The sequence below is a fragment of the Nelumbo lutea genome, chromosome 2 (genome assembly GCF_056320005.1).
Source record: "Nelumbo lutea isolate HS-2025 chromosome 2, American lotus-T2T, whole genome shotgun sequence".
Classification (NCBI taxonomy): domain Eukaryota; kingdom Viridiplantae; phylum Streptophyta; class Magnoliopsida; order Proteales; family Nelumbonaceae; genus Nelumbo; species Nelumbo lutea.
Genome location: NC_142685.1, coordinates 20,523,209 through 20,667,387, shown reverse-complemented (window position 1 = coordinate 20,667,387; position 144,179 = coordinate 20,523,209). Strand labels below are relative to the sequence as shown.

Here is a 144,179-nt window from a genome sequence, read left to right as displayed (position 1 = left end):
AAAAATATTATAGGTAGTGGGTTCTAGGTATCTAAGGTGGGCCCGCCCTATACAGACATCCTTTAAGCTATATTTGCTCAAATATGATGTGAATCAGTACATTTTTTAACTGTTTGCTTCATCCTTTTTAGATAGTTTTCTATATCACCTCAAAACAATTGAACCAGCCTAGTTGAATGTTCATCTCAGCCCTCTTAAAGGGGAATTTAAAGAATCTTATATATTTATATATTAATACGAAATGGGTGTTCTCTGCATCCAGGAAATGGAATTTACTTGTGCGAATAGATTTCACGTGAAAGCAAATCAGATCCATGACAGTATTTACCTTTAATTATTGTCATTACCGATTATAAATAATTATTGTTGTTGTAGCACAATCCGGTCAGTCCTAGTTGGCGCTCGCGTGGCTCCTGAGATGTACCTGAAACGAGAGGAAGGAGGAAGAACTCCCGGGGGGTTTCCTGGCGGGTACGCTCCGATGCTTAAGTTAGTATTGCGTACAGGAAGCGAAGGGAGAACAAAGGCTAAGAGTGTAGGTTGCACTAGTGATTTTCATATACCTTGTTCCTCGAGGGTAAGTTCCTTATAGATGAATTCCATTACTCGCGGCCCTCTGACTTCTAACATGGCAGGTATAACCGCCACTGTCAGTCTGCTACAGCCACTACAGGCAGAGCTGAGGTGGCACGCGCGGGGCCGTCGTGCAGGGTACGTGTCTATCAGGTGTGGGACGCTTTCCTAAAGGTGGTAGGCGCGACGAGAGGACATGCCTGCAATTCGTAGGTTTGTCAGGTATGGCGGTTGGGCAGGGAGCCCTCCTATGGAATACCGAGCTGTTCTCCTGCGAATTGCCTTGAGCTGGGCCATCCCCTAAGTGACAGGCTGCCTGCAGCCGGTTATGCCGAGCTAGCCGACCCGAGGTCTTTGTGCCTCGGGGCGACCAAAGAAGAATTGGTGCGTTCTTGCTTGGGAGTGGCCCGAGGTCCATTGGGAGGAGCTCGGGTCTCAAAAGGGGTCAGGGTGCCCCGAACACGGGACCCCCCGAAGTCCCCTGACCCCGGGGAGGAGGTGCGAGCAAAGCGGCTTTCGGCGAGTAATTTACCTGCCGAGTTGCCGTGCTGAACTCGGTGGGATTTCCCCACCGAGTTGTGCTCTTGTCCGTTGTGCTATCATGCTGAGTCACTGTTTGAGCTAGGTCACGCCTACGTGTACCTAAGCTACGAGGTCGGGCCAAATCACTCTCCATCAATTGCCCCCCACTCCCTGCGCTAGCGGCGGTGACCCCGCGCAGGGAGGTCATGACGCACCGGGTGGATTTGGCGTTGGTGTTTGTGCTGCGTCATCGCGCGTTCCATCCAGCTGTACCGGCCTAGCGCCTGGTTCGATCGAAAAGAGATTTGGGTCGCGTCCGGGTTACGCGACTTGGACTTCGAGGACATCAAAAATGCGCTAAATCGTTTTCGCCTCGAAAAACCCGTGGTTGCGGCTATAAATAGGGGGTCCCTTGGCCATTTTCTCCACCACAAAGCCTTCATTGTTAGCGTTTGAGCTCGCGCCCGGGGTTTCATAGCTCGGGTCCTCCAGTTCGTTCTGTTCTTTCAGTCTGGTTGCGTTTCTTTGGTGAGTCTTCCCGAGCTTCCTTTTCCCTTCTAGCTGGCTTCTTTCTGTTAGTTCGGTATGTCGTCTAGCATAGACGATCTCATCGACGAGCCCGAGGTAGGTACCTCGACTCGGGATGTCCCCTCTGCTACCCAACCATCCGAAGTACGGGTGGCTTTGGGTCATCTGACGTCTTCCTCCCACTGAGGTCGGGAACCAGATCAGTTCGGGCCTTCCATAATGACCTCGGAGAGGCTTCAGGACCACATACAGAGGTTCCGCCTCCCTAGTGAGTACTCATATAGTCTTCCCACCAGCAACTTCCCATGGGAGCACGGTCCCAACGAGATCGTGATCTTCAGGGAGCAACTGATAGCCGGGCTCAGACTTCCACTTCACCCTTTAATCATTGAGGTGTTGGTACACTTCAACATTATCCTGGACCAACTCCACCCGAACTCCATACGGAATGTGGTAGGGTCCATTTCTCTTTGTTTTGACCATTCCCTTTCCGTAGATTTAGATGTTCTTAGTACGATTTTGGCTATAAAGAAGAGCGCTTCGGGCGCTCTCCCCGAACATAGGCGGTCTTACTACCTGTCCCCCCGCCCGGGTTTTAAACTCATGCACAAGCTCCCGAACAAAGTCCCAGCTTGGAAGCGGGACTACTTCGTAGTCCAGAGCAGCACGGGGTGTCCCTTCCCCACCAATTGGAGGATAGCCGTCCAAGACCCTAGTGTCATCTTGGACGGCAAGACCAAGAAGGAGCTCCAGTCACTGGCTAAGCTCGGGTTGCATTATAAAGACTTCACCTTTGAGGAGAAGCTCATCCAAGCGGGCTTGAGTCTGGGTAGGTTTTTCCCACTTTGGCTTTTCTGCTCATATATTTCCTTCAAGTTACTGATGTCGTATTTTACCGCAGGTCCTATGGAGGCAGAAAAGATAGACAACCAGAGACTCTTCCACCAGATGAAGAGGAAGAAATGTGTGGTAAAGAAGTTACGCATTGGGTCCCCGCCAGCTCTAGCCGAGCCTAGACTTCCGCAGACCTCTGCCTCGGGGCCCGAGGTGGCAGTCATGCCCATCATAGACTTGGAAGAGGGGGATGTGCCCAAGGGGCCCGAGGTGATGGCGGAGCCCGTTGCTAAGCCTACCCGACTTCCCAAGGAAAGCGTCACCGAGGCTAATGCTGCTACTACCGGGGCTCATCCTGCTAAAGATGCCGCCGAGACCTCCGAGAGCTCCACTCACGATGTGGAGATGATGGCTTCCAGCTCGGAGGGTCAGGGGAGCCAATCCGTCCTAAACCCCAAGTGCAGCTTGAAGAAGAGTACGCTTGTTGCATACCCGGGGGAGGTCAGCGAGTGGGCCGAACTCACTCCTGGTCAGCTCGGCGCCTAAGCTGCCACTCATACTATGGTGGTGAGTTTCTCTTATTTTTCTCTTTTTCTCCTTTTTCTTTTGACTGGTTTCCCTTTCGCAGGTGAACACCGCCATTCGCGCATTGACCCTCCAATCAGATCGGCACATGAGGCGGGCTCTAGAGGCTGAGGAGTCGTCTCGCGCAACCCATGCAGAGTTGAGGGCAACTCGTTGTCAGGTTCACCGCATAGAGAGTGATGCCTTGGCTCAAAAGAGCTTCATCGAGATGTTAATGGCAGAGAATGGGTAGTTGGCCCGAGACAAGGACAAGTTGAGGGCCGAGGTGAACGGCCTTAAGGTCGATCAGGAGGCCTTAGGGCTCGAGGTGAGCAGCCTCAAGGCTGAGCGGGATGCCTTGAAGCTCGAGGTGCAAGGCCTCAAGGAGGCAAAGGGGAAGCTGGAGCATGAAGTGGGGTACCTCTAGGAGGAAATAAGGGAGAAGACCGCAATCTTCGAAGGTGCTCTTGAGGAGGCCAAGACCCAAGCCGTCATTGACTACGTCAAGTCTTCGAGATTCGACGATGTGATGACGGAGGCCTACCGTAAGGGCTTCAAGCTCAGCCGATGGTTGATTAGGCACCTCTACCCCGGGCTAGACACAAGTACCATCACTACTTCGTGGATCACAGACGACATCGCACGTCAGTCAAAAGACGACCCCAATTCCGAGGATGAAGGTCTCGAAGATGGAGTAGAGGATGCCGATCCAGACACTATCCCCGAGGGGGTCCCTGATAGAGGCGGTGAGTCCTCGAAATAGTTTGCTCCTTAGATTTGTAACTTAATCTTTTCCCTTTCTGAACTGTGAATGTACCATCCTGAGCCTTCGAGCTCAGGTAAAAACTCTTGTACATGAACTCTCTTTTTAATGAAATATAGTTCCTTTCGAGTATCTCTGAGTGCAAAAATACTTCTAAGTGTGAGCGGACTCCAAGCTGGTCAATTTGATGTATGGGTTACCCGAGCTATCAAGCCACCGAGTTGGCGGTAAGGGTGACTGAGTGAAGTTGTGTTACTTCAGATTGCGCGGGTCACCCCGGGCTATCGGGTTACCGAGCTGAGTAAGAGCAGCAAGGGTATAGACACCATAGGGTTCATACCCGAGCTACCTTTATCTTGAGGGTTAGAGATAACCAGGTTTTTGTCAGTTTGCTATGCCAAAGTGGCATTTGGGCTTTCTTTGTGGCCCTTAGGCTTAAGAAGGGACCCGTAGTCTGTTATTAGGTTTCACCCAGGCCAAAGTGGCGACTGGGGTCTTCTTGTGGCCCTTAGGATTTAGGAGGGACCCTCCACTTCTAGATTTCACCCAGGCCGAAGTGGCGGCTGGGTCTTATGTGCCGAGGTCATGTTAGCTCGGTATTCTGGCCCTCAAGCTTGGGGAGTGGCTCATGGCCTACTCGATTCTTACAAATAATATTGTCTTAGGTTGACAATATTCCATGCTCGAGGTATTTGTTTCCCTTCGAGGGTCTCGAGTTCAAATGTTCATTCCCCGAGCACTCGTTTCACTCGGTAAGGACCTTACCAGTTGGACCCGAGCTTGCCAGCGCCAGGCTCAGGAACCATAACTTTATAAAGGACCAGTTCGCCAACGCGGAGGTTCCACTTCTTGACTCTGGCGTTATAGTACCGAGCTACTCTCTGTTGGTAGGCTGCGGTCCTAATGTACGCGAGGTCCCTTACTTCGTCGAGTAGATCGAGGTTGGTACGTAGCTCATCTTCGTTTGTCTGATCATTGTATTCTTCTAGTCGTAGCATAGGTACTTTGATCTCTACGGGAATCACTGCTTCAGTGCCCTAGGTGAGATTGAAGGGTGTTTCTCCCATGGCGGTCTTCTCCATGGTTCGGTAGGCCCACAGGACACTGGGTAGTTCATCTGCCCACAATCCTTCAGCTCGGTCCAGCCGTGCCTTTAGTCCACGGAGGATGGCTCTGTTCGTTACTTCTGCCTAACCGTTTGCTTGAAGGTGCCGACTGAAGTAAAGTTCTGTTGGATCCCCATGTCTCGGCACCAATCTTGAAATTTGATGTCCTCGAACTGTTTGCCATTATCGAAAATCAATACCCGAGGTAGTCCGAAGCGGCATACGATGTTCTTCCAAAAGAAGTTTTGGACATTTCGGGCTGTGATCGTCACGAGGGCCTCGACTTCTACCCACTTGTTAAAATAGTCCACCGCCACTACTAAGAACCTTCTTCCACCCGTTGCTGGCGGGAATGGCCCGAGTAGATCGATGCCCCACTGCGCAAAGGGCCACGGGCTGGTGAGATACTTGAGGTCGACAGCGGGATGGTGGTGAATATTGGCATGTCTCTCGCATTTGTCACATTTTCTGACAAGCTCAATAGCGTCTGCCTTCATTGTTGGCCAATAGTACCCTTGTCAAAGTGCCTTTTGGGCGAGAGCCCTGCCCCTCAAGTGCCCACCACACAGACCCTCATGTATGTCGTGGAGTATGAACTTGGCATCGGTAGGTCGCAAGCAGCGAAAGTAGGGGAGCGTGTAAGATCTCTGATATAGTTGTTTGTCTATCATGACATATTTGGCTGCCTGGCGCTGCACCCTTCTAGCTGCATTGCGGTCTGCAGGGAGGGTCCCGTGTAGTAAGAAGCTCACGAACGGATCAATCCAGCTCGGCTTTGCTTGAACGACGGGAGCGACCTCCTCTGCCCCCCTGAGAATGCTAGGCCGAGACAGGTCCTCTATGTATACGATTCTCATGGTGATGTCGCTGGTGCTAGCTAACTTGGACGGGGCGTCGGCCTCAACGTTCTCTGACCTGGGGATTTGTCTGATAAAGTGTGACTGGAAGTTGAGCAGGGCCTTTCTGACTTTGGCTAAGTAGGCGATCATGGTTGGCTCGCAAGCTTCGTACTTGCTAGTGACCTGGTTGACCACAAGCTGGGAGTCGTTGCAGATAACGACGTGCTTGGCTTTTACTTCTCTGGCTAGAGCTAGTCCAGCCATCAACGCCTCATATTCTGCTTCATTGTTGGATGCCTCGAACTCGAAGCGTAGCGCGTACTCCAGTTTTATGCCGCTTGGGCCATGGAGAACTATTCCAGCACCACTGCCCTGTTGGTTCGAGGAGCCATCTACATGAAGGATTCATGGCTCCTCATCCCAGCTCGCGGTTGGCCGAGCTAGGAGAGGTGCCACACTAGCTACTACTTCACGGGGTTCGGACTCGACCGATCCGGGAGCTTCGGGCTCACCTGAGGTGGGAGCCTCGCGCTCAACCGGACTGGGAACTTCGGAGCTGAATGTGCATTCGACTATGAAATCTGCTAAGGCTTGGGCCTTAATGGCAATTCGCGGCTTGTACTGAAGGTTGTACTCGCTAAGCTCAATGGCCCACTTCGTCAACCAACCAGAGACCTCGGGCTTAAGCAAGACTTGCCTCAGAGGCTTGTCGGTAAGGACGATAACAGTATGAGCTTGGAAGTACGGGCAGAGCTTTCGAGCTGCAATTATCAATGCGTATGATAGCTTCTCCATCTCCGGGTATCTCGTTTCTGCTCCCTACAATACTTTACTAACATAATAGATGGGTCGTTGGACCCGATCTAATTCCTTTATTAGTACCAAACTGACCACTTCGTCGCTCGCCGAGAGGTACAGTTCCAAAACGTCGCCCTCCTCGGGCCGGGTTAAGATCGGCACACTAGCGAGGTAATTCTTGAGCTCGTCAAACGCGAGCTGACAGTCTCGGGTCCACTCGAACCCTTTGCTCTTGATTGCCTTAAAGAGTGGCAGACAGCGGTCCGCCGATTTGGACATGAAGCGGCTCAGGGCGGCTATGTGGCCATTCAAACTCTGAACCTCCTTCAACTTACGGGGTGATCTCATGTCTAAGATGGCCTTAACCTTATCCGGTTGGCTTCAATGCCGCGCCGGTTAACAATGTATCCCAGGAATTTACCTGAGGTCACACCGAACACACGCTTGTTTGGATTTAATCTCATGTTAAACTTACGCAAAATTTCAAAAACAAAATGCAAATCTTTTATTAATTCATGTGAGAATTGAGTTTTGACGACCATGTCGTCTACATAGCATTCTACTTTTCTGCCGATTAACGATGCAAACAATTTATTTACAAGCCTTTGAAAGGTTGCCCCTACATTTTTTAATCCAAAGGGCATAACCTTGTAACAGTATAGGCTGAACTCCGTGATGAAGGCAGTCTTTTCTTCGTCCGTCGGGTCTATCTTGATCTGGTTATAGCCCGAATAGGCGTCCAAGAAACTTAGCAACTCATGCCCTGAGGTCGAGTCCACCAAACTGTCGATTCTAGGGAGCGGGAAGCAGTCTTTCGGGCAAGTCCGGTTCAGGTCAGTGTAGTCGACGCACATGTGCCACTTGCCGTTGGCCATCTTTACCAGAACGGGGTTGGCTACCCAGCTCGGGTAGTGGACTTCTCTTATGAAGTTCGCTGTGATGAGCTTCTCGACTTCCTCGTCGACCGCTTTCCATCGTTCCAGGGCTAGGTTGCGTTTCTTCTGTCTAACGAGCCTAACTACAGGATCAGTGTTTAGCTTGTGAGTTTTGATTTCGGGGTCTATACCGAGCATTTCTACTGCGGACCATACAAAAATATCTAAATTTTGAAGTAAAAAACTTACCAGTTCGGATCGTAGCGGCTCCTGGACGGAAGCGCCAATCTGAAGCGTCCGAGATGGGTCTGCTATTGAGGTCGGGACCGCGACTGTTTCTTCTATGGGCGCGGCTCGCTCTTTGCCTTGCTCCGTGGGTCATTCCAGTTCGAGGTCATCGACCACCTTGGTTTTCCCCTTTAGAGCGGCAACGTAGCACTTGCGAGACTCAAGCTAGTCGCCCCGCGCTACTCCCACACCAAAATATGTTGGGAACTTCATAGCCAACTGGTAAGTGGAGACCATCGCCCGTAGGACATGGGTGATCGGTCGACCTATTATGGCATTGTAGGGAGAGGGGGTCGCTACCACCAGGAAGTTGTGTTCGAATCTGACCACACAAGGCCATGTCCCGATCTCTACAAGTACTATTATTTTCCCAAGGGGGCGGACTTCCTCTCCGCTGAAGCCCACTAAAAGGGTGTTCGTAGGCCTCAGATCGCTTCTCTGCAACTGAAGCTGATCAAACACAGCTTTGAAGAGGATGTCGGCTGAGCTGCCTGAGTCCACGAGTACGTGCCTGACCTCGAAGTCATTGATTCTTAGCTTTATTACGAGTGCGTCATCATGGGGATAGTGGACCCCTCGCGCATTGTCTTCTGTGAAGAAAATTGGATCTCGCATCTTTGGCCGCTTTGGGGGTTCTACTCTTCCCGCGTGGCCTCACGAACTGACGTCCAAGCTGCTACTGAGGTGCAACCCACAACGATCGAACCTCCCACTATCATGTGGATGGTCCCCCGAACTGGCCTCTCCTCCGGAGGCTGCCTCTACGGTTGTTCGACTGGCCTGCTACTGGACTCGAGAGCATCTTTACCGTGCTCTCCTTGCCAACTTGTTCTATTGTTGTTGTTATTATTATTATTTTGTACAAAGTTTCTCAAATATCCGTGACGGATGAGCTCCTCTATCTCGTCGCGGAGGTTTTTACAACTCTCGGTACTGTGACCGTGGTCTTTGTGAAAACTGCAATACAAACTCTTATTTCTTTCATTGCGATTCCCCCTCAGACGGGGTGGCCACTTCACATAAGGGGCATCCTTGATCACCATCAGGATTTCAGCCCGCTTTGCATTCAATGGGGTGTAATCAGCTCGGTCCGGTGCAGGAGCTCGGAACAATTGACCCAACTTTGCTCCCCAAACTGTTTTCTTTTTTCTTCGGGTGTCCCCTTGACTCGAAGGCTCTCCTTCTCTCTTTCTTTTTTCGGGTGCGCCTTGGCCCTTCTGGTTGATCTCCTCTTCAGTGGCTATGAACTTATCTACAAGCTTTAGAAACTCAGTTATGATCGTGGGTTGGTTGACGACCATGTGCCACTTGAACTCTTTGTGCATCACGCCCTTCTTGGCTGCAGCAAGGCATACGGCAGGGTCCAGGCGCGGTATCTGCATACAAGCGTCATTGAACCGCTTGATATAGCTCCGGATGGACTCACCCTCTCTTTGTGCTACGTTGAAGATGCTTTCTTCAGTTCGCGTGCAGCGTTTGCTGGTGACGAAGTGGGACGTAAAAACTTGTGCGAACTGCGCCCAACTTCTTATTGACCCAGGCGCCAAGTTTCGGTACCACGTGCGAGCTGCTCCCCTAAAAGTAGTGGAGAAGGCCACGCACATGCACAACTCGCTGGCTCGCGCTAGGTGCATATGTGACTGAAAGGCGTCTACATGATCATTCAGGTCAAAAGACTCATCATACTTATCAAGAGGGGGGAGCTTGAAATCCTTGGGCATCAGGATTGTCGGGAGTTTGGAAGACAAGGGGGACGAAACCGAGGAGGGGAGCTTTGGCTTCGGCCGAGCCTACGTCTTCTTTGCCCATGAGCTCGGGCAAATCACGGGTGACAGATCGGAGAGCTCGGCAGTGGCGTCTCTGATTCTTGATGGGCTCGGAGTTCGTGCTGCTCACCTCCGCGCTATCTAGAATGGTATGCTCTGGGAGTAGCCCAGTTCGTTGTTGATGGCTACGGACAGAAGGATCCTGCTTGGAATCTTTTGCCAGGATCTCGAATAGGTTTTCAAGGATCGGGGCTCCAAACTTCGACTATCGAGGCAATGTAGACCTGGCGAGTTGGGATCCTCCCGACCTGTCCGCCCGCGGTGAGATCCGGATAGCCGTTCTCTCCCGTTTGCCGTGGGGAGAGGCCTGGTTTTTTGGGAGATTTTGGGGGGCCTCTCCTCGGCCAGAGTGCTCGCTCTGGCGGAGAGATTTGGCTTACTGGGAAGCTAGGCGCTGAGGTGAGAGCTGAGGCTGAGGTTGGGGCAGCTGGGGGAACTGCTACTGATACTGATACTGGGAGACCTGGTGCATTACGTGTTGTTGGTAAAGTTGAAGCTGTTGGAACTGTTGGATTTGAGTTTGCATGGCCCTCATGCACTGCACCAGGTCCTCCAGTTGGTTCAGGCTGGCCGCTTGGGGCACGACCGACGGGAACGCTCTGATGCTTAAGTTAGTATTGCGTACTAAAGCGAAGGGAGAACGAAGGCTAAGAGTGTAGGTTGCGCTAGTGATTTTCAGATACCTTGTTCCTTGAGGGTAAGTTCCTTATAGCTAAATTTCGTTGCTCGCGGCCCTCTGACTTCTGACAGGGCAGGTATAACCGCCATTGTTAGTCTGTCGCAGCCACTACAGGCAGGGCTGAGGTGGCACGCATGGGGCCGTCGTGCAGGGTACGTGTCTGTCAGGTGTGGGACGCTTTCCTAAAGGTGACAGGTGCGACACGGGACATGCCTGCAATTCGCAAGTTTGTCAGGTACGGCGTCGGGCAGGGAGCCCTCCTATGGTATACCGAGCTGTTCTCCTGCGAACTGCCCTGAGCTAGGTCGTCCCTTAAGTGACGGGCTGCCTGCAGCCGGTTATGCCAAGCTAGCCGACCCGAGGTCTTTGTGCCTCGGGGCATCCAAAGAAGAATCAGTGCATTCTTGCTTGGGAGTGGCCCGAGGTTCATTGGGAGGAGCTCGGGTCTCAAAAGGGGTCAGGGTGCCCCGAACTCAGGACCCCCAAAGTCCCTTGACCCCAGGGAGGAGGTGCGGGCGAGGCGACTTTCGGCGAGTAGTTTACCTGTAGAGTTGCCGTGCTGAACTCGGTGGGACTTCCCCACCGAGTTGTGCTCTTGTCCGTTGTGCTGTCATGCTAAGTCGCTGTTGAGCTAGGTCACGCCTACGTGTACCTAAGCTATGAGGTCGAGCCAAATCACCCTCCATCAATTGTTATTATAAATAACAGTAATTACAGATTATTACAGTAATTTAATAAATATATAATTAGTGATTATAATTAATAATTAGTGTTATTATAAATATTGTTAATAACTAGATATTTACTTTAATTTTACTTTAAATTAAAATTATAAATATTGTTATTAAAAAATACTGTTAATAAATTTAGTAACCCAGTTTTAATAATTACTGATTATTATAGTAATTTAAAAATATATAATTAGTGATTATAATTAATAATTACTTTTTTATAAATATTGTTAATAAATAGATATTTACTTTAATTTTACTTTAAACAAATTATAAATACTGTTAATAAGTTTAGTAATTATTGTTATGTTAAAATAATTAAAAATGTTATTAAAAGTATTGTCATTGATTATTTAATAAAATATTATAATTACCGACTATTACTGAAAAATAATGTTAATTTAATTTAATTTTCGTAATTATTAATTTAATGAATATTGTTAATAAATCCTATTCATAAATTTAATAATTACTGATATATTAAAAATAACTATATAATATTATTAAATTTATTATTAATGATTATTTAATTAAATAGCATAATTACTTACTATTATTGATAAATGTTGTTAATAGCGTTCTGACAACAGACGGTTCGACCGTCTGGTTCGAACAGATGGCCTGTTCTGACAACAAAAATTACGGAACCATTCTGGCCACTAGTTTTCGGGTTGACTGTTCAATCATCCAATTTGAACGGACAGTCCGTTCTGACAACGAAAATTATAGGCAAAAAAATTGAGTTTGTGAGGTCCATTAAGTAGTATCATACCTGTTATGTCATTCGAGCATGTGACTCATACAACCCGAAAACGAAACCGTTCTGGCCACCAGTTTTTGGGTCGACAGTTCGGCCATTCGATTCGAGCAAATGACCCGTTTTGACAACAAAAAACTATAAGCAAAAATTTATGAAACTGTTCAAGCCACCGGTTTTCGGGTCAATGGTTCGACCGTCTGGTTCAAACAGACGACCCATTCTGACAACAAAAATTACAAGCAAAAATTGTGTGTGAGGTCCATTGAGCAGTATCATACATGTTATGTCATTCGAACGTGTGACTCATACGACCCATAAAGGGAACTGTTCTGGCCACTGGTTTTCGGGTCGACGGTTCGACCATCCATTTCGAACGGATGGCCCATTTCGACAACAAAAGTTATAAAAATAAAAAATGACTAAAAACCATTGAACGGATCAATGGGTTGATGGTTCAACCGCTTGGATCAATGGGTCATCGACCGAATCAACAGTTTTTGGCTAGGGACCGGGATTGGGGAAAAGCGAAACTAGTTGCAAGGACGGTTCCCGATAAAAAACTAAAAAAATTGGATGACCCATTTTGACAACAAAAATCACAAGCAAAAAATTGAGTGTGTGAGTTCCATTAAGCAAAACCATACGTGTTATGTCATTCGAGTGTGTTACTAATATGACCTGAAAATGGAACCGTTCTGGCCATCGATTTTCGGGTCGACAGCTCAATTGTTCGGTTTGAACGGATGGACCATTCTAACAATAAAAATAAAAATAAAATAAAAAAATGACCAAAAAACATTGAACGGGTCAATGGTTCGACCGCTCGGGTCAATGGGTTGTTGACCGATTCAACGATTTTTTGCCAGGGACCAAGATGAGGATAAAATGGAACCGGTTGCCTGGATGCTTCCCAATTAAAAAAATAAAAAACGGTAAAAAACCATTGAACGAGTCAATGGGTAGATGGTTCGACCACTCGGGTCAATGGGTCATTGACTGATTCAACGGTTTTGGCCAGGGACCGAGTCAACGGGTCGACGATTCCATTCCAGCCTCTGCAAAGCATGGGCCCCTCCACTAGTACAATTGTAAATGGATAGATTTTAGGTCACCTAAGCCATACTTGGATTAGATTCATTTTGAATTCAGACCAAATGGATACCACTTGTAGCCATACCCAGATGGATTTTTATGTTGGCGCTTCGGTGAAGGGGGATTTAAGAAAGACAAAAGCGATAAAAGGCAGAGGAAGGGGTGGGAGAGGTCGGGCTTCGAGTTAGCTTATCAGTGGATTAGGGCTTTAAATCTTCAATTTTAATTATTCTAAGGTTTTGTGTGGATCACATGTGGGTTTGATTCACGAGTTGGGTGATCCTTGTCTAAAGAGGTCGTGCAGTTGTTCTTCTAGATTTATGTGAGCCTGGATCTCCTACCCACAAGAACTCTATCATCTATCGACATTTACCCACATTTCATCGCAGCCAAACATGGGGAACATCTCATCGTCCTACATAGTATTATGCATGGGGAGATGTTCCCAATTCACGGAGGCAGTGTGTTATGGGTAGACGTGGGTAGAGTTCTTGTGGGCAGGAGATCCAAAGTCATTTTCTGTGTGGTGGTTTGGGGAGCGCTTGTTGCGAAACTCTCTTTCATGTCTTGGATGATTTTCAATTTCCATTGGTTTAGGCTCTAAACTGGCTTTGCTTCCAATTTACATATGTATCTTCCTTCTCTTTTTTCTCTTTCAATAAATTTTTCTATTTAATTATCAAAAGACATCAATCTTTCTCTCATCATCATCTGAGCCTAGTCCCAACTATATGGGATAGGATACATGAATCCTATCCCAAGTCCAGATCACCTACCAACAAAACACGTTCCAACCCTCTACCAACCTGTTCTCACACCGTACATCTCATACATGACAGGTCCTACTTTTAGATCTCACATTATACATCTAATACTGGAACCCACTTTTGTTGGAAAGGCTTAGAATCCATCATATGAATGGCTGAACCATACTATATGGCTAGGCGAAATTTCAAAAAAAAAAAATTAACTCTTATGGGAACCAATTTCCTGGTGAATTTGAAAATTGAATTTTCCAAATCGGTCTTGCACTAAACCAAACAGATTTGAAACCAAATCAAGAGGAGAAATTATACTTGATACGGATACCACAAACACAGATCCCAATGTAGAAGTTCACGCCCAAATCAGTCATAAAACCAGCCTCCACTAAAAATGACGCAATGTGTAGGTGAAGTCGGTTCAGCAACACTGTTTTTAGTAAAAATGTGATCCAACTTGCTTGAATCGAATGAGGTAAGTGAGGCTGATTTTCTTTTGAATTTTTCTTGCAAAAACAAAGAAGAAAACTAATTTAAATTAGTTCTTGAAAGCCTAGGTCGTGATCGGGTTTCTTGGAAGACAAAATAGAAGAATAGAGAACAAGAGAGAGTGGTGTTTTAGTCTTGTTTGCCCTCTTCTTCTTTTTATCTCCTTATGGAACACTCTCCTAATCAAATTAGGAGATTATCCAAATCTAATTTGGATCTGTACTTTATTAAGAGATATGTCTTATCCTCTTAAGAGGATGGGTGCTCCATACCCGAGCCCGAGGTCAAGCCCAATTTTCCCAAGCCGAGCCCAGCCCACCCTATTATTTGATGCACTCGGGTTGGGCTCGGGCCCGAGGCAAGCTCGAGCCCGGGGCAAGCTCGGGTTGGTCAATGATCCCACTCTAAAAATTATACATATATAAATGTATTTATGCAAATATATACATATATTTTATGTATGTATGTAAATATGTATACAAAATATTTATACAAATATGTATGTATGTATGTATGTATATATATATATATATATATATATATATATATATATATATATATATGGATGTATGTATGTATGCAACATTTACATATATACACATATATATGTATAAATGTATATAATTGGGCTGGGCTCGGGCCAGGTTCTGACTACCTAAGGGCTAAGCCTAAGCCCAACCCGAAAAATAAAAAAAATCTGACTTATTGAGTCCAAGACCAGCCTAAGGACCGAAAATCCAAGCCCAATGCCTAGAAAATTCCAGGTTGGGCCCGCCCAAATTGCACCCGTAATACATATTAAACCAGCCGGTCAACCAGTTTTATGCTTTCAGGGGGTTAATATTAATTTAACCACCACAATTGTATCTAGCACATTCTAGTTCTACACTTGGTCTGAGTCCGACTAGAAACATTAATACTCCAGACCAGTCTGAATCAGGTATAGACACAAATTATGAGCACGCTAAGTTAGTAATTAGAACTTTTTTACACTTATCCAGTTTACACTTCAAAAAGATTAAAATCAACTTTTGATACATGTCAAGAATATTTATTGTGTTCATTCGCTGTGCTTACAATGTTGTGCCTGATATCGGAGACTACACACAGACTTCACCCCATGTCTAGTGGACCGGAAAACCCATCAAATTGATTAATTATTTAATAAAATGTAACCAAGTGAAACTGAGAAAGCACTATACCGTAAATACACTCCAAAACAAATTAATAAGATTATGTATAATTAAAGGAAAATCTTTCGCAAGAGTTGGGAATCATTTACTTGATCCAATTTGTGTCGTACTATAACTTGGTGAATTACAAACTTATAGCAAAACAATCTATTAAGTGATAGTGAAATACAATCAAATTAAGAGTTCAACTATGGTGTCTTTATTAATACAGGTTGTATGTTAAATTCGGATCTCAATCAATTATATTAAAGTATGTTTGGAGGTGTTGGACAACATGGTTGGTTTTGTTTTTGAAAACAAAATCAATTACCACAGCAGCAAAAATTATATTATTTGGATGATGTAGCAGTTGTTTTTGTTTTCAAAAACAAAACCTATCATGTTATACATCCCATTAGTTTTCATTGGCTCGCATTTCATAAAGTGTACTCATAAAGTATATCATTTTTACCCATAAAAGATGTACTTACTATCACAATCAATCACATCTTTTGTTGCACCATGTGGCAGATGCATCCTATATTTTACCTCAAATAGTCAAATTAATTCAATCCTTAAATCATATATATATACTGAGTGTATATATATACTACCGTGGACCCATGCGATGCACAAGTACTTGAAGCGAAAGTTAAACAATAGAAATACATAAGAGTATATAATTGTTTTATATTTTAACTTTTTAATAATCAACCCGATTGAACTCGACCCGAGTTGGTGGGTTTTCTAGTATTTTCAATCGGCTTTGGTTTAGCAATTTTTCAACTCAACCAAGTTAGGTCACTTTTAGTTTGACCATTTGTAAATTGATCAAAACTAAATCGACCCGACCATAAAAATATATATTAATATTTTATATTTTAAATATAACTTTTTAATACGGGAAAGTGGGAAAATTCTCATATTTCTTAGTCTAAAATATTTTATATCATATATTTATTTTTTAATAATACCACTGTAATTTATTAAATGTAAATTTAATTTTTTTGAACAAACAAACCAAATAAAAAATAGACCCAAACCAATACAACCTGAGTTGGCGGGTTTTCACTAATGGTCAATTGGTTTCGAGTGACAAACTCCTGACTTAACCAGGTTGATTTGGTGGCGAGACAACCTACAACCGAACTGAACCAATCCTTGAACACTCCTAATTTCAGCTAAATTAATACTCTAATCTATAATAAATAGCAATAGTTTAATCTCCAATATTTATTAAAAATTTATAGTAAAAATACACAGTTATTGTAAATAAATTTATAATGAAAATACAATAGATATCTAATAAAAATATAATAAATACTAAAAATATATTAAATTAGTCAATAAAATAGTGTAATTTCAAATAATAGTTTAATTTCTAATAAATATTAATCAATAAATTATAAAAAATACATAATTACTAAAAATAAAATTTATAACAAAAACATAATAAATATGATAAATTAAATTTTAAAAGTTAAATAATAGTTGTTTAGTCTCTAAAAATTATTGGCACTTTTTTGCTAAACAACAAAACAAAAATAGATTTATAAATAATTATTGAATACATATTTATCAAAAAATACAATAAATAATTACTGAATATAAAATAAATATTAATTTTAGTATATATAAATATATAAGGAATATACACTATTATTGTAAAACTATTACTAATAAATATTATTCTTTTGAAAATTATTTTCTATAATTATTAATTGATATAAGTGAAATTAATTATTTATAATATTATTTAGTTATTTAAATATATATATACTCGTCTAATGATGTAATTAATGAGAATTAAGGAGTGGAGGCCACGAAAGATGGTTAGGTACAAGCAGCATGCATGAGATGTCTGTCCGCTTGCTATTACGAAAAGTTTGGTTAGTACCAATTGCACCTGCTGTTGTGACTTGTCTCAAAAAATACTGTTCCTGTCTTGTCTTTTTATTCATTTCCTTCCGTCTGAAGGTCGGACTCTCTCCACAAAACATCAAACAGTTTGCCAAGAAAAACAATAACTGAGAGCCTGATTATTAACTTGTATATTCAAATCATGGATCCCACCAAAGTATGAGTGTTGAAACTTTGATGAACTACCGTATCCACAATAAATGATTTGGTAGAAGACAGTAGTGTGGATCCCTCAACACATGACCTTAGCAGCGTATATTAATGCTCACTCAATATCATCGTCTATAAGTTTATTAATTGGTCGCACAAGATCAATGTCGACCATTTATAAATTAAGCTGGGTGGTCGTACAAGATCAATCTCTCTCACTGTGTGTGGGGGGGGGGGGGGGGGGGTTTATAGTATTAAGTGATGAGGAAAAGAATTAAGGTTTGATAGAATGAACAGAGATGGCAAGTAAAAAAGGTATTGACATAGACTAAAACAGATAGACTAACTATATATTAATATATAATTCATGGAGAGGTAGAAACTAGCACATACAAGAGTAAGAGTAACAACAGATAGATGATGGGATGGATCATTAATTAATTAAATTTCCAAACATAGACTCTCTCTCTCTCTCTCTCTCTCTTTCTCTCTAATTAGCAACCTTTCACCATGGCTTTACAGGACATCCAGTCAACACAAGTATTCACAACTCTCTCCAGCTCCCACTGTTCCTCCAATATTCTCTCGAGTTCACTCGATCTGCAAGGTATGGTGAGTGCACCCTCCTGATCAAAACCAAACTCCTCCTCTGCCTGCTCTAAAAGCCTGAGGAATGAAGGATTTGTCAGATGATCCAGTGCAACAATAAACCTCTTGGGCTCACCATCATCAGCTGCAATCACTGCAAAGTGGCCTTCCTTGACGTCTTTTGGCACTGATGTCGTAGATTCATCCATCTCTTCAGATTCATCCGACTCACAATCACCTCTCCTCGACAGGGAAAAGCTCTTCTGTAGTTTCTCTACCACAACTTTGAGCTTTACAATGCTCTTTCTCTTCTTCCCACTGCTGCTTCCATTCTTAGCCATGGCGACACAGCTGATGATATCTTCTCTCTTGCAGAGCACTTGGAGCTCTCAGGTCTCAATTGATTTATAGTGGCTAGACTCTCTACAGTGATATTAGACTAACGACCCAGCTGAAATGAAGTAAAAACAACAACAAAGAAAATCTGAAAATGGAGATAAAAAGTGAGCAACCACTGAAACGACGTATTCTGTTGGACCCAGATGAATACACAGAGAGACCAGAGCATGTGCTGGAATAACCCCCCCACCTTCGATACGTCCTTTTCTCCAAGCAGCGCCGGTCTCCACGTTATCAACATTGATTTAAGAGATCATTCTGAAAGCGGAATAAAGGTCGCTAGGTTTCGTATATATGACTTTTCACTTTCTTTTTTGTCATTGAGCTGAGAGGCCACAGAGACGTGAGAAACACAACCAAAGGATCGATAGTCGTCATATTCGAGAGCTTCTCCAGAAGGGTCGTCCAGTTGCAAGCTACCCTCCCCACTGGCCTTTTGCCATCTAAATCTTTGACACTAGTGCCCTAGCTGGTCACGAACGGCTCTACATTGTCTCCTCTGCTACACTACACACATAGATTCCCTATCAAATTTGTTTATTCATTCTTATAATTAAGCCCCGATGATCTTAAATATACTTTTTTTACTATTTTTTCAGTCCACATACACACGTAAATTATATATATGAAACTTATATGGTCGTGGTTTGTAGACAAGCGTGCACGGATGCACGTACGTACATGATGATGTGTACTGTATGTATATACATCGATCATGTCGCGAAGAGATGTAGATATGTCCACCGAAGTGGTCGGTGCATGGTGTCTTGAATCATAGCACGGAGAAGGAAAACTATGATTGCTAAGCTAAATTAAGGCCCTGTTTGGATGGGCTTTATAAAGTATGAAAAGTATGATATAGCGCTTGTATTGTATATTTTATGTTTTTGTTTTCATATTTTTTTCAAAGTATGAAAACTGTTATAGTTGTGCCAATTTTTTTTTTTTTTTGTTAGGACCTGTTTTATGAATCCATTCCGAATTAAATTAAGAAAAACCCGATGGCAATATTTTCAAAATGGTTTGCAGTGGATTCCGGGCTTGGGCTTCTAGTGGATGCAGAGGTGGAGTTCCTGCCGCAGTATGGACCCGATTCTATCCATATATATTTTCAAAATACAAAGGGTTATGTATTTTAAATGTTTTCCCTCTTTGACATTTAGGCTTATGAGAAAAGAAGGAAACTTTGGGTGTTTTTTTTTTTTTTTAACTTTTCTTAGTGAGGTTTTGAGTGCACATCTCTATATTCCTCTCTATTACAAATTACATAGCGGTAAGTGGGTTTCTATTCCTTCACCCATGGATGTAGGCTATAAGCCGAATCACGTAAATTTGTGTCTTATTTGCTTGCTTCTCGTTATCTCTGTTTCTTCTTTTATTTTTGGGTGTTATTTGGATATGTATTTTTAGGTCTTGTGCAACAAAAACCCCTAAAGCATGAAGTTGGCTTTCCATATTTCGTGCTTTTAGCGAAATAGTGCGTCTGCTTTTGTGTGAATGAGTGGTCACGTGTGATCACCCTCGGTTAAAACTCTCGACCCTACCTCTGCTCATCGTTGCCGGATTTGAATCGTTGTCATCAGTCTCAGACTGCCAAACCACTAAAAACCATCACAAATGGATGTGTTTTTGCCAAACAAAAAATAGTACTTCTATTTTTGGAAAGCATAATTTTCAAAATTTTTTACATAAATGGCTTTCAAAGCAAAAATGCCAAAGTAAAAATATTTTATGTACTTTATAGTTTGATATTTTTAAAAGTATAAAAATAAAAGTCTATCCAAACAATGCCTAAGTTTAATTACATAGCATATTAGTTTGTAAAATGCATGGTCTAATTGAGACTTAGGTGGCGTTTGATAAATCTGAAAATTCAGACCTGAAAAGTTAAAACGATATTAAAAGTGTCTGAAATAAAAAAAAAAAAAAAACATAATTGCTTTTCTACTTTTTAAAGGATCTGAATCCATAAGTTTGTTTGTGTTGGATCAACCTTTTACCATCTGAAATTTATTGATTTTACTATTTTACCCCTAAAACATACTATTTGAAAATGTTGAATTCAATTTGCATTATCTCATAAAAAATAATTTTCAGCCTTAAAATAATATTGAAACAATACAAATAAAAAATAATAATAATTACTAATTAATAAATGAAATGATTAAAAATAAAAAATAATTAATGACTATAAAAGTATTAAAATAATTAATAATTTACAGAAATAAAAAATAAAATAATTTTTAAAAATTAATGAAATAATTAAAATTTACTAGTTACTAAAAATAGTTAATAAATAATAAATAACACAAGTAAATTTAATAAAAATAATTAGTGTTTAATAAAAATATTAAAATAATTTATAATTAATAATTAATAAAAATATTATTATTACTCACCAAACCACTGCTACTACGTGTTGCAGCGATGGTGCCGGTGGTGGAAGGACAGGGGAGAGAGAAAGAGAGAGAGAGAGAGAGAGAGAGAGGTAGAATATTTAGGTTTTTTGGATTTGGGGTTATCGGAGGTAACTTGTGTCATTTCCAAAATATTGTAAAGATATTTTGGACTATACATCAACTCTGAAACGTGTTAAGAACCGATTTAAGTCTATTATTTTCATATCTGAAAATAAGATTTAAACCAATTTTAAGAGATTAAACCAAATAAGGGGTGAGATCTAGAACATAGCATTTTCAAATTCAGACCTTTAAAAAATGCAATCAAACGACCCCTTAGAGTCTATTTCCAATAAGGCAATAATCCAGACAGGCCGGTAGTACTGTTAACAAACTCACTTGCCAAAAGGTAAGGGGTGTGAGAGGAACGACTGCCACTGAGATATGCTGTGGAGAGGTGGACATGTTTGTTGTAAAAATTAATCAAGAGATTGTGCATTTAGGTGTGGTACGCTTTGATAAGATGGTTCAGCCATGCTCAACTCCTGTCCTATCAACTTCATTGTACTCTACTAGATGCCTCTAAGAAGACCTACAACAATCTTCACGACCTCTCAGTTTGTGAATTGTGATGTCCCTCTGCACCAACAGTGCAATTTATGTACTCAGCTGGGTTCATCATTCATCATACAGCAGAAAACTACGCTTGATTTTTGAAGTGGGTCCAATGTACATCGGATTCCCTTACTGCTAGTACTACCTAGTAATACTACAAGATTCGCATTTCATTGAGCCGGAGGTAATCAATTACTAATTGGTTCTAGCTTCAGCTGAACCACCGACCCAAGTTCTTGGTTAATTGGCATTAACTGCACAATCCGTGCTTGAATTTGATGAGTTTAATTTGGACCGGAGCCCGGAGGTGATTAATTCTTCTTTTAACTTTTCACCTGTCTATATATTCCCAACTTCTGATTAGGATCCTGGACCTCCTGACTGTAGTGCTCCTCAGCTAGGATCTCCATCAATCTAAACATGAAATATCATTTTCATCCCATTCCGTTTTTCTGTTTCATTCATTCTGTTTAATCTTTTATCCACCGTTAAAATCATGAAGCTCAAATCTTCGACCCATGTTATGCCATAAATAATTTGGAAAAATACGGACAGGCTTAATGTATATTTTTTATTTATACTTCCACTGTAAAACTATAAATATTCAAAACGTCAATAATTCACACTTTATGCATCAATGCCCACCCATGAATTAGCATCAATTCCGAGCTGGCACCTACCTCAACACTACTTTGGGTCTACAAATTCTGAACCGTCATTCTCCCTGAATAATTTCCATTAAAATGAGAATCTTCTGTTTCACCTTGTGTAAGGGCCACAATTTTTGGAATGTAGGGTCAATTTGGAAGAATACAAATACAAATTTATAAAATACAAATCCTGTACAAATATGTACAGCACTGTGCATATTTGTATTTGTACTCTTTCCAAACTGAGCCGTATGTTCAAAAGGCCCAATCAAAAAACATTTTGTTTGAGTGAATCAGCCTTTAGCCCACACCTTGGGAACGTGTCACTAGAATCCTACTAATTAATGGGGTTAAGCTGGCCAATACAGGGTCACTTATATTCCAGTACTTAGCATTATCACGAGAATCCCCATCTCCTATCCATAACAATACTATCCACACCTATCCAGAGGACACTACAGTTGTACATTGGGAAAGAATATTTCCCCCTGAATGGTAACATGTAAACAGGAAGATCGAGTTTGAAGCAAGCCTTGAGCTCTTGGTTGACAAGAGTCTAGGAATGGTAATAGGGTGGGTCTAAGGGGGGGGGGGGGGGAAGGCACAGAATAGCCTAGGGGATGATTTCCTTTTGGGCGAGAGGGAGTTAATAGGGTGGAGTTAAACGGCCGTCCCATTAGCTCCGCACGAGTTTCTTTAATCCGCGTGTAAGCGGACATGTGGCATGGCTACAATGCATGGGATGTATTTGGGGGACAACTCTGTGGCCCCCATGGTCCCCCTATGCCTTCAAAATCCCTACAATACCCTTTCTAACTTTACCTATATTTTGGTCCCCCTACCTATATTTACCAACTTTTGCCCCCCTATCCATGCTTATTACATTTTGGCTCCCCTCAAAAAAAAATCTCTATCTATATTTATTAATTTTTGCCCTCCCTATCCATGTTTATTACATTTTGGCCCCCCTCAAAAGAAAATCCTATCTCCGCCCTTGTCTGTGGGGGGCGGATGCGAACCCCATACTAAGCCCCAAGTTTGAAGCAAATCCCCATTCCTAACCTGATGATCCCCACTGGAGATAAAAGTCACCCTCCATCTCATCCAAGCATCCCTCACCCTGATCCTTAATTTTCTCGTTGGGGTAAAAGTCACCCTCCATTCCCAATCTCCAATGGAGACGGATTCCCCGCAAGGACATGAACCCCCAATTAAAACATAAAATGCTTTCTATTGATAATCAATAACCTCTCATTACCACTACTCTTTTCTAACTTATCTGCTTTGAAAGCTATCCTTTGGGGTGAATAAGAAAAACTAAAAAACCAACCAAAACCAAACAAAAAATCTGATTAATCAAATCAGTGGATTTGATTTCAATTCGGTATTTTTAAACCTAAGGTACTGATTCGATTTCAATTAACCAATATAAAAAATCAATAATTAATCAAACCGACTAATATACATATATTTCTATATATTTTATGTATATTATACATTTTTTATATATTATAAATTAATAAATATGTATTATATAAATATATATTTATGATATATAATATATTATTTATTATTTAAAATATAATATTATATATTATAAATATAAAACAAAAAAAACAAAAGCACGAAAAAAAAAACAGAACTCAATGCCCCATAACCCAAACCAATTTTGAGTTTTCACACGCCACAATTTTTTTTTCTTTAATTGACATAATTAATAGCAGTTTTTTCCCCACTGCCGTCCAAATGTTCATGCCTCTTAACTGTACGAGTAACATAGACATAAAAAGAAACTTCGGTCACAAATTGTTTATCCAATTTTGGTTTGGAATCCAGTACTGCAATTAAAATGATCTCAATATAACACCTTTTTTACCCAAGAAAAAAAAAATTGTATATACTTGTATATATCAAAGTTGTAAGACTCGACCAGACTATACAGTATATAGAAATGCTCAACCGAGTCATGGTTAGTTGGGTCGGGTGATTAGTCCATTGAATTCGTGAATCCTGTCACTATTTACTCATCTCATGTTAATACACGTATTAGTCGGGTCATGGTCATCCTCATCTCATATATGGGGCCCATCCCATGTTAATACACGTACGTGGAATCCTGTCACTATTTACTCACTTTGGTAATTATCCCTGACCGTTGATGTACTCACAGTGACATTTCTTAATAATTTTTTTGTTTGAAATAGTGATATTTATATAGCTGTGTATGATGTAGACATTTCAAGTTTGCTGCATGAGTGAAATTAATGAAACCAAATATTCATTTGGAAGCTTGCTCAGTCCTGAATCGTACACCCTTTTCTCAGGATTCTTTTCATCCAGTGGATACTTTTATGAAGTTATAAGTTAATTCTGAGTTCATGTGGCTGAATTTTCATTACCAGCATTCATCAACGCCTTCTTCTTCTTCTTCTTCTTCTTCTTCTTCTTCCTCTAAAGCCTCTGACGATTTCTTCTATCGATCGTTTGCCTTCTTCTTCAGTAGCCTCTCATGATTTCTTCTGTATTTATAGTTAATGGGTTTGATCAAATCCAACCCCTTATTCCGCCTTTTTGAGTAGCTTCACGAGTGCTTAGCTTGTCGTAATAAGCACAACAAAATGTCTGCAACTTCTTCACTATGCGCTTAAGCATCCCAATGGTTTTGGTTCTATGCAGTATGTACATCTCCCTCATTCCGAGGTGATTAATTTGCAGAGAAAGAAGAAAAAAAAAACTTCTTCTTCTTCCTCCTCCTCCTCCTTTAATTTCTTCAGTAGGGCATACTGTCTCTTAGGTCTCTCACCATCTCTCCGGTCTACAAAGAGAGGCAAAGGAGAAAGTAAATAGTGAACAGAAAGAAGACTTGCACAGCCAAAGATGGTGCAAGTGGTGGTGCTCCATCAATCCTTTCTTCCGCAGTACTTGACGTCGTTCGATCTATATGCATATCAACAGTCCGTCAGGTTTGATACGTCCCCCAGTTTGGTCCTTGAAGTTCATTATTTTGTAATGTTAAATCGTCATTTTTTGCTCAATGATCTCCAATTTTCAGAGCCAGCAGATCTTAACAATGGTACCAATATTAACTGTTTGTTGTTCAGTGCAAAGCACAGTTCGATCGATTTATCTGACACCCTTTTTTTCATGAAAATAGTTAAATTCTATGAAAATATTATTGGGAATAAAAGGAATCAGACCTCCGTGGGAATGAACTTGAATGAACAAGTTCAGCTTCGGATTTGTCTTTGCTAAATCTCCCACTGACCATGACCAACCACTTCCCAGCTCCAGTTTTTCACTTAGACATATATGCATGCCTTTATATAAGTCCTAAACAATTTAAAGTTTGTAATTCATCCTAGAATATTTAATATACAGGGGGGGACCTGCCCATTCAGGAACCTGGACTAAATGCTCTGTTCGATAATGGTTGAAATAGTGGCTGAACTAAATGTCTTGTTCCTTTGTCTTTTAATGGATAAAATAATTAAATAATAAAATATCCAATCCTAATTCAATGTCAGCCATTAATCCTTATTTACTTATTCACTAAAAAGACAAAACATAAGCCATTCGGTTCAGAAAATTCAGCTGATCAAAGACCCTTAGGTCAAGAGTCAAATGATGGGACTGTTGAATCAATATGCTTATTGAGTTGGATTGAGTCAAGTGGTTTAATTTCACTATGTTACGTTCTTCTTTTCATTTAGCATTATAGTACTTCACAAACAAGTGAACTCATAGGAAAACCTACAATAAGAGCATTGAGACTATTGCGGGGTCCGTTGAAGCAATATTGAAGTTCAATGTTGGAGTACTGTTGAAAAGAAGCAATATATATAGCTCAATGTTGGAGTACTATTGATAAGAAGCCAAAGCTTAATGTGATAATCAAGGAAGTACTTAGAGACTTAGGTTAGGTTTGGTTTGAAGGAAAAAAGTACGCAAGGAAAGGAAGGGAAAGTAGGGAAACCTTTACAACGTTTGTGTGTATTTTGCAAACCACATGTGGGATGCTTGCTTTAGTAGCCCGATACGGAAGCTATTCAGGCTTGGTTTCTTTCAGAAAAAAAAAAAAAAAAAAAACAGAAATGGTTACAAGACTTTCTCAAATCTGGAGGAACATGCTTTCAAGTCCTCCTAAGACCAATTTTGAGGTAATGTTATCGGGTCTTAGGTATTGATTCCCCTAAGACCCTCACCTCTCTGCCTCTACTCTCAGTCAAGAAGAAATTGAAAACGATGGTTTTCCAATATTTCAGAACATCAAGCAACCTACAAAAAACTAAAGAAGACTTACCTTTCGTATGTTCTTTGACGGGATTTTTTCAGCAGCTAGGGATGCAACAAAACGAAGTTTAGATGGGTTCTTGAGCTAGGGAGTGTTTCTGGTTGTAGCAACTTCCGCTTGAAAGTGGAGGAGACGAGTTTATAATCTAATATTCAGAGCACCTCCAAATTTTGGGTAAACAAGAGGCAACATATGGTCTGGGAGAAAGCTCTCTTCTCTCTCTTTCCCTCTAGAAGTCTCTCTTGGGTTTCCTTCCTCTCTATTTCTCTTTTTTCCCCCTCATCTCCCCCCCCCCCCCTTGAACTCATATTAGATCAATATTTATAGAGAAAGGAAGGGGGTCAGATCTAAATTCGTTCAGCTACAGTGCCTGGGTTTTAATAGAGGTTTTACACAAAATAGGCAAAGATTATTCAAAGAAAATGATGCCCAAATAAGCTTTCCTGTTTGGTGAAACTCTTTCTTTGATTTGGGGGTGTTTTCATGGGTTTTGTGCATCCAATGGGAGCTTGGGGCGTGTCAGATGTTGTAATCTCGTATTTGGGACTAACAATGGCATAAAATGTAAATTTGATGAACTTTTAAAAGCTATTTTGTTTTTTCTTGGTCTTAAGTAGGGGTCTGTTTGGTGTTTTAAGCTTTTTGGGTCTATTAGGCTCTACTTGATTAGTCCATGTGTTCTAATGGGTCTAGCATCAGCCATCACCCTTTAAGGCTTCAGATTGAGCCAAATGATGTGGCAATTTAATTTGGTGCATCGAAATGGCATTTTTCTACTTTAACGGTCAAACGAATGAATTTAGTCATGAAATTTGGAGTGATGGGTCTTTTGGGTCTCTGAATTCAGTAGTGAGGTTTGATTGGACAAATGAGGTTGGGATGATTGAGATCTATGGATGACAAGTTCGGATCAACGAGATTTGTTGAAATAGAATCTTTATTTGATGAAGTGTTAAACGAGGGAATTTTGAGATGATATTTGGTGGTTTAGAACTTTTGATCATCCCGAATCTAATGGAAGTGATGAATCTTTGATCAGAGGTGTGGATTGATTGTTTAAGTTTAGACCATGGTCTTAGCTTATGGTTTTTCAATCAACGAAAGGGTTTGAAATGGAATCTTACATTTTCAACGATCAAACGGAGGTGTTTGGACATGAGATTTGACATGATAGGGTTTTTTGGGTCTCCAAACACAGTGGTAAGGTCTGATTTGTCATGTGAAGTTGGGATGGTAAATGGTAAACTCTTATTAATGAGATTTGTTAGGCTTGATGGAGGGTTAAATAAGGGAATTTTGAGCTACAATTTGGTAAGTAGGCATGGATTAGGGTGAGGAGTCAATTGGATGGTTCTTATCTAAGAAACCATTCAGGGCCAGCTGAATGGGACATTGATGTTTTTGCGGTTGGTTATAAATTCATGGTGGAATTCGCTAGTTGATTACTTCCTAGTGATCTTGGGGTGATGGATATGTTATATTTGATTTTGGGGAGTTGGAGTTTGAATATCGCATGGATCGGGGCCGTTAAAAAGGAAGTTGGCATCATGAACAGCGAATCTTTACAATTTAATCATGAAAAGTGATGTATAACTAAGTTGTAGTTTTCCAAATCTAGGGATGATGTCTGATCAAGGATCTTATTTGTCCTGTGGATTGCATAAAAAAGGGGTACTTTGGGTTTTAGAGAGTGTTAAGTCAATCTGGTTTTGTTTCTAAGTTTTCAGGGTCTAAGAGGGGATACAAAGAGGTAGGGTGAAGGGACCGAGCAAAAATTGGGTGCTAACAACACATGCCAAGGAACTGAGTCATCAGCTAAGGAGACTATGTTGGAAAAGGCCTGGGGGGCAACTATCAAAGAAGCAGGTTGAAGCCGAAGATGGTAGAGTCCTCTGTGGAGCTCACCTATGCCAATTACTATCTTGGAGTGAGGATCTTGGAGGACACAGAATGTGGAAAAAAAATATAACAACACAATTAAGTTGGCGAGTAATTTGACTAACTGAAAGCAAATTGCATTCGGATGATGGAATGTAAAGAGCATGGTCAAGTATATGGTTGCAATAGTTACAGTCCCGCAATGAATTTCTTGGGATATACCACCATTAGGTAAATGAATGGGTTTTGTTGTAGCCAATTGTTGTTGTTTAGAAAAGAGGGAAGTGGAAGAAATCATATGATCAGTGCCACCACTCTCAATGATTCATTCAATGGGAGTGGTATGCTTACCAAAGGATGTGGCGGCAATGGATTATGTAGTGTCCTTGTTCAGCAATAACAAAAGGTGAGAATATGCATATTGAGACCAATAATTGGTGATGGTGCATCGACTGTGGAATGAGTCTGATTAGAGGCAACATAGGAAGCGGGCCACTCAACGCGTAGCATCGATCACGAGTGTGACCAGATTTCTTGTAGTAGTCATACTTATATCGTGGGTGAGATCTAGAATTATTTGGTGCTCATGCAAGTTTTAGAAGATTTGTCGAATCTTGCATTGAAAGCTGCTGCTTCAGGCTATAGTAGTTGAACAGAGACAATCCGTTGATGACACTCTTCTTGCATAAGCAACAAATATGGTTTATTGATTGTCGACAAAGGATCTGAACTGAGGATATTTGATCGTATGATGTTATACGAGTCATTTAATCCCATTAGAAATTGATGGAGCTTCTCATTCTCTCTTTCAGCCATAAAAGCCTTTGCTGCTCCACAGGTACATTTGGGATGGGTGACCAGCGCCCCAACCTCGTCCCACAATGTCTTGAGTTTGGTGAAGTATGCAGCGATGCTTAGATTGCCTTGTTGCAAGAGGGCCAAATCTCGCTTCAACCGATGAATATGGGGTGTATTACCCTGTGAGAATCTTTTTTCCATTTCTTTCCATATTTCATCAGTTGCACAGTCAATGAATGCCAACATTGTCGTATAATTCCTTTGACAGGACATTGAAAGGGCATTGAATATCCAAGCAACCACCATTGAGTTGCACTTTATCCAGGCACTTTCCTCTAGTACCGATTCAGGTGGCTTTGATAACGATCCATCCACAAATACAAATTTGTTTTGGGCATAGAGAGAATTTTTCATTGCCCAATGCCACATAGGGAAGTTGTTTCCAATGAGAGGTGTAGAAACGAGCATGGCTTCTAGGCTATCAAATGAAGGAAGAAAGAATGGCGAGTTGCTTCTGGAATCCAATGACATGGTGGTGATTCTTCTTCGCAGCGGCGGATCACCGCTCTAGTACCATGAAAGCCAAAACAGAGCTCTTGGAATGAAATGGAAAGTTGTATATTGTTAGGATTACAATTAGTAATTGAATTAGGAGTCTCTGTTGTAATTGAATTAGGAGTCTCCGATACATCTTATCCTTGTACATCTTCTCATCCTTGTAAATGTAGGATCTCGACTGCATATATTTCGACATTCTGAGTAAATAAAATAAAGAAAGGAGAAACCAGAAAAGCTTTGGTTTTACATGGTCTCAGAGCCAAACCCAGAAGAAGTAGAAGTTGAACTCGGGTTCAACGATGCGAGCGCAGGAGTGGCAGCGAAGAACATCAAGGAGCGATGGGGGAGAATCCGAGCCGGGAAGCGGAGGGAGAGAAGGATTGAGGGAACATGAGCGAACAGTTGTTGCAGTACACTGTTGGCTTTTTACCAGGCCACTGCCACACAGGAACGAAGAACATCTTGAGGACCTTCTCATATTCTACTAAATCCACTACCGAACCGCAGTTGATACAGAGCCCCGCTCCGGCCTTGAGCACCTTGCTCACTTGTTGCTCTATGCCTCCGATGAAGAAGAAAAACATCTCCCCTATTTTTTGTTCTCCTTCTAAAAATTGATTGATCGCTTCTCTCTTATGCTACTAGTTTACCTCTTCTTTGGTCTTTGATTTATTTCTTCTCGATTAGAAAATTGGAATGAATCAATTACTTGGAGTTTCTCGAGTTTTCTGATTCTCTACACTGCATCTCAGACATCGGGGCATTTCTTACACACTCGCACACCAAGAAACGAGCTCAATAAAGATATCGTTTAGGGCAATTCCAGCCTTGGCATCAAAGATGCTTGACCTGCTGTCACCCGCAAAGTCAGTGGAAACAGGTAAGTTTGGATTTTCGCCTCACCAAGTAAGAGTAGAGAACTCAGGGGTTCATTCTCTTTAACAGGTTCCAGCGAGTCGAAATTCTACAGTAGGCTTTAAGGAGATCTAGAGATCAATTCTCTGTCTTTTGTGGTGATTCTGCTGCCGATTGTGGGTTTTTAGACACAATAGTCGGCATGACTGAAAACAAAGAAAAAGGAGCATGGGCAAAAGGTCGTGACGGTCAAGTCAAGGCCAACACAGCCAAAGTCTCTACGCAAGGTAATGTGTCTCAAGGAGAATCAATTGATCCAACCAATACTGGATTAAATGGACTGAGTAGTAGCAGTGGAACATGTTGCTCAACCTTTTGAACGCATAGAAAGAAGGGAGTCAACGACTAAGTGGTAAGTAAAAACGATCAGAATGGATAATAGACACAGGGGCCTCTCATCATATGACAGGAAGCCTCCAATCGATGAGAGACATAAAGAATGTCACTCCGTGCTCTGTCGGTCTACCAGATGGGAAAACGACAATAGCAGAGAAAGAAGGCACAGTTGCACTGGACGATCATCTGAAATTGACTAGTGTTTTATATGTGCCTAGTTTGAATTGCAACTTACTTTCTGTATCGTAATTGATTGAGGAATCAAATAGTATTGTCCAGTTAACTAATAATAAATTTTGTGTGATATAGGACCACACTACGAAGATGTTGATTGGAGCAGGTGAGCAGCAAGAGGGACTATTATTTCCAAAGCATTGCATCAACAAAAGCAATGAAGACTACAGAGAGCAGGACATGTGATATTTGGCATCAAAGGTTAGGGCATCCTTCTTATAGAATTGTTAAGTTGCTGCCTTTTATTAGTACTAAGAATAATAATGATGACAGTATTAAGGGTTGTGATGCTTGCTTCCGAGCTAAACAATGTCAAGAAAAGTTTGTTTCTAGTAATAATAAAGCATCCGATATTTTTAAGTTAATTCATTGTGATTTGTGGGGTCCTTATAGAACTGCAGCTTCTTGTGGTGCTCATTATTTCTTAACCATAGTAGACGATTTTTCTAGAGGCATTTGGATTTATCTTCTGGTTGATAAGATGGAAGTGGGACGAGTTCTTCAAAATTTTTTTGCTATGGTTCAAAGGCAATTTAACAAACCTGTAAAGGTGATCTGTACTGATAATGGGACTGAGTTTGTATGCTTGGCTAGTTATTTTGCTGAAAGTGGTATTATTCATCAAACCACTTGTGTCGGGACCTCTCAACAAAACGGGAGGGTTGAATGCAAGCACCGCCACATACTCAATGTTGCCCGAGCTTTGCGCTTTCAAGCCAGCTTGCCTATTGATTTTTGGGGGGAATGCATCATGACCGCATGTTATTTGATCAATCGGACACCGTCCATTCTGTTAAAGGGAAGGACTCCCTATGAAATGTTATTTGGGCGACCTCCTTCTTATGATAATGTTCGAGTCTTTGGTTGCTTAGCATATGCGCACAATCATGGTCATGGAGGGGATAAATTTGTCAGTCGAAGCAGACGGTGTGTTTTTGTCGGGTATCCTTTTGGGAAGAAAAGATGGAGCTTGTATGATTTAGAGTCCGACATGTTCTTTGCTTCCAGAGATGTTACTTTCTTTGAGCATGAATTCTTGTATGCACACAAAGAGGATGCACAGCCGAACAAAGCACAAGACTGTGGAATAAGTGGGACAGATGAGGTGTTGGTACCATCCACTTATACACCTAGACTAGCAAATGGCGAGATGGAGACTATCCAGCGAGGTGAACTCACAGAAGAAGGAATCGGTGTAGAAGAAGAAACCCACGTAGACCCAAATGCCAATACTAGTAAACCCATGCATTCTTCTGACGTCACCACAGAAAATGCAAGCGAAGACAGTCCTGACGTCATGGGGATGACAATATTGAGCAACAGCAGCACTCTGATTCTCATTTGGGGCATGGGCATCAACAGAAACAACATTCCACAAGGTTAAGAGACTATGTGCTTCACACCACATAGTGCTTGAGTCCTCTCCGTGTCCCTTTGCAAACTCACTCGGTCAATCACGTCCTGCAGGTAGTCCTTATCCCATAGATAACTATGTGAATTGTAACAATTTTTCTTGTCGACATCGTGCTTTCTTAGCAGCTATTACTGCAGGAGTTGAACCTACTGCTTTTGCTGAGGCTGTAAAGGATGAAAAATGGAGGGATGCAATGTAGAAAGAAATACAAGCGCTTGAGAATAATCAGACATGGACCGTAGAGCCTTTGCCATCTAAAAAATGAGCCATAGGATGCAAATGGGTATATCGAATCAAGTACAACGTTGATGGGACAGTGGAAAGATACAAAGCTCGTCTCGTGATCTTTGGGAACAAGCAGGTTGAGGGAATTGATTATAATGAAACTTTTGCCCCAGTTGCAAAAATGGTTACTGTCCGTACCTTTCTTGCAGTCGCAGCAACTAGAAATTGGGAGCTTCATCAAATGGACGTACATAATGCATTCTTGCACGGTGACCTTCATGAGGAAGTCTACATGTGAATGCCTCCTGGTTTTCAGTCAGATAAACCAGGTATGGTGTGTCGGTTGCGAAAATCTCTGTATGGCTTGAAACAAGCGCCGAGATGTTGGTTTGCTAAATTAACCGCAACCTTGAAGACATATGGGTTTCAGCAATCAGGTTCAAATTACTCCCTATTCACCTTTCGTTGAGACAAGGTACATATGTTTGTGCTCGTGTATGTGGACAACATTATTGTGTTAGGTAATGATCATATGGCAATTCAAGTCTTCAAAAAATATTTGAGTGATTGTTTCCATATGAAAGACTTGGGACAATTGAAATATTTTTTGGGCATTGAAGTTGCCCGAAACTCAACAGGAATTTTTCTATCTCAATGAAAGTATGCTCTGGATATTATCACTGAAGTTGGATTACTTGGTACAAAACCTGCTCCTTTTCCTCTGGAGCAGAATCACAATCTCGCCTTGACAGATGGGCCCCTCTTATCTAATCCTGAGCGATACAGACGCTTGGTGGGGAGGCTTATTTATCTCTCAGCAACGCGTCCAGAGTTGTCTTATTGTGTGCATGTTCTGTCCCAATTCATGCAGCAGCTGCAAGAAAGACATTGGGAGGCTGCATTGCGAGTGGTGCGCTACTTGAAAGGAAATCCTGGTCAAGGAATTCTCTTGCGTTAAGATTGTGACTTGCAGTTATATGCATGGTGTGATTCTGACTGGGCGAATTGTCCTTTGTCCCAACGTTCTCTGTCTGGGTGGTTTGTTATGCTTGGGAAATCGCCGATTTCCTGGAAAACTAAGAAACAACACACTGTGGCTCGTTCTTCAGCGAAAGCAGAGTATCGGTCTATGGCCATTGCCACATGTGAATTAAAATGGCTGAAGGGATTGTTATTGGATTTTGGAGTTACGCATTCAAACCCAATGCGTTTATATTGTGATAGTCAGGCAACCTTGCATATTGCAGCAAACCCAGTGTTTCATGAGCGTACAAAACATATTGAAGTTGATTGCCATTTTGTACGGGATGAGATTCAAAATTGTTGCATACGTCCTACTTATGTGTTGACTACCGTTCAGCTGGCTGACATTTTTACAAAGGCATTGGGTCGCAAAGAATTTGAGTACTTTCTCCGCAAGTTGGACATTCACAATCTGCATGCTCCAACTTGAGGGGGTGTTAGGATTACAATTAGTAATTGAATTAGGGGTCTCTGTTGTAATTGAATCAAGAGTCTCCGATACATCTTATCATTGTAGATCTTCTTATCCTTGTAAACGTAGGATCTCGACTGTATATATTTCCGCATTCTGAGAAACCAGTAAAGCTCCGGTTTTACATATATCATTACCTTTAGATGATCGAAAATTCACAGGGTAACCGATTTTCCACACGTGGCCTAATGGCTAGTTGTGGCCAACTGTTGCTTGTTGAATCTTGTTCTTCAAGCAGCCGTCATATACATTTACACTCTTCCAAATTTGTTTTTGTATAATGGGTTTCTAAGAAACATAAGAAAAAATTGTTCTTGGTGTGATTTGTCTCGAGCATCGAACCCTGCAACAACCCCTGCCATAATCCCGGAACCTTGAAACCCCTCCTTCCCTACCCATTATCAAAGCGGATGACTCCCATCCAGCACGTCAAACAATAACCTGTAATGTTGAAAAGCATAATAGGAGAAAGCCCAGCTTCCTGTGATGATTCTGACTTGCATGGTGCTTTTGAAGTCACCGCCACTGGTTCAGTGGTGACAGGGGACGAAAACTATAGAATGAGAGAGAGAGACCAGTAGGTAGGCCCTGCCATTGGCTTTTGCATATGAGAGATTGGTGTAGTTGGTAGATGGAGACGACAGACATGGAGTTGGAAACGTAAACAGGGACAAAGATGGAAATGGAGACGGAGCAAGATATGTTTATTATCTTTGTGAAATTTAGATTTTATTTTGTAAATTTGAATAAAAAAGAAGGGTAAATTTGATAATTTATTTTTTTCTATTACAATTGTCAGAAACGATAAGAATGGTGCAAGATAATTGTTAAATAATGAAGATATAATCCATCAATTAATTAAACAGTAAGGATAATTCAAAAAATTTGCCCCCATGATGAAATAATTCAATAAGGATAATTTAAAAAATTTGCCCCATGATGAAACAACTCTTCTAGCAGCTAGCTTTATAGGTCGACATGCTTGTTAAAAATATATATGCAAAGGGTGTACCTTTAGGGGAATTCGTAAATTGACCAAGAAATCTTCAATCTGACAAATTAGTTTAGAACTCAAAAAGGGTCTCAGCTGGATTTAAAAAAAAGAAAATAAAAATAAAAAAAATCAGTCCAGATGCCATGCTGTGCAAAATAAAAGCAACTTTTCTAGGAGTTTGAAACTCATTCAACCCTCAGTCATTGGTCTATCCTGTAACTACGTACTTGAACTTGGAGCTTGATGTTAGGCTTGCATAATTGACAATACACGTCTATTGTTATTATACTATTTTATATATCCTATTGTAATCAAACTGAACCATGCATTTACTCCCTGTATTTAATTTATAGGTAACTCTTACACAAGACCAATCCACACGCATGGCAGAAGTATAGAAGATAAATCAATTCAAAATTACATATAATAATAAATTTTCAAAAAAAGTGTTAATTCAACTATGGCCTTCTAAGTATAGACAATCGTACATTTGCAAGTGGGTTGCATTTGTAAATAGTAAGTAACAGAAAAAACCGGCCAGTTTTTTAAAAATTGAAACTGAAATACTATTAGAATCACTCTTTTCTTTTTTGCTGTTAAAAAATATATTTTTTGATCTCAAATTTTAATTTTTAATATAAAAAAGTGAAACTAAAATAAAAATATTATATATATATATATATATGTATATATATATATATATATATATATATATATATATATATATATATATATATTGTGTGTGTGTGTTTGTGTGTGTGTGAAAGAGAGAGAGAGAGAGTCTTGGTGCAACAGTTATATTGCTCTATTGCCACCTGGGTGAACAGGCTTCAAATCGGATGTAGTAGGGACATTAGGTTAACATAATGAGTGAGCACGTATTAGTTATGTGATACATGTCCCAGTTAATGTGATTTTCATCCAAACATTTGTGTTCCATTAGACAGAAATTATTCATTATTTTATTATTTTTGTCAAAATAATTAAAAATAAAAACAATGAAAAAAAAAACCTAATTAAATATGTTCGAAGTTTTCCTTTTTCCTTTTTTTTTTTTAATTATTTTAACAAAGATAATAAAATGATGGATAATTTCTAACAAAACAAAAACATTTGGATTAAAGCCACATTAATCCCACAGCTATGCTCACTCATTGTACTTGCCTAACTGTGCCTACTACATCTAGGCCCGACCTCCTGAGGCATTATATATATTGGACAAAACATCTCCTTGAGAAGTCCATTTCATGGCAGATAGAGATAGGACCAATCATCGTTGATTGCAGACATTTTTTTGGCGAACAAATAATATTTTTCAGATTGTTTGCCTTAATTAGACCGCTGTATAAGGTGGTTCATGCATTAATGGCCCCAATTGGGTTTTCTTTACTTCCGCCTTCCGGAGTTCATTCGAAATCTGACTGAAGAGGAAATCTGTAATATTTGATGAGTTATCCCATTAAACAGGGATCGATTATATTTTTTGTTTCATTTTGGTTTGATATACAAAATAAGAAAGAAATAGAAAGTTGAGTTATCCCAACTTTCTATTTCTTGTTTCACAAAAATGCATGTTAGGATGTGTTTGGTAATTTGAAAGAAAATGAGATTAATATTATGATGATAATCAGACTTGGGTTGCCCATGATTCTTCTTCTGCTGCTGCTGTTTTTAGATGGTTCAATTCCTATAACCAATACACCCAGTCCTATATAATATATATATTGAACATGGGACATTGATGCCGGCGCCATAGCAATTAATATGCCATGCATCTATATTTTCACAATTACCCAATTGAAAACAGTCTCCATTAATTAGCTACCGAGCTTGGTCTGCTCTTAGCTTATTGGTATTTGATAAGATATAGCCTCCGGATTATGATAGCAGTGGAGAATTGGAAATATTACCCAGTGCAATATTTAGCCACTTGTTTGGACGTTGCTACAGCAATGGCAAATTGGAAAACAATCTGCATTAATTTTAGGAAAATTAGTAAATTAGTAATGCATTAATTAGTCGATAAGTTCTTTTTTTTTTTTTTTTGGTTATTAGGAAAGAAAAGAGAAGAAACAAGTACAGGATTTAGTGAAGTTCATGCAGCCACAGCTAGCCCAGATGTTCAAATTCAATGGGATTATATTAGCACTTAGCAGTAATAGAAATCCTTCCAGCAAATAAACTTTCTGGGTTCATAAAAGAAAGAAAGAAAGAAATGTTCTCCTTTAATTCTTAATTACATCTGATATATATCAAAATAAACCAAGTAAATTAATTAAGTAAAGGTTATATATCCCTATAGATATATTTGCTAAAGGCTATGATCGATGCAATGGTTACTCATCGGTGATTTCTTATTACATCGATCTTAGCAAGAAAAACAGAATTATATATCAATAATTAAGTTGGTCTAATTAAAATCATGCATCACGAAAACGTCTCATCGACAAGATCCTGAGGAGCTCACTTGGTTGACAAGGTACAGTGAGAACACCCTGCTGATCAAACCCAAAATCCCGTTCGGCTTCTTCAAGCAGCTTCACAAACTCAGGATTAGCAAGAAAACTCAATGCAACAAAGAACTTCCTTGGCTCCCCTTCGCCCGTTGTGAGCACTGCAAAATGACCCTCCTTCACATCTCCAATCCTGCTGTCTCCTCTTGATAGCAGGGATGAGAGGACACCTCTCTGCAGCTTCCTTACTGCGTGCTTCAGCCTAAGAATGCTGGTTTTGATCTCTCTAGCCCTCATTCTATTCCTTAGTACTGCGTGCTTCAGCCTAAGCAGATAAGAATTAATAATATGCTAGTTAGCTCAATATTCAATATTGGGCCTGTGTACCATGCATGAAGAAAACAATTATGAAGGACTACTACTTAAATAGATGCACGGAGAGGAAGAAGAGTTGATCAGCTAGCTAATGCAAGTGGTGACTGGTGATAGTCCTTCTCCTGTGAGGCTGTGACTGACCCCTCCCCCCCCCCTTCTACTTACGTACTATGCGTTGCCAGTTTGTCATAACGTGATATGTCCCTTTTCACTTTTCAGAGAGCCAACTCCCATTCTAGCTACATCCCAGCTCCCTCTATATTAACAAGCATGCATGAACAGAAATATATAAGAATTCAAATGGATGAAATTTTGATACTTGCAGTAAATTAATTTCCTATATCTGCGCCTTATTTAATTGTTTTGAATAACTGCATCTATGTCTGATCACTCACAAAACAAGAAATAAATAATGAAATTGGAAATTTTAATTTTCTGAATAATCAAGGCTAGCAGAGATAAGCAGTACTGCAAGAGATCAATGTATATAGTTTGAATTAAACCGGTGGGATTGAAAATTATTAGAATTAATTGAGTAAAAATAAAAACATAAAATGGTTGTTAATTTTGATCTGGTTTAGTACTGATTTGTCAAGCAATATGGACCAGAAATGCTGTTGTTTCTTTTTCTCAGGAAAAAAAATAATAGTAATAATAATAAAGAATAATCTCTGAGTGTAACTCAAAAAAGCCTTATCCCAACTATCTGGGGTATAGAGGGTTCACGTACGAATCCTCAAATGATCTCTAGCTTGGTACTACGACGACCCATTTTCTTTTTCTGAAACCAACTTGTTCTTAAATTAATAAATTGTCTGTTAATTAATTGTTGCAGTAGACAATTAATAACTGAGGTAATACATTAATCAGAAAGATAGGTCAAAATTGAAAACACCGTCCCTGGTTTTTGTAATGAGCTCACAGAAAACCAAGGATGGTAATGTTTTCCTTAGGAGTTGGAAAAGGACCACTGATGGCGGGGGGGTCTCAGTGTTGGGTAAAGGAAATTTCATATATATACCCTCTGGTCAATGGGATAAGAAGCTGAAGATATCTATCTATAATTCTATATAAATGAACCCTTGGACTTGGAGAGGTGCATGCATTCGACGTCAAATCCTTTTTAGGTATAGCTGTGGTCATACGGATACCAGCAATATTCAAACAAGGATACGGATTTGATCCATAGTTTCACATCTTCGCCTTCTCTTTAATTTGGTAGACATTGATTTCTTTGCTGTATAATTAAGCAATATGGTGAGCCCAATTCCATGCTTTTGCTGGAAGATTTTGGGAAGATTTTGGTATTAATAATTTATATATATATATATATCTTAAAAGATGGGAAGATTTTGGTATTAATAATTTATGGAGACATACATCTGTAGTTTGAAAGACTTTTGTGATGCTCTATGAATGAAGGACAGACATCCCTACGGTTGGAGATTGGGAGATATGTTGGTTGGTTCTAATTTCTAACACAAATCCACGTAAGATGCGTTAGTTCTTAATTCATCTCAAAATTGGCTTTTTGTCCATGAGATGTCATTTAGAAAACAATATATATAATACCCTTTTGGGGTTCATTGACCGATTAGATGGTTTGATGCAACTAAGACATATATAGAGTGTTGGTGAGTAGTATTGGTCTGTATCAGCCTCTATCTATGGGCTAGCTTGTGGCTATACTCAAACCAGATTTCCCCCACTGTCTTGCTTTATTGATGCATCATGCATCATTTAACGAGTTTATTTTATTTGTTTGTACCAAAAAAAAAAACACTGGATTTTGTGTAAATTATCCTTATCCTTATAAATAAAGCATGCAGCTGCAACTTGTTACAATTTGACAGGGAAGGAGCAGGAGGCTAGGGGTCCATTCCACCACCCCCACCTAATAATACGTTTGGTTTGCGAGAAAGTGATGAGAAGGGAAGCATCTTGACCGAATATTGTTTGTTTTGAAAGAAACGTTAAGATTGGAAACAAAAGAAGTGGGATAAGCTAGGATCCCAAAAGTGAATATACGGGGTCACACCAAAATAGTGAGACCCCGCCGAGAAAAGAAAACCGAGTGTAAGAGCATAGTGTCTGTAAGACAGGATATACTTTGGATTAGCCACTTCAATTGTTCAGTTTTCCCAATAGCCCACTAGACAGTAGACACTTCACCTTGCAATGCCAATCCTTGGATCTTCAATGAATTAATTTGGACCCGGGAGGAAGAGAAATGGGAGAAAGAGAGAAAATACAGTACCTGCAACTTCTTCTTCTTCTTCATCCTTCTCTGAGCTACCTTCTTGTTGCCACCGATTAAGAGTGTCAATGTGCAAGGATATCGACAAATGGGTTGCTTAAAGATTTGCCTACTGACCCTCCACTCTGAGCAAAATTATAAAGAGACTGTCCCAAGTGACTCGCAGTTATTGTATCGTATTATGTTTTACCTGTTTCTCTATGAATTAACTCCCAAGCTCATTACTCAAATTCACCATTAATTCACAGATATTTGTCGCAAGTTATCACACAAAACTGCAACTTATTGCGTATATATAACAAGTTAAGAGAGCAATCCTCATACAGCATGAGGAGAGTCATAATCATAGTCTCATACAAAGCAAGTAAAACTTAGCTTTTGTATGCTCTGATTAAGAAATGGTTGCATTTATGCAAAGTGATCATCCAAGGAATTTGCTTTCATTGGTTACAACCCTGACCCTACCTGTTTTATCTTTCCCTGAATTAAAACAAAGAGCGTAGGAGTCTTTTTGTCTAGAAGTTGGGAGCAAATGACTGACAAAAAATTAAAAAGTAGAGGACCCATGAGATTAATGGCACAGGTGCCATTTTTCAGTTTGATGATGTAACATGTCTGTACAATCGTACAGTACTATTTAGTATTTACAGTTTTACTTCACGTAACCTCAGTCGTATCGGTTCGGTGGTGCAACTCATTATTCATTACAGTGCCAACCTGTCAACTCACTCACTAGTCACTAATATAAATCAGAATTCTCGAACCGCGGTTGACCCAGATGATGGGACCATTTGGCTTGCAACTGATTCTATTTCACTCTTAACCCAGTCATTCAACCCAGTGAATGAGTTTTGATCATTTTTTATTTTTTTTATTTTTATTTTTTAAATTAAAATGGGCCATTCATTCAAACCGGACGGTTGAAACATCATTTCCAGTTGGTTTTTAAAACCTTGATATAAATTAAAAATATTTTTTATGAAAAACAGAGGTGGAAACGGAACCTTTTTTTGGGGGGGTCATCCATTGATGAAAAACAGAGGTGATGCGGCTTTGGCCCCATAGGGGCGCGGGATTAGTGGATGTGGATCGGTAGTGGCAGGGATGTATGCATGTACCCCCCACCGGCATTCACAAATCAGTGAAATCATAATGCAGAGAGCCCCGTCCTTTGGCGCACCTTTCAAACGGAGGGATAAGAAATAAGTGACCAACTGAACTACTGGGCCATCGCCAATATTCACTGAACCATATTGGGAGACTTACATTGCCCCAAAATCATTGCCCAATGACAAGAAAATTGGGGAACTTAGCAAGGACCGGTTTCTTTTTCTCTGTATTCTGCATTAGGCATCACAAATATAAAACAAAATCATTGCCCAATGCTTACATACAGTCCCTTGGTTAGTATAATGCACATCTAACATCTTTATCTAATGGTCAAATCCAACAGAAAACCCCCAGCATAATATAGAACAAAGATCACAGGGTGAAAAACACTATAAACAAATTCTATATTACAATTAAGTTGTAGGACATATAAGTTCTGTACTCTGTACTTCTGTAGTACAATTGATATTCCATCTGCAATCATGAAGAGGAAACTTGGGGCAAACGTTTAGCAATTTCCTGCCAAGGAAGAAAACATCAAATTCCACATTGCACGTGAAATGAAAATTTTCATATCAAAGGCAACTAGCAAGGAGAATTCACAATAAAGATATTAATCATGCCAAATTTGTAGCCACTGCTGTATCCACACAAAGAAAGGGCTTTAGAAAATGACAAATTACAACAAAAGGAGGTCATTTCTGTTAAGAGAAAATTGAAAATTGAAGCTAAACATTTACTGGAGCATGGTAGATGTAAATCCTATTTATGGTATAATCATTGAATTTTTCTACACCAACTGCCACATCCAAAAGAAACAGAACCGGCATGGCTCTGAGAGTTGGCAACTCTGGATATGTTGCTTAAAGTATTTACAAATGTTTAGAAAATTGAATCATTAAAACCAGAGGTCAGCAGTGTCACCAGTCAATGGTTTTGGGATGGATTAATGTTCAGACTGATTCAACCATGAAATGCCATTTGGCTGGCCTTCGTCCAGTTTTCAAAGCATTAGTATTTACATATGAAGAGGCAGTTGAGTTTAGATTTCCATATGAAAGTTGTCATTTTCACTTGTGTCAAATTTAAGAATTCAAAGAATTCAAGCCTTAATTGCTGTTACAATAAGAAAAGAAAGACCAAGCACATACCTCAAACAGCTCATTAATATTATCTGCTGTCTTTGCAGATGTCTCAATAAAGAACATCCCATTCTTCTCTGCATAGTCCACACCATCCTTCACAAACAAAATATAAACAATTGAATTATACCACTCTCTTTAATAGAAGCTCATGAAATATAGCAAATTAAATTTGATTTAATAATTCACATTTCATGAAAAATATAGAAAAAAGCTGGTGCATAAATCTGACACAAACAAACATACTTGAACGGGTACTTTACGGTTCTCATGAAGATCAGCTTTGTTGCCTACCAAAGCCATGACAATATCAGGGTTCCCATGCTTTTGTAATTCCTATAAGATTTTGGAATTAATAAGTCGCTTGAAAAAAGAAAAGTTGAAAAGAGAGTATCATTGAAAGCAACTACTTCTCCAACTCAACATTTCTGACTTGTCAAATGCACAAGCAACTAAAAGTAATAATTTTTTTTTTTTAGAAAAGTAAGGTAAAATTTTATTCATGGAGCACCAGATTACAACCAAAGCCCCCAAGACGAGCCAAACACACTAAACCACCTACAATACATCATAACTACAATTAAAAGTAATACTTGCCATATGCATATATAATATATATGTGTCTTTAAATGCATAGATATGAATTCTTCATTTGCTTAAAAGTAAATTTACGAGGGCATTGGTAAAAGCAACTATTTGTCAAATACACATGCAGCGCCTCAAAAGGCATGCCATAGCTTATAATGAGACTAATTCTGTGAAGTGTGCATCACTTGAATCCAGGTGCACCTTGTTGCTATGCTTTGATGAGCTAACATTAAATTGTAGTACAAACTAAGTTTTCACTACAAAAAGGGCAGAAATAATAGTTGACATAATTCAGACTAGAAAATTTTATATCCACTTACACAGAAACAAATGCAGCCTAAAGGAAAAATTACAATACAAACTTATCAGGAGAATCAAGCATTATACTAAATGAGCTATTTTCTTATAAGGCGACAATATGGAGAATCAACAATCTCACAACAAAATTAGATTGTCCTTGAGGAATCAGGATACGATTAATTGCCACTTTGATAGGCCCCAGGCCCAGACTCAGACTCACATCAAGAACCCAGTTCCAAGTCAACAGCAGCCTAAGACTCAAGACAACGGAGCAGCTCATGTTAGCAAAGGCCCAAGCCCACCAATCAAATATATTTACATTAGGAAACACGGTTAATTGCCACTTTATGAATGTAAATAAGTATAAATAGTGGAAGCCACCGAGAGGTAAGGCAGTTAGTCCCTTACCCATTTTTCTCCCTTCCCTCTCCCTCTCTCTGCTCTTTGTTTTAGGAGGTCGGGTTGCCTTGAATAGCCCATACGATAGGCAGTATCCTACCAAATTGGTATCTTAGCTGCAATTGGAGAATGACAGTGACCAGATTGGCTACCATGGAGGAAAAAGTAGACAAAATAGAGGTGGAGATGCACAAGTTGGTTGGTGATCTCAAAGATATTAAGGAGACCTTATCAGCATTACTGTCACAATGTGAGAAGTTCTCTACATCAGGAAATTGCTGCAGTAAGAATGAAGGATCTTCTTCCAGCAGCTTCTGATCACAGGGACTTGCAGTTTCCAATCAGCTAAGTTTGATTTCCCAACATTTTCAGGTGATGACCCAATCTTGTGGATTTTCAAAGCAGAAAGATATTTTGAATACAGCATACCTGGCCATCAATCTGGAAGGCAAGGCAATATTCTGGTACCAATGGTACCACAGATCTCATCCACACCTTACTTGGCCAGATTTCACCGAAGCCTTGTGCTTCACATTCTTGTGCCATTCCTACCCTCTCTGCTACCATGAAAGGGCCAAAGAAGCGAGGTGAAATTTTTCTACCAGGCTCATCTTGCAACTGTAGACTGACAATAGGGCTGAAGCTTTACATAAACATAACCCCTGACTTGATACTCAACGTCACGATGACTCTTATCATATTGAGCCTTCAAAATCTGCTGTGCTCTCAGCAGCTGATTCTTGAGTGATTGTATGATGTCATGTCATCCCTCTCAGTGAGCTATTCCTCCGCTTCAGCCACTATATTTGAGTCTTTCTCATATGGGGAATCACACCCATAGAGCTGAGTGCCTTGAAGGATGTCACACCCCATGGAAGCATCTTAGGTACATCTCCAAACACCTATTTATTACCTCAATCTAGCTGTCAGTCCAAGGATGGTAGCTGGTGGAATGAAGGAGTTAACATTTTTGTATAAAGTAACAAAACAAAAATGATTACCTCAAGTGTGAAAGCATGGTTCAAGTCTGAGACTGACCACTTTTTTTTATAGTAAATAAAAAATAAAACTTATCAATACTGAAAACATGGTTCTTTTGCATCTCTGGTCCTTCTTCTTCCTTATCCGATTCATTCTTTTCCAAATCTTCTTTCCCATGATCTGACAAAATGTCCACTGCTTCAGAAGAATCAACCACCCCCATCACCAAAAGACCTTGAGTCTCCTTGGTAAAACTCATCCATAAGCCTTTGTCACATGTACCTGCTGTCCAGTGTATGAAACTTTTCATTTTTTGTGTACAAAGAAAGTTTATTTTTAGCTTTATCTTGTTCAGTAGTCCACCTCTGCTCACTTCAGGTCTTTGTCCACCCAAAATCTTTGCCCAACTTCCCTTCAACTATTTCAATAAACTCTCCTGAAGCAACAGAAACCCCACCCTCAACTATATGCTTATTTTTCTCAAAATTCTTTTCCCTAGTTGCATTTTCACTCTCAACGAAAACTCTTTCACTTCAATGGTTGAGTTTACTGCTCCATTTGCAGTTTTGCACTTACAAACCTTGTCTCATGCTTGGAAATGCCTTCGTGCACCTCTGAATTCAAATCTGCTTCCTCTTCAACCAATCTCATGCGCTGATCTCAAGTTTCCATTACAATTTCCGAATCCAATGCCAAGGCCCTAACCTACTCAAAGTCTGAGGCTGACCACTTTGTGCTAAACAATGCTGATGGTTAGGCTCATATCCAGTCTACCTGTCCCAAGACCCTAGATACCAGCAGGGACCAGCATTAGGTAATGACCTTTTTATACACAGCAGTGCTCAATTTCTCATAGATGCTCTGAATTTAAAACAGAGATCATAGACTCGGAAACCGGTAAATTTAGTAGCTATCAGATTTGATACTCCTACTACACTTCTGTCCCAATTTGCCACCCTCTCCTGATCCATAGTTTAGTTAGTCCCATGATACTAGCAAACTGTATAACCCTCAACTAGGTTAATTGCACTTAGCTTCTTTTTATGAAAGCATACTTACTAAAACCACCAAAAGTATGTAACAACACTATTAAGAATTTGAATCAAGATATTTTAACCCTAAAAACATAAAGGATGTTGCTATAAGCAAACCGAAGAAGTTATTTGCTTACTAGTCTACATCCAACATTCCCCACCAATTAGGAAATGGAAGGAAGAAAGAATCACCTTTCCTAAGGCCTTTTGTGGCTTGAAAGAATCTTTCACCAGACAATTTATGATGACACAGATGGGTGACAAAGTACATAAACTAAGGCACCATTGCTACCATTATGCAGGAAAAAAAAAAATCTCTTTATAGTGTAACCCAAGAATCCTTTTTTTTTTTTTGAGAAAAGGTCATGTAAAAGCTTATTAAAAGAACTACAAATTACAACAGCAGCCCCAAAGTCAAGGAGCTGAATACACTAGGGAACACTGCAATACATCATAACTCAAACAGATCCCTAGATCTCAATTGAGAGCTAAAAACTGAGTTCTGAAGACCCTTGGCTGCTGCAACCCAGGAGATGACTCGGCCAAAAGCAAAGGAGATCAGGCAATCCAAATCATTAGCTTTGTTTTGGAAGATCCTCCTATTCCTTTCAGACAAGATTGTGCAGAAAATGGTTCAAGGAATGACTTTCCAGGTACACCTAGCCAGCTTGGATAAACCCTGAACTTCCCAGCTTCACAACTGCTCCAATACCAGTGTTTCCAAAGCGCAAGGGCCAATTTGCACCTGAGGCACAAGGCGCAAGGCGAGGCGCGCACCTTTTTAAGAAAGGCGCAAAATTACAAAAAAAAAAAAAAAAAGCTAAAAAATCAAAAAGAAAAAGTCAGAAAATTCCAAAAAAATATTAAAAATATTAAACATAATGTTAATAAAAATATAAACTTAGATTTTAAAATAAATGATTTAAAAAACCTATTATCCAAAATTAAAATACATAAACATAACATGTAAAGTGTATTCAAATGAAAATTTAAAAATAAAAGCAAAAATATAAAGCATTTTCAAGCATGTAAAACCCACAATCTCTTTTTTTCCTTAATTGCATTGCTTCAAGTAGTTAATGTGATGTATAACATATTGCATTCTTGATTCTATGAGTCGCCTTTGTAGCACGCCCCCGAGGCAAGCCCGAACAAGTCTATGTTAGGGTCTGAAATTCTTATTTCTCACATAAAAAATAATAATTTTACAACTTTCATTGCCTTTTAAGAAGATGTTTTATTGCAATGAATGAATGAATGAACCTAGCCGTTAGACTCAAAAAACAGCAAAAAGCACAATTTTAAAAAGGCACACACCTAGGCTGAGGCGCAAGGTGCATCAGGCGCATGCCTAGGCGCACCAGGCGCTCGCCTTTTGAAAGAGGTGCGCCTAGGACTAGGGCAAGGCACATACCCCAAAATGCGCCTCGCCTGTGCGCCTAGGCGCGCCTTTCAAATCACTGTCTAATACAGAGATTGGCATACACAAATGGAGCTCCAGGCCTGACAGGAAATGTCTCCAGATAGCAGAACCCACTGAGCAGTGAATGAACAAATGATTGCGATCTTCATCCATAATTTATAGCGCCATATACCTTTTCTAAGTCAAGCTTGCAAAGACTCCTTATCTTCCTATTTCTCCCAGATGATCGACATATCCATAACTAATTAGCTACCAAAAAATTTTGTCAATTCTTGCAAAGCCTCCCCAGGAAGGGTTAAAAAACACTCAAATTTCTACAAGTATATTTGGGTGTGCCCCAGCAATAATTTAGTATGGACTCCTAAGCCTAAAATCCCTATAGTTTTGATATTTTATGAATAAGAGAGAAAGAGTAGCAATTATGTCTTTTTATTAGAGACATTTTTACCCTTACAACTTTCTCTCTCAAAAGAAACCTTAAGAAAGAAACAACTGTTATGTGTGTCGGAGGGGAAGAAAGGGCAGGGATGGGCATCTTTTGCTAATAGGTTGCATTCCTTTCAAAGTAATGGTGAGAGGAAGGTAAGAGAGGAACAAGGAGCAACTCTTATACAAAAACAAGAACTCGTATGGCTGGCTTCAGGAACCTAGTATCACGTATGGCTGGCTTCAGGAGATGAAGTGTCACTTTGCGGAAGTCTTCCTGAGGTTGAAGACAATGATGACATGGCAGGTTGGAGCACACGTGGTGTCGGGGTAATGAAAGAGAGGGGAGGCATGCAGATTAGTATTACGAAGGAATTGGGACAGTCGTAGGCCAAAAACCAAAAAACAAGTAATCCCATTAAGGGAATTAAATCAATTTTTTGAATTAAGCTACTGCATGGCCGAGCCTCTTATGCTGAGGCGGCAAGCAAAAGAGGGAGCCTGATTAAGACCTGCCAAGCCACTTGGTCCAAACCAGCAGAGAATAGCGTTGGAGGCTCAGGTTGACTAGAAAAGAATCAAACCAACCCATGTGACAACTTAATTGGTCACATGGATCGGGGCAACAAAAAGAAGATTGTAGACAAGATTTCCCGTCTATCATCATCCAAAAAGGTTCAAGTCGAAGCTTCTGGGGTGCAGCAGCAAACCTCAGCCAGAGAAAGCCAAGGAAGCTCGCTACAATGGACTGCTCGAAAAGATTCCAGGGAGAACAGTGAGAAGCGATAGTCTCTAGATCATCCAAATCCACGGTATGTGAGGGGTCGATTGGAGGACAGGGAGGAAGAAGATGATGGTTGGATTGATTGCAGAGTGGAGGATGCGAGGGATGAGGAAAGTTTAGACAAAGCTTCGAGCTTAGGAAGTGAGGAAGGTGCAGGTACCAATATGGGGGAAAACAAAGGGACTCTAGATTTGGAGGTCCTTTTTCCGAGATGAAGAAAAGGAAAAACAGGTGTACAGGCCGACACAAGAAGGCAGAGCACACAAGTTTGAAGGAGTAGCACATCATCAGATTGTCAGGTAGAAAATCCAACCCCCAAGAACAGGAAAGGCTCGACCAAATATCCTTGTTGTGCAAAACACTGATAGGTAAGTAAACCAATCTCCTCAAAAGAAAATCGGGGACGCACCACAGAGGGCTAAACAACTGGGTAAGGGAAGAGATCATTTTGTTGCCAATGTGACACAATTGATTTCCCACCAACCCAAGGAGAGAGATTGCATACATATACCAAAACAGGGAAAGACAACTGAAGTCCATCCTTCCACCCTTTCTCCTACTCCTCGACAGCCCCCAGGTAACTCTGTTTTTTTTTTCGGTTTTACTACTAATGCGTGCTCTGCGTCTATTGTCCCAGATTCCCTTCCCATCCAGGAGTCGAAGGCCCATGACAATGCAGCCACTGTAAATGAATGCACATGGAATTTGCAGGGGGAGGTAGGAGGGAGGAGTTAGAGGGGAAGAGGGATAGAGGACGATGGGGAAACAAGAGAGAGTGATGAGGATATAGAGGGAAAAAAATGAAGGTGAGAACAGGAGGGGAGAGCAAGATCATTCTAGCTTAGATGACTCGGTAACAAAATTCGTGGGGAAGCTGGGATGCAAATTGAAGAATCCAAATGATTTAAAAGTTTTTCTACGAAAACAGGAGGAGGAAAGTAAGACAAAGAAAAAGAAGTGAAGTTGAAAGGCTGGAGAGAGATGTAGAGAGGGAGACATGAGTTTTCTTACGAAAGGGGAAAGAAGAAAAGGGGTCAAGTAGAATCTAGGTGAAGGAAGGGATCAAATAAAGAGGTTAAAATGAAATTGTTAAGTTGGAATTTCAGGGGTCTGGGCAGTGCAAGGAAAGGAGCAACACTTAAACAAGTGATAAGAAAGGCTGATCCAGATGTGGTACTAATTTAGGAGTCCAAACAGATGGATTTTAACAGAAAATGGGCAAGAAGTGTTTGGAGAGCTAGGGGGATAAAGTGGGCAGATGCTCCTCCTTAGGGAGCTTTCAAAGAAATAGTAACATTGTGGAAAAAAGATGTGTTGGAGGGGATTCAGGAACTAATAGGTAACTTTTCAGTCCCTTTGAAATTCAGGTAGGTGGACGGTGGTTTTGAATGGGTGTTAACTAATGTATATGGCCCCAATGGTTAAGTAGAAGATCAAGACAATAATCAGTCTTGAATCCTAAAAGGGTTTAGGTTTGCAAAACAGAAGAGAAAGTGAGAGAAAGGAGAGAGAATAGAAGAGAAACAAGAGAACACAAGTTGTTGAAAGAAGGGACAGATTCTTACTCATCTGTCGCCACCACTCTCTTAATATTTATAGGTTATGTTTAGTACATAATGGAAAGGACACATCTGCCATTGGTACTTAATAAATAAAGTAAATAAAAACTGAAATAAATAACAACTGAATTAACAAACTGACTCAAACTGACACTACTATAACTTAAACAAATAACTACACTGCTGTCCTACGAACACAGTGGGGACCACTGCAGTGGGGCCCACATCAGTGTTCTCTACACTCCCCCTCAAGTTGGGAGTAGATATCTATCATGCCCAACTTAGATATGTCTGTCTCTAACTTCTTCCTTGGTACAGCCTTGGTGAGGATATCCGCGAGCTGCATATTAGATGTGATGTACGGAAGACACACTTCTTGTGATGTGACCCTTTCTCGCACAAAATGTCGATCAACTTCGATATGTTTAGTTCTGTCATGCTGCACTGGGTTGTGGGCTATATTAATAGCTGCCTGATTATCACAATACAACATTAAGGGCTTTTCATATACAATACCCAATTCTTCAAGTAGTGACCTCAGCCATAAGATTTCAGCCACTCCATTAGCCATTGACCTATATTCCGCTTCAGCACTGGAGCTGGAAACAACACTCTGCTTCTTACTCCTCCAAGAGACAAGGTTACCTCCAACCAGGGCACAATATCCAGAGGTAGACCTTCTGTCATCAACACTTCCAGCCCAATCGGCATCTGTATAGACTTCCACACTCGTGTGATTATTGTTCTTGAGCAATATACCTCTACCCAGGCATCTCTTCAAGTATGCTAATATTCTCTCTGCCGCAAGAAGATGAGAAGTTCTAGGGGAGTGCATGTACTAGCTAACAACACTAACTGCATAGCTGATATCCAGCCGAGTGAGGCAGAGATATAGAAGCTTTCCAACCAACCGTTGGAACATAACTTTGTCTTCAAGAGGCTCCCCACCCTCTGCACTAATCTTGTGATTTTGTTTTATGGGTGTATCGGCCGGCTTAACACCAAACTTTCCAGTTTCCGCCAACAGATCTAGAACATATTTTCTCTGAGAGATAAAAATCCCCTGCTTAGATCTAGCAACCTCAATACCCAAAAAGTACCGTAGTGCACCAAGATATTTCACCTCAAACTCTTGATGAAGGAGTCGTTTGAGGGACTCAATCTCATGACTGTCATTTCCTGTCACCACAATATCATCAACATATACTGCTAGTAGTGTCAGAGAGGACTCCACCCTCTTGATGAATAGTGTATGATCTGACTGGGCATGTACATAACCAAACCTTCCAAGGGCTAATCTGAACCTATCAAACCAGGCTCTAGGTGACTGCTTCAAACCATACAATGCCTTGTTCAGTCGGCAAACCTTCTTTCTTGTCTCTGTATCATAGAATCCAGGAGGCAACTGCATGTAAACCTCTTCTTGTAAGTCTCCATTCAAAAAGGCATTTTTAACATCCATCTGAAACAGGGGCCAAGAATGATTTGCTGCAAGGGATAACAAAACTCGAATGGTGGTCATCTTGGCTACTGGGGCAAAGGTCTCCAAGTAGTCTATACCATAAGTATGAGTGAACCCCTTTGCAACCAGCCGGGCTTTATACCTTTCAAAAGAGCCATCAGCATTATGCTTCACAGTGAACACCCATCTGCATCCCACCGGTTTCTTTCCTTTTGGTGGGTCAACCAGTGCCCAAGTATTATTCTTCAATAGGGCATCCATTTCGACTTGCATTGCATCTTTCCATTCTGGAACTGATAAAGCTTCTTGCACTGTTCTTGGAATAGGGACATCAGCAATGGAAGTGAGATAGGACCGGTAAGATGGTGATAGACGATCATAGGATAAGAACTGTGAGATGATGTGAGCTGTAGAAGTGGTGCAATGTCGTTTCCCTTTGCGAATGGCAATAGGGAGATCAAGGTCATCCACAGGAGGGAAAGTGGCAACAGTGAGAGGTATCTCAGTAGGCTCTGGATCTGGAGGCGTAGAAGGAACTGGAGCTGGCCGGGGCTGCTGAAGACTAGGATCAACCTGCATGCATCGCCTGTGATAGACTCTCAACTCCGGCTCCCTCTGACCACCCTCACCGCTACAACCTTCATTACCCAGTGGAATAGGTAAAGGAACAGCCCCACTTCTACCAGTCCCACTCCCACTCTCACTGCTCTCCCCCTGAGGAAAGAAACTCAAACCAGCCCCACTCTCACTGCTCTCCCCCTGAGGAAAGAAACTCAAAACAACCCCACTCTCACTGCTCTCCCCCTGAGGAGAAACCCTAGGATAATAGGGTGTCTCCTCAAAGAAGGTGACATCCATGGAGACAAACCGTTTCCCTGAAACCGGATCATAGCAGCAATAACCCTTTTGAGTTTGAGCATAACCAAGGAAAATGCATTTGGAGGCCTTAGGTTCAAACTTGGAATGATGAGGCCCGAGAAGCTGAATGAAACAAGTACAACCAAAGGTTTTAAGGGGAACAATGAACAACTCCTCGTCTGGGTATAGAAGGGAAAAGGGGGTTATCATATCAAGGACCCGGAAAGGAACTCGATTAATGAGATAAATTGTCGTGAGGATAGCATCACCCCAGAAGCGAATAGGTACATTGGAGGTAAACATAATGCTTCTAGCCACCTCCAAGATATGCCTATTCTTCCTTTCGGCAACGCCGTTCTGCTGTGGTGTATAAGGGCAAGTGCTCTGGTGAATAACTCTATGGCTAAGAAGGTAGGAGGTCAATGGCTGAGCAAAGTATTCCTTTGCATTATCAGATCTAAGGACTTTGATTTTGGTCCCAAACTGAGTGAGAACCATCTGATGGAAGTTTTAGGTCAGAGCAGGAACCTCATCTCGAGAACACATAAGATAGACCCAAGAAAACCGGGTATTGTCATCCACAAACAGTAGAAAATATCTGTACCCACCCATAGAAGAGATATGATATGGCCCCCAAACATCAGTATGCACAATATCAAAAGAGGAATTACTCCTTTTATTACTTAAAGAATAAGAGGTTCTACAATGTTTGGCAAACTCACACCTCAACTTTGATAACTCAACAAACTCAAATAAAGCAGGGAACAGACTCTTCAAAGACTTAAAAGACAAATGACCCAATCGGTTATGCCAAAGCATAACCGAACTCACAGACTGGGAAACAAAAGACTTCTTATCCAATTACTCCTCCCAACAAAAACTCTCTCCAAGCAGATAAATCCCGTTCGCCTCACGGCCAATCCCAATCACCTTCCCCGTCTCCAAATCCTGAAAAACACATTGGTCAGGGAAAAAGGTTACTGAACAGTTCATGTGTTTGGTAATACTACTAACTGAAAGCAGGTTAGTATCAAGCTTAGGAACATGCAAGACAGAAGATAAAGAGATAGTATCCGATAGCTTGATGTCCCCCTTGCCCGAAATGGCAAGCTAACCATATGGTCAGATGCACCTGAATCTATTACCCAGCAGTGATCAATATTACTTGGAGCTGAAGCATGGTAAGCTGAGGCTCGAGTACCTGAATGTGCAAATGCAGATGTGGCAGGAGCTGATGGTGACTGAGATGGTTGAGCTGAACTCCCAACTTCCTTTTCCAACTGTATGAGGGCAGCCCGAACAGCAGCTAAAGTCTCTAGGGATGTGCCTGATGAGGATGTTGAATCAGTGTTCACTGCCATATGAGCATTACCCTTCTTATTTCTTAGTTTTGCTGGGACCAAATGAGGATGTAGCTTCCAACAAGTATCTTTTGTATGCTTGGGTTTCTTGCAATGTTCACATACCAGATCCCATTTATCTTCCTTCTTCCGGTCCCTTTCTGAGTCACCCCCTGGCTTGGGTTTAATAGCTGTCAAGGCTGGGAAAGAGGGCTGAGGCTGCATCATGACTTTCCTCTTGGTCTCTTCACTATGCACCAGGGAGTATCCTTGAGAAAGGGTCACACTATCTCTTGTCAATATCTGTTGTCGCACAATGTCATATTCTAAATTCAAACCAGCCAGAAACTCAAATACCCTATTCGTCTCGACTTGCTTTCTGTGAGTCTATGCATCTTTGGTACTCTCCCACTCAAGGGTCTCTAGATGGTCAATCTCATGCCACAAGGATTTCAAGGTAGAGAAGTAGACAGAAACTGGCTTCTCTCCTTGTTTAAGGTTGTTCACCTCACACTTCAGTTCATAGGCTCTGGCAACATTAAGGGGTTGGGAATAGGTTTCTTTCACAACATCCCATATCTCTTTGGCTGTCTTTGCCCACAAGTAATTTCGGTTGATATGTGGCTGCATAGAATTACATAGTCATGCCATAACTAAATAGTTCTCTTGAACCCACTTGGTGTATGTTGGGTCCTCCTTGGAAGGTTCTTTCACATCTCCCAAGAGGTAACCCAGTTTTTCCCTTCCTCCAATAGCCATCATGGCTGATTGCGCCCACTCCAAATAATTTGACCCATCAAACCTCATAGTTGTAATCTGAAACTCGGTTTCAGATACACTACCATAATTGTGGTTTCCAAAACTACTTTTTCCCTGACCCTTAAACTCCATCTTTGATCAAGATTCAGTGGCTACAAACTGTTAGAGCAATTATACCAGAAAACAGAGTCAAACAAGTAAATCTGAAATATGATCCGAAACCAACACAAATCTGATCTGATCTGATCTGAAACCAACCCAAATCTGATCTGAAATCAACCGCCTATCACAGTATATGCAAGAAATCAACTCAAATCTGATCTGAAATCAATCGGCATGCACAGTACCAGGCAGCCTATCAATCTGAGATGCTATTTTCTGAAATCACTACTGTGGGACCCACTGTTGCAAGAGCAAAAATAGGGTTTCAACTGTAGGTCTGAAGTAAGTGCTCAGTTGCACTCTCCAAGCAGTCCGCACAAGTGGGACTTATCGTAGGGCAATATGAAACCCTAAAAACTAATCACATTTGAAAAGGGGGGTTCGGCCCAACAGTCACCCTAGAAACAAACTTAAACACAGTTCGGCAAGCCAAACCCCAGAACAAACTTGAACACAGTCCGGCCCCTCTTTCTAGATAGGTCCAACCTATCTCAACTGATTGCAGTCTCTGAAACTCAATAAGAAAAAACTTACTTATGTACTTCGGTTTACTGTCTTCTAGGGTTACCTGAACCCTAACCTTCGCTGCCTCTTCCTGATTACCAACTCTCTGCAAGCCGCGGCAAGTCTTCAACTGCTGCGAACCTCTCCTGGTAATCTCCAAGATTCAGCCACCGAAAAACTTCTTCAAAGCTTCCAGCCCTAGCTAGTCATCATGTGGTCGGCTGGACTAGACACACATGAGAAGCCCTAGACTGGCTCTGATACCAAGTAAAAGATCAAGATTGTAATCAGTCTTGAATCCTAAAAGGTTTTAGGTTTGCAAAACATAAGAGAAAGTGAGAGAAAGGAGAGAGAATAGAAGAGAAACAAGAGAACACAAGTTGTTAAAAGGAGGGACAGATTCTTACTCATCTGCCGCCGCCACTCTCTTAATATTTATAGGTTATGTTTAGTACATAATGGAAAGGACACATCTGCCCTTGGTACTTAATAAATAAAGTAAATAAAAACTGAAATAAATAACAACTGAATTAACAAACTGACTCAAACTGACAATACTATAACTGAAACAAATAACTTGACTGCTGTCCTACGAACAGAGTGGGGACCACTGCAGTGGGGCCCACATCAGTGTTCTCTACAGGTTATAGGGAAACAAAGAAAATGTGGAAAGAGCTAGGAGACATCAGAGGCTTATGGGAAGAACCATGGTGTGTCAGAGGGGATTTTAACACTAAGATTTTCAAAAGAGACCAATAACCCTAGGCAAAGGGTGACCACAAGTATGAGGAAATTTAACCAATTTGTGGAAACCTTTGAGCTTAAGGAGATCCCTTTCTTGCACAACACTTTTACAAGGTCCAATCTTCAGTGGAACTCAATATGCTCCAAGTTGGATAGGTTCCTCTTTTCAACTGATTGGGAAGAACGTTGGAGGAATATCAACTCTAGAACACTCCCTAGACTTACCTCCCATCATTCACACATGGTGATTTGTAAGGAAAATTTAAGGAGTGATGGGCCTACCCCCTTTAGATTTGAGAACATGTGACTAATCCATTCGGGCTTTATCAAGAAGGTCAAAGATTAGTGGGAGCAATGTAACCCCTCGGTGGAATGGGTAGGAATGAAATTTCATAAGAAACTCCAATACCTGAAACTTAAGATCAAAGAATGGAATTTACTGGAGTTTGGCAAATTGGAAGAAAGAAAACAAGTTTTAGTTGAAAAGATTGAGGAGCTGGATCGTAAGAAAGAAGGGGGTCTTTTTGGGGAGGGGGACAAGGACCAAAGGTGGATCTTGAAGAAACAATTGGAGGATCACTTGCTAAAAGGAAGAAATTAGCTGTAGACAAAAAATCTCGATGTAAATGGTTAAAGGAGGGAGATGGCAAAACTAAATTCTTCCACACTGTAACAAATGGCAGAAAAAGAAAGAATTTTATATCCAAATTGGAAATTGAGGGGGCAACCATTTCACATTCGATAGAGATAGCAGGGGCCTTTGTAGACCATTTCAAATCTATTTTCAGAAGGCCTTTAAATGAGAGGGTTTGGCTGGAGGGTCTGGAGTGGCCAAATTTAGGGCCAGATCACAGTGAATGGCCAAATTTAGGGCCAGATCACAGTGAATGGCCAAATTTAGGGCCAGATCACAGTGAATCTATTTTCATAAGGCCTTTAAATGAGAGGGTTTGGTTAGAGGGTCTGAAGTGGCCAAATTTAGGGCCAGATCACAGTGAATGGTTAGAAAGGAAATTTGAAATTAAAGAAATAAAGGAGGCAGTGTTTTCAATGGATAGAACAAAGGCATCGAGTCTAGATGGGTTCACAATGGATTTCTATCAAGATTGTTGGGAAATATTGGAGAAAGTCCTAGTGCTAGTGTTTGATGAGTTCCATAGTAGGGGGTAATTAGCCTGGGTCTGAATTCCACTTTTATTGCTTTGGTTCCTAAAAAAAGAGATGCCACACAACCGAAAGACTTTAGACTAATTAGCTTGTTAAAAATCTATATAAAATAATTGCAAAGTGTTGTCTCTCGGGATCAAGCAAGTTCTCCCTACTATTGTTGAACCTAACCAAGGAAACTTTGTGAACGGAAGACAAATATCTTACCAAATTTTAATAGCAAATGAGAGTGTGGAGGCCTTCAAGAAAGCAAAGAAGAAAGGAGTGGTGTCCAAGCTGGATCTGGAAGAAAAACTATCTTTCTCTGGGGAGGAGGATTACACTGATCAGGTCAACCCTAACCAATGTACTTGTTTATTTCCTGTCAGTTTTCAAGATCCCCTCACAGGTTTCTAATAAGTTGGAAAAGTTGATGATGGACTTTCTATGGGAGCCAAGTAAGGAAAAGAGGGACCATAGGGTGGGATGGAAAGTGGTATCTAGAAGCAGGAGGCAAGGAGGGCTAGGGATTAGGAATATTAAGAAAAGGAACACGGCACTGTTGGGGAAGTGGTTATGGAGATTCCCTTAGAAAGGGACGAACTGTGGGCAAAGATGGTGGCTATCTTTTATGGGCTGGAGGACAATGGATGGGATCTTAGAATCTTGGCAAGGACTACAACTACTCCTTAGAAAGCCATCCATAACCTTCTTCCAGTCTTCTCCCATTGAACCAAGTATGAATTGAATTCAAGTAACTTAATCAAATTCTGGGAACAAACTTGGGTGGGGAATTCACCTTAGATGAGCCAATTCCCCTCTTTGTATGCCTTCTCTGACCGAAAGAATGAGCCCATTTCTTCCATTCTTGTCCCTTCAGATGCAACCTCTAGGTTTGGGTGGAATTTGAGTTTGAGAAGGGCTGTTAGGGATACTGACCTAGGAAATACTTTGTCCCTCATAGCACACTCCTTGAAAATGTGTTTCTAACCCTCTAAAGGAAGATTGTAGAATCTAGACCCCTTCCCCTCGGGTTCTTTCTCCTACGCCTCTTTCTTCCAATCCCTAACTCAGCAACCTACTCCCCATGGGATGCCTTTCCCTGTTAAAGAGATATGGTGCAAGCCTATTCCTCCTCAGGTTGGGAGTTTTTGTTGGGAAGCTTTTCTGGAAAGAATCAACACTTGCAATCTACTTCAAATAAAAAGACCCAAATCTTGTCTATCCCCGCATAGGTGTGTCCTTTCTTCCTTGCCAAGCTGATGGAGAGACTGGGTACCACCTATTAGTGTCTTGCCACTATGCCAGAGCTGTTTGGGTTTGGGCTTTATCCCTTTTTGGGTGTAGCTGGACCCCCCCCCCGGTGTACAGAGTCTGTTTTCTCCATCCTTTTTCAACTGGCCAGTGAAAAGGGGTAGGATCATGTGGAGTGTCAGGGCTGCTGTTTGTTGGTCTTTGTGGGAAGAAAGAAACTCCAGGATTTTTTTGGAAAGGGAGAGGGATGTTGAGAACTTGATAGAGTTAATCCACTTAAGGGTAGTACACTAGTTGAAATCCATGGATCTGTTTACAGACTTTTTTGTGGATGTTTTGTTGAAAAATTGGAAAGAAACAGCAAATTCAGCCCAGGTTAAGAGGATCACAAGTCCTTCTTGGACCCTCCCCCCCCCCCTTCTATCGGTTATATAAAGTTGAACTTTGGTGGCAGTAGCATTGGGAATCCAGGGCAATCAAGTATTTGGGGACTTTCAGAAATGAGGAAGGGAATGCTATAGCCCTTTTCTCCGACCCAATTGGAGAGGGTGACTCTCTTAGGGCCGAAATTTCAGCAGCACAGGATGGGCTCCAAAGAGCAAGAGACCTAGACATTAAGAGGCTGATTTTTTAAGGAGATTCGGAGGTGGCAGTAAACTGGTTAAAGGAAGATAAGCCTGCATTGTAGAAATACAGCAATGAAAGGAAAAAATTAATTGGTTGGCAAAGGATATTGAAGTAAAATACAGTTGGGTTAAAAGAACTGCAAATTCCTTTGCTGGCGGGCTAGCTAAGCAAGGGGTGAATAGGGATACTATGTTTTGGGCACATGTCTTTTTTTTTTTTTTTTTTGAGAAGTATCAATTCATTAAGAGGAAAAGTACAAACAGAGAGGTACAAAGACAGCACTCAAACTACAAATCCAATGGGAGATACAAACAGACTTTCAAAGTCAAAGAGAACTGTAAAAAGAACTGTCAACTTTAAGCTGAGTCAAAGACCAGGAAAACAGCTTCCCCACAATCTTCTGCCACACTTCCTCTTCTTGACAGCTTTTGTTTTGAAATATCCTTGAGTTCTTTCTTGCCATATCGACCATAACACAGCACCTGGAATCAGATGCCATAGAACTTTTCCTTTCTTTCTTAGACCTTGTACCCTCCAGTTGTTGACGAAATCAACCATTGGTTCTGGGCAGCAACTTCTGATTGCAAAAATTCTGAGAATCCTCACCCATATTTTGAGTGAAGCTACAATGCAGTAACAAGTGGTCAACAGTCTCATCATCACTGTTGCACAAGACACATCTTTTAGAGTCGATAACCAACCCCCTCCTCAGTGATTTAAAAGGCGTGCCTAGGTGCACAGGCAAGGCGCATTTCAGGGTAATGTTGTTCGTTCATTCATCCTAATAAAATATCTTCTTAAAAAGCAATTAAAGCTATAAAATCATTGTTTATTGTGTGAAAACTAAGAATTTAAGACCTAATGTGGACTTGTTTGGGCTTGCCTTGAGGGGTGTGGCACAAAGGCGGCTCGTAGAATCAGGAATGTAATATGTTTTACATTACATTAGGTATGTGAAGTACTGCAATTGAGTGAAAAAAGATATTAGAGGTTTTACATGCTTGAAAATGTTTTATATGTTTGATTTTATTTTTAAATTCTCATTTGAATATGCTTTACATCTTATGTTTATGTATTTTAATTTTAGACAATAGGTTTTTTAAAACATTATTTTAAATTTTAACTTTATATTTTTTTAGTAATATTACGTTAAATATTTTTATTTTTTTATTTTTTTGGCATTTTTTTGAATTTTCTGACATTTTTTTATTTTTTAGCATTTTTTGTATTTTTGTGCCTTGCTTCAGAAAGGCGTGCGCCTCGCCTTGCGCCTCAGTCGCAAATTGACCCCTGTGCCTTTTTTGTGCCTTGCACTTTTAAAACACTGCCCCTCCTAACCAAGTTGTCTCTTGTAGGAATCTTATTCAGGTAAGCAACCCAAATAAAAAAAGAGACCTTTGATGGAATGTGCCTGCACCATATTACATGCACAGGAAATTCCAGATCTTCTTCCCCTTGGGCCAGTTTATCATAGAAAGATTTCACCGAGAACTGGCCTCAGCTATCTGCAAACCCAAAACCTTTTGTCTGCCGCATTGGTGTCAGTTTGAGTGTTGTACAACCTTTGAAGAAGCCTACTAAATGGTTCGATCTCCCAATCATTCAAAGCCCTTCTGAAAAGAGGATTCCAGACAAGCATCCCATCTGAAAAGAGGATTCCAGATAAGTATCCCATTTTGAGACTGGACATATTCAGCTACTTTTGCCTCCTTGTTTGTTGCAATTGCAAATAATTCTGGGAAGTCATCCTTTAGCGTATTGTTACCATACCAATGGTCTAACCAGAAATCAACTCTAGTACCCTTTCCCACTACAAATTTGATTTCCTTGATGAATTCCTTTCCAAACCGAACAACCATACGACTGATTTGCATCTCCAGGGACCCAACGTACACTTCTTGTACCATATTTTGCTTCAATTACTCACCTAGTCTCCTCCACAAACAATTCCTTTGGTTACCAAACCTCCAAAACCACTTGCCAAGTAAGGCTAAATTCATTTCCTGAATTCTTCTTAAATTCCATCCCTCCATTCTTTTTTTGTTTACACACCTTTCCCCAGTTAACTAAATGAATTTTCTTGCTCTCCTTCCACCCCATCCACAAAAAACTCTCCTCTCAATCTGGTTTGCAACTCCAGCTGGAATTGGATATAAGGAAAGCAAGAAACCCCCCTCTGTTTGTAATCCTTTCTTAATTGGACTCGATGAATTTTTGTTATTGATCAAAAAAAAATGAAACCTTAAGAGAAATAACCTCCCAAAGTTTTTGGTAGAAACCAAGGGGTGGGGAGTATCTGGGCCTAGGGACTTATCTGCTAATATATCTGTAGAGAACACTGACGTGGGCCCCACGGCTGTGGTCCCCATGGTGTTCGTATGACAGCACATGTAATCTTTGTTAGTTATGTCAGTGTTGGTTGGTAGTTATTTTAGACAGCTTGTTATTTCAGTTTATTATTGTTTTATTTGCCATGTAAGCATTAAGGGCAATTCTGCCCTTTCCTACAATTAGTGAACATAACATATAAATATTGAGAGAGTGGCGGCGGCAGAATCATTCGATCTGTCCCACCTTTTCAAAACCCTTGTGTACTTCTTCTTTCTTCTTCTTCTTCTCCCTCTTTCCTTCTACTTTTCTCAATCTGAAATCCTTTGGAATCCAAGACTGACTGTAGTCTTGATCAACTAATTGGTATCAGAACCTATCTAGAGTTTCTCATGTGTGTCTAGTCCATCCGACCACATGAGAACTGTCTAGGGCTGAAAGCTTACAAAGGACTGTTCGTTGGCTGATTCTTGGAGGTTACCAGAAAGGTTTAGCAGCTGTCCGAAGGTTTGTAGAGGCTTGGAGAGTGTTTTGGTAATCAGGAAGAATCAGAGAAGGTTAGGGTTCAAGCCACGATTGAAGGTAGCGATCAGAGTTTTCTGGGTAAGTTTTTATTTTTCCCTTGAGATTGCTATCAGTCAAGATAGTTGGACCTATCTGGGAGGAGCGGCCAAACTCTCCTTTATTTTCTCAGAGGCGGTAATCCTTTGGAAGGTGCGGCTGAGCACTGTTTATGTTCTCACAAAGGTTTTCCTAACCCTACGATTAAAACCCTAATTCTGCTTCAGCATTACAGGTTGTTTTCTAAGTGGTTTCTAGACCTGTTTCGACTTCCGAGCCTGTTTTGGGGGTGAAAACTGTTATCGGACTGATTATATTCTGACTGCCGATTGGTTTCAGATCAGATCTGAACTGATTTCATACAGATTTCTGACTGTGATCAGTTATTTAAGTGTTGTTTTCTATTGCAATAGCGCCAATAGTTCTTAATTACTGATTCTTAACCAAGAATGGAGTTCAAAAATCAGGGGGAAGCTGTCTTTGGGAACAGCAGTTCTGGTAATATGTCTGAGACTGCGTTTCAGATTACAACTGTGACATTTGACGGATCCAATTACTTGGAATGGGCCCAATCGGCCATGATGGCTATTGGGGAAAGGGGAAAACTTAGCTACCTATTGAGATATGTGAAAGAACCTTCCAAGGAAGACCCAATGTATACCAAGTGGGTTCAGAAGAACTACTTGGTTATGACATGGTTGTGCAACTCTATGCAGCCACATATCAGCCGAAATTACTTGTGGGCAAAGACAGCCAAGGAGATATGGGATGTCATGAAAGAGACCTACTCCGAACCCCTTAATGTTGTTAGAGCCTATGAACTGAAGTGTGAGGTAAATAACCTCAAACGAGGAGAGAAACCGGTCTTTGTTTATTTCTCTACCTTGAAATCTCTGTGGTATGAAATTGACCATCTGGAGACTCTTGAGTGGGAAAGTCCAAAAGATGCACAGACCCATAGAAAGCAAGTCGAGACCAATAGGATGTTTGAATTTCTGGCTGGCTCGAATTCTGATTATGACATTGTGAGACAGCAGATACTGACAAGAGACAGTGTGACCTTATCTCAAGCCTACTCCCTGGTGCATAGTGAAGAAACTAGAAGAAAGGTTATGATGCGGCATCAGTCCTTTCCCCCAGCCCTAGCAGCAATTAAACCTAAGTCTGGGGGTGATACAGAAAGGGACATGAAGAAGGAAGATAAACGGGATCTAGTATGTGAACATTGTAAGAAACCCAAGCATACGAAAGATACATGTTGGACGTTGCACATTCATTTAGTCCCAGCAAAACTAAGGAATAAAAGGGATAATGCTCATATGGCTGTGAATACCAATTTTGCATCCTCATCGGGCACAAAAGGCATGCCCCTAGATACCTTAGCTGTTGTTCGGGCTGCCCTAATACAGTTGGAAAAGGAGATTGGGAATTCAGCTCAATCATCTCAGTCACCATCGGCCCCTGCCACATCAGCATTTGCCCATTCAAGTACTCGGGCCTCAGCTTACCATGCTTCAGCTCCAAGTAACACTGAACATTGTTGGGTAATAGACTCAGGTGCATCTGACCATATGACTAGCTTACCATCACTATTCACTACTTATCACTTATCTTCTGGTAGAGATGAAGTATCCATTGTTGATGGCTCCCTTGTTCCCATTTCTGGCAAGGGTGACATCAAGTTATTTGATACCATCTCCTTATCCTTAGTCTTGCATGTTCCTAAACTTGATACTAATTTGCTTTCAATCAGTAGTATTACGAAGCATCAGAACTGTTCAGTAACATTTTTCCCTGGCCGATGTGTTTTTCAGGACTTTGGAGACGAGGAAGGTGATTGGGACTGGCCGTGAGACGAATGGGATCTATCTACTTGGAGAGAGTTCTCATTAGAAAGAGCCTGTGGATAAGAAGTCTTTTGTCTCTCAGTCTGTGAGTCCGGTTATGCTCTGGCATAACCGGTTAGGTCATTTATCTTTTCGGTCTTTGAAGAGTCTGTTTCCTACTTTGTTTGAGTCTGTTGAGATGTGAGAGTTGTGAGCTTGCCAAACATTGTAGAACATCTTATTCCTTGAGTAATAAAAGAAGTAGTAATTATTTTTATATTGTGCACACCGATGTTTGGGGCCCGTATCACATCCCTTCTATGGGAGGTACAGATATTTTCTATTGTTTGTTGATGACTATATCCGTTTTTCTTGGGTCTACCTTATACGCTCTCGAGATGAGGTTCCCGCTTTGACCCAAAACTTTCATCAGATGATTTTAACCCAGTTTGGGGCCAAAACCAAAATCCTCAGATCTGATAATGCAAAAGAATACTTTGCCAAGCCACTGGCCTCTTATCTACTCGATCATGGGGTTATTCACCAGAGCACTTGTCCTCATACACCACAGCAAAATGGGGTTGTCGAGAGGAAGAATAGGCACATTTTGGAGGTGGCTAAAAGTATTATGTTTACCTCCAATGTGTCTATCCGTTTCTGGGGTGATGCTATCCTCACGGCAATGTATCTCATTAATCGGGTTCCCTCACGGGTTCTTGACATGAAGCCTCCGTTAATCCTTCTATACCCAGACAAGGAGTTGTTTACTGTTCCTCTTAAAACCTTTGGTTGCACCTGCTTTGTTCAGATTCTTGAACCTCATCATTCCAAATTTGACCCTAAGGCCTCCAAATGCATTTTTCTCTGTTATGCACAATCTCAAAAGGGTTATTGCTGCTATGATCCTGTTTCGGGGAGGAGATTTGTTTCGATGGATGTCACCTTCTTTGAGGAGGTACCCTATTATCCTAGGGCTTCTCCTTAGGGGGAGAGTAGTGAGAATTTGGGTCTTTTTCCTCAGGGGGAGCGCAGTGAGAGTGAGGTTAACTCATCTGAGGTTCCTTTACCCATTCCATTGAGTGATGAGGGTTGTAATGGTGAGGGTTGTCAGAGGGATCAGGAGTTGAAAGTCTATCACAGGCAATGGAGGCAGGTTGATTTCGGTCATCAGCAGTCCAAGCCAGCCCCAATTCCTTCTGCGGATCCAGATCCAGGTACTACAGTCCCCTTATCAAGTCCAAGACCCATTGAGATACCTTCCACTATTGCTACTTTCCTTCCTTCGGATAACCTTGACCTCCCTATTGCGGTCCGTAAAGGGAAGCAGCGTTGCATCACATCCACAGCTCACTGCATTTCCCAGTTTCTATCCTATGATCATCTGTCTCCTTCTTACAGGTCCTTTCTTACTTCCATTGTTGATATTCCTATCCCCAGAACAGTGCAAGAAGCTTTGTCAGTTCCTGAGTGGAAAGATGCAATGAAAGTTGAAATGGATGCCCTTTCGAAAAATAATACTTGGGAGCTGGTTGACCTACCCAAAGAAAAGAAGCCGGTTGGATGTAAATGGGTATTTACTGTGAAACATAATTCTAATGGCTCCATTGAAAGGTACAAAGCCCGGTTGGTTGCAAAAGGATTTACTCAGACTTATGGTATAGACTACTTGGAGACTTTTGCCCTAGTAGCCAAGATGACCACTATTCGAGTTCTATTAGCCCTTGCAGCAAGTTACTCTTGGCCCTTGTTCCAGATGGACGTTAATGCCTTTCTGAATGGAAACTTACAGGAAGAAGTCTACATGCAGTTGCCCCCTAGATTTTATGATGCAGAGACAGGTAAGAAGGTTTGCCGACTAAATAAGGCATTGTATGGACTAAAGCAGTCCCCTAGAGCTTGATTTGATAGATTCAGACAAGCCCTTGGAAAATTCGTCTATGTACAGGCCCAGTCAGATCATACATTGTTCGTTAAAAGAGTGAACTATTCCTTGACCTTGCTTGCTGTATATGTGGATGATATTGTAGTGACAGGGAATAATAATAGTGAGATTGAGTCCCTCAAACAGCTCCTTCATCAAGAGTTTGAGGTGAAAGATCTTGGTGCACTGCGATATTTTTTTGGTATTGAGGTTGCTAGATCTAAACAGGGGATTTTATTTCTCAAATGAAGTATGTTCTAGATCTGTTGGCGGAAACTGAAAAGTTAGTGTCAAGCCTGCAGATACACCCATTGAACAGAATCACAAGATCAGTGCAGAGGGTGGAGAGCCTCTTGAAGATAAAGCTATGTTCCAACGATTGGTTGAAAAGCTCCCATCTCTGTCTCACACGGCCAGACATCAATTATGCAGTCAGTGTTGTCAGCCAGTACATGCATTCCCCTAGAACTACTCATCTTCTTGCAATTGAGAGAATATTAGCATACTTGAAGAGATGTCCAGGTAGAGGTATACTATTCAAGAATAATAATCACATGAAGGTGGAGGTCTATACAGATGCTGATTGGGCTGAGAGTGCTGATGACAAGAGGTCTACCTCTGGATATTGTGCCCTTGTAGGAGGTAACCTTGTCTCTTAGAGGAATAAGAAACAAAGCATTGTTTCTCGCTCTAGTGCTGAAGCTGAATACAGATCAATGGCTAATGGAGTGGCTGAAATCACTACTTGAAGAGTTGGGTATTGATTATGAGAAGCCATTGATGTTGTATTGTGATAATCAGGCGGCTATTAATTTAGCTACAATCCGGTGCAACATGACAAAACTAAACATATCAAAGTTGATCGACATTTTGTCAGAGAAAGGGTCTCATCACAAGAAGTGCGTCTCCTGTATATCACCTCCAACATGCAGCTCGCAGATCTTCTCACCGAGGTTGTTCCAATGAAGAAGTTAGAGGCAGACCTATGCAAGTTGGGAATGACAAATATCTATTCCCAAATTGAGAGGGAGTGTAGAGAACACTGATGTGGGACTCACGGATGTGGTCCCCACGGTGTTCGTATGACAGCACATGTAATCTTTGTTAGTTATGTCAGTGTTAGTTGGTAGTTATTTTAGACAGCTTGTTATTTCAGTTTATTATTGTTTTATTTGCCATGTAAGCATTAAGGGCAATTCTGCCCTTTCCTACAACTAGTGAACATAACATATAAATATTGAGAGAGTAGCGGCGACAGAATCATTCAATCTGTCCCTCCTTTTCAAAACCCTTGTGTACTTCTGCTTTCCTCTTCTTCTTCTCCCTCTTTCCTTCTACTTTTCTCAATCTGAAATCCTTTGGAATCCAAGACTAACTGTAGTCTTGATCGACTACTATATTAATCTAATTTAACCCATCTATGTCTCAACTTATGTCTTTCAACTAATCTAGATTCATTTTAAGTTGTCTTATCTACTCATCTTCTTTCCTCCCAAAGTCCCTGTACCATCCATTATTTTAGTCAGGACATCACCATTGCAGGAAGAACTGCAGTGTAAGACAAATCCTGATGATCCTCGGTAGCCACAGAAAAAGATTCTTCAAGGTTACCTAAAATGAAAGAAAATTAATGATGACTCGTGTCAGAGTTTTCATGTAAGCACCAAACTAAATAAATCTACCATTTAATGTTATTCCACACAGAATACTTACATTATCCATATCACTAGTATTCATAAAAAATACAAAACAGGGAATACTAGCCTAAACACTAAAAACAAACCATGTTGTCAATACGTGAGAGCCTTACCTCAGATTCCATCAGTGTCCTCATTACTGACCTTTCAGCCAGTATTTAAGGCCTGAGCCCTGAATCATAAAACCTTGAATCACATTTATTCCTTGTCAAGGAAAGGGCTAAGGAACTAAAATCCAACAAGTTTCCATCTCATGTAAACTAATAACCAATCATAATCCCTTTTATCCTCAATTCTCCAAGAACAAATTACAGATACTTTTCTTTGCCCAAAAAAAAATCTAGGTGGGCATAGAGCTTCCATTATACAAAAGTTCAATAAACACCTATTCTAGCTAAGGCGTCTCTTATTGAGTTAACCTATCCAAGGATCCGCTTACTTTTACCAAGAAAGATAGTAGGATTTCTCTGCAAAGGTAGCTAGCAAGTCTCTGAGGGCTCTGGCTAGTTCTTTCACTCTATTTAATCATATTTCCAGAATCCTATTCAATCACCGAGGTAGATGAGACAAGACGACTTAATAGAGGTGCAACTTGAGCAGGCTCAGTTTAGGATTTTGTCAAAATTTGAAAGGGCCCAGTCCGAAGGCCTGAGCCTGAAGCAGTGTAAAATGCTAACTTAGGTCAACCCGGGTTGCACCCCTATGACAGCAATTCAGGCCACAGTACAAGAGTAGCCACCTTGACCTTGTTTGGATTTTATCACATTATGAAGGTACCCTATCACAAATCTTATGTACTAACTGAAACTTATTGTGGTGCTTAAATAACATGCTTATAATTTCCTAAGCCTTCCTAGGTCTCCATGTGCATAGAGGAGTGGCAAATGGGTGGATTGAGTTGGGTTGGGTGTGGGTCGAAGATCAACCCATCCACCATCCATATCCATTAATGATCCTAATAACCTTACACGTATATGGATGGTAACTCAACCTAACCCTCAGTCCCTCACCCAGACTAATCTACCCATACTCAACCTCTTCAACTGGACATTGACAGTTAAAGTAGTTCAATACTCTTCTATAGGGCCCTCCTGTTTAGTTGATTTGATATGATACTCAATAGAACACACATTCAAGTTATGGCCAATAACCTTGACCACAGTAGGCTCCAACCTTGTACTGCCTAATATCTTCCATCATGGTTCGCTATTTTAACTACAGTTCCAAAATGTGTCATTGAGATGCTCCAAATAATTTGGTATTCTAGTGAGATCCAAACAACAACAAATTTCAGGTTTTATTTACTATTTCTGGCTTAAACTGTTAAACCTGGTATCCATCCAAAAAAATGCTAAACCAGGTTAATGCTGATTCACTCAGATTATAAGTCAGGTTTAATCTTGTATATTCAAAATTCCAGAAAGGGCATAAAGATGACCCCAATACTTTTGTATTGCCATGAGATTCGAAGTATGTGAAATTTTAGATTTTGTTTATTATTTCTGACTTCAACTAGTAAACCAGGTTAACCCTGATTCTCTCAGATTATAACCTGGGGTTCAATCTTGAATACTTGGGGTTTCAATTGGATATGAAATTGTGACCACACGTAGGATGATAATTATTCTAACTGATACATCTATGTATCACTACAGTCACGCATGGAAGTCAGTCTAAACAATCACAATGCAATGGACTCACTGCCAGGCATGCTTGCAAGCCACATCACCAAATCTGTCATTTAAGTGAAATCCATAACTTTTCTCCTAAAAAATGACAAATACAGTTGTTATCCTAAGCTGTTACAACTCACAACTACAAATAAATATTGAGTCATCCAATGGATAAACATGACACAACCTAACCCATCCACTTAAGTTCGACCCAAATGGGTTGCCAACCCATATTGACCTGCAAGGAAGATGAATGGGTTTACATGGGTTACAAGTAGAAGGGTTGAGTGGGTTGGGTCAGAAATTGCCACCCCTATGCATAATAGACAAAAAAATGGTAAATCATAACTTCTAACTTCTATCCTTTTATTGTCCATTTCCTTCAAGGAACAAGAACTAAATTCCATGCTTTATTTATTTGGAAATGCTGTGTAATGATACACTATCATGGAGGTTGTATGTTGCCATATTGGTACATATAAGCTATCTGCATTACCTCTGAACCCAGTAAACACCCAACTGAGCACTTAGCAGATAGAGATAACAGGAGTTTTTGGCCATTCAAAGAACAATCAAATACTTAATATATCAAAGAGGGATAATCAAGAAACTCAATAAGATATAAACTAAATCACCACAAAAAGATACCTTAACCCAGTACTGAGCTTTGTCGAATGACTCAGGACTTGTTATATCATATACAACAACTGCAACAGCAGCTCCTCGATAGTAAAGGGGTGCCAAAGCAGCATATCTGAGAAAACAGTTTATCAACATAAAAGGCAGTTGAAACTTGAAAGTTGATATACTGAATTTAATTGTGGTGGAAGAGCAAACCATGGTTCAAAATATCGATGTGCCCCTGTGTATCAGCAGGGGTGTATCGGTACTTAAATTGACGCCCTTTTATATTTTTTTTAGTTTTTTCAAATTTTGGTTTTTGGGCATATTTTTAACCATATTTTTTATTAAAAAAAGAGTGGTTCCCGAAACACCTTTAAATAGGCGTATCAAGCCACCAATATGATACGATACGCCCGATATGGGGCGTATCATAATCAAAATTTTGAACCTTGGAGCAAACAATTAGGAAAGGGAAGAGTCTAGGGCTGTCAATTGTCCAGGTCAACCCAACAGACCCTATTATGTAGGGTCTCATCTATATTTTGAGTACCAGTTATAATAGGGTCAGGATTGGGTTTACCTGTTCCAAACCGTTTGTGCATATGTATATCTATACCTTTATCTATCTATCTAAATGTGTGTGTGTGTACATATCAAAATTTCCAGGATAAAGTCCTGTCGGTAATAACCTGGTCCAGATTAATAGTAGAGCTAGTTCTGGGCCTATTGCTTACAGACCCAAAGGTCTGGTACAGGACTAGGTCTGGGTGCTTCCTAATCAATTTGGGACCAGGTCTACCCTGACCCAGCCCAGACCCAACCCATTGGCGGTCCTTGGGGGAGACATATATTTTAAAATGAGTAATACCTTGGGTTTGTGTGTCAAAGGACTGATATATTCATTCCATTCAAAATTATGGATTCAGGCCATTGAAATTATCATGACACACCTTTCCTGGCCTGCAGTGTCCCAAATTTCAAATTTTACAGTTGTAGAATCATGCAAAGCTATTGTCTGTGACAAAAATGAAGCTCCAACAGTCACCTGAAAACATTGTAAATCAACAAGATAAGCAACTCTACATAACTAAAATGCCATGAGTAAATCTGTTGGAGAATACTATATTGTAAGCAATAGTAAAGTAACTCAATCAAGCACTATAGGAAATTTTTTATGCATTGATAAATGCACCAGTGAGGGAGTTATTTGGATATTGGTGCAACCTAAAGGTTCTTAAACATAAGGACATAAAAAAAGAACATGGATGCAGGTGCTGAAGGAAAAAGTGAAAGCTCAGTTATTTAACAGAACGGATGGCCCTACAAAGAGAAGAGTAGAGAACAGGACACCTGCAGCCAACCCACTTGGATGGGATAACATAGACCATCTGGTTCTTACCTTGGAATTTGGATCAAACTGTCCACGAACAAAGCGAAGAACAATACAGCTTTTACCAACACCAGAGTCCCCCAGCAGCACCAGCTACATGCAATGTTGAAATATCAGATCGGTTCCATTTAATTATTTTTTTATTTTTTCAATTGCGAACAAGGAAGACAGTTGGAAATGAGAGTGAGTCATTTGAGCAGTTTCCTTATTCCTAATACTTGCCTACCCACACAACTTGCATGCATTTCATCTAACACCAGCTGATGACAAAGAGCATCTGACAATTCAGAAATGTCGTCCTAATGGCATTTCCTTGCCTCATTTACATTTATTATTTCCTAATATATTTCAATATGCAATTAAAGCACCATGATTTATAGAAAATTCCAATCAACTTTTCCTCTAGGATAGAATTGAACTATATATTCTTTTCCCATTGAATTTTGCTAGGCTGATCCTGTATCCCATCACTGATCCCAAGAACAAGAAAAAGAGGGGGGTTGCATCATGCTAACAACAGGCAAAAAAGAATGACAAACCTTTATGAACATGGGTCCAGAATGATTGAGTCATTTTTTCCCCCTGATCAGAAATAGAGTATTATAAAAGAGAAAGAGAGAACAGATGCAGAAAATGTCCTGGCTCCAAAAAAGGAAAACAACAAGGTATCCTCAAAAAGAAGTCTCTATTATAATGTCTATCATTCACTTATTTGCTCATGGATTCTTATACAAAAGATGAACCAGCACGGCTTTTTGTGTAAACGAGTTATGTCTTTCATGATTAGATCCCTATGTTCAAACCATACTCTTTGTCACAAGTTGGTAATCCATTTCAAATGTGACTAGGTAGTTGGGAATAAATTCTTTTTTATCAAGAGTTCGCATTAGTAAACCACACTGAGACATTCAATTTCAATAGGATGGCACAAACATAATAAATGTTGAAACTTTATGTAAATGCATCACCTCCCCCATGGTTTTACCCTTTTCTTCCCTACTTCCTCATCCCTAACTCCACCAACCAAAGCTCCAATTAAACACCCTCAAAGTCCTAGCTAAGATCCACTAATTGTCCCAGGTATCAAAAGTCAACCAGCATCCACCATAGACCATGAGGAAAAGGAGGTCAGAGTTTCCATACCAAGGGACCAGCGTACCTTCACTCTCACATTTTTTGACTCAGTTGCTCCGGCAACCTGAGAATTCAAACTATCCAACCGTCCAGAAGTCGTCCTATCTACAAACACCACACAACCAGAATTAATTAAAGCTCTAGACCCATCATCGATTAAGCAAATATATCCAATGCAAGACAAAGCAAAACTATAAATCTCTGCAGACTTCAAAAGTAGCGGGCGATTATCCACCGTAACACGAGCAATCAACTTCCATACACCACAAATAAAAGAATACAATAGAAACTAGAAACTAAAGATATGCAAAGGGAATAAGAATTAAGAGGTGAAGGAAGATCCAACTCAGTGATTTGCTATGATGAAAACCGAATTTTGGTAAAAAAAATTCCAATCGAATTCGAAGGAAGTTGTTTTACCCGGAAGAGAAGAGGAGCAACCCATGTCGCCGTGAGAGCGTCTGATTATCTAGGGTTCTATTGGAAGAGAGAAACCGATGCTTCGATCTAATGGCGCGTGTACTCTGTTGTTGGTTTATTTATGCTCTAGAATATGGAGAATTCGCAGAAGTCTAGAATATGGAGGGGGTGGGTCCTCAGTCCACTAGAGAAGTAGGAAATAAGCCGTTTTCTTCTGTCCTTTTTAATAGCAAATAGGAAAAAGGTTTAGGAAACGGATAAAAGGAAAGGCTTCCATTCAACTGCCATCAGGTTTGTTTGGTTTGGACTATTTGGAGTCTTGCCGCCATGATCTTCTGGTCTTCCATCACCATCCATCAGCTGGAGAGCGATGGGCCAGGTCGAGTTCACCAACGCGCGTCTATTACGATTCAGAATTTCGGGTTTTTTTTTTTGTATTTTTCCCTCCGTTCCTCGAAGGTGTACTTGATTAGCACGTGGCAATGTTAGACCATCATAAAATCTCTATAATTATTAGTTATTATACTCGGAGATGAATGATGATGATAGTAATAATGTATTTTTTAATTATTTATATTTATATATATATATATAAAATAATAGGAGTGAGCAAGAAATTTTGAAAAACTGAATCTAACTAAAAAAACTTATTGAAAATTCGATTAATCAAACCGATTGGTTTGGTATTAAAAAAAAAACAAAGGTATCAATTCACTTTTGGTTAACCAATATAGAAAACCAGCAATTAACTGAACAGACCGGTACACATATAATTCTATATATTTTAGGTATATTATGTATATTATATATTTTTCTATTTTCTATATATATATATAAATTAATAAATATGCACTATATACAAATATATATATATATATATATTTTTATAATATATATATAATATTATTTATTATTTAAAATATAATATTTTATATATATTTCTGATTTTTTATTATATCTTTATATCTTTTTTTATAATATATATTATAAATATAAAAATTGCAAATCAACAAACTGAACCGGCCAACCAGTTAACCGGTCGGGTTTGGTTCGGTTTTGGTTGCCTATTTTCAAAAACCAGTGATACCAATTTGGTTCCAAAAATAAGCCCATGGTTCAGCTAGCCTTAACCTAACCCAACCCAAAGTTACATCGAGTTCATATTTTTCAACCCTAACCCTAGCCCAAACTTCAACCCAACCCTACCTTTTCGAGTTGGGTTCAAGCTAACCTGGCCCAAGTTGCAACCCTTGTTTCTCTTATTGTTATAGGAATCATAATATTTCAATACAAAAAGGGCCAATCAAGTTCTGAATTTCTCTTTGTTAAATCAAGTGAGATTATTTTCTTAGTATTTTAAATATTACATTCCAGGTTTATTATTTTTCTCATTCATTTTGTTGTCATTTTTTTGCATATACCAAATTAAATAAATTGTTTATTGGATGACCATAAATCTAATATCAACTATATTGATGATTCTTTGTATGTTTCCTTTATTCTAAATCGCTCACTTGAATAATTTGAGAACTTTACATTTTGAAACATGAAATGTAAAATATTTATAATTATTAGTTGATTAATTATTATTTTATTTAATGATTAAAGGCTGAAACTGATTACTTATAAATTTCTATTATTTTATGAATATTTTTACCTTCTACCGCACCAACTTTGATATATTATATGTTATTTTTAGCAATTTATAAAATGTATTTAATTTGTTCATGGACTTTGAGGCTTATGCCTCTCTCAACGCCTTATGGCTTATACCTCCTCTTTTTGGAGTATTATGCCTCCACTACGACTTTGCCTTCTAAAACCTTGGCCGTGCCTCTTACCACCGAAGCTTTTTCTTTTTTTTTTTTTTGTCTTTTGGTACTAGGCTTTGAATATCTTCAATTTTCCACACTTCCATTAAATTTGTTATACACATGTAAGAGAGCATTTATGACAATCTAAATGGAAGTGCGGAAAAGGCAGAGGAAAAAAAAACGTGTACGATAAATCGGAGGGCAAATATTTTAAACTAACTGTGTGGTTTAGCTTTGTCTAATGCTATCCCTATTGATGCAAAAAATACCACTATCGTTAAATATTGATGGATGGGCTGAAATATCAGTTTTACCCTTTTATTAAATCCCCTTCAAGAGATTTTCTCTCTCTATCTCCACTTTCTTGACATACAGTAGAATGTCAACAAAGCCACTATTGCCACCACTGCAACTTTTGAAAGCAGTGGTCATCACTAATGAAAACCAGCCAAGATCCTAGCACGTGTCCTCCCAACCGACGATCCCAAAAACCTTTAACAAATTGCTGACGATTCCTCAGAGCACAAGTATTTTCTGATGGAGATTGGAAAGACCTTGGTGATTGACGAGGGTTTATCCTACGCAGTGTATGTTTTGCAGCACCACTAGAATGTGTTGATGTAAGTGTGAATCATACTGCACAAGGGGTGGTGGACACGAAAAAAGAGCTATTCGGGAAGGCGAGTGGTGAGCTGACTCATAGTGCGGAAAGAAGAACCAACTAATGTAGAAGGCCATGTCGGGAATATTTGTTTCATTCATAAAGACGATAGTGGAGGGCAACAATGGGTTCAAAGGGGTGAAGTGCCTAGTGGATGTGAGCGGAAGTGACAGGGATCACCTGTCGATGAAACTATACAAGCATCCCCGTGTTTGAGAAGGAATCAATTTTGACATGCCAATGGTGACAAAAGCCCCAAATATTCTTGGCGTGACGCACGTCGGTGGAGATATGTTCGAGTCTACTCCAGCCAACAAGAAGAAGGTGGATGTATCCCGCAGCACCCAACGACATTTTTCTCTCTCTCCCTCTATCTCTCTCCCATTCCTCTTTCGCTTGCTTTGTTTGGCACTTTTCTATCCGCCACCTCTCTTTCCCTATCGTCTCCTTATCTCTCATTCTCTTCCCGCTATTTCTCCCTCTTTCTTTCTCCCCTCCTCTTTCAATTCATCTATACCCACCACCGCCGCTGCAACTTCAGCAACGGATTTGGTACTTTTCTCTCTGCCACATCTCTTTCCCTCTCGTATCCATATCTCTCATTCTTTCTTTCTCCCCCATCTCCCCCTCCTTTTTCACTTCCTCTATTCCGCCACTGTCGATGATGGAAAGCATTGGATGGAAGCAAAATGGAGGGGTCTTGATCATATAAATCAAAACTCCTGAATCCGATTCCACTTGCTTGAAACCTTGAGAAACCGCAAGACACTATTTCTACTAAACCTGCTCTCAGAGCCACAACTTCCACTTCCAAATCCGAGGAACACGGAAAGGAATAATCTACTGCAAGGAAGCCGACTCAAATCTGAAAATACATCCAAAAGCTGCATCATCAAGACAAAGAAGGCTAGAGAAAAAGTGGGCTATTTTGATCCCAACAGAGATAGGGCAGACACACGGTTTTCAGATGCAATACCAAGGTCACCTTGTGGTTGCAAGTGTGGAGTCCGGAGACGAGAGTTCAAAGATTTGATTCCCTTCGAGTGTTTTATGATATCTAGTTTAATAACATTTCAGATCAGTGCCTTGTTTTATTTAGAAAGAGAAAAGGAGGAGAAAATGAAGAGAGAGAGAAGAGAGAGAGGTTGGAGGAAGAAGGGCTGCCAACCGGGAGACGGGATATGTTCCTCACACTTCGACGCCTTACATTTGCATCCATGCATTCAGAACATTTTCCGTGAATAATAATTTAAAAGTACAAGAGATGTTTCCAATGCATGATAGGATGTGCTTGTGAGGCGCCCTTTGTGAGAAGCAGATCCGGTCTGGATCGAAAGGAAGGGGACGAGTGTAACATTGGGTTTTAAAAAAAATTAAAACCTCACATGGTGTCACGAGTTGGTCAATTGTCAAAAACAGGGTAGGGTTAGACAATAGTGAAATAGTAGGAGCATACTTAATCAATTAGTTAAACCATAAGGATAATTTAAGAAATTTACCCTAAATCGGATTAACTGAATGCTATAAGTTATAACTATTCAACAAGCTATGGGACCAATGATGATATTCTACAAGTGAGAGTCCTATTTATTTTTTTACCATGGGTGTGGAAAATAATCATTGGCTTAGATTTTGGGGACATGCTACCCTAGAGCTGTGTAGCCCCTCTGTTATTATTCCATTTAAAAAAAAAAAAGTGGAACCAATTATAACCCCATGCCATCATAGGTGTGGAGCAAGGTACCATTGTTTTCACATCCTGCTGAATAGCTATCCAAGAGAAACTAGAAGCAAAGTAGCCATTTGGGGAGACCAAATATGCTCCCCACACCCGACGCCTTATGGGTGCCTCACACACACACATCCTATCATGCATTGGGAACATCTCCCATACTTATTAGTTATTATTCATGGGAGATGTTCCCAATGCACGGCGAATGTGCCTGAAAGGCACCCATTTGTGAGGAGCATATCCCGTCACCTATTTGGGAGGGCTGAAGCGCAATGGCTTTTGACTCTCCCCACACGACAACCAAGAATTACCTTTCCGAAGAGAGCCCAATCCACTTTGGTTGTTTGAAAAAATAGACTAGGCTATTTTGGGACCCTTTTGTCATGATACCTTATTTTGAGTGCGGATTTAATGGACCCTTAGGTTCACAAGGTGCATGAACCCTCCAATAGGAGGTGTGCACGTCGACCCCTTAACATAATGGGTGTTTAACGGTAATTTTTATCCATCTAGTCGAACCAGATGCTTAAAGACAAAAAAAGGAAAATCATCTATGCGTTAATGCGACAAATTTGACGTTTAGCTTATTGTCGATAAACTGATTTGGGTATAATAGGCTGACGATAGAGATGGTTCAAATAAGCAAGGATTAAAGTATCGATATTGGGTATCGTATTGGATAACTCGGATACGAATATAGATATGCTTTAGAAGCGCATGGATACGAACGAAAAACATAAAAGCACTTGGATACGCTAGGAAAATGAATATTAATTCCATAAATATATTACTAACAATAGATTTAATGTCAAAATAGCTACAAATATTGTATACATATATAAGAATTGTATATTTTGACCGTATATATGAAGGAATATATTACAACTAATATAACAGAATGTGTAGATATCATATAATTTGATTGATATGCATTAATCAATATTTCAAAAAACATATTATATAGATTTTTACAAATTAATACATGCACAAAAGCCATTATTATCTTACTTTATGTTCAAGTCCAAGACAAAAAACATGCACAACTATTGTATTTCAATTACTACTTATAACTTTTAACATTAACAAAAATGTTAACTAAAAATTAATTCTCAAAATTTTGGTAAACAATATTTTCATTTTTGTAAACAATAAATATGTTATTATAAAATGCAAGTCAAAATCAACTGATAATTTATAAAAATATATAATCCTAACTTAAAATATATCAAATCTATTTAAATTTCAAAGATATATATATATGAAAATTAACAAATTTTAGTTACTACAATAATTATTTCATTATTAATATTTTTATTTTTATAAATTTACAAAATGAAAAAGTAAAATTTTAATATAAATATAGATTAGTGGATTTGATAGGTTCAATTTATATCACATTTTTAAATATTTTATAAATAGTATTTTTATTTTTGTAAATAATAGATACATGGTTATTTAATACAAATAAAAATATTAATTAATAATTTATAAAAAAAATTGAGATATATATCATTTGTAAATTAGTAAATCTTAAGTATTAAAATAATTATTCTATTATTAACATTTTAAAATTTCTTTAAGTTAAAAATAAACTTTTTGATATAAATATGAATTTGGTAGATTATTTATTCTATTGGTTTATAAAATATTAATTTAAAATATTATTCTTTTTAATTTGTAATTGGAGTTGTTGAGATTTTATATAAATATTAATAATAAAAGTTAATTTATTCCAATTAACTTTTATTAATGCCTCAGTGGCCAAAGATGGATCGCTAATCGGCGCTAGGGGAGATGTGGCATTGGGTTTTAGTCGTGCCAGTCACAAACGTTTTTATATTGAAGTTGTCAAGCGGAGGGTTGAGAGACATGATTTCTTTTCCTTCCTGATTTCCTCGTGCGGCAAGTGAAGGAGCCGTAACCGCCATGGACGAAACTAGAATCTCAAGGCATCCAGGGCACTTGGATTGTCTGGTTGCTCAACCTCAAATCTTCTCTAATGCATCCCTTTCGAACTCAATACCCGAATAAGAAGACGGGTATTACCGGGGGGAATGCTACCTGGAATAACGATCCAAGATCAAATTATGGAGCGGAAGCAGCTGTAGCTGTTTCCATGGGTTCGTTGTCTCTAAATGCTGTTGGAAATGGGATTGAAGGAGAGGGAGACTGCAATGGGTCATCGGGGAGGAGCGCTAGGAAGAGCAGCAGCAATAAAATTAACTACATCAACAAAAGTATCAATAATTCTTCGACAGCAACGAAGCAACGGAAGAATCGGCCATGGAAGGGCGGACAGAAGAACTCGGATGCTCATTTCATGATCAATGAGAACGCGATTGTGGACTCGGATTGCAGAGATACCAGAAACACTGTGATGATTAAGAACATACCCAACAAGTACAGGTGCTTTGCTCCCAAGTGGTCCATGATCTTTCCTTGTGATTACTATTTTAATTCGATTACAATTTATTTTTGTTTTGTTTTTCCATCTGGGTTGTGTTTTTCTTTTTCGGGGCTTGGGATTTGGGATGTGGTGCAGTCAGGCGTTGCTTTTGAACATGCTAGACAACCATTGCATACACTGCAACGAGCAGATTGGCGACGGCGATTTGTGCTCTGTCTTTGTTAACCATTTAATTTTCATTTCTGTTATAATTTTGTGTGTCCTCCGTTGTCTTTGCTGGTATCAGTAATGTTGGATATGGGTTCGTGAACCTAATGTTTCCCCAGGCAAGATGGAGGCTCATGGCATTTGTGCTCTGTTTTTGGAACTTTCTTTTGATAGGTTGAGGTTGAGGTACCGCCAGCTTCGATAGGTTTGAGTTTCGAGTTCAAGGTACCGCTGGGTTCAGAAGCATTCCAAAAAAAAAAAAAAAAAAACAAAGAATACTTACCACCGGTTGTTTTTTTTTTGGCAATCGCCGATGGTCTTCTCACTGGACAGGGTTGGGCTCGGAAATGGGAGAATGGGAGGGAAAGTTCAAGATGAGATTTTTTATTTTTTGTCTTTTAGCGTCCGATTGAACCAGACGGATGGAAATTAACGTTAGTTCAAAGTAATCGACGTGCACGCCTCCTATTGGAGGGTTCACGCGCCCCGTGAACCTGAGGGTCCACTAAATCCAAACTCTCTTATTTCTCGCTGTCAAAGGTGCGGGCCCATGTACAGCCTGCTAAACGAAAACGTTCAGCTAAACCTTGGATTGGGTTTTTCCGCCTATCCGGAGCGCAGCTGAACCAGCCTAGTTATTCACCAAACATAGCTTATAGGCCTAACTTGTCTTTTTTTGTTTTGGTCATAAGTTGTCAGTTGTCTAGTTGAGGAGGGGACCTTGAGGTGAGGTTCCGAAGTTCTCAGTGCATCTCTTATCCTGCGATCCACTGTTGCTTCCAAAGTGCCTTTTAATTCCATACCCGCTGTCATCCTCCAGTGCTTCAAATTTGTATATTAATGGAGAAGTTCCAAAGTGCCAGAATATAGTCTTCTATAACAGACTGAAAGGGGATAATTCTTTCGATTGAATTTGAATAAGGGGAATGTTAGCAGGCAGCTCATCTGTAACAGAGAGAGAAAGAGATGAGTCAGCTATTGGTTCCTCTTCGGGGAGCTCTCTTTCTTCATAATTCAATCTTTTATGATCGTTCTGTCGAGCCACTGACATTGCTTCGACATGGGTCTCGCTTGTATAACGGAAATTATGCTGGGTGGAATGGACGTCATGGTCTTCGGTCGTTCTCTCAAGGTTTCCAGTTTTGACCATTGCAATAGTAACAGCCATAGATACATTTTTCTTTTTATATCAACAAGTTCCTTTTACTTAGTTGTCGGGTTTTCTGCTTCGCAGGGACTCGGGAACTGATAGAGAAGTTCTCAGTTCGGTCCGAGGTACTGTCGTCTCACACTGGTTTTTGTTTGTCTTGACTCTAGGAGTATTCTCGTTTTGGTTAATGCTAGTTGTGACTTGCGAATAGTGGGTTGCGTTTTGATCCTACGCTTCATGAAACATTTGAGCCGGGCTTCTGTTCCCTGATGGATAATTAATACTGGCTCATCATTCAAACTTTTCCCTTATTCTTCATACGAAAAATATTTCAAAATTGTTTTAGATAAAATGACTACTACAGTCATGCTTTGGCAGATGGCATGGGTGCATGACCCTTAGACCCGGGGGGGGGGGGTGTTACAACAGAGTAGGATTTCTATAGCCAGCTAGAGATAGTTGTGAGAACTTGGTTTCCTCAGATGGTTAGATGTTTATTTTTGTTGTGAAATTTACTCGTTGTATTGCTTATGGATTTTTTGCCACCAAAGTCGTATTAAATTGGCAATCCAGATACCCCTTAATTTCATTTATTGTTTTCTTATAGGATTATGACATCCTTTATTTTTTCTATGCCATGATTGACTCTAGGAAAACATATGTGATGGAGGACAGCTTGATACCATTCCACATGTCCGAACTCTTAGGGAGTATCCCAAAGAAGAGCTTTCTGGAAAGGTTGTATTAGTCCGCTTTGATTCTACCCTTCTTCTTGGGGAACCACTGGACCTTAAGATATCATCAGTCAACGAAGCCCTTTTTACTATCAAGTACTTATATGATGCCGGTGCGAAAGTTTTACTAGTCAGTAACTGGAACTGTCCAAATAATCCAATGTTTCTCTCAGCAAAGTCTGTTGCAGGTATTTACTCTATGGTATTCTATTTAAATCAATCTTGCTGAATTATCCATCTAAATATTTGATGATGAGCTTGGCTTCACTCCTGGTATTTGATTTAAAAGCCATTTGTGACTGGAGGATCCTACTGCCAAATTTTACTTATTTATGGGTAGATTTGTGTTGTTTATTGGATCCAATTGGCTAAATATTATGTTAAAGGAAACGTTTAAATGTTATTTTATCAATAGGGAAAATGGGAATATGTGTGTGTGTGTGTTCCACTTGAACTTCAACTCATTTTATGGATTGGACATTTCTGTTCATTTCTTAATGTGCTTTTGTTTTCAGACTATTTGTCATCACTTCTCCAACTCAAAGTGGTACCAACAAATTGCATTTCTGGTTACATGCAGTCTAGAGTCCAAGAGGAGGCAGATATTCTTCTTTTTGAGAATCTCTCCAAGTTCAGAGAAGAACTTGCCAATTGTTTAGTGTTTGCTGAAAAACTATCATCAGGAGTTGATATCTTTGTCAATGATGCTTTCTCACAATCTCATAAGATCCTTGCCTCAAATGTTGGTGTTACTCGCTTTTGCGCTGCTTCTGTTGCTGGTTTCCAATTTGAAAAGGATCTATTTCGACTAATAGAGGCCACAATGTCCAAAGAAACACCAAATGTTGCGATAGTATGCACTTACAGCCATTTCACTTGTTACCTTTTTATTTCATTTAAGCTATGAAGATTTTGGACACTTTAATTGACATAAAAGCCAATTTTTTCTTAATAAACATAAGCAACACAAGTGTTTTTTCTTTTAATTCTTATGCACACACTATAATCTGTCTTTTGAATCGTTGCCTTTAGGCTTTTAGGTTTCTCTATGAACTTTTGGGTTACTTAAGTTTACACCTTGCAACAATCCTCTTGTCACTATTCCTTTTCTTTTTTTCCTTCTTTGGCTTCCCTATGAGAAAAGGTTTGACAGCAATCAAAGTGTTTCTGAACTTCATCTCTTAGTTGCATAGTAAGGTATGAATTCTTATATTTCCTCAAATAATATCTGTTTGAAGCTCAGATATAGCAGTTGATGCCCCATGGCCTGAAATCATGTAAATTGTGTAATCCCAATTTGATTGATCTACATCTTGACATTTTGTGTTCAGCAATAGTTTAGAAAGGTCTAGTGCTAGTCTTATTTAGTCATGGAGGCCAAAGGGGGCTTAAACCAAAAGAACCAAGGAGATAATGCCTTATTGTTGTGAAGAACCAGACCAATGGTCATTACAAACTAGAATTAATCAGCTTGTGAAGTGTTTTAATTCTTCCTTAAAACGTTTCAATTACTAGCTGCTGGGTGATATCATGCCCAGAAATAGAGAAACCAGCAGGAAAACAGCAGAGAATAAAGAGCAATAAGAAAAGAAGAAGAAGAAGAGAAAGGAGAGAAAGAACAAAAGGCCTATTGGGATCAATTAGCTTCTCCTGTCCCAGTCAGCTGATATTTATAGATTACTTAAAAATTAATTACGATGACCATTATGCCCCTGATTAAGTATGGGGCACTTAACTAAGGACAGGACAAAAAGGACTAATTACACAACATAAAAAAACATAATGTAAATACCAAAATACTGCCAATAAGTCAACTGCTAACACTGGGTGAGCAGCTTCACCTTTATTTTGTCATATGGGAGCTATATATTTTTTGCACATGTTCTGTACTACCCTGAAAAGCTTACTAATTCCTGGATCTGACAAAAGTTATTGCAAACTTTATACAGATTGGAGGTGGAAATATCCTTGACAAAGCACCTGCGTTGCATTTTTTAGCTTCAATATGTGATGGCCTGGTTTTTGTTGGTTTGATGGCTTTCCAAATAATGCATGCATTAGGAGAGCCTGTTCCTTTGAATTTGGTTGAAAGAAGTGCAACTAAAGATTCCTTGAAGATAATTCAGCTTGCACAAACTAGGAATATACCGGTTTTAGTACCAAAAGATTTTTGGTGCAGCAGTGGTAGTTTTCCAAAGCATTTGGACCTATTTCCTGCCCATGGGATCCCTGAAGGTAAGTGCTAATCTGTCCTGCTTGCCGCATGATTTCTTGAGGTTCTTCATGTTGGTGTTACATATCTGCAATTGACGGTCAGATAGTATAATCGTTCAAGAAACACATGATTCTTTTACAAAGCAGGTAATCAATATGAGGAAATTTATTACTTTATCTCAGACCAAATCTCCAAATTTCACACATTATCTCATTGTTAGATAAATATCGGCCTTCTAAACATTGATAATGTAACTTTATTTTGTATAGTTAAAACTTATTTAATTTAATTCTTATAACTGTGAATGACTAATCTTTTACTGAAGATGGTGTTAGTAGTGAACCTATCTCATTATGTTCTTAACTTGTTTCTTTTTCCTTGAAATAAGTAAATTCATGGTTGATATGTGTAAGTGGATCCTGACATGATTATTACTCTCATCTAATATGTATATATGGGGCTTTATGTTTCTCATTGTATTGTTGAAACAAGATTATTTTCTAATTGTGCTTGTTTTTTTTTTATTGTTCATTCTTTTAGGTTGGTCACCTGTTGGTCTAGGGCCACTTTCACTGGATGAAATTGCCTGTTTACTTTCAAAGTGCAAGGTGTGGTAAGATTATCCATTAGCATTTAAATAGGGACTGTTACAATTACTATTAATTGAAACTAGTTCTTCATTCTTCATTTGATTTTGCTTTTCTACGTAGTCAATGTTTCTTAATGGATTAATTGAAGCATATGTTCAGTTTGTTGAATATTTAATTGATTAGTATTGGTTATATTAACTTTTTGTTGTAAAATGATGGTTATAATATGTTGTTTTGTATATAATTTTGAGTTTGTACTTTGTAATTCAATGTTACTACATTGTCAATGTGCAACCTATTTGTTTGTGTCAAATCAGTTATGCTGGTGGTTTTCAATTGGTTTCTCATTTTCATTTAGCAAACTCGTGTTAAGTCCTCTTCATGATGTTCTGTATATTACATGTAATACCTATGCATATGGTAGAGCACTCTACATGCTAGAATGCTTCATGGAAGAAATCTGTTGTGTCTTGACATCATTTTGCTGCAATGTTAGGTGGTTGGCTAGGGTAACTGGTGCATGTACAATTTGAATAGACTTCCATTGATAAAACAAATGAACAAATTAGTAGAAGTTATTGAGTTAAGCAGAATATAGTATGATAAAAACTAGAAGCTTAGATTCTATAAGTATCTGCACAAAATATGCTGTCTGTGTCAATGTCATATGGTGTAGATATGGATAGGCTGAGCATAAGTTTGGGTATTGGGGTGTCATAACTTCTATTTCTATGTTTTATCAAAGAGAAGGATGAATAATATTAACCTGCTCTATTTGACTGTAAAGGATAAATACCCTATCAGTTATGTCACCAGCACTGGTTCTTTCTCTATAACCTGGTCCTGAAATTCTGGCTAAATGTGCTGATGCGTATTAAGAGAAATTAAGGCATACCTTTCTTGTAAATGCTATTGGCTAGAACCGTTGTCATGTTTACTCACCAAGTCACTTTTAAAGTTTTGTATGTCATAGCTTAATCAATTATGGTGGTTTTCTATTCAACCTGTAATCTACAGATGAGTATAATCCACATATAGGAGATAACCTACAGCATTCTATTTTCTGCTTTGCATAGCCATCATTGCATTTGGGTTTATGTTTTTCTAACAAGTTAGCTGCCTATATTGTGTCTGCTATGTATAATATGAACTTAGTGGGCTTGGATCAAGAGATTAACTATGAATAATTGAGAATTTATTATTAACTTCTGTTGTTACTGTCTTTATAATTTTTATAATGACTTTTCTTTCTAAGGGCTTCCTTTGGAACATTCATTGCCATGCTTAGACCTGACAATAGTACCTGCACTGGATGTGCTTTCAGAAAATTTTGTGGATTGGTCCAGTAAAATTCCAGACCTCAGAAGAGGATACACATGGAGCTTCTAAGTTGGCAATGATGCTTACAGAACTTGGTAAAGATGTCTGCAGTGTGTCTATTGTTGGGAATGCAGCATGCAACATAATTATGAAAACATCAAGATGTCCTTCACTTTACAGTAATATTGAAAATGCTTCAGTTGTATGGGAATTTCTTAAGGGAAGAAAGCTTCCTGGAGTCACAGCTTTAGATAGGGTATGTTTATTAACTTATTATACTATGAGGTTCTGCATATAAGAAAGAATTGCTCTAAAAAAAGCCTGCTTTTGAATTACAGTGGATTTGTATCTGGTAGTGGAATTGAAATTGTTAATTCTGTGAATCTCCAAATTCTGTGTTTTGGTACTTCTTTTGGCATCACATAATTTGCCGACAATGGAAATGGGATTTGTTTGCCTCTGAAATCATAGTCAAATCAGAACCATAGAACTGGAGTTAACAATCCTCATGATTCCTGATGCACATAGTGTGCAGCCAAAGGAATTCTGACCCATAATCGATGGATCTTAGCACATGGTTATCTCAGAGAAAACCTGATCAAACTGATCATAATCCTCCGATCACTCTGAACAAACTTGATCTTTAAAATAGTGGTAAAATTTTGAATCAGATGGTCCCAAGACAGGTTGACTTCCAGATCTCTTGGGGAAAACCTGGTCGAAGTGATCATAATCCTTTGATCTCTCTGAACAAGCTTGATCTGTAAACAGTGGTAAAACTTTGGATCAGATGGCCCAAAGACGGGTTGGCTTCCAGATCTCTTTGGAAATCCAGCATGTAAAACAGCAGGAAGTAGGGAATAGTCTAGATCATTATTTATTTTCACAATGCACTTTATTTTTATTTATTCATAACTATTACATAAATGCTCTTTCTAGATGTCTAGATCTATTTTTGGAAGTACTATAGTAAAAAAAACATCTTTTAAACTGTGAATAATTCAAGAACATTCAAGTTTCTACTGCAATGGAATGAATATTTCTAACATCTAAATTTAATTTCTTTCATATTGTTATGTTAGAGATAATCATCCATTTGAAGCAGGGGGCGGAGCTTGGGGCGGGGGGACCTGGGGGAGAGCCATGCCCATCCCCCACCCCATGCCTCAAAATCTCCACATATATGATTTCTTCACTCAATGTATATTTCTCCCTCTCCCATGGGTTGGTCCCATCCATGTATATTTGCACCCCCTCCCAATGCATGTTAGGTTCCCCCCCCCCCCCCCCCAAAAAAAAAAAAAAAAAAAAAAAAAAAAAAAGAAAAAAGGGAAAAAAATCCTGGTTCCGCCCCTGATTTGAAGTTCTTTGATTTGGTTGATAATCCATAACTTCACAGTTTTTCTTTTTTTTTTTGCAGGCATACCCTTTTGATATTGACTGGGATACTATCCTCTATGATCCAACTCAACCTTTGATAGTTGATATTGGAAGTGGTATTGTCCCCCCTATTGTTGGTTGCCACCTTGAATTCAATGGTTTCTATTTTTATATAGTAGTAAATTTCAGTATGAAACAAGCAGTACTAAATTGGCAGATAGGATGGAAACAAATGCCATGGATACATCATTTCAGAGCTCAGACATAGATGGACTAGTAGTTTCTAATTCTGAAAGTTTATGCATCTATTTTAATAAATAGATTTCATTTTCTATATGTTTGTTAAATGTACAGTAAAATTTGAGCATACATTCAATTATTCCATGAAACAAGAAAAATAAAAGGTTTTATACTTACAGATTTTTGAACTTGTATTAAATACGTATTACAATACACACACACACACACCATCATCATAATCATAATCAACAATAATATGATTCATGATGGAAAATGGAGAACCCTTGGATGACAAATCAGGAACTTAATCTTGCACTTATTATTCCAAGGCTAGAAATATACCATGTTGTATTAGTCAATGGTCTCTTGAAACTATGTAAGGTTTCTTATAAACTGCACTGCTTGTTATTGCCGATGAGTTCTGATGCATTCACCATTACACTAAGGTGAATCTGTGGAAGCTGGATGAAAAACCATGGGTTTTAGTGTATGCATCTGCATTTTGTTATGCATGGGCATGCTAGTACCTGCATTTTTCTGTGTTGAGGTACATCTTTTCAACAAAATAATGTGCTTGAAGGCAATGAATGCATATTGAAGACCCTAATTCTTACAAGCTGCACTGCCATTGTATGTAGATTCAATTCTTTTTTCTGTTGCTGATGAGTGCTGATGGGTTTATGATTGTGATAAGTTTCATTTGAGAAAGCTAGATGAAAATTTGTTGGTTGTAGTGTCATCATATGGTTATCATCATGCATGGGTGTGCTAATGTGCTTACATTTTCTGTCCTGGGTGCATCCATATTGACCAAGGAATGTGCCTAAAGGCAGTGATTGCACATTGAAGAATCTATCATCTTCTTTATTTATTTTCTTATTCAATGACATTTGCAAACACTGAAGTATTTCTTGGGGTCACTCTATGCTGACCTCATGTATTGTGCACCCAAGTTCTAGTGTACGTAAAAGGGCTAAATTTATTAGGACTAGTAAAAGACAACTGGCCACTGGTGGAAGAAAATTTAAGATGATGACTGTTTTAGTCTTACAAGTGAGACTCTTTGTGGGGTGCAGCTTGCCTGAACCCAGGTGTGCCTCACCTGGCTTGTTGCTATATTTTTGGTGAATTAACCTTGAATTTGATTTTAAGTTGTACAATGCAAGAGCTAAAGAGTGAAGATTGGACTTTTCTGAATTTTTTATATTTTTATATTGTTACTTTGTTAGATAGCATTGGTGTTTTGGTTGTTTTACAATGTTGTTTGTGGGGTCTAGCCTATTAGTATGATTTATCTAGTAATGATTTAGTTGTGTTTAAGATTAAAATCATTATTTAGGTAGTTGAGAAATCATTTAGTTTTTTAATTGGAGTATGAGTGTCAGAATCATCATTTTGAATCTCTTAGTTTGAGAGTTTGGCTGACTAGAGAGTCTATATGTGTGTATGTATGTGCGAAGTTACACAAACCTGGCAAATGAATTTTGGAGCTTCACAAACTAAACGAATTTTGGAGTTTTTTTTTGCTTGTATGACTTTTTTTAAAGTGATTCCCAAAGCCTAAAGCGATTCTAGGAACCCCATGAGTTATTTCTTCTCACTCATTGTCTTATTTTTCAAGTTTTTGTAGTAGTTCAACCGCCTTAGTCATTGATGACTTGAGAAAAAGAAGTCAATAGCCATCATTCAACATTTTTTTTTGATGAATGAAAATAATTTATTAAATCAGAATATAAGGCAATACAGGAAATCCATGAAGAGGCACGAGCTGTTACCTCTTCTAACAAAGTATTACATCAATTAAGAACCGGATAAGCAGAAATAAACAGAAATAAAATTACATAGCAGCCCAAAACAAATGATCCCTTGAAACCCCTTGCTTAGCTAGTCCATCCACTAAGGAATTTGCTGATCTTTCTACCCAAAGAGAGGTAACTGTCATATTTCTTGTGAGCCAATTGACTTTCCTCAATAAATCTCTATATCGCCACATAGCTGAAGCTGGCTTTGTCAACCATCCCACAACAATTTTATAGTCTCCTTCAACTATCAAGTGTTGAACTCCTAACTGTTCAGCAATCTGGATGCCTTGTACAGCTGCTAAGATCTCTGTTCTATTTGAGTCTCCTATTCCCACAGGGCCTGAAAACAAAGCTAGGATGTTGCTCTCTCTATCTCTCAGCACCCCTCCTATCCCCGAAGGGCCTGGGTTTCCTTGGCTATTAGCCATAATTCAACATTAGATAAAGGACTAAATTGATCTTGTAAGCTTTCTTTCAATACTCTTCAATTCTCTACATTCACGCACATTCTCTAGAGGGAGAATATTTTCTCTAAGTCATCCTTATCAAAACCTCGGTGAAAATCAGGTTTAGTAAGTGATTCCTGATATTCTAGGTTCCTGTTCATCCCATTAAACCAGTTTTCAAAAATTGCCACAGAAACCCTAGTTTTCAAAAAGTTTCTATTTTCAGGAACTGTAATCTTTTTGTGGCAAGCCATCTAAGAACCCCTCCAAACGCTCATTTGAAACATTTTAAATAAATTTCATTTCAATCTTTAAGATATTGAATTTTTTTTTCTCCATGTAGAAATTTCCGCTTAGTACTAAATTAGTTTTCCAATCAAGCATATTACCCTAGAAAATCCCTCATCTGCCTTCTGTAAACCAGCCATTAGCCCTACAAAAACCAAACATTGAACTAAAACTCTCAAAATTATCATTTTTTTTTCAGTTTTCCCTCTGATTTCTCACCAGTTCAGCCTTGGAACATATCAGCACTACCCTGTATACATACGATATTTAGAGTTTAAACAGTTCAATCTAGGTACCACTTGAGTGTAAAAGGAGATAACCATTTTAAATAACAAGATATCTAACCAATTAAGCTAATAGGCTTTTTGAAACACTTAATTTCTTTTAGAATTTATATTTGCATATTCTTGTATTTATTTATTTATTTAGGACTTTGGAATTAATTGCCATTACTGGTTCTTGATAACATATTTCCTATATGTTCATTAATATTTAATTGTATAGCAGTGTTTTTTTTTTTAAAGAAATGAAACACTGTTTTGAAAATAATTTCTTTAAATTCATTTAATCGGGATTAGATGTGATGGATGTTTGACAGGAAACAATAGAGAGGAAAAAGATAATATTTTTTTAATTGAAGTTGATCTATCCTGGCAGTCAAGGACTGCGACAATAATGAGAGTAGATTCAATAGGCACACCATTGTGAGCACATTCAATAAGCACTCAATAAATATTCTGACATCTGTCTTAGAATTTTATTTAAATCATTTCAAGGGTGGGCTGAGGGTATTTTATGGGACAGGTGTCACAAAATTTCCCAAGTGCTTATTCAGTGTGCTCATCTTGTGTGCCTACCTGATCCAAACTTGACAATAATCTCACCTCATAATCTATGACCGCCAGCATAGGTTAAATTTAGATTGCATTTAACAATTTTACTGGCATTCAAGTCTATTTATGCCAGTGGTCACGACTGTCGGTGAGATTTGGAAACCAACAACTTTACTGGCAGTCATGTCCACTGGCATAGTTATGTGCTGGCAGTCTAGTAGGCTATGCCAGCGGTCATTGTCCATTGGAAAAAGAAACCTGTTTTCTGTAGTGGAATGGGATTCTCATTCCTGGGGGGGAGGGTGGAAATGGCCATTCCCTCAAATGGGGGAGTGCCATTCCGCCAGGAATGAGAATCAGATTCTGATTCTTCCCAACCAAACGGCTGGAATCAGAATGAGCCATTCTGATTCCAATTCCAGACCCCTATTCCCATGAACCAAATGGACCCTTAATCATTTTTTGTTTCAACTTATAATACTTAAGGTTCAACTAGTTTTACAATTCATCCATAACCGTAATGCCCAAGTCTTTGCATTGAAAAAGGCTTTTGTTACTTACAGCTCTTTGGATGGTCAATGTCTAAGGAAGATCCAAGCTCAGTTGAATTAATTATATTGGATTTTCTTCCTTCAGTCTTTCTACTCGACTGAGCATTTCAGTATTTTTGCTGGGTACCTTCTTAGAAACTATTAGAAGGATTTGGTTTCAGTTTTACATGTGTATATCTTATTTTCATGCCTCCCCTTCTTAGAATGCAATTACTTGTTAAATTCTAACAAATTGTAATTAACACAGGAAATGGTCTATTTATCTTGGGCATGGCTAGAAAACAGAAACAATTCAATTATCTTGGTCTGGAAATCAATGATAAGGTATGCTTTCTTCTTTTACTCTTAGTTCCTGGTTTATATCACTCAATTATGTTTGCTTTCAACATTGTGCAGCTTGTAAGGCGTTGTCTCAGCTCTGTTCGTACATATGGCCTGAAGAACGTGTGAGTGCCATTGCCCATAAAATCCCGATTATCAATTTTACTTGATAACCTTGGTCCTTCGAAAAACTCAATATACTAGTAAGAGGAATTATTTAATTTGTTGCCTATACAATAATATGTTGATCATGCTGATGTCTATATGCTTTTCCAAAGCCAAAAGACCACTTTAGTATCTATTATTCTTAATCCATTTATTTGTAGGCAGTCTTGTGATGCAGAACCTTTGGAGGAAATAAGGGTACTAATGATGACAAAGTTTCAGGAATTAGTGCCAAAGGTTGAAATTTTCTAGGAATTAGGGTTTGGAAATTTATAGGCTGAGAGTAGGGCTAGGGTATCTTAAAGGACTACTGGTTCAGGTTAGGACTTACAGGGTAGTAGGAGAGGCTAAGATAAAGAAGGACAAGTTCTGTAGTCTAGGGAGATTAGGGTTGCAGAAGAAGAAAGCCTCACACTAGGGATTCAATTCTAGAAGAGAAAAGCTTCATATGTTCAAGAAATTGGATACATCCTCATTCTTTCCAAAAAACTGCTTTAAGTTTTTATTTGAAGATCTTCTATAGGTGCTGGTCATGTACCCTTAATTGAAACTTCTAAAATACCCTAACTACATAAACAAAGGCAAGAAAAGATAATAGAGATTAACCCTGAAATCTCCCTTACTTAAAATACAAACCTTAAACAAAAGAGAAACTGGCACTGGTTTTCCATTTAATCCATTCACACCCCATCAAGGCTCCATTGGAAGCACCCATGTTGGCCATGCTTCATCATCACACCACCAAATCAAGGCTTGTGAGCTTTTATTTTGATTCTTGTTCTGCCACTTGAATATTTTGAAAGCTTGTGAATGACCTCTATCATCTAGTCTTAGCCTTTTATATACTTCATGTTCATTACCATTGGTTTCTTGCATAAATTGGTCATGATAATCATTTTCACTCACAATTTACCATCTTATGTTTTTCTCTTTTTCTCCACTGAATTCTATTGACAATCCCACAGAGGTTTCCTCTTTGGAAAACTCCACATTTTAAGAAGACAGTTATCAATGTGTGTTTTCATTTGTGATGATGATAGTTATTTTGATCATAACTCACAAAAAAAGAACTTGAGTAGAATTAGGGTTTCCCTATTCAGGGTGTATAAGTATACACTATGTCTGCTAAAACCCCTTAATTTCATTCCTCAGAGGAAATACCCTTTGATTTTGATTTTGTGTGAAAGAGCTACTTTGTAAGGGTTAAACTCAATAGCAGGTATAAGCAATCCCATCAGCTTGGATTCTTAGTGGGTTATACCCATGAGCGAGCCCCACAATTGGTAGTTAGGCCATAAGACCCATACACCATTGGGTATTTATGTATTTTAAACTTACACATCTTAACAGTGAGTCCCGTTAATCGGTAAGAAGTGGGACCCACTATACTGATTTGGTAGTGGGCATGGCCCACTTTAATATTTTAATAGTAGGCCCCACAAATAAATGGGACCCACTATACTAATCTGATAGTGGATGTGACCTAATTTGAAATTTTACATTTAATTATTTTAACAGTAAGCCCCACTATGATGACTTGCTAATGGGTGTAGCCCACCTTAATGTTTTAAACTTGAATATTTTAATAGTGGGCCCCGCTGATATGTGGGGCCACTATGATGACTTAATAGTGATAGCCCACTTTGACATTTTATGCTCGAATGTTTTAATAGTGGACCCCGTTGACAGGTGGAACCTACTAGGTTGATTTAATAGTGGGTGTGACCCACTTTAATGTTTTAAACTGAAATATTTTAACGGGCCTCGCTAACAGGTGGGACCCACTAGGTTGATTGATAGTGGGTGTGGCCCACTTTAATGTTTTAAACGTACATATTTTAGCAATGGGCCCCACTGATAGGTGGGACCCACTAATTTGATTTGATAGTGGGTGTGGCCCACTTTAATGTTTTAAACTTAAATATTTTAACAGTGGGCCCCATTGACAGGTGGGACCCACTATGTTGATTTGATAGTGGGTGTGGCCCACTTTAATGTTTTAAACTTAAATATTTTGACAGTGGGCCCCACTGGTATATATTGTTTAAATAGTGAGCATGGCCTACTTTAAACTTAAATGTTCCAACAGTGGGCCCCACTATACTGATTTGATAGTGGAACACACTAACTCATGATAATTCACAACTGTCAATAGTGGGGGTCAGATTATATTTTATTTATCTATTTATATTATATATATATATTTATTTATTTATTTATAACTAAGGTGGATAGGATCCACGTGTTGAGTCTTAACCATTTTAATTTTTATTTAGGTGGTAAAGGTGGATAAAATCCACATCATATGACAATGGGTCCCTTTGTAACAGTTGGCAGCAAACTGAAAACAGTGGGTCCCAAAAATTTGTCAATAACAAGTGGCAACATGTGCTGCTACAGGTAGCAAACCAACACATTTGTCCCCATTTTATTTTAAGTGGATAAGATCCACTACAGTGGGACCCAAAGATTTGTCAAGCAACCCTTCTTGGCATTTTAGGGGTTTGCCATTTACAAGTGGCAATATTAGCTGCCACAACAATACATTTGTCCCCTTTTTAAGTGGACAAGATCCATTGACAGTGGGACCCAAAGATTTATCAAGCAACCCTTCTTGGCATTTCAGGGGTTTGCCATTTACAAGTGGCAGTATAAGCTGCCACAACAATACATTTGTCCCCTTTTTAAGTGGATAAGATCCACTGACAATGAGACCCAAAGATTTATCAATTGATTTTTTTTTTATCTATTATAATATTGGATTAATCCATTGAAAGTTCTTTTGAGCTGGATAGGATCCACCAAACATAACAATGGTTAGTCCCTAAGTATTAGTCTCTTTTCTGTTTTATCACATTTTTTGTGGTGGATAGAATCCACCAGATATATATAGATTGAAATAAGATTTTGAGTTATATATATATATATATATATATATATAGAGAGAGAGAGAGAGAGAGAGAGAGAGAGAGAGAGAGAGAAGTATTGAAATAGATAAAATTTAAAGGGATAGAAGAAAAAGATAAGATCTATACCTATGTGCACTTATCCTTAATCACCTCAATCAATAGGACTACAAGTTCCCTCCTCTATTTCTTCTCTTCCTCTATCTTCTCTCCTTTTTTTTTTTCTTTCTCTTCTCCCTTCTCCTTATCTGCCACCCATTTTTGCTATCCTCTCTCTCTTATATAGAGGAGGTAGTTATGGGTAGGGAGGTTAGAGCAACCTCCCCACTCTTCATACGTGGGGTGGTTGCTTAACTCCCCCCATAACTAGAACAAATTAAAATTTGAATTTATGTGGAGTAGGCCAGCTGTCAAATCTGGCCCCTTAAGCCTTATATTATTATTTTTTTACATCATATATATTATATATTTTTAATCCTAAAAAATAGTATATAATATATTTCCAATTTCTTTCTGCAATTTTTTATATTTCTACATCTATAAAAATTATTCTTATTTATCACATTTATTATGGTTCATTAATATAAAGATATGTCCAAATAAAATTCTTGCAAAGGTAACGAGAATTAATAAATTCTTATTATTCTTATTTATTATGGTTCATTAATAAAATTAATAATTTTTATCAGTTACCTTCATCAGATTTTCATTTGAATTCTCATTACCTTTGCAAGAATTAACTTCTATATGATAAATCCAACTTCAACTCCACTGCTAAAAATATCACTTACTCTTGCAGATATCTTGCCATCCAACGATGTGAGCTTTAAGGTAATGGAAATGAAAAATCAACCCACCATATGGTCGGAATAAAGAAGAGAAAACCATCTGCTACCTTAATAATCAAGCACTGAACCAATGAAAATATGTTAAAAATATATAAAAAAAACAAGAAAATAGTTAAAGAATAAATTGCTCATCCATTTGCAAGTTGGAAATCTCTTCATGGTGATTAATGTGGCCCAACATTTTCTATTGAGAACATAAGATGTACTTTTAGTTTATTTCTTTTTTAAATTTAAATAAATGAAAGGGTAAACTGCTAAAACCTCCCGTAAAATTTTTGATCATTGCTGAACCCCCCTAAAGTTTGGTAAATGCAACCACCTCCCATGAACTTTTTGACACAGTTACAAGTAGACTCTGTTAGAATCTTCTAACAAAAAGCACAAAAAGTGTCCAAAATACCAATGTAGTTACTTTTGAACAAAATGTTTATTTTCCAAATTTTTTCTTCATATCAATCACTACCCCAATTCCTCCTAACCTCTTTCTCGGAATTGATGTATTTTTCAAATTTGCCCTTCATATCAATTGCTTAAAGGTAAAATTGCAACTTTAAACTCTCTTTTTTTTATTGTTCATAACATTTATATTTGTTAAAAGGCTGCTTATAGGCTGTTTGTCTTTTGTTTTATTTTTATTTAGTATCACATGGGTACTGTTGTAATTCCCCCTCTTTTATATTATGTTATGGTCGCCCTAATATAGATACCAAAAAAGCTGGTGCCGCCAACACTGAGTTTTGCTCACAGATCTCTCTTTTCTGCTCTTTTGTCTATTCCTCTCCATGTGTTTGGTTGTCGTTGTTTTGTCCAAAACTTGTCACCCACTCGTGGGAAATTGGATCCTCATGCTATTCCTTGCATCTTCTTGGGGTACCCCTTCACTCAGAAGGGGTACCGGTGCTTTGATCTCGTTTCTTGAAAATATCATGTTTCTATGGATGTCTCCTTTTTTGAGAGTGAACCTTTCTTTCCTGTTTCTCCTTAGGGGTAGTGTAGGCATGAGGAAAAATAGGTTCAGCTTCCTCCTCTGCCTCAAATTCAGCTCCATCCTCTTCCTGATCCTCCTCCCTTCCATGTTTTTTGTCGCTGTCACAAAGGCCAACCAAGTTCAAGAGCTGTGGAGCATCTAGAAGCTGTACCACCAATGCCATCAAATTCTTTGGGGATGGGTCCTACTCAGCCAGGTACCTTAGTTCCCATTGATATTTCTAACCCTACTGCTATTGATACCTCCAATGCTGATGATCTTGACCTTCCTATTGCTCACCGGAAGAGTGTTAGGTCTTGCACCATTAAGCACCCCATTTCCCATTTTGTTTCCTATGAAAACATTTCACCTTCCTTTTGGGCATTCCTCTCTTCCATTAACAATGTTCCTATTCCTACTCCTAATGTGGTGGCTAGGTCTAGTGTTGGAGCTGAATATAGAGCAATGTCTCATGGAGTGGTTGAAATAATGTGGTTAAAAAATTTGTTGAGTGAGATGGGATTTACAATTGATGGACCTATGACTTTATATTCTAATAACAAGGCAGCCATAAACATTGCTGCTAACCCAGTACTGCATGATAAAACCAAGCACATTGAGGTAGACAAGCATTTTATCAGAGAAAAAGTTGTCAAAGGGAAGTGTGCACCCCCTATGTCAGGTCTGAAGATCAACTTGAGGACATCTTCACAAAAGGGATACATCACTTGCGGCATAATGATCTATGTGACAAGTTGGGCATGATTGGCATCTATGTCCCAACTTGAGGGGGAGTGCTAAAAGGCTGTTTGTCTTTTGTTTTATTTCTGTTCAGTATCACAGGGGTACTATTGTAATTCCCCCTCTTTTATATTATGTTATGGTTGCCATAATATAAATACCAAAAAAGCTGGCGCCGCCAACATTGAGTTTTTGCTGACAAATCTCTCTTTTCTCCTCTTCCTTCTCCCTTCTTTCTTCTCTTCACTTTCTCTTCTGGATAATAATATCGTTTTCTATGTACCAACCAGCCTCAATAATAATTACATGGGTATTTTGGACATTTTCATGTGTCTTGTTAGAGAATTTTACAAAGGGGATCTACTTGCAATTGTGTCAAGAAGTTTAGGAGAGGTGATTGCAATTACCAAACTTCAAGGGAGGTTTCAGCAATTACCATGGTTTGTTTTCCAATTATTGAACAAAAAGAGGGATTTTTGTGTATTTTCCCTAACAAGCATTAAATGGGAATGTTACATAACATTTTTGCCATTGACTTGTTTTACAATTATGAACAAAAAGAATGGAGTTTTGTGTCTTTTTTGTAATAAATATTAAATGAGAAAGAAGTCATTTCCTTATAAGCATTAAATGAGAAAACAAAATTACATATTTACCATTGCTCCTCTTATTCAAACCTTAGAGATGGGGTATTTTAGTCTAGTGAAAGTTTCAGAAGCCAACCACATCCATTCGTACTTTTATAGATAGTATAGAAAGATTTATTTATTTCCAGTGTGCTCCCATAATTTTTGTGCTGCAGTGTAGGAAAACTTCATAACTTGACGTGGTTAATTATGACATTTAGTTCTGTGCTGGACAAACATTACGGAACAAAGAAAAACCAAAAAGAGGAAGTATTTGTTGGATTGAGTAATTATGACAGCTTATCTGATTTGGCTTTTATTTATTGTAGATATTTTATTGCAACAAATGCAACATCCACATTTCGCTCCATTGTTTCAAGCTACCCTGGGAAATTGATTCTTGCTTCAGTACAGGTATAGAAAGATATCTGTGTCTATTTTTTCTTTTCGTTTTCTTTCTTCTCCTTATATCAACTGCAGACTGTTCACTGTAACTTGCAAATATGGTCTTACAAATTCATTGATCATCACTGTTGTTATCTAGCTTTGTCCTAACTATATTGGGCCAGCTACATGAATTGTGTTCTGCCGTTCTCTTCTGTTCAGTGCCATATCAATTGATTATGGGCTCTTAAATCATTTCCTACTACTTCAGCCTATGTCCTTGTTGGTCTGCACCTAGCTCTTCTAGCCCCCTTAACTTGTCATAGGTTACTTATTAATTCTTATTGGTGTTGTAGATGGTCTTCTCTGCACATGACCAAACCATCTTAATCTAGACAATTGCATATTTATGCTAATTGGATAGGTTTTATTGCTTTGTCTGTCTGGTGTCATATATGATGTAGCCATACTGTCCATTAAAAGTATATAAAGAGGAAAGATTTATTCACTCCATAATCACACGTCTATGCTAACTAGCTAGTTTTTTTTTTTTTTTTTTTTTTTCCGTCTTGGTAAGGCATAACTTCCATCTTCAAATACACTTTCTGAATCAAATGGAAACTATGTTGAAATACTATTGCATGCCAATGCTGTGATTTCTTGTAAATCTTTGCACTTGTTTTGAGTGTTTTCTATGCTTGTTTGAAGAAAAGGTTTGGAGTTTTCAGTTGTTACCTGAATAACTGGTTCATGGTCTTTAATTCTTGGTCTCAATTCTAATTCCATTCTTTTAAATTATGAGGTTACTTCCTGAATTCAAACATGCAGTTTTTCTTATGCTATCTATCCATTTTGTTTAATGACCAATTAGCTCACCCTAGCATCACTTCTAAGTTCTAACCTTTTTCCTATATTCCTCCATGAGCCTGACAAGGGTGATGTTCTTTTTCTGAACTTTTCACATCTTTCTAAACCATTTTATGTAGAGACTCGTCTTACAATGTTTTTGTTGGCAGGCAGTTATATTGTTTTTCCCATAGAAAATTTATGTGTTATGTTTTGTTCAGTAGCTGGTATGATTATTTGACTGAAGTTAAAGTTCTGCATTTAGTGCCCAAACCCTGATTTCAACAAACCAGAGCACAGATGGAGAATGTTACAGAGGTCACTTATTGAAGCAATAGCAGATCTACTTGTGTCTAACGGAAAGGTACTTTCCTCCAAGTGCAAGCATGCTTTTAATCTCCTCTTGCATTAACTCTTTCCCAATTCTTGATACAGGAGTCTTGGTCACTGTATTGGTGAACTTGAGGTGATCATAATAGCACAGAATGTCTACTCTGTTCTCCATTTACCTTTCTGTTATGTTTGAAATGTTGCAATTATCATATGACTTGGGTCAAAAGAGTAGTGCCATTTGGTAGTAACTCCAAGATGGGGGCTATTTCCCTAATCCAATCAGTGGATCTAAGGGAGCGTGTAAATTCTACAGTACTCATGTTATATCCTACTTTGTATTTTACACAAGCATAGCATGGCTTCTTGAAGGTATCAAATAATTATGCTGGAATCTGTAGGTGTTTTTGCAATCGGACATAGAAGCAGTTGCATTGAGAATGAAAGAACAGTTTCTGATTTATGGCAAGGGTAAACTTGCCATTGTAGAAGATGATATGAAGGTTGGTCAAGGAGGATGGTTAGAGGAGAACCCCTTTGGTGTTTGGTCAGATTGGGAACGACATGTCATCGACCGCGGAGATCCCATGTACAGATTAATGATTTCAAAAGTTGATTGATGCTGCACTATTTTAGTTGGCAGATCCAGATGTTAATACTGGAGGCGATCATGGTATCTTACAGTGGTTCTAACAAGGATGTGCTTCATACATCTCAAGATCAATATGGAGAGGCATTTAATTGTGCTAAACAATTGCAGGATGTACATACTTCTCCAAGCCAGCTGGTATGAACATCCAATTTGTATTACACAACGGGTATTACATTAAACAGAATGGAATGGCAAAACAGGATTCATGTAGTCAACTCCATATACTTGGGATAAGGCGATGATGATGATGATCTGTGGTAACACTGAAAAGAAATTTTGCATGTTCACAATTTTACCTTTGATCACATAGTGACAGTGAGAGCCTCTGAAGTTTCTAAAGTTTCTTTTTCAAAATGCTTTTCAAGTTTGAATCTTGGTTTTAACATGCTAATTGCCATCTGGGGTTTCTCTATGGGATATCCATGATAGTAATGTAATGTTTAAATGTCTCTGCACATCTACAATGCATATCTCACAGCAATAAACATAACATAAAATGTGAAGAAAAATGCACTGCCAAACACATTTGAAACCTGGTACTAGGGGTGTTTATAAAAAACCGAATAACTGAACCAAACTGAGAAAACCGAACTGGAAAATGTGGTTAACTGGACTGATCGGTTCAGTATTTTTGAAAAACCGAAGGACCAGTTCGGTTTTCGGTTAACCTAGAAAAAAACCGGCAGTTAACCAAACTGACTGATATATATTTTTAATATATGTCACATATTTTCTATATATTATATATAAATATATATGCATTATATATATAAATATATTCATACATAATATTATAATAAATTATTTATTTTTTTAATATTTATAATATATTATATATCATTTATTATTTATAATATAATATTATACATATATTTATATAATATATATTATAAATATAAAAATCGAAAAACTGAATCGGTTAAAAACCAAAACCAATCAACCAGTGGTACCGGTTTGGTTTTGGGTTTGGAAAAATAAAAAAACCGGTAGGACCAGTTCGATATTTTGATTATGGTTCGGTTAAACGAACTGTGGACACCCCTGCCGGTACGTCCCTCAACGTACTTAAATAATCAATAGCTAACAATTCGGAAGCACTGCAGGATATTGTGCAGTAATTTGTGGGCTTATAGGGTCCAGCCAGAAACAATGGACCTTAGGGTCGGCCCAGCCTAGAAAGATTAATGGACCTTTTTCAAATCCATATATTGAGCTAGTTTTATTCATTGCAGATCCAACATAGCAGGAAAATCCCAAAGCAAAGGGTAGCTTACAGTACAAGCTGTTACTATTGGGAACGGAAAATCTCATTTTCCGATAACTTGGGCCCGGGGCCCATTAATTGACAAAAGCACCCTCGTTGCGTTGGTATTCCTATTGCTGTTGCTTGCGGATTCCTAATGGAGTGTGGAGGGAATTCTCTAATGGGCCCAAAAGTAGTCATTTGAAAGTGGCCCACGTGGGGAGGTATGATCCGTCAGCTGGTGTCTAAACTCTAAACTTCGAGACGAGACCTCTTCAACAAAAAAAAAAGGTTCAGTTCAAAGTAGTTACCGCGTAATTTTTGAACGGTCAAAAGAGTTAAATTCAAACAGGGAATTTGAAATTTGAACGTTACGTTGCTTGGACTGGAGTACATCCATGATCCATCCACATCCATTCAGTACACTCAGCACTTCAATTAAAATAGGAGGGAGCGTCTCGGGGTTGGGTCGTTGGGGCTGTTGGTCCGCAATTAGTTTGAGCCCATATTCGCCAAGCGTCCGACGTTAGTAGAATGGGCCCCAATGAATAGATAACAGTAACACTGTCAACGTATGACTCGCGCTCTCTCAGTCTCTCTGCTTTAAACCGGACTGTTTTTGGCCAATCAGGTTTGACCTTTGGATTTGACTCATCGAACCTTGGGTTTTGGACCACAGAATCGGTCTGCCTTTCCATTAGATGATAGGGACTTTCTATTAAATTAGTCCGGCTGTAGAGGTCTCAGTCATACCAACCGGACCAGGCCGGTTCAAGCACCAAGGTGTTGTGACCTGGAGATTATCTGTCTTGACTCTTGAGTCTTGAGTCCAGCTCGTCCACCGGTGGTGGTCTGGTGGATTTAAACCTCTTAGTCCTGGCTCAACCTGGTTCATCTTCTGGTCTGGTCTTATTTTTTTTTCTTCAAAATATTGGTCCAGATGGAAGGATTAAAAGGACATAATTGGGATAACTGGGCAAGCCAATTTTCAGCTTTGTCTGAATCACTAATTTCAAACAATGTCTTGAAAACTGGACGGACATTGAACCGGAAAAGGGGCTTGTTCATGGTTTTCTTGGTTTAAAGCGGTCGGTTTGACCTCATAAGTCATAGCAACTACTTCTGTCAATTTTCATTGAACAGGACTGGCTCTAGTTCCCATAATTTATAGTCATACTCATACAGTAAAATTATTCATAATTCTAATTCTAACAATAATTTTCCTCTTTCAAAACAAATTTGATCTTGTATCATACGGGTCCTTCAACTTGAATTTTGTTTGATAAAATCCCGTACATCGGGCCTCACTAATAGTAAAAGACAAAATATAAAAATGAAAAAAAAAATAAAATGAACATCATTTAATTTTAGGATAAAATAAAAATAAATTAAATGTCTATATCATGATAATATGAAAAAGTAGCCCCTTAAATAACCGTTGGATTACAATCCGATGGTGGTATGACTTTGACAAGGAATTTGGGGCCATTTGGTCAAATGAGCTGCATAACCGTTGGATTGTCTCTAATAATTTTGCCTTTATTCATTAATAATGGGTTGTTACTTGTTAGGTATTAATTAAATTAAATTATTTCTAAGTAAGAGTATTGCAATGAAAATGAAAGTATTTTTCATTTTTGAGTTTGCGTAATAATAATCCCATTTTATCCTCGAAATACGAAATTAACTAAAAACGGCCGTCCCCGACTCCCTTCTCGAAGTAAAATTTCTCTGTAGCTTCTCCCTCTCTTCTTTCTCTGTGGACATCTGTCCGATAATTCTCGCCGGTACTGTGCTTATTCGCCAGTCTCGCACGTTCATCTGAAGCTCAGGTCGGAGATCTTAGGGTTCGTGTGGTTCTTTCAAACGCATGCAGGTATTAAAAGTTTCAAAACTTAGATAAAAAATTTCCCTTTTTGCGTATCCATTTCTTGTGCTTGGGATCTCATATAGAAGCATTACGGTCAAAACCCCAATTTCTTTCAGTTGTTATTTGATTCTTTATCGTGGTAATGTCATGATCTATGATAGCACGATATTTGTTGCCTCAGCCTTCTCTTTTTTCTTTCATTTTTTTTTTAATTTTTTCGTAAATTTAGGTTTTATGAACAGAGCTCCACGCTCTATTGTTTCTTTCAACACTTTAATTGGGGGATATCTGTTATATATTGGGTGGAGTATAAGTTTACTCGAACAAATCTTCATGTTAGCGGAATTCGAGGAGAAATTCATGCTTTTGGGCTTATTGAACTTACCATAGTTCGGTCTTTCTTTTGTTATTAGGTAATGATATGAAATTTCAGATATTTTTATGTTGTATATGCCATTAGTACTTTCATGTTTCATGCAACCCTTGCATTTCATTTTATTTCCCAAAATATTATGCATCATCATCATCATCATCATCATATTATTGTTATTATTATTATTATTATTATTATTATTATTATTATTATTATTATTATTATTATTATTATTATTATTATTTTATTATTAACTTATAGGATGCCAGATGCAGTGATTTTGGTAGCAGAAGCCAAATACTGCTATGCCTTAAGTCTGGTTTTTTGACGTATGTCCTTGTTCAAATTCATGGTTTTCTTGTTTTATTTTATTGGTAAAGGAAATTTACTGGTGCTGGGCTTATTTTCCAATTTTGGTGCCTATAAAGAAGGTCCTGAGGTAGCATAATTAGCAGTATTTCTTACCATATTGTAGCAAAGGTTAGGCATGTGGAGTTATGGGTCATGGGATAACCTAAATATCAGACAGTGCTTCACTTACAATCATACATATTCTTAATATTACTTCTGCGGCTCATAAAGAAGTTTGTGGATATGGTTTTGGGTGCCCAGGGACAGATGTCAGAGGAAGTGTGCAAGAGGTTCATTTTAAGAGATCTAGAGGAAGAGGCAGAGGATTTGGGGTGTTCCTATGTTGGTACTCAGTCAAATGGTGGGGTTTTTCTTTATTTTTGTTGTCTGTTCTTGTTCCTGGGTGGCCTTGTTTGTGGGCTTTGCATCAATGGTTTGGTTCTTTGCCAAGAAATTCTTGGGGCTGTGTGTGTGTGCACATACACATGTATGTATAGAGCCTGTTATATTTATATAGGGTGTTCAGTTGACAGGCTATGACTATGAGCTCTTTGCCCCCTGTATTTCCTTTTTGTTTGGATTCTATCCATATTTACATTCTGAATAGTTCTTGCCTTTTGTTTATAATGTTCCTCTGCTTACTATAGAAAAAAAGAGTAAATAAAAAAGAAATAGAGTTGGGGTTTAGTGTCTGGTTATTTGTGGAAAACATGCTTCATCTGGTGAATTAGAAATTCTCAGAATGCTTGGAAGGATGGATTTTAATTTCTGGCTTTTAATACCAGAGGTGTATTACTAGAAAGTTGTTGGTAGATTTTCTTTTTTATTGGTACTCCTTAGAGGATTACAGGAATAGACTTTTGGAAGCCAATAGATGTTTGAAAATCAGAACACATTTTCTTTTTTCACCTTCAACTCCCAAATAATACTTGTTATTCCTTTATATACTTATTTGATGTTATGTAATTCTTTGTTAAGGACTCGGTGTCATCTTACCAAGAATTTAAAGTTCCAATATAGAATCAGACTAATAATATATCAATTAGGTTTAGTTTGGTTACTGTACTGGTCATATAATTGGGTTTTATCTTAGTATCTGAGATGATCATAATTAAGATAAAATGTATGTGCTAAGTTTATGTATGTTACAGATTATTATATAAAATCCATTATCCATTCTGTATGTGGGAGTAAGTGGTGCCATCTGTATACATGTAAATGTATTTAGTTGGAAGGGGGCTTCGGTTGGTCTTCAGGGCATGTTAGAGGTTACTATGTTTAAAATTCTCATTCTGATCGAGAAGATTCTTGTATTGTTTTTCTTTGGAGATCAAATTTTGGATTTGGATCTTTCTTCTTGTAAATCAGGCTTGATTTATTGGATTTATTTGCAGAATTGGCACTTGTAAAGGAGTATAATTTGAAGATCTGCGATCTGAAAAAAAAAATCTGAGAATATAGTGTTCCTCTGGTGTTTGCATTCAATATGCACTCCAAACCACAGGTGGCATTGGAATGTGCAACTTCACTACCATCTGAAAATCCATTGCTCAAGGATGGAGATTCTTGTCTTACTTCATCCTCACAAAATATTGTTGATCCTCAGCAGCCTGGTATGGTGCTCTCTCTCTCTCTCTCTCTCTAACACACACACTGACACACACATACAGAGAAATACTAGAATTTAAATGAGCATATTTGGGAAGAAACACATTATGCACTGCTTTTCTGATGCAGTGAAGAAACAAACACGACAATGGGCTGCTTGGACACGCCAGGAAGAGGAAAGCTTCTTCAATGCCTTACGGCAAGTTGGGAAGGTATATTTCTACCAATGTTGATTTTTGTAATTGGATTTTTTTACTGTCTGAAGTTTTCTAATAGTGTATATGTTATGTTCTGTTGACAGAACTTTGAGAAAATTACATGCCGTGTGCAAAGTAAAAACAAGGATCAGGTGACTTGTTTCTTCCAACATGTTCTTGCATAATATTGTATGACATGCTAATGGAGTTACACAGGAATGCTGCGTCCATGATTAATCAATCTATTCTCAATTGGTTATCATGAAATTATTATTTGTTTTTGCTCACATTGTATATGATTCATCTCTTCATAAATTTTATAGAAATATACTTGATATAAGCAACTTGAAAGGCCAAAGAAGAAATTACTTTTTAATCTTCTTGTGGGACTTTTATCTTTGAACAATATTTCTATTGTTGGAGAACCAAGTAAAAAATCCAGAACCTTCCTGTTAATTGGGAGGTTTGGAGATTCATTTTTATTAAGTTTGTTTCTAGTACCAAAGTAACCATGTAAATTTTGCAATTAGAGATGTACAAAATGAATCATGCCTTAGGTCTTAGGAAGAGAGAATTGTGAGATATCCCTATGCACAAAAACATAAAATTATGTGTATGAATCAATATGTGAGAAAATAAGAAAAAATACCAGAGAGATGTACAAGAAGAAATAGAGAAAAATAAGGAGCAATGCGAAGTTTACAGAAAAACAAGTGAAAAGATGTAATTTACATGTCATTCAGATAATGGTGATAGGTAATGTTTCATTTCCCCTTTGTTTTCCAATTTAAATATCTAGTTTATTGGTATTGCTCTAGAAAAGGAGGATACTTAATAAAAATAAAACGTATTGGGAATAATATAATAATATAAAAATCCAGCAATTGATCATGTTAATTCTTCTATTCTCTTGTCAGAGTATTGATGTTTTTCTTATTTTTATATCATACAGGTCAGACATTATTATTATCGCCTTGTAAGACGTATGAACAAGCTGCTCAGTCCAGGATTTAGTCTAGATGCAAAAAATTCCAAGGATACTATTACTGCAATGCTTCGATGGTAACCAAGAAGATAAATAAATTTGTTCTTTTCTTTTAGCTTGTTTATAATAAAGCAATGGTTTTTTTTTTTTGCCTTCTCTATCTCTATAGATTTCACTTTTGTAATGTAATGCTTGTCTAATTTTTTCTTTTGATGATTTTCTGGTTTAAGTTAACCTATAAGATTTCATTTGCACTTTTTCACACTATGTTCTTGAAATATGTTAGTCATGGTTCACTTTTCATATTATTGATTTAAGTAGGAAGAGTCCTTCCTGTACTTGGAGAGCCGATGTCTCCAGTTTTTGTATGTGTGTATTGCTAACAGTGAAAGTTTTGTCTTAAATGATAGCATAAACAAAATAATATTGGTACATAGCCCACTTCTCGAAAAAAGAGACTGGAGATCTATGCAAAATATACAAAAGATGGACTCAAGGTGTTTCTTTCCTAAATTAGCACATTCCTCAATTCCCTTTCTCTTGCTAGATTATCTGCTAGAGGATTTACTGATCCAAGTTTACAGTGGAATGAGGGATTCACTGTGATTGTATGTAGCCTTGGTTCATCATCCACTCCATTACTAACTGTGGATCTCCACTCCATAAGTACCCTCTTGTGGCACATGAATACTGATAAGCCAAGATATTGTATAAGTGTGGCTTAGCTTATGCTGAAGCACTTAATCTGGCCTTAACATGCCTGTCTTTGATGACATAGATTTGCCTAGAAAAATTTCAAGCAAAGTTTAATTCAACAGAGCTAACTTATGGTGTTATATTGTCAGTGGTTCATTTTCCTGTCAGCCCTTCAATCTAGTTTTGGAAGTTTTAGGCACAACACATTGATGCATGAGTCTCCCTTCAAGAACATATATGGGCACTGAATACCCATGCAATCTCTTTCAGTTTAAGCTGGAAATGATGGCTTAGGAGGTTGCGTGGTGGTGATTTATATACAAGTTGTTGAACAGGAAGTAATGAAATGCCTAATTCATACATAAATAATTCTACATAGTTGTTAAGGCTGCCCAAATGACATCTTCTGGAAGAATCTTGTGTTCACTACTTTGATTTTCTCTTTGATTGATCAGACAAGATTTAGCATTTGTCATAAGTCTCAGTTGTATGAATCTCCAGTTGCTTAGTAGGGAAAAACTACATTGCAAAATTTATCTATCCAACTACTGGGTGTAGGTTTTGCTCATGGATAAAACTTCTTTAGCTTTGGAATTTATTTATTGCTATTGCACTTTTATGACCATAAAATTTCTTGCTGCTTTAATTAAAAGAAATTGATATTTAGGTTTGTTTTCTACTTTTTTTCTTATATATTTTATCTTTCCATGATAAATATTACTTAGTTTTACTTGTAGGTGTCATGCATGTAATCATCTTGGTTCAGGAGTAACTTCAATTGATATGGACATGCATACATATTCCTTAAACTGTGTTTCAGGTGGTCATTGCTGGAAAAGTATAGCTGCAAAGCCTCTAAGCTTCACTTGAAACCTCGAAGGCTAAAGATATTTGTGGAAGCTTTGGTTAGTTCCTTATGTTACTACCATTATTGTTTCTTCGGTTGAAGTTACATATGCTCTGAACATGTTGAATTAACCAATTTTATCTTGCTCTAAAGGAGCACCAACTATTGAAGGATCGCAAAAAAAGCATTAGGAAGCGACCATCCCAAGGGGAATATTGTTCTTCCGCATCTCCAACTGCTGTATTGCTTCAGAAAAAAGCACCAGGACTTGATACTCGCTCAGTTAAACTTGTTGCAGTTGATAATCAAAGCATTCAAAAAGTAGTATCTGGTAAAGGGTCTGCACTGAAGCGCAATGTGATTACAGGCATAAACCGGAGCAACAACAAAGGTCACTCATCAACTTCGAAAACAGGAAGGCAGCGCCGGAAGACAGGTGATTTATTGAAAAATAATATAAAATAAAAATATATCTGTTAAAATAATTTAGTTGTTGATGTTAGGGTCTGTTTGGCTAGTTAAAGTGTTTCTTTTATTTCGTTTTTTTCTTTCTGTTATGTCTGTTATTGTACTCAGGGGCACAAGGGTCTTTTCCCTTGTTATTTCTGCCACCCTATATATATTAAAATATAGGCTGGCGCCGCTAGCACTGTTACATTGCAAAACCCTTCTCTCTTCTCTCTTCTCTTCTCTTCTCTTCCTCTTATTTCTGGCCGGCCATACAGCCAAGATGGTATCAGAGCGGGAATACTGATTAAAGAGAGCAGATTGAACAACCTTTACTGAGAGAACAGATCAAATAGACTTGCTGAACCTGGGCGGAACAGAAATCTGAATCTGGACTGAAAAAACAGCTCTACAACTAGTACAGTTCTCCCGTTTTCTCTTCTTCACCTTCCTTGGTCATGTACCGAGTGAAAGCCATATGAATCTGGGCGGCTGAATGCTGTCGAATCAATCTGTATACCCCTGTTTTTCTTGGATCGTGTGATCCTGTTCATATGTTAAGACAACTATAGGTCAAGGATGACCTGTCATCTCAATGATTCGATTGGATTATAAGTGATAAGGATTTCTCCTGCCGATTAATGGCTGTTAGACATTCTAGAATTCTGGTAGGTTGGGACTGTTAAAACTGTACATGTTTGAAATCTGCTGAATACTACCTTTGTTTTGTCCTGGATTTGGTACTGTTTGTGCTCAACCTGGTTTTTTAAACCCAAGTGTGTGGGTATGGACTGAGTGGAGCATTGTTTTGTAGAGTAAGGAGGAGTCCTAAGTCCGGTGTTTGGGACTGATTATCTGTGTGACCATGTCATCTGAGAATTCTGCTACTTCAGAGATTTCAGGGAGCCACAATGGAGTGAGTGGGGAATGGATATGAGCTTTCCCATGGCTGTTATTCCCTTTGATGGTCTGAACTACCTTGAGTGGTTTAAGGGAATAAAACTCTACATCACTGCTAGGGTGAAAATAGGATACATCAATGGAAGAGAGAAGGAACCAAAGTATGGAAGTGCTGAGTATGATAGGTGGAACCAAGAGAATAGTATGGTGATGTCTTGGCTCTTGGTTTCAATGCTGCCACAAGTAAGGAAGACTTTTATGTGGGCTGAAACTGCTTGTGAGATATGGGAACAAGTGAAGTCCACCTATTCAGAGCAGAGACACTATGCCAAGATATATCAACTGCAAGCTGAATCCTCTAATTGCAAGCAGGAGGAGAGGAGTCTCTCGATGTACTATTCTGATTTGACATCAATATGGAAAGAACTTGATCACTATCAGAATGTGAATTGGAAGTGTGATGAAGATGCAAAGGCCTATAAGTCACTTGTATCTCAGCAACAAGTTTTTGCCTTCCTCCTAGGGCTGAATCCTTCGTATGAGTCCATCAGGGTGCAAATCTTGGGTAGTAAAGACTTGCCATCAGTTCAGGAGGTGTATGCCTTGGTGCAGTCAGAAGAAAGCAGAAGTGTGATGAATGATGTAGAAGGGGAGTCAATTGCCCTAGCTATCCGGGGAAATTCAGATACAAATGTCGGAGGTGGTTTTAAAAAGGGTGACACTCAGAAAAAAAACAGATGATAAGAGCAAACTTTGGTGCACTCACTGCCAGAAGACACGACACACGAAAGATACATGTTGGGATCTCCATGGAAAACCTAAATGGGCACAGGATTTGGATAAGAAGTCAACACCTAATCAGGGCAAGAAACCAGACCAGCATAATAAAAAAAGGTATAACTCAGCTAATATGGCGTCGACAGAGACTAGTCCTTTGGTAACTCAGGAGAGGCATCCCAGTTCTGACCCTAAGGAAGATATTATCAACTCCTTTCGTGAACATTTGGAATTGTATGGTAGGACTCTCTGCCAGATGGATTTTGGTCCTACTCCCTCTACCTCGTTTGCGTCTACATCAGGTAATGCCACAACCTTCCATGTGTCATCTCATGCTACTGATTCTCCTTGGATTATTGACTTCGGAGCTTCAAACCACATGACCGGTAAGTCAAATTTGTTTCAGACATATAACCTTCTCTCTGGGAGAAATAAGGTAAGACTGGCTGGTGGTTCTTTTTCTACCATAGCTGGCTGAGGTACCATACTCTCCCACTTGGCCTTATCCTTCCTAATGTACTACATGTTCTGAAATTACCTATTAATTTGTTGTCCATTAGTGGTCTAACTCACTCCTTGAACTGCTCAGTCACTTTTTTTCCATCTTCATGTGTGTTTCAGGATTTGGCTTCGGGGAAGACGATTGGTAGAGGAACCATGGTGGATGGTCTCTACATGTTGGAGAATAATGCTGGTCTTATGGCGACAGAGTCCATGAGTTCGTCAAGTGAGAGTCAAGCCTATTTATGGCATAGTCGTCTAGGTCATCTTTCTTTTGATTCGTTAAAAGTTATGTTTCCAAAGTTGTTTGAGTCCTTGTCAGTGAGTCAGTTACAGTATCAAACTTGTCAATTGAGTAAGCATTGTAGAAGTTCTTTACCTTTGCGAAATAAAAGATCTGAATTTCCAGTTCATATTGTTTATTCTGATGTATGGGGCCCTGTTACTCTACCTACTGAGGCTGGTTATAAGTACTTCATTACCTTGATTGATGATTATTCTAGATACACTTGGGTTTACCCTATGCAATTTCGAGATGAAGTGCCACAAATTGTGAAAGATTTTCAACGCATGGTGTTCACTCAGTTCCAAACGGAAATCCATGTCTTCCAGTCGGACAATGCGAATGAATATTTCCATAGTGATCTCACAGTTTTTTGCTTCGAGTGGGTCACTTCAGCGAAGCTCTTGTGCCAGGACACCCTAACAAAATGGTGTGGCTGAACGGAAGAACTGCCCCCTTCTCGAAGTCGCTCGTGGCTTTTTGATTCATATGAATGTGCCAAAACGGTTTTGGATGGATGCAGTCTTGTGTGCTACACGTATATCATCAATCGCATGCCTTCTCGACTACTAGAGTATAAGGCCCCACATCAGCTTTTGTTCCCTGCAGCCCCGTTGTTCACCATTCCGATGCGCGTTTTTGGGTGTCGTTGCTTTGTCCATAACCTGTCCCCAACTCGTGGTAAGCTTGATCATCGGGCTATTCCGTGTGCTTTTCTTGGTTACCCTTTATTTCAAAAGGGGTATCGCTGCTATGATCCCATTGTTCGCAAGTACTATGTTTCCATTGATGTTTCATTCTTTGAGAATCAACATTTTTCCTCGATTTCTTCTCAGGGGGAGAGTAGGGTTGAGGAGAAACAGGCGACAACTCAAATTCAACTACCTCCTTTACCCGATCCTCCTCCATTCCGTTTTCTTCAACGTCGCCATAAGAGCCAGCAGAGTTCAAGAGCCGTGGAACTTGACACTATGCAACCAACATCATCGGATTCACTCGAGGCAGATCCGTCTCATCAGCCAGGTACACTTGCTTCTATTGATATGTCTGTTCCTCTAAATGTTGATTCACCTGTCACCAATGATCTTAATATTCCTATTGCTAAGAGAAAGGGTGTTAGGTCTTGTACCACTAATCATCCTATCTCTAATTTTGTGTCCTATGAGCATGTTTCGCCTTCATACCGTGCCTTCCTCTTTTCTGTGGACAGTGTCCCCGTTCCTAAGACTGTGGCAGAAGCTTTGTCTAAACCTGAACGAACAGATGCAATGCAGGAAGAAATTGATGCTTTACACAAAAATGACACTTGGGAGTTGGTAGACCTTCCTAAAGGGAAGGAACCAGTGGGGTGCAAGTGGGTGTTCACAGTGAAACACAAGGCTGATGGAACTGTTGAAACAAGGCTAGACTTGTAGCAAGAGGCTTTACACAGGTATATGGAGTGGACTATGCAGAGACTTTTGTTCCAGTAGTCAAGATGAACTCTATTAGGATTCTTCTTTCCTTGGCAGCAAATCTTGACTGTGAACTTCACCAATTGAACATCAAAAATGCTTTCTTGAATGGTGACTTGGAAGAGGAAGAGTACATGACCCAACCCCCAGGGTTCTGTGCCAAAGGCAGTGAACAAAAGGTGTGTAGGTTCAAAAAATCTCTATATGGGTTGAAACAATCACCTCGGGCTTGGTTCAGTAAGTTCCATTTAACAGTTCAACAGATGGGGTTCAAACAATGCCAGTCAGATCATACTCTATTTGTAAAAAGAGGTGAAGGTAAAATTGCAATTCTTATTGTGTATGTGGATGACATAGTGATCACAGGAGATTGGGAGGCTGAAATCCGGAGACCAAAAAAATTCTTAGCCACTCAATTTGAGGTGAAGGATCTAGGCCCCTTACGTTACTTTCTTGGAATTGAAGTTGTCCGCTCTCACAAGGGCATTTTTATTTCCCAACGGAAATATGTACTAGATCTACTAGAAGATACAGGCAAGTTGGGGGTAAAACCATTTGATTCACCAATTGAACCTAATCATCATCTGGGAGATAGTCAGGGAGAATGTTTGAAAGATGTAAAGAAGTTCCAGAGACTCATGGGGAGACTTTTGTATTTGTCTATGACCAGGCCTGATATTGCCTATGCAGTGAGTGTCCTTAGTCAATTCATGCACAACCCTAGGACAACTCACTTTGAGGCTGCAGAGAGGATCTTGAGATATCTCAAGAAGTTTCCTGGAGCTGGTTTGTGGTTCCAAAAACACAGTCACTTAAAGGTGGAAGTATATACTGACGCAGATTGGGCAGGAGCAGTCAATGATCGAAAGTCTACCAGTGGGTATTGTGCTTTTGTAGGAGGAAACCTGGTCACATGGAGAAGTAAAAAACAAAGTGTGGTGGCTAGGTCCAGTGCTGAAGCAGAGTATAGAGCGATGGCTCATGGGGTTGCGGAAATCATGTGGATAAGAAATCTGTTAGGTGAACTGGGTTTCGCAGTGAGCAATCCTATGTCACTCTACTGTGACAATACAATTGCCATCAATATTGATGCTAATCCAATCCTGCATGATAGGACGAAACACATTGAAGTGGACAAGCATTTTATTAGAGAGAAACTTGAAAGTGAAGAAGTGTGTACACCATATGTCAGCTCAGAAGAACAACTTGCAGATATCTTCACCAAAGGTCTTCATCATGTGCGGCACAAAGATTTGTGTGACAAGTTGGGCATGATTGACATCTATGCTCCAACTTGAGGGGGAGTGTTAAAATAATTTAGTTGTTGATGTTAGGGTCTGTTTGGCTAGTTAAAGTGTTTCTTTTATTTCGTTTTTTCTTTTTGTTATGTCTGTTATTGTACTCAGGGGCACAATGGTCTTTTCCCTTATTATTTTTGCCGTCCTATATATATATTAAAATAAAGGTTGGCGCCGCCATCACTGTTACATTGCAAAACCCTTCTCTCTTCTCTCTTCTCTTCTTCTTCTCCTCTTCTCTTCTCTTCTCTTCCTCTTATTTCTGGCCGGCCATACTGTCAAGAATATCATCTTCTTTATATTTGCTTGCACTTGGATTTTCTTAATCTTCTCCCAGCATAATGGCCTTCCTAAAGTCATTTTATTTTGTTCAAGTTTATTGAGATACAATCAGAATAGAATTATTCAAAGAGGAGAAAGAAAAAGGTTGCTTCAAAAGTTCCATATTCAACCATTGCCTAAAATCCCCTTCTTTGGACCAAGACCAAGAGTTTTGATATTGCTAGAGATAATTGATATCTAAAAATTTATTTCTCATTTTTTTTCAAACTTCGAATTTAGAAAATATTGAAATGAAACATGAATGTTATAATGAGAAATTCAGGGAATTTTGAAAGAATTACAACTAAATATTCAGGCTAAAAAATTAATAAAGCATATCTATTTATAACAACTAAATGAATTACACTAGATTTCCCTGGGTCCTAGAAAGAAGTTTTGAGTCATTACATTTAATTTGAGTGTGTTATTTGGAATAACCATACAGTGAAAAGTGCAAAAACATATATAAGATTAGCTACACAATATAGTCAGCTGTTCCAAATACAACTCTTGCATAATTGTCTTTACTACAAAACATGCAGTTATAATGGGAAACTGGGAATCTCGTTATGATGATATTTCCTCAAATATTGGGCAACTCTATTTGGCCCTAATCCAATATATTGACATTAATCTTAGGCATTTAAAATATTGTTACTATTTATTTAAAAAAAAAGTTGCTCATATTTAGGGTAGGGATATATCCCTGAAATGTTGTCAGTATATGAAACTTTGCATTCTATTGATACAGTTTCTCCATTCTGAAAAAAAAAAAAAGAAAATATGGGGGGTATATCATAAATATTGTGGGTTTTAAACAGCAATATGTATTTGCAATTTCACTACCATATCTATGACTGGCTAATAGGAGTGTAAATCGGGATACACTTAAGATTGGAGACCAAGAGATAACTCAAATGTGACCATTTTCAGTACCTTGGTTCAAATAATTCATAACAAGGGAGAGATTGACAAGATGTCACCCAGAGAAATAGAGCGGGTTGGGAAAAATGGAGGTAGTGCATCTATTTGTGTGATAGGAGAATACCATTTAGATTAAAAGGAAAATTCTATAAAACAGTTATAAGGCCAGCTATATTGTATGAAGCAGAGTATAGGACAGTCCATAAACAACATGTTCAGAAAACGAGTCTGGCAGAAATCGTGAATGTTAAGATGGATGAGTGGAAAAACTAGAAAGGTAGGATCAGAAATGAAGCCATCTGGAGAAACCTGGGAGTAGCTCCAATAAGTGATAAAATGAAAGAGAGTAAACTAAGATGGTTTGGTCACGTGGCTACATGCATAAAAGACCACCAACAGCTCCAGTTAGAAGAATGACTTGTTACAAGTGGAAGGGGCTAGAAGAGCTAGGGGTAGACCAAGAAGGACATGGGTAGAAGTAGTAAAAAATGATTTAAACATTAATAATTTAACAGTGGGTATGGCTTTAAATAAAACGGATTGGCAGAACAGGACTCATGTAGCCAACCGCATATAGTTGGGATAAGGCATAGATGATGATGATGATCTATGATTGGCTGATTGGCTGATTGGCTACAAAAATTGTCACAGTCAACAAAATTCTCGACCTTAGTTGCTAGCAAAAGTGATTTCATGATATACTAGGTTGTCAACTTGTCATGTATTAGATACAGATCTATGTTGTATGCAAACTTGTCAATAACTCTTCTCTGTAATGGTTGGAATTCCAATGTCTTGCAATGTACATATTTCGAAATCCACCTTTGGTCCCTTTCCACTGCAGCTTTTGTATTTATGGATGTGCTGTCATTTCATTTTTCTAGTTACATGGATGTCAATGGTAGTTAGAAGCTTCCATTTTTCTATTTGAATACTCTTCTAGTTTTTTAGTTCCTTTCCTGGGTATTTACTTCAGCATCCCCAAATAAATAAATAAAAGTAAAGAAGACTTTGGGGTCGTCTGTTGACTCTTAATGGACCTCTTATCTCTTAACATTTTACTTTTGCTTGAAATTAATTTTGTTTGGTGGTGCCCTTAATATCTTGGTTATATCTAGCAGGTGCTTCACCTGCTGCATATAAAAGATGGGAAAAAGCTGCAATGGCTGGGGTTTCCTTGGTCGCAGATGCTGCAGAGCATCTGGAGCGGTCAACAACCAACAAAAAGGATTGCACTGAAGAAGGAACTTTGATCAAGCCATTTCCCGGACCTGTGGATCCTGCTAATAGTAAGTTCTTGAATGGAAATGCAAGGCAAGAATAAAATGGGAAATTACCAGTTATTGATTCTGTTCCCCTTGTGTCTCAGCACAAAAGGGTGACCCTGTAGGAGTTCGTCCCCCCTTGCCTATGTCAACTTCAGCACAGCAGCTTACAGACTCTGGTGCACAACAATCTCTGAAACTCAAGCTCCAATTGTTTCCAATTGATGAAGTTACTAGAAGGGCCTTGGAAAAGGTAAGAATGTAAACATGAAAACTATAAACATATTGATCTGGCAAAGAATGTTTAGCAGCTTGAACCATGTACTGACTTTTAGGTCCATCATAAAAAAATATACGAACTTTTATGCTAATAACTGTCATGTCTTCCCGTCAATCATAGGATGAACACAATCCACACTTGGAGCTCACTCTAAGTGCACGGAAGAAGATATCTTCGGTCCTAGAGCATCTAAATCGCAAGTGGGGAAATTCAGGCATAGCATCTGGGGATCTGATTCTTTTCCCATACAGTGTTCAGAGGGAGAACCTAATGGGTTATCCAAGATGGAAGCAGGACACTGTTGCCAGTGCAGCAGATGTATATGCAATGATAGGAAGCCCTCCAGTTTTCCGCTTGAGGTTTCTTCTTAGTTCTCCTATTTTGACAATGCTTTTCACCAAAAAAAAAAAAAAGAGGAATAATTGGCAATGCTTGCATAATGCAAGCAACTAACTAAAACAACTACTGATTTACCAATTTCTCTTTGTAGGTATGGTTGGTTCTCCAGTACAGATCTTGAGTCAATTTGCCATGCATCATCATCTTACCATATCCAGGAACAGCATACAAGTATAAATATGTCAAATATTAAGGAGAGTACGGATGCAACATTACCTATACTGTCTACCTGTCACCACTCGGAGCATCGCTTAGATTGCTTCAAGGATTGGGTAACCTTAATGACAGAGAGCAGCTTAATTTTACCCTTGCATGCTGATTGTTGTGAGGACGTGATTGGGTGTGCTGAAGATCAAGAAATCAGTCTTCCAGTATCCTCAGCTAATTCATCATGGCTCAAAAAGGAAATTGGAGGTGGAATTGTCAAGGGACAATGGGAAGAAATGGTAAGTTCTTCCATGATTATGATTATGTCATTCAAACAGCTTTTACTTTTGGGATATGAACAATGGAATCATACTTGGGTGATTGTGGGAACCCAAGGCTCTAGAATTGAAAGATTTGGTTGTCTAATAATAAATATCATTATCATCATCTAAGCCTTGTCCCAACTGTATGAGGACATATAGGGCTGCATCAGATTGGCAGCCAGCACTAAAACTTTTGCCCAACTCTCAGGGCACTTAAACTTCAGTAATAATAGCACGGCATTTAACAACAGATGTGGCACTGAACAGAAAAGAATGGCAAAACAGAATTCGTGTAGCCGACCCCATATGGTTGGGAAAAAACTTAGATGATGATTCTTGTTGAAAATGTCTTTTTGATTTATGGTTTAGTTGAAAAACATGAAAATATTGAACATGCTATTACTTTCAAATGGAATGACAGATTATGAATAAACCTGTTAAACGTTTTATAAGATATTCCTTCAAACTTGCATTGTTTCCAGGACAATTTGAGAATGAGCAATAATAGCACAGCATTATTGGCTGGGGAGTGGGCTGACGGCCTAACCAACATAAGCATTGGAGACCTACTCTCAGAAGCATCTCGTGCTGCAGATAACAACTGCATTGACCCACATTCTCTGGGAAGTTCTCAGTATTTTCAGCAAATCCCATTTAGTTGTGATTCATTTGATGCTGCAATTGCTGCTCATCAAGAAAAGCTAAACTTAAAATCAGCTCAGGTTTCCCATGCAACATCCCTCTGGGATGCTGAAGAAACACGTGATGCCTTCTCATTTCAAAAGATGCCCACTTTTGATCGGGAGGTTCGGAGTCCATCCCAACGTGCGTCATTTGGGACTTGCAAACAGATTTCCAGTACTAGTTCTATGAGTTTAAGGGCCTTGATCGAGGTTGTACTTCCACATTCCCTTTCAAGTGTTCTCTTACTGCTTGGTTGAAGCAAGAATTGCTCACAAGGTGAAACTGATTGGTTTCTGTAGGAGTTGCCTGAGGTACGACCAATAGATGATTCTACCTGTGAAGGAGACTCGGTGGATGATTGTCAGTCTGATGCCTACAGTCCAGACAACTCTCCAAAGGGACTCAGTCCAGAGAATTCTTCTAAGGACCTAAGTCCAAAGAATTCTGCAAATGATTTCAGTGAACTTACAGATATATATTGGGTACATGGACTAAATCTTAAAAATCTACCCACATTCTTTTTCTCTGGTTGGATTCCCACAGATTATCTTACTTTGTGGTCTTTCTTGGTATGTTACAAATTGCAGCCAGACTCTTTGGGACCTTTAGATTTGGATGTATCTTCATCTAGATGCTACAAACAAGATCTGATTTTCGGGGACAGTGTTAGCTTCAGTGGATTGAACCGTTTTTTAGCGAGCAGTCTCGATACATTTCAGAACTGCTCCTTGTTAGGCTTTGACAAGAAAGAGTTGCCATCAACAGATGAAGTTAGACCAAATTCCTCACTGTCGGATGACAGAATTGGTGGCGAAGTTTGACATCGGTTTGGGAAGTTTGTACGACAAATTTAGACCACCAGGACAAGCATAATGTGCATAGCAGCTTTTACTGTTCTCCATAGGGATACAAAAGATCTTGCTCTCTTTCTCCTCCATAGCCCGTACATAAGCTTATCAACAGGTCTAGGAAGGACCAAGTAAACCAAAGCTAACTTGTCAAAAAGAAAAAAAAATCTGATTACCTCTGTACAAAAGGGAATGGGAACTTTTAGATAAGTTTCTTTCTTGATTTGTATTCTTACATTCTTATATTGGTTGTAATCCATCAATGCATCAGAAACTGTACAAATCAAAATCTTAAACCGTTATGGGTGAGATAAATCTTGGGCTACATGACTGGCAACTAAAGTTAGGTGGAACGACGAAAACACATTTGGGTCTTCTGACCAGTGACCACAACACATTGCTGGCGGCGTTCACCTAGCCACATATCGGGAACATCTCTTGTATTTTATTATCACCGATGTTCTTGATGTGCGGCTGGGTGAACGTGACCAGCAATGGGTTGCTAGCAGATCCAGAATCGACGAAAACAGGGTTTCCATGCATTTTGTAAATGGCCAGTCACCACTCGCCAGTGGAAGCTGTTGGACGGAGTGACCAGTCAGGTTTGCAATTAGTTTCTTATTCCTGTGCAATGGTGATGGCTTACCATAATATTATAATACCATTTGCTTGGCAGGATATATTGATAGAAACCCTCATATCGCCCGCCAGGAGGATTGGGTTTCGGTGAATCAGTTAGCGTTGGAATGGGAGGGTACAAGTAATTTGTGTTTGTTTGCAATGCAAATTTATTTGCACTACTACAAATGTATGGGAGTGCATATGTGAAAAAATGCAAATTCCTGTTTAATTTTGTTTTGGATTTTACTTTATTCTGCTTCACGTCTTAATTTACTTTATTTGTACTGTAATCAAACAAAATAAGCTAAAAATAAAAATATATCAGAATTTACACTCAAATCATTTGTACTGTCATGGTTTTACATCAATACAAATTTATTTGCATTGCAACCAAATACAGCCTAAATAAATGATGACAAATGGATTAACTCTCTTCTGGCGTTGGATAGAAGATTGAAAAAATTGATTCATTTGACAGTCTGGTTCATGAACTGATTCCTAGAGAATATGTGGAACTTTTTGTTTCTGTTTTTTTTTTTTTTTTCCCTATGATGATGATGATGGGCAGGTGTAAAAATTTTGGTTTACGGTTCTAGTCTGGTTTTCTGAATTTTAGAAACTATTTATATATACCCTGCAGTTTTAAAACCTATATATAACTTTGAACTTTTTTTGGATCCATGGGGCTACACAACAAGGGCAGATTCAATCCCAAATCTCCCTACAACCAAGAAGAGACCTTATCAACCAGCCAAACAACCTAACAAATAAAGCTTAAAGGAATAAAGCATCCTTAACTGTTCATTACATTTTTAAAGCATGTCATTATTTCTATTTTCTTCTTTTTTTCTTTTCCTTTTTTCTGTCTTTCTTCTTTTTCTCTTCCTCTCCTCTTTGCCACTGCACACACCACTGAGAAACAATGGTAGTGTTTTAGAGCTGCAATAGACATTTCTTTCTCTATTTCTTCTTTTTGTCTTCTTTCTTATTCATCATTGCAAACACCACTTGGTCCAAATATTCTTTGTTCGCGCTGTTTGCCCTTATTTTTTTCCATTATCTAGTTTCTTAGGTGTGCCCCATGTAAAAATTAATCAAAATTGATATTTTCCCATTGCCTTTTAATAGTCAAACCAGTCAAACTTGCAGGGAACAAAAGAGGAAGAAAGGAGGAGGAAGAGGGAGAGAAGAGGATCCAGCAGACAGTATGGCGCATTGTAGTGGGACCAATGGGGAAAAGAAGAGGAAAAAGATATAATTAATTATCCCATATCTTAATATATTTCTTAGACTAGGCAAAAAGTTGACCTAACTTGCAAATCTGACCCAACCCAACCCGAAAAAATAAGGTTAGGATCTATATTTAGCTACTTGAATTTGAGAATGACCTGAATTGACTTGTGGGTCAACCCTAACCCTAACCCGACCCATCCAACCCAATTGTCAGGTCTAATATATCTATAAGTGTAGATGTAGAGGGAAATTTTTTTTTGGATTAAAATTACCCTATATTACTTTGTTTGAGAAAGGGTATACAAGTTATTTTTATTACAACTTTAATGCCGGGTTTAATGACTATTAAAATGCCCATGTTTGTGTATTTAGTCCATCTCTAATTGTAAAGGTTGAAAATGTAATTTCAATTATTACTTTTCACCTCATTGAATCTCTTTTCATTAAGTCTTATAATTAAGATATTAACTCCCATTTTCTCTTATTAAATCCTATATTTAATTTATTTTCCACTAATAAATTCTACTAATTAGATCTATATCAACATTTTTAACAATATAAACCCATATATTTTAAAAATAACTCCAAAACAAAACCATTATTTATCCAAGTGGTGGCTAAAAAATTCAACCATCCAAATCAAAAGGATCAACCTATGAAGTCATAGTTAGATAATAATTTTTTTTTAAATAAAAATAAATATAAAAAATTACAAAAAATGTAGAAAAATTATACACATTTATGATATTTTTATTAATCAAACTAAAAAATAAGTGTAAAAAACAAGAATTATTATTATTAATAATGAAAATGAAATTCATAATTTAGAATGGACAAAAAATGAAATTGTTTTACTATTTAACAAAGATCAATAGTTCAACTTTTGGGTCAAATGCATTTTTAATGTCATAAATAAATAATAAAGCTTAATAAAATATAAAAATACATAAATTTTACAAAAAAATATTTAGACGCATGTATAATATCATATATTTATCATATTAAACAAAATGTAAGTGTGACATATCATTATTATTTTTACACATAGAAATACAAAAAAAATTATAGAAAATTGAATACATCTATAATTTTATATTTATACTACCATTAAAAATATGAATAAGATTTTGGAACATTAGTTTTTACTAAAATACTATTTTTTGAATTTAGTCCCTTTTTAATTGTAAGGTTTTAAATTATAAATTGAACTTCTATTTTTCACCTCATTCAATTCCCCCATTTAAATCTTATATATTTTTTTGGTAAATGAACAAAAAAAAAGATATACCAAAAAGATAAAGAATTACAAAAAAAAATAAAAGTCTAAGCAAATAGGTAGGCCTGTCAATGATACTTGAAACTTCACAATTCGATTCGATTATCACATATTTGGATGAACTATTTATGTAATTAGATTTGGATTTTACAATCTACATCTAATTAATAAAAAAATACTTAAAGTTTATAGAAAATTTGGGATACATTATTACTATCATTATCATCATTTAGAACTGCCACATGCAAAGCATGTGTACATTACACATCATTATATAAAGTGGATAATTGCCTTGGTTTGGTATCTTTACCCTTTACTTGATTATACAATGTTAACTTATATTTTTACCCTTTACTTACATGTGCATTACACATGCCCTTGTATTAATAACATATATACGGTTTTTCATTTGTTGTATAGTCCTCCGCATTTGTAGAAGATCTCGACCCAAATGAAGAGGTCATTTCCTTTAGGGTAAATCCCTTAAACCACTCCTAAGTTTTTTGTAATCCTCTCCACTTTTGAGGATAAAGGGACTTATAGATCCCTTCCATTATTAAGTGGGCAAAGGCATTAAGTGTCTATTATGCCCATACTAATTCCTCTTGTCAAGCTAGTAGATTTTTCCTAATTCCAATTTTATTGTTAAATTTTTAATATGATAAATATGTTTTAGTATTTCATATTTTTTAAAAGCATAAACAAACCCATTTTTGGGTAAAGAGAGGTTTAAGGGTATTGCATTGTTTTGGTTAAATAATTAAGGGTATTAAAGGTTTAAGGGTATTTCAGTCATAAAACACTTCATGATTTTACACAAGGGCAAAATTAACCTTATAATAATATGTTTAAATCCACGACTTTAGTGGATGTTGTTAGATTTCTAATAGTAAAGTAATAGAGGGGGAGGCCTAAGAGTAGATCAAAGTTGAGGGGAGGTTCAAGACCTTTTTAGAAAACCCAGGAGGTTAAGGGATTTACAACTAGAATCCTGTTTGAGATCACTTATTTTAAGCACTCAAATAAACACTTAAAATAAGTGGTGAAACCACATAATAAGCAGAAGATAAGTACTTATTCATGTTTGGCAAAAAAAGCCCAAAATAAGTGCATATTTTGAAATTAAGTGCTTAAAAAATAAGTAACCCTGGGCTAGCTTATTTTAAGTTCTTATTAAATAAGTGTTTTTTTTAGGAAAAAACTATCCCGAAAAATGCAAAAGTGGCTATCCACAACCACTTCTGCCTATATTCTATCAATCTCAGTTAATCATTAACCTTTTATGTATCATAACAAAAGAAAACTATCCATATTCTAATAATTATTGAAAAGTTATTTTTTAAATTAAGTATTTCTTGAAATTTTAATAATTATTTAAAATATTAATAAATATAAATTTGACATTATTGATTCCATAATGTAAATTTTTTCCCCGTACTTTGTATGGAATCATTCACTAGTGAGTTTATGTAGTCTAAAACTCAATTAATCTTAAGTCCAAATAACATGCCTAATTGATCCCACACTTATATTTCTGTCAATATGGAAAAGTTGATCCCACACTTATATTTCTGTCAATATGGAAAAGTTGATCCCACACTTATATTTTCATTTAATTTGATTGGGGTGAAGATGGAAAAGTGGGCTGAAAAAGCCTAAAATAATATATGAACTTTTTTTTTGAATTTGAGTGGGGTCAATTGACCCCACTGAAATAAACGTAGCTCTGCCCCTGTCAATAATGCTTACAGGGTGTTCGACAAAGACTAAATTGGTTTCATTTCTGCAAGATTAAGGGGATGTTTGGAACTGTGGCTGGTTTTCAAAAAAATGGTGTTACGTCGGATTCACATAGGCATTTCAACAAATGCCCATGTATCTATCTCATTGTTTGATTCAGCCGATTATTGAAAAATTGGGCATGTTTTGAAAATCGGAACCCCACCGATGCATGAAAAGCCAAATTTGGTGTTTCATGCACTGGTGAACCGTTTCCCTCAACGGTTGACTGATGTGTATCCTATGTGGTGCCTACCTGTCAGCACACACATGAAAAACGGCACTTACCAAACATCATAGTGTTGCTCACTAACTGCATGATAGAAACGTTTTTTTTTTTATAAAAAACGGGTCTTGAAAGCATGAACATTTTTTCTTGAAAATCGGTCTCAAAAGCGCCCACGCTTCCAAACACCATGTAAGTTCTACCATTTAACGACTAACCTTGGTAAAAGCTCACAGATGATGAGGTTGATAAGATGATTCGTGAGGCCGATGTCAATGGTGATATATAGATCGATTAAAAGGAGTTTTCTCATCTCGGCTTGTTTCAAGACTTTATCTCTCTTGTTCCCATTAGTTTGAATTTTAGACTTTTAGTTTTCCTTCTTTATCAAATTGTAAAGCTGGATTACTGGGACTATTGGATTTCAGTTTTTTTTTCCAATTTTGGTTGTTTATTTATTTATTTGATTTTTTCTCTGATTTTTAATGATAAAGGGAAAAGTAGGTTTTGAAAATAAAAAAGGGATAATTACTTATATACCCTATATTTCAAAGGTTAAGCCTAACATATAAAATGTAAAAGACAAAAATGTCCTTAACTGTTCATTGAATTTTTAAAATATGCCATATTCCTTCTTCTCTTCTACCTTGGTAAAGGCAACAACGAAATCTGCATTTTAAGTGGTTTGTCCCTTTCATTTTTTATAAAACCACTAAAACATTTCTCTATCAGCTTAGATGTTCCCCTTGTAGTTAATCAAAATTGATTTTTCCTTATCATTTCCTTTTCAACTTTTCATCTTTTGGCCCATTCGTAAACACAAGAAAGAGAGGATGAAGAGAAAGAGGGTGAGAGAAGAGGAATGGCTCCCAAAGTTCAAAGTATCAACACAGGCCAATACGCCCTACTAATACAATCCCAGCTATCCTCTAAACTGGTGGCTGATCCAATACAACCCCTGAAAGGGTGTATCGGTAAGCCACTAACACGATACGTATCGATACTTTGAACTTTGATGTCTCCCTCAACCTCTCTTATTCAGTGAGGAGAGGAGAGAGATGAGGAGCTGCCGCCGCCTCCGTGGTTCATTTGGCCAAGAGATTGACGAGAGGGAGGAAAAAAAGAGAAAATGGGATTACAAACAATTTAATGGCCATTTTAAATGGCCTTAAATATTTTCCCAACAGATGTATATAAATGGCCCATTTGTGTTGTTTTGGCCCATCTTATAAAGTATATGTAATTAGTTTTTTACAACAGGTACATTTATCTAGAGATGTCATCTGACAGACTGCTTTTCTTTTTCCAGAATTTCCATTTCTTTTTGAACCAGTCATCTAGTTAAACCGACAATCTACGTGAAACAAAAATGCAACCATTGGACAATCAAGATTAGTTCGGGAGCTAATCTTGATTCTATATAGAGTTGAGCTCACGTCCGACAGCTACCAACCAAAGCTTGAACCGTCTCAACGCTGTCACAATGCAACCAGTGGACAGCTTTCAGTTTAGGAACCCTGAACTGCGCTAAATGCACCTATAATTCATGCCAGTATAACTTTCAAATTGGATTCAGAATATGGTACCAGCTTGCCTACCACAACTAGTTTAATATAAAGAGGTGCTTCAACTTTGAATTAAGAAAAACCGTTTTGATTGACAGGAAAAGAAAATCACGTAACGATGAGCTCAAATTATATTATATTGCACAGTATCTAAGAGAAACAAAACTGTACCTTTCTTTTTTCCTTTAAATGTTTCCACGAAAATAAAACTGTACAAGAATTGATTATGGTACACTTCCGCCTAAAAGAGGAACTCGGTTTAAATAAAAAATCCAGAAACTAGCTACTCCACTACAATATATATAAATCCCCTCCTAATGGGGCATGATATGGGTGTCAAGACTGTTATTACTGGCTGAACAATTGAATTGGGTGTATGGTGACTAACTAGAATTCCACATGTTCTCAGTGGAAAATTTACCTGTTTGCAGTACAGGATGTATTCTCGTTATCAGAATATGTCACGAACTGGGTAATCAAACTTATATATGCAAAAATGGTGCCCAAGAAAGCACAAGAGTGCTGGAACTTCCTCTAAATTTTCGATGTTGCCTACTGAAAATTTTGTATGTTGGATTTAGGTCAGTGGGACAATGCTCATAGACAAAGAAGGCTGTAGAAAACAAGAGGAATGAAAGCATTGTCAAGCTGTGCTGTATAGGCCTCCAACAAACCACTTACTGTGACTGCTAGGAGCAAGGAGATCCAGTGCTGCATAAAAAAAAAAAAAAGGAAAAAAAAACCACTTAGCGGAAAACAAGATGAAAAGGATGGCCTCTAAGGTTGGAGGCATTAATCAGTAACAAGCATTGACTCAGCTAAGTCACTCTTGATTGAGAGTGATTCAACCAGTCAATGCATTTCACATTTTGGGGTTTTCTTTTCTTTTTTTTTTTTTTTTTTGATGGATATTTTTGGGTTTCTATTTGAGCACTACTACACAAGCCATGTAGCAAGGCAATTGACTGAACTAGAGCTAACCAGAATAATGAATATAAAAGAAGGTTGTGATTTATGTGAGACAAAAACCTGGGAGAGTATATAGCTGGTTGATGCTAGAAGAGGAAGGAGAACTGAGCAAGCTGCAAGTACAGATGTTATACCAGCTGCAGTACCTTCAACAGTTTTCCCTAGCAAGAGGAAGTAGTTTATGCACAATTTAGTACCCCTAAGAGTAAACACAGACATGATCTTATCAAGTTACCAAATAACATTGACAAAGAAACAGTACTTACTGCCAGTTTTGCTCCACCTGAGGACACCATACTTGTGGCCAACCACAGATGCCTGAGCACAAGTCCAAACCCATTGTCATTGCAGTTCAATTACAAAACATGAAATTGCCATGAGATGTACACCCTTATGGATGAAAAGAAACATTGCTCATGAAAAAAAACATAAGAAACTATCAAGTGCATCAAAAAATTCACAAGCCTGTCAGTTTCCATGAAATCAAAACCTCAATATCTTCTTAGGCTACCATCTGTATCAACAATCTTGGCAGCCAAAGCACTTTTTTTTCTTTTTTTTTTTTTTATTCTGGTGGGTACCAATAAGGCTATGTTTGATGGGGGAGGACTTCCACGTGAAATTACTTTTAGGTTGTTGGTCAAAGAGAGAGGCAAGGACAACGAGAAGGTATTCCAGACCCAATTACTTCGATAATATGGCCAACCAGCACTCAGGATACAAAGTGAAATTCCTGATGGTTGTAAAGCCACACTCCTAGATTATTTTCAAACCCCAATTTTGAATCAAAGCATCAACAAATTGGTATCAATACTCAATAGGAGATTTAGACTAGAAAATCTATAGTTTAATACTTTAATTAGATTAGGACCTAATTGAGTTAAGCTGAATTTAATCTAAACTTGGAGGCATCCAGGTAATACTGATCAAACTTGAATATCTTATATTTTAAACCCAATACAAAGAAACATAAAACAAGAAACTCTATCTACCAGATAAGAAACAAGGTCAAAATATAATGACCAAGACACCTCAACATTTGACTACAAAAATGGATAGTTTGATTTATTCCTTGCAACAAGGATCAAATGGTTATAATCATCTATTCATGAATAAATATACACCTCAGAAGGGGATAGACTAATATGAGTAACAGAATAACACTCACCATTGTATCACCAATTCCAAGGCTCAAAATCCCAGCTAAAGGAGCAAGTGGTCGATCATTGAATCCAGTAGACATCCACTTAGGAAGTGCACATCCCAGTAATAATGAAAAATGGCTGAAAAGAATAAACAGTATCAGAAAAGAACTGGAGAAGAAATCTTGTAAACAAATATCAAGTACACTTTGTATAATCAAGGGAAGGGGTTCCTTGCCTGACAATAAGAAGATCTGAGTCGCGATGATCTGTAAATGCATTCATGAAATGATGTACAGTTCTCCATAGAGGCCAAATTTTCCATACCTGCTTATAGAAGTTTTGGTTGTTTAATATGCACATACTACAAGCTGATAATGAATGTCTTGTATTAAGAAAGGGCTAAAACCATGAATGTTAGAAAGCTAATCATTGAAGGGGATTCCAAATTGGTGGTGGCTTGGGCCGCTTGGCTACTTGATGAGGAAAGTAGGATGTGGAAATACAACAATGAGAAGAAAAAATTCAGATGAATCACAAAGGACATGGAACTGAGAATACTCTGGGTGAAAAGAACAGCTAATTTGATGGCTGATGCACTAGCCAAGCAAGGGGTTGGGAGAAATCTAACATTCTGGGCACAGATGTAATTTTTAATTAAAATTAAAGGGGAGAGATAAGAGGGCTTGTCTCTCACCCACCTTCTCTTGTACACTTTTAAATTCAATGAAGTTAACAGTTATTCATAAAAAAAAAATGTCTTGTATTAAGAAAGAGAAGGAAACAGCACCAGCAATGGAGGGGGGAGGGCAGATACTATACTAAATATGCCCATACAATTCCCATAGTATTGAAAACATTTCAGTTTCAATTGTAACCTAATTAGGATACCAAAAAGAAACTCTAACCTGATGATATAAATAGTAGCATTCTCATAAGGTTGTTATAGTTGATTAAAAATAGTGATAAGTTTTGCAGGAATCTTCTGTGGACATAGGATCAATATGCCAAACCACATAAATCTTGTGTTCTCTTGTTGTTCTTGTTTAAATTGCTATTTCTAAGTTCTCTTCACAATACAAACTTATAACAATCCTTGGACATAATTAAAAAAAAAAAAAAAAAAAAAAAAAAAACTAAGCAATTTGTCTTCTAGAGATTGAAAAACTAAAAATGGACCACTTAGCTCCACCCATCAACTCCTCAACTCATAATTTCACAAAGGAAAAAATCAATCCACTAATCACCAAAAGCATAAGAAGCAGCAAATTGTTGCAAGTTGAAGGAAATAAAAGGGCCAGGGACGGACCAAAAGGACATGTGTTGTAGTAAGAAACAATTTAAGTGCTCATCACTTAACAATAGATATGGCACTAGACCAAACAGAATGGGGAAACAGGATTCATGTAGCGAACTCCATATAGTTGGGGCAAGGTTTAGATGATGAAGATGATGATGAACAGGATGGAATTTTGTATTAAATGATTAAATCATACTATGATAAATATCTCTAGAGTCATTCCCATTGAAGTACATCCAGCCTCTACCATCCTCACTAATGATGTCCTTGAGATTAGGAAGAAAATGCACAAAAAATGACAGAACCCCACATAGACTTTGTAAGGCTGTTCAAGGAAGTTCTCAGCCCTAAAGATGCTAACCTTATGTTAAGTATAAGCCATGCCACTATTCTAACAAGGTAAGAAATTTACTGGCCACAACACTCATTTAGAAAGCTAGTTTTATTGTTATCTTTTTTCTCTTTTTGATCAATAGCTAGAAACTTTCATTAATCATCAAAGAATTTAAGTACAACAGGGGAGATAAATTATCTAACTCCCCCCAAAGAGGCAGGAGGCCCAAAAGAAAAAACAGCAAAACAGAACTAAAAATGAGCCCAGAACAAAGAATCCCTAAGCACCCCTTGCTTGGCTAACCCATCTGCAAATGAGTTAACAGATCTCTTCACCCAGTTGTACTTTATCTCAATGTCCTTGACCAGCCACTTGAATCTTTTCCTTTCGTTTCTGTAACTCCACATACCATCCTTGTCCTCTTTTAGCCAACCACTACCACCTCCGAATCACCCTCAATTATAAGCCTCCTTATGTTCATTACTTCATTTCTTTTGCTCTTTGGGTTCCTTCCAATGCAGCATAAACCTCAGCTCTGAGAGAGTTGCCTTAACCTATTGGGCATGAGAAAATTGCTGAAACATTCCCATCCTCATTCCTAAAGACTCCCCCAATACTTGATTGTCCTGGATTCCCTCTACTACTACCATCGAAGTTCAGTTTTATAAAGCCAGTAGGGGGAGGGATCTAGGAAGGACTTATAGTCCTTTTAACCTGGGCAGAATTAGCTAATTCTTTCCAACTTCTCAGCAAATCATCCAAGGTAACATTAGAGAAAAAATCCGAAGATTTAAGCCATTGGGCCAAGGTAACAATAGAGAAAAAACCCGAAGGTAACACTAGGGATCCAGGAAGTTTTATTGTTATCTTCATATATTGCTAAATCCATTTCTTACAATAGTAACTAAAGAATCATAACCCTTTACAGTTCCAACTGACACATGACAAAAGGTGTAAATGCATTTATAGGAGAATGAACTGCTGAGCAAAAACATTCTTGACATCAATGGAACCATATGGTTTTCACCACAACAATCCTTATAGAAGACTCCATGATGACACATATGCAAGTACTGCAAATATAAATCCACGAGTGAGCAGAAATTACATGATATCTTAATGTAACTGCATCTACAGTACGTAATTTTCTGGAAAAAAACTAAGGCACTTACACGAACAATTTCTAATGCCAAAAAAACAGCCAAAGCCACACCAAATGCTAGGTCAAGAAAGTTGGGCTGCAACAAAAAAAAAAAGTATAATCAAATAGAAAAATCATAGAAAAATACTAGTAATTGTATCTTGTTAGAATCACAAAATAAAATATATAAACTATATATGTAAATCACCTCAAAAATGATAGCAGGAACAAACATTAAAACAGCCACCATATGGTAATACTTCCGAAGAAGAACTCTCTCAATCTTGCTGTTCTTTGAGATATTGTAGAACCGAACCACCGAAAGGCATATAACACCTATCCAGTAGATACATAATGCTAACCTTTTAAATGGCTCCATGAACACAAAAGTAAAGACCCTGGCAAAATTCATGAGAAGCAAAAACAAAAAGAAAAACAAAAAAAAAAGCAAAATTAGTTGCTGAAACCAAGAAAAAGGATTGACTGGATACTAAAGCATTGGGTAAAATATATAGCAAAAAGAAAAAAAAAATCTTTAAAACACCAGCTGTCAACTCAAGGATCAGTCATATGGGTGTAAAATGGGCCGGAGTGCCCATGGGCCAGCATGGCCCATATATATAATATATAAATATGTATTATTTTGTTTTTTTCCTTTACAAAAAATTTGTGCCAGTTGACGGGCCTGAGCCTGTGCTGGACCCCTCCCTAATTTATTGGGTCATGCTGGCATGGCCCACTACAGTGCAGTGCAGGCAGCATGACAAAACTGTGCCATGCAGGCCCAGCATGGCCTATATTACACCTATGATCAGTCAGAAGATAGACCAATATAACATGCATCTATAAAGCCTGCTTTTGTCCTTTTCAGCACCATCAGTAAAAATGGTTATTACCCAATTCTGGTCCTGGATATAGACCTAGCACAAAGTGATAACTCTCAGACTTGAACCCGTGTTCTCTCATTTGTCAGCCCAAGGTTTTACCATTGCACCAAGCAATGGTCCCTCCCAGCACCATCAGTTATGAAACAAATAATAATATAGCAAGTCCAGAAAGATCCTAAGTTAAAACAATGTGTGAAACTAAACAAGAACATCGTGTCCAGAAAGATCAAATGCCACTTATGTACATGATAAGTTCATCTGTTTTGCTTGACTACCCAATTTAAAATATTGATAAACAAAAGAGAAAATAACATTAAGACTAGGCACTGTTGTGGTAATTGTCTTGATTGGTTAGTTGAGCTTGTTAGCTCTGGTTCTGATAGCATCGGCTCTTAAGTGTTGTATTTGATCTCTTATGGAATGAAGTTTATGTTTTACTTTTTAAAAAAATTAAAAAGTAAAACTTAGTACTAAAGCATGTCAAACAATTGAAATATCAAACTTAAAAGAATATAATCAACTACAAGTAAATAATATACATGCCCATTCAAAGTAAATTTTGAAGTAACTCATACCATGACAACGGATGCACATGAAAATCCTGAACAAATTGCATCCACGTAGGAACAATCACAACCAAGGTTACTGCCAGAGAAGCATAGAAAAGAAGAGATCTCCCAATCCCCTTGGATGTCCTTTCATCAGCTGTACAAGCTTCAGTGTAGTCTATACTTATAAAATGTGCCCAAATTTGGAGAATAAATTTGTAAAGTATAGGAAAAAGGAGAAGACCAAACAGTACTCCCTGCATGGAAGAGAATGCCATTACTAATTAATTTCACTTACTGCACCCATTATCATTGTCTTCTCTTACAGAATTGTACCTGTATTATGGTACCTATTTCACTTCTTTTGCTTCCAAATTGCAAAGAAAGTAACCTTGAAGATATTGAATAAGCAATGATCTGTCAAAATAAGGATATTTCCAATGAAAATCTATTAAATTTGCCACAAATGCAGGTGAACAAAACCACCCAAACCATCCAGAAAATGATCATCACTAACCTTCCCAAAAGTGTATGCTAACACGTCGCCAAAATAGAGAGCAAGGCCCGCACTGACAAGTAGTGCCTCACCTGAGATGAGAAAATGAATATCTACTTGGTCAGGTAACAACTGACAACAAGAGGCATCTTGACTCAAAAAACCAATTGAAAGTGCATCTTCATGAAAAGACTAACAAACAACAGTGGTACATAACTTTGCAGCTAGAGATTAAGCCACATGTAATAATGAATTAAGATATCCAGATATGGATACTGACACAGACATGGATACAGGATATAAGTCTATTATTTCCTAAGATTTTTGCAACAGATATGGGTATAAATAGGCCATTTAATATGACTGTATCATGCTTTAATATCTAGTGTTTAAACTAATTGTCATTTCTCAGTACTATCACCTAGTCCATTGCATATTTTCTTTAGTAAGAAACATAGTTGTCAATGCAATGCCTAAGCAGATGCCTAGGTGATAAGGCACTCATGGAGGGACACCTCGCTCTATTATTCAGTTTACGTTACAATGTTAGTTTCTTTTTATTATTTTTCTCATTTGTTGGGTTCAATTAACATGTATACAGCCTTTGAATCCTCGAAAACCCCAAAACTTGAACTGATAAGCATAGAAGAACTTAAAAGTTTATCCAATTAATACATATTGATTACTTCTTTCACCCTGTCTTCTCTTTTCTTCTTTTCCTAAGACAAAAAACAGAGGCTCAACCCCTATATTTTCTGAAATTTATTTTCTTCTGTTTTTTTTCTTGAATATGCTGATTTTTCTATATTTCAAATGAAGCTTATAAATTTTTTATGAAGATTATAGACAATTAATAGCGAAAGATTTGTTGCTTGCTAATGGAACCTAAGTACCCTAGGATTCATGATTCTTATTCAAAAAACCCATACCTAGGCAACAATTAATAGTGAAAGATGGGTTTTATTAAAAAAATGATTATCTAGCCTCACCTTGAAACCTTGAAAACTATGCCTCTAAGGTTCACTGCCTTACTCTGGCAATCAAGAAATACAAAGATAGCTTAACATGTGGAGAAGTGAAAAACCAAATCACCCAATGAGTGCTTGCATAGGTTATTTGGTGTCGATGTGTTCACATAGCCACAACACTTACTTGTGACCCTCTAATAAAACATTGACATGCTATTAACCAAACGAAAAACCAAATCATCCAATGCTATTAACCAAACATAGACATGCTACCCCAAATAACACACTAACAACCGACTAATATATGAAAAAATAGAGATTGCCTCTAGGGTCTATGATCTTACTACGACAATTTAGAAATACCAAGGTAGCCTAACATGTTGAACAAAATCCACACGACCACAACACTTTCATGCAACCCTCCAATGAAACACAAACATGCGATCAATCAAATGAAAAACCAAAATACGAAATGAGTGCATGCCTGTGTGATTTGGTTTCAATGAGTTCACATGGTCACAACACTTTCTTACAACCTTACAATAAAACACTGACATGCTAACAATCAAATAGAAAAGCCCAATCACCCAATGAGTGCATGTCTTTTTCCTACCCCAAATGATACAAAAATAACTCACTAACATATGAAATAAAATACTACCTCTAAGGTCGACTACCTTACTATGACAATCAAGAAATGCCAAGGTAGCCTAACATGTGTTGTGATGTGTTCACATGGCCTCCCTATATTGCTATCAATCAAAAGAAAAACACCTAGTGAGTGTGTGCCTAGGTGATTTGATTTTGATGAGTTTACTTTGGTTACAACGCTTTCTTGTGACCCTCGAATAAGTCATTAACATGCTAATAATCAAATTTAAAACCAAATAACCTTTGAGTGCACGCTAGGTAATTTGGTTTTGATTAATGAGATTAGTCCATATGGTCACAACATTTGTTTGCAACCCTCCAATAAAACATAAACAGACTATCAATCAAATGAAAGATGAAATTACCTAATGAGTGCATGCTTGTTGTTGCTACCTCAAGTGATGCATGAACTGCCCATTATCATATGATAAAATGGAGACTAACTCTAAGATCTACTACCTTACTAAGAATATCAAGAAATATAAAGATAGCTTAACATGTGGAGTGACAAGCGATTTGTTTACATAACCATAACACTTTCTTGTGGCCTCTAAAAAAACCCAGACATTCTATAAGTCAAGGGATAAACCAAATCGCCCACTAAGTGCATGTCTGGGTGATTTGGTTTTGATGAATTCACAGTCAACAATTTCTTATGACCATCCAATAAAACACAAGCATGCTACTAGCAATCGAATGAAAACCAAATAAACCAGCAAAAGCATGTCTGCTATTGCTACAACAAATGATACCAAAACAACCCACTATCATATAAAATAGAGACTACCTCCAAGCAAGGTTCAAAGTATCGATACGGCCAGTATCGGCCCCCTTTTTTAGTTCCACTTTTTTTTTTCTGATTTTGGTTCAGAGGGGCCGGTTTAAGTCCCAGCTACTCTCTGAACCAGGCCCTGACCCGATACAACCCCTGTAGGGGCGTATTGGGAAGGGCCCGATACGTAACGATTTTTTGAACCTTGCCTCCAAGATATACTACCTAACTATGATAATCAGGTAATAATACTAAGGTAGCTTAACATGTAAAGTGACACAGGCAATAAGGCACTCATGGAGGGTTCACTCAATATTTTTTATACGGTGTTGTTGGGTACTTTTATATTCTTAAATTTTTGAGATTATAATAACAAAACAGGCATTGTTAAACTAAATTATTTAGTTTGAATTAAAATACTAGTTTATTTTTATTATTTTTCTAATTTTTTAGGGTTCAATATACTATTTTGAACCCTTGAAGACATCAAAACCTGAACTAGCATGGAAGAACTCAAAATTTTGTCCAATCAACGCATATTGATATTCTGAAAATAGAAGCTCAGCCCCTCTATTTTCTGAAGTTTATTTTCTTCTAGTTTCTTTTATGAATATGTTGATTTTTTAAATGAAGTTTATATGTTTTTTATGAAGATTAAAGACAATTAATAGTGAAAGATGGTTGTTGCATGCTATACAAAATGGGATGATTATCTGGAATCCTACTTTCAGAAGGGCTTTGAATGATTGGGAGATTGAACCATTAGGTAGGCTTCTTCAAAGGTTGTACAACAGCCAAATCGATGTCAATGCAGCAGACAAAATGGTCTGGTTAGCAGAGAGCAAAGGTCAATTCACAGTGAAATCTTTCTATACCAAACTGGTCCAGAAGAAGATATGTTTTTTCCCATGCATCTAATCTGGTGCAAACACAGCCCATCGAAGGTATCTTTTTTCTTCTGGAATGCTTATTTAAATAAGATTCCCACAAGAGACAATCTGGTTAATAGGGGTGCGGTGATTGACTGTAAAAGGTGTGTCTTGTGCAACAATGATGAGGAGTCTGTTGATCACCTGTTACTTCACTGTGGCTTCACTCACAAAATCTGGGTGAGGATTCTCAGAATTTTTGCAATCAGAAGTTGCTGCCCAAAATCTTTGGCTACTTTGTCAACAGCCGGAATTCACAAGGCCTAAGAAAGAAAGGAAAATGTTTATGGCATCTGATTCCAGGAGCAGTGCTATGGGTGATCTGGCAAGAAAGAAATTCAAGGATATTTCAAAACAAAAGCTGTCAAGAAGATGAAGTGTGGCAAAAGATCATGGGGAAGCTCTGTTCTTGGTCATCGACTAAGTTTAAAGTTGACAGTTCTTTTTGTAGCTCTCTCTTTAATTTTGAAAGTCTGTTTGTATCTCCCAATGGTTTTCTGATTTAAATCTATTCTTGTATCTCCTTTGTACAGCCTCTGGTTGAACTTTTCTCTTGAATGAATTGATACTCTCTTCTTATAAAAAAAATAAAAAAAAAAATTAGAGCCTAGGGAATCCTCCTAGGTTTCATGGTCTTTATTCAAAAAAATCCCATTGTCTAGGCGACGCCTAGGTGCCCACCTAGGTGACTAGGCGGCAAGGCATCCCCCTATCGCTAGCCTTGCCTCCACATATTGAAAACTATGGTAAGAGCCTAACAGAATATTCTCAACTCAGCTCAATAACTAGGTTGGCCACAAAATTCTGTTCCACCATTGAACATGGTCAAGTTGAAAAATCTTTGGATCACTTCTTAGTACCTCAATCAATATATAGTCTTAACTCTTAAACTTGCTTTTTCAGAGCCTTCTATTTGCACCAAGTTACTTCTTGGTACAGTCATTAGTCTTCTCTGCAGATAACCATTTTATCTTAGCCAATCCTCATATTGCCACCTATTTGGACCATTCCTATATCTTCCTGGATGCATACATTTTAAATTCTAATATAATGGTTAATAAGATGAGAATTAGGAAGGGAACCTACAAATTTCAAGCTATACAAAGAAAACCATGTTTTCCTAGTATATGCAAATATACTCCAATAACATATCCTAGATTCAATTCAAAATCAGAGCATGTTTAAACTGAAAAATCGAAGTTGCTACATCAGTTTAGGAGATTACAGGCAGTAGCATAACAAGAGCACTCAAATGTTGTAAAATTTCTATTTTCTTGTCACTGACATGATATGTACCTATTGAAGCACATGATGGAAAGGTACGAAGAATATGCTGAATTAACTTCACTGCAGCCAATCCATGGGAAAGTACCCATAGCAACTCCATTGCCACATGAAATCCTACAAAAGGATGATGAAATTCTATTATCTAAACAAAAAATATCATGTGAGCATCGTAACTGGAAGGCAAAAAGAAAATCATATATCCATAGGTGGAAACAACCAAAACCTTTTAGAATTCAGTACAAAAGTATGCCTAATTGTTTCCTCTATAACATGTTAATTCTGAAATTTTAACCAATATATAAGACAAGTTTTGTGAACTAACCACCATGGGAATTCGTAGCAAGAGACATACAGCAGACTGTTGCATATAAGGGTATGCAAATAATACCAAATTTTCTATCTTGAAAACTCCCCAACCAAGAAGAACCAGTATTGCTGGATGAATGCCGTGAAACTAAGTGTAGCAAAACAAGCACACTGAAACAGCTTGCAGATACAGCCCAGTATTGCATATTCAGATACCCAACCTCTGTAGCAAATAATAGTACTGTCAAATATAGAAAACTGATAAAGCAAGAGAGAAAGAAAAGTAAAGGATAAGAAAGAATACATCAAACTATGAATGGGGGTAACTTGGACCAGGGGGTGGTTTGCAAGCTACCTAGCATCTGTTATTTGTGCTACAGCAATGAAGAAGATGCAAGACATCTTTTCATTACATGCAGCTATACCAAATTCATTTGGGGCTTCTCCCTATTTAGAAGAAGTAAATGGCAGCCTATAAAATTCAACGAGATATCAAGAAGGCTAAGATATTTTGGAGTTGTGTTCCATTTGTTGTAGTTTAGTGCATTTCAAAGGAAAAAAACAACAGAATTTTTATAAAGTTCTAAAGAATTACAAAAGAACATTTCTATAGTGGGAAATATGATTCTGTATTGAATTCTTGTGTATCCAGAATTCTTTGATATATAAAAAGAAACCTTTGGGTCTACTTTTTTGGCAACTTTAGAATGGTATTTAGAAATTGCATAATGGGACAATCTTCTGAAACTGCAATGCTCACATTTTATGGGTTCCTGTGGGTACAAATGCTATCTCAACACCTTACTCACTTTTTGAACGTTTTTCCGTGAATATTAAAATTTTCTTTTACAAAATATTTCATTCTTGTTTGCTTTTAGACTTCATAACAGGTGTCCCTACCTTCTCTTATGATTACTAATAAAATCTTCTTGATTTTTGGTTAAAAACAAAATAAAACTAACAAAAGACATGCCTTCTAAAGAGTGGAATGGCAAAACAGGATTTATGTAGCCAACACCGTATAGTTGGTATTGAAACATGGCTTGAACTCAAAAGCCACACCCATTACACATTTTAGAGAGTGGCTTTCATTTTGGGAACTGACTCTCATTTTTTTCTCTTTCCCTCCATGTTTAGGTAGTTAAAATATATAAAAAAAAAAAAAAAAAAAAAAAAAAAAGTGTGCTTGTTTATGCCTGTTAGTGATTTTTAGGTTAAATTAGAGTTTCTTGTTAGACAAGAATGGGTATTTTTCTGAGCAACTTCAGTCCTCCAATGGGAGGTTTTCACTATGTGCTCCACAATTGTCAATTTTGGGTTCTACTACACAGTTTTTATCCCGGTTTTCAGGTTCTTGGCTTCTCTGGTCTTCCTTAGAATTGCTATACTCTTGGCTTTAATAGCTAAGTCTCTTTGATCATTTTCTTTTTTGACAAGTAAAATCTCCTTGATCATCTTCACCCATAGATTTAGGCATCTTGCTGAACCATGTAAGGTTCTTGTGTTTGTGTGTTCACTTATTTTTCTTTACTTTCTTGTGGTACCATTAATCCCTAGATCATTCTTCCACATAACAATTGGGCTAAGGCCTTTCTTTACGGAGATAACTGTGTGACAATGCACCTTATACTCCAAATCCAAAGATGGGGAAAAAAAGCAAGCAAACGGTACTTTTCTCTGCGTTGTGTGTGTGCGTATTTGGGGAGGGGTGGTAATTGTCTTCTCCAGAGATGTTTCAACGCATTAATCCTTTCAGCCCGGGCTTATCACTTGATCAAACAAAAATCTAGAGTAAAATTGATTGGAAAGCTTATATTCAACTGTCAACTGTCGTCGGGAATGTAAATATCAAACTGGCAGAATTGAGCTAGAATTTAAATATGAAACACACGCAATCACTTTAAAGATTTCTTACATGATCTAGTACTTAGTACACTGTTCCAGCAATGGTCTAGTTGATTTCAAAATATACCTTCAGTTCCAACATCATACGATGCGACTGCTCTTGATAGCTGAATCAAGCGTGAGAACATGACGGCAGGCAATGTAACAGCTCCCAGTAGTATCCCTGAAGAAGCACCTGGCCTGAAGAGAAAAAGTATTAAATTGCAACATAACATAGAATGGACTAACACAACAAAGGTTGAGTTAATCCAGAAAAATAAAAGGAGAAACAGGAAGATCAACCCACTGTTACATGCCAAATTTCTTATAACTAACTGCAACTCAATTACATGAAAATTCAAACAATTGGTGTACTTTGCCTACTAATAAAAGAAAAGGAGAAAAAGGAGCCATGAATTCATCTCCGCGCTGCAAAAAATTACAACTCTGAAGAACACCAAGTGATAATTCAACCCAGAACAAACAAAAAGAAGGAGAAACTTCACAAATTTCATGAAAAAAAATAAAAAATTACGAGGCATCAAAGAGAAAAACCTTACCTGGTCTTGAATCGACTCAAGGAGGTAGAATTCTCCGCGGAGACCTCAACGAAGACGCCGGCGAGAGTGAGGAGACAAAGAGCAAACCCTTGGTATAACAGCGAGAGGGGAAGAGAGAAGAGAACGCAGGAGATGAAAAGAAGAACAACTGTTCTCTCGCCATTGTTGAGCGACACAGACATGGCTGCCATGGCTGACCAGATAAAAATCAATAAGAAGAAATCAGACAAGGAAATGATACAGGCGCGTAGAGTAGAGACGGTGAGATCTAGGGAGGTGGACCGGTAGGAACGGCGCGCCCGCGGCTTCTGTCGGCATTGGGACTTCTTCGCGTGGTGGAATTGAGATCCCGTCATTTTACGTTTTTTTTCTTCTTCAGGACTTTAAAATTTTATTTTTAATGAAAGAAGAAATCCTTCAATCAACGATCAACCGTTGGACCGGAACCCTGCAACAAAAGGACCGGTTGGTCCCACAACTGATCCCAATCCAACGAATTCGTGGAGTAATCTGGGGTCGTTTCTCACTCACGGAATCAAGGCCCATGAATATAGCAGTGGAGCTGTGGAGCAGATTCCGAAACAAGGTACCGAAGCGTCACAGAAACACCCGATATTAAATATAATTTTGCCACGTGTCAATTTGAGGCCTACGTGGTTTTAACCTTGCGATAAAACAGTTCCTAATGTAAACTCGGCCCAACCAACTTTTGCTACGTTGTTCAAAGCCCAAAACCATGTTGTAGACTGTGAACCCATATGGCTCCGTCCGGATCTTCTCCCAACTAAGGGTCTACAACGCTCCCAACGCACCTTCACATCCACACATCGAGAACATCTCCTCATCATTCATGGAGAGATGTTTTCAATATGCCGCTGTAGTGACTGTTGGAAAAATCTTTGGGATGTGTGTTGGGAGCATACTTAACAAGGATGATGGGTTCTTGAAAGCAAAAGCCCTACCAACACACATAGATCCAGTCACATTGAGAACATCCAGCCATGAATGTATAGGAGATATTCCGGATATACGGTTGAATGGATATGATCAGGGGTGAGCATTCAGTTTATTTGGTTAAAAACCGAATTGAATAAGTTGAAATTTTAAAAAGTCAAATAAAAAATGAAAATCAAACTAAAATCGATTTATAAGAAAATCGAAATAATCGTAACCAAATTTTTTCAGTTCGATTTTTGGTTATTTCAGTTAAAATCAAATTTCATTATATTATATATATATATATATATATATTACATGTTATACAATGAAATTCAGTTAATTTGTTTTTTTAGTTAATTGAATTTCTAATTTTGAAAACCAAAATTTTCAAGAATTAAATTAACCGAAAACCAAATAAGAAAAACAAAACTAAATTTTTTATTTTAATTGAATAATGCTAACCTATTACACTGGCTACGTTAGGGATTGTTTAACCAATAATTATGCCTTTTAAGTCAGTCATGCAAGAGAGTGAGAGATTCGAGTGGCTTTGGGGCATTAATGTATTACAGTAATGCTGCAAGTCAGGCCGGGTTACGTCGGGTTGAGGCCAACCTTAGTCCAATCCTAATCCAATCCGACCTTCACCCCGACTGATGGAGGATAATTTGGCTCAACCCTATGAACCAACAACATGTGCGCATGATCTGGTTTGGTGAACAGTCCAGCCTAACAGCATGATCTCGATTCGACGGGAAGGAAACTCCAAGTCAAAGATAGACAATTCGTCGAGGGCTAATACCTTGGTGAGCCAGTCCCCCGCCTAGCTTGGAGAGCCCGGGCTCTCCACTAAGGGATGCCAAGCTTTTCCCCACCTGGGAGGGAGCACCTCGGTGCTTCAAGGCAGGGACCTATCTGCCCTGAAGCACCCCAATATGTGGCAGCTCGACGAGCCGCATAAAGGAGGGCAGGAAAATCTCTTGCCCGACTATCGTACCCTACAAATCTGGTGACAGCAGCCATGTCCCTCGTCAGGCAGTGTCATGCCTGCCACCTTTAGAAGGTGTCCTACACCTGACAGACATGTACCCGGCAGTGACGACCCCGCGCGTGCCATCTTAGCTTTGTTAATAACCGCTACGGCAGGTTGGCAATGGCGGTTATACCTGCCCTGTCAAAAGCCGATGGGCGGAAGGTAACAGACTTCTGCTATAAGGAGCTTAGCATCAAGGAGGAGGGGGATTTTTTCATCTTTTGTACGCACGCTATCTTCACTCTTAGCCTTCATTTTTCTCCTAGTTTCTCCTATCAAGAGCCAGCGAGTCGTGCATGTGCGTGGCGTTCTCCACCACTTTTAGAGGAGCAGCCCGTACGTGGTACCGGAATTTGGCGCCTGAGTCGATAAGAAGTTAGGCACAGTTCGCACAAGCCTTCACGTCCCACTTCGTCACCAGCAAGCAGTGTCCGCAGACTGAAGAGAGTCTACTTAGCATGGTGCAAAGGGAGGAAGAGTCCATCCGGGGCTACATCAAGCGGTTCAACGACGCTTGTATGCAGATACTGTGCTTGGACCCCGTCGTGCGCCTTGCAGCAGCCAAGAAAGGCGTGACGCATAAGGAGTTCAAGTGACACATGGTCGTCAACCAACCGGCGACCATAACTGAATTCCTTAAGCTCATAGACAAATTCATAGCCACCGAAGAGGAGATCAACCAAAAGGGCGAGAGCGCGCCTGAGAAGAGGAAAAGGGAAGGAGAACCTCCCAGCCAAGGAGACAGCCGAAAGAAAAAAGATGCAGCTCGGGGAGCAAAGTCGGGACAGTCGTTTCGAGCTCCAGTAGCGGACAGAACTGGCTACACCTCATTGAAAGCGAAGCGGGCCGAAATCTTGATGGCGATCAAGGATGCCCCGTATGTGAAGTGGCCACACCCCATTTGAGGGGGAATCCCAATGAAAGAAATAAGAATCTATATTGTGGTTTTCATAGAAATCACGGTCATAGTACCGAAAATTGTAAAACCCTTCGTGACAAGATTGAGGAGCTCATCCGTCGCGGATATTTAATGAACTTTGTACATAATAATAATAATAATAATAATAATAATAATAATAATAATATAATAATAATAATAATAATAATAATAATAATAATAATAATAATAAAATAGGTCGGCAAGGGAAGCACGGTAAGGATGCTCCTGAGTCCAGTAGCAGGCCGACCGAACAGTCACAGAGGCAGACTCCGGAAGAAAGGCCGGTTTAGGGGCACCATCCATGTGATAGTGGGAGGTTCAATCGTCGCAGGTTGTACTTCAACAGCAGCTCAGACGTCAGTTCGTGAAGCCGCCCGGGAAGAACAGAATCCTCCGAAGCAGCCAAGGACCGAAGAGCCAATTTTCTTCACGGAAGATGATGCATGAGGGGTCCACTACCCCCACGACGACGCACTTGTGATAAAGCTGAGGATCAACGACTTTGAGGTCAGGCGCATACTGGTCGACTCGGGCAGCTCGGCAGATATCCTCTTCAAAGCTGCGTTCGACCAGCTGCAGTTGCAAAAAAGTGATTTGAGGCCTGTGGAATACTCCTTTGGTGGGCTTCAGCGGAGAAGAAGTCTAGTCCCTTGGGAAGATAACAGTACCTGCGGAAGTCGGCACATGGCACTGCGTAGTTCGACTCAACCACGACTTCTTGGTGGTCGTGACCCCCTCCCCGTACAACGCCATAATAGGTCGACCGATCACCCATATCCTGCGGGCGGTGGTCTCCACCTACCATCTGGCTATGAAGTTCCCTACAGACTTCGGTGTGGGGGTAGCGTGGGGCGACCGGCTCGAGTCCCGCAAGTGTTATGTCCCCACCCTGAAGGGAAAGACCAAGGTGGCCAACGACCTTGAACTGGAGCGGCCTATGGAACAAGGCGAAGGACGAGCCACACCCACGGAAGAAACAACCGTAGTCCCGACCTCAGCAGCAGACCCAGCCCAGACGCTTTAGGTCGGTGCTTCCATCTAGGAACCTCTACGATCCGAACTGGTAAGTTTCTTACTTCAAAATTTGGATATTTTTGCATGGTCTGCGGCAGAGATGCCCGATATAGACCCCGACCTTATAAGTCACAAGTTGAATACCGATCCTGTAGTTAGGCCTGTTAGACATAAGAAACGCAACCTAGCCCTAGAGCGATGGAAAGCGGCCGATGAGGAGGTTGAGAAGCTCCTTGCAGCTGACTTCATAAGAGAAGTCCATTACCCGAGCTGGGTAGCCAACCCCATTCTGGTAAAGAAGGCTAACGGCAAGTGGCGCATATGCGTTGACTACACCGACCTAAACCGAGCCTGTCCAAAAGATTGCTTCCCGCTCCCTAGAGTTAACCGTTTGGTGGATGCGACCTCAGGGCACGAGTTGCTGAGTTTCTTAGACGCCTATTCGAGCTATAACCAAATAAAGATGGACCTGGCGGACGAAGAAAAGACTACCTTCATCACAGAGTTCGGTCTATACTGTTACAAGGTTATGCCCTTCGGGTTGAAAAACGTTGGGGCAACCTTTCAAATACTATAAATAAGTTGTTTACACCATTAATTGTCAGAAAAATATAAAGCTATGTAGACGACATGGTCGTCAAAACTCAATTTTCACACGAATTAATATAAGACTTGCATTCTGTTTTTGAAATTTTGCGTAAGTTTAATATGAGACTGAACCCAAACAAGTGTGTTTTCAATGTGACCTCAGGCAAGTTCCTATGATACATCATTAATCGGCGCGACATTGAGGCCAACCCGGATAAGATTAAGGCCATCTTAGATATGAGACCACCCCGGAAGTTGAAGAAGGTTCAGAGGTTGAATGGCCGCATATCCGCC

General features: G+C 38.7%; 6 protein-coding genes and 1 long non-coding RNA gene across 12 annotated transcripts; 3 read left to right on the top strand and 4 right to left on the bottom strand.

The window, feature by feature from the left end:
- Window positions 1–17,635: 17,635 nt before the first annotated feature.
- LOC148869042 (protein SMALL AUXIN UP-REGULATED RNA 54-like) lies at window positions 17,636–18,199 on the bottom strand. The gene is made up of 2 exons (XM_088969892.1): window positions 17,773–18,199; window positions 17,636–17,652 (listed from the first exon to the last, which is right to left on the bottom strand). Exons 1-2 carry the CDS (start codon window positions 18,197–18,199, stop codon window positions 17,636–17,638), a joined length of 444 nt encoding a protein of 147 aa, XP_088826018.1.
- A 6,035-nt stretch (window positions 18,200–24,234) lies between these two features.
- On the top strand, window positions 24,235–35,509 carry LOC148869041 (uncharacterized). The gene is made up of 3 exons (XR_016107068.1): window positions 24,235–24,884; window positions 31,007–32,398; window positions 32,483–35,509. It is a non-coding gene; the product is annotated as an uncharacterized LOC148869041 (long non-coding RNA).
- Window positions 35,510–37,479: 1,970 nt separating this feature from the next.
- On the bottom strand, window positions 37,480–37,809 carry LOC148869040 (auxin-responsive protein SAUR23-like). The gene has a single exon (XM_088969891.1). It carries the CDS (start codon window positions 37,807–37,809, stop codon window positions 37,480–37,482), a length of 330 nt encoding a protein of 109 aa, XP_088826017.1.
- A 3,806-nt stretch (window positions 37,810–41,615) lies between these two features.
- Window positions 41,616–72,725, bottom strand: LOC148869039 (ras-related protein RABF1-like). 2 transcript variants are annotated; one of them, XM_088970623.1, is made up of 8 exons: window positions 72,321–72,725; window positions 71,926–72,005; window positions 70,776–70,859; window positions 70,327–70,421; window positions 69,401–69,506; window positions 42,643–42,732; window positions 42,406–42,492; window positions 41,616–41,773 (listed from the first exon to the last, which is right to left on the bottom strand). In XM_088970623.1, the coding sequence occupies exons 1-8, from the start codon at window positions 72,343–72,345 to the stop codon at window positions 41,735–41,737; spliced, it is 606 nt and encodes a 201-aa protein (XP_088826749.1). In that variant the 5' UTR covers window positions 72,346–72,725; the 3' UTR covers window positions 41,616–41,734. The 2 variants fall into 2 exon arrangements, with proteins under 2 accessions (XP_088826749.1, XP_088826750.1); XM_088970624.1 differs by lacking the exon at window positions 42,643–42,732 and having other exon boundaries at window positions 72,321–72,722.
- A 5,649-nt stretch (window positions 72,726–78,374) lies between these two features.
- Window positions 78,375–99,830, top strand: LOC148869038 (phosphoglycerate kinase, cytosolic-like). Of its 4 annotated transcripts, XM_088969153.1 has the most exons (14): window positions 79,805–80,273; window positions 80,376–80,416; window positions 80,943–81,213; window positions 81,541–81,878; window positions 82,975–83,260; window positions 83,781–83,848; window positions 85,155–85,406; window positions 86,571–86,646; window positions 90,938–91,014; window positions 91,087–91,136; window positions 97,594–97,678; window positions 98,760–98,858; window positions 98,930–98,960; window positions 99,226–99,830. In XM_088969153.1, the coding sequence occupies exons 1-13, from the start codon at window positions 80,108–80,110 to the stop codon at window positions 98,951–98,953; spliced, it is 1,833 nt and encodes a 610-aa protein (XP_088825279.1). In that variant the 5' UTR covers window positions 79,805–80,107; the 3' UTR covers window positions 98,954–98,960; window positions 99,226–99,830. The 4 variants fall into 4 exon arrangements, with proteins under 4 accessions (XP_088825280.1, XP_088825279.1, XP_088825277.1 ...); XM_088969151.1 differs by lacking the exon at window positions 98,930–98,960; XM_088969154.1 differs by lacking the exons at window positions 79,805–80,273; window positions 80,376–80,416; window positions 98,930–98,960 and adding an exon at window positions 78,375–78,933.
- A 2,568-nt stretch (window positions 99,831–102,398) lies between these two features.
- On the top strand, window positions 102,399–118,812 carry LOC148869037 (TSL-kinase interacting protein 1-like). 2 transcript variants are annotated; one of them, XM_088969150.1, is made up of 15 exons: window positions 102,437–102,595; window positions 103,575–103,674; window positions 104,708–104,926; window positions 105,051–105,133; window positions 105,223–105,270; window positions 106,071–106,180; window positions 107,620–107,704; window positions 107,800–108,082; window positions 115,673–115,840; window positions 115,921–116,069; window positions 116,217–116,455; window positions 116,587–116,941; window positions 117,448–117,858; window positions 117,949–118,131; window positions 118,237–118,812. In XM_088969150.1, the coding sequence occupies exons 3-15, from the start codon at window positions 104,800–104,802 to the stop codon at window positions 118,468–118,470; spliced, it is 2,475 nt and encodes an 824-aa protein (XP_088825276.1). In that variant the 5' UTR covers window positions 102,437–102,595; window positions 103,575–103,674; window positions 104,708–104,799; the 3' UTR covers window positions 118,471–118,812. The 2 variants fall into 2 exon arrangements, with proteins under 2 accessions (XP_088825275.1, XP_088825276.1); XM_088969149.1 differs by lacking the exon at window positions 103,575–103,674 and having other exon boundaries at window positions 102,399–102,595.
- A 6,536-nt stretch (window positions 118,813–125,348) lies between these two features.
- LOC148869036 (phosphatidate cytidylyltransferase family protein) lies at window positions 125,349–139,958 on the bottom strand. The gene is made up of 14 exons (XM_088969148.1): window positions 139,372–139,958; window positions 138,900–139,012; window positions 136,944–137,150; window positions 136,631–136,735; window positions 132,036–132,106; window positions 131,855–131,935; window positions 131,546–131,775; window positions 130,292–130,481; window positions 130,115–130,180; window positions 127,547–127,635; window positions 127,335–127,449; window positions 126,433–126,484; window positions 126,227–126,327; window positions 125,349–125,908 (listed from the first exon to the last, which is right to left on the bottom strand). The coding sequence occupies exons 1-14, from the start codon at window positions 139,725–139,727 to the stop codon at window positions 125,795–125,797; spliced, it is 1,890 nt and encodes a 629-aa protein (XP_088825274.1). The 5' UTR covers window positions 139,728–139,958; the 3' UTR covers window positions 125,349–125,794.
- Window positions 139,959–144,179: the final 4,221 nt, after the last annotated feature.

Bases quoted from the DNA above. Each gene is read 5' to 3' on its own strand.
- LOC148869042 (XM_088969892.1), bottom strand. From the start codon at position 18,199: ATGGCTAAGAATGGAAGCAGCAGTGGGAAGAAGAGAAAGAGCATTGTA.
- LOC148869039 (XM_088970623.1), bottom strand. From the start codon at position 72,345: ATGGGTTGCTCCTCTTCTCTTCCGG. The intron at 72,006-72,320 runs GTAAAACAACTT...TGGTGTTTGTAG, and splicing joins TTGCTCCTCTTCTCTTCCGG to ATAGGACGACTTCTGGACGG. The intron at 70,860-71,925 runs GTACGCTGGTCC...CATTGCATGTAG, and splicing joins CAAAAAATGTGAGAGTGAAG to CTGGTGCTGCTGGGGGACTC.
- LOC148869037 (XM_088969149.1), top strand. From the start codon at position 104,800: ATGCACTCCAAACCACAGGTGGCATTGGAATGTGCAACTTCACTACCA. The intron at 105,134-105,222 runs GTATATTTCTAC...TTCTGTTGACAG, and splicing joins CCTTACGGCAAGTTGGGAAG to AACTTTGAGAAAATTACATG. The intron at 106,181-107,619 runs GTAACCAAGAAG...ACTGTGTTTCAG, and splicing joins ATTACTGCAATGCTTCGATG to GTGGTCATTGCTGGAAAAGT.
- LOC148869038 (XM_088969151.1), top strand. From the start codon at position 80,108: ATGAGTCAGCTATTGGTTCCTCTTCGGGGAGCTCTCTTTCTTCATAAT. The intron at 80,274-80,375 runs GTTTCCAGTTTT...TCTGCTTCGCAG, and splicing joins TCTTCGGTCGTTCTCTCAAG to GGACTCGGGAACTGATAGAG. The intron at 81,214-81,540 runs GTATTTACTCTA...TTTTGTTTTCAG, and splicing joins CTCAGCAAAGTCTGTTGCAG to ACTATTTGTCATCACTTCTC.
- LOC148869040 (XM_088969891.1), bottom strand. From the start codon at position 37,809: ATGAGGGCTAGAGAGATCAAAACCAGCATTCTTAGGCTGAAGCACGCA.
- LOC148869036 (XM_088969148.1), bottom strand. From the start codon at position 139,727: ATGACGGGATCTCAATTCCACCACGCGAAGAAGTCCCAATGCCGACAG. The intron at 130,181-130,291 runs GTGATTTACATA...TTTTTGTTGCAG, and splicing joins TTCCTGCTATCATTTTTGAG to CCCAACTTTCTTGACCTAGC. The intron at 126,328-126,432 runs GTAAGTACTGTT...TCCTCTTGCTAG, and splicing joins CAGGTGGAGCAAAACTGGCA to GGAAAACTGTTGAAGGTACT.